General features: G+C 40.2%; 1 protein-coding gene across 2 annotated transcripts; it reads right to left on the bottom strand.

The window, feature by feature from the left end:
* Positions 1–39,874: 39,874 nt before the first annotated feature.
* Positions 39,875–132,582, bottom strand: RYK (receptor-like tyrosine kinase). 2 transcript variants are annotated; one of them, XM_025377401.1, is made up of 15 exons: positions 132,140–132,374; positions 102,902–103,023; positions 91,370–91,469; positions 89,233–89,367; positions 87,011–87,064; positions 82,613–82,757; positions 75,859–75,959; positions 72,611–72,745; positions 69,584–69,670; positions 63,836–63,905; positions 58,683–58,815; positions 57,004–57,113; positions 56,682–56,841; positions 41,997–42,133; positions 39,875–41,016 (listed from the first exon to the last, which is right to left on the bottom strand). In XM_025377401.1, the coding sequence occupies exons 1-15, from the start codon at positions 132,372–132,374 to the stop codon at positions 40,905–40,907; spliced, it is 1,836 nt and encodes a 611-aa protein (XP_025233186.1). In that variant the 3' UTR covers positions 39,875–40,904. The 2 variants fall into 2 exon arrangements, with proteins under 2 accessions (XP_025233186.1, XP_025233185.1); XM_025377400.1 differs by having other exon boundaries at positions 39,897–41,016; positions 72,611–72,736; positions 132,140–132,582.
* Positions 132,583–144,179: the final 11,597 nt, after the last annotated feature.

Raw genomic sequence — 144,179 nt, 5'->3', positions numbered from 1 at the left:
CCAAGGGAAACCCTGACACACAACACCTGAAAAATCAGGTCATTCCCACCCTAATACTGTGCTTTACCAAGAGCCTTAGCAAACAGCATACCAGGAGATTATATCCCACGCCTGGCTTGGAGGGTCCCACACCCACAGAGCCTCCCTCATTGCTAGCACAGCAGTCTGAGATCTAACTGCAAGGTGGCAGCGAGGCTGGCGGAGGGGTGCCTGCCATTGCTGAGGCTTGAGTAGGTAAACAAAGCAGCTGGGAAGCTGGAACTGGGGGGAGCCCACAACAGCTCAAGGAGGCCTGCCTGCCTCTATAGACTCCAACTCTGGGGACAGGGCATAGCCAAACAAAAGGCAGCAAAAACCTCTCCAGATTTAAATGTCTCTGTCTGACAGCTTTGAAGAGAGTAATGGTTCTCCCAGCACAGAGTTTGAGATCTGAGAATGGACAGACTGCCTGCTCAAGTGGGTCCCTGATCCCTGAGTAGCCTAACTGGGAGACACCACCCACTAGGGGCAGACTGACACCTCATACCTCACACGGCCGGGTACGCCTCTGAGACGAAGCTTCCAGAGGAACGATCAGGCAGCAACAATTGCTGTTCAGCAATATTCACTCTTCTGCAGCCTCTGCTGCTGATACACAGGCAAACAGCATCATAAATGAAGGAGAAATAAAATCCTTTACAGACAAGCAAATGCTGAGAAATTTTGTCACCACCAGGCCTGCCCTACAAGAGCTTCTGAAGGAAGCACTGAACATGGAAAGGAACAACTGGTACCAACCACTGCAAAAACATGCCAAAATGTAAAGACCATTGACGCTAGGAAGAAACTACATCAACTAATGAGTAAAATAACTAGCTAACATCATAATGACAGGATCAAGTTCATACATAACAATATTAACCTTAAATGTAAGTGGGCTAAATGCTCCAATTAAAAGACACAGACTGGCAAATTGGATGAAGAGTCAAGACCCATCAGTTTGCTGTATTCAGGATACCCATCTCACGTGCAGAGACACACATAGGCTCAAAATAAAGGGATGGAGGAAGATCTACCAAGCAAATGGAAAACAAAAAAAGGCAGGGATTGCAATCCTAGTCTCTGATAAAACAGACTTTAAACCAGTAAAGATCAAAAGAGACAAAGAAAGCCATTACATAATGGTAAAGGGATCAATTCAACAAGAAGAGCTAACGATCTTAAATATATATGCACCCAATACAGGAGCACCCAGATTCATAAAGCAAGTCCTTAGAGACTTACAAAGAGACTTAGACTCCCACACAATAATAATGGGAGACTTTAACACCCCACTGTCAACATCAGACAGATCAATGAGACAGAAAGTTAACAAGGATATCCAGGAATTGAACTCAACTCTGCACCAAGCAGACCTAATAGAAATCTACAGAACTCTCCACCCCAAATCAACAGAATATACATTCTTCTCAGTACCACATCACACTTATTCCAAAATTGACCACATAGTTGGAAGTAAAGCACTCCTCAGCAAATGTAAAAAACAGAAATTATAACAAACTGTCTCTCAGACCACAGTGCAATCAAACTAGAACTCAGGATTAAGAAACTCAATCAAAATTGCTTAACTACATGAAAACTGAACAACCTGTTCCTGAATGACTACTGGGTACCTAACAAAATGAAGGCAGAAAAAAAGATGTTCTTTGAAACCAAGGAGAACAAAGATACGACATACCAGAATCTCTGGGACACATTTAAAGCAGTGTGTACGGGGAAATTTATAGAACTGAATGCCCACAAGAGAAAGCAGGAAAGATCTAAAATTGACACCCTAACATCACAATTAAAAGAACTAGAGAAGCAAGAGCAAACACATTCAAAAGCTAGCAGAAGGCAAGAAATAACTAAGATCAGAGCAAAATTGAACAAGATAGAGACACAAGAAACCCTTAAAAAAATCAATGAATCCAGGATCTGGTTTTTGAAAAGATCAACAAAATTGATAGACCACTAGCAAAACTAATAAAGAAGAAAAGAGAGAAGAATCAAATAGATGCAATAAAAAATGATAAAGGGGATATCACCATCAACCCCCACAGAAATACAAAGTACCAAGAGAGAATACTATAAACACTTCTACGCAAATAAACTAGAAAACCTTGAAGAAATGGATAAATTCCTGGACACACACACTCTCCCAAGACTAAACCAGGAAGAAGTTGAATCCCTGAATAGACAAATAACAGGCTCTGAAATTGAGGCAATAATTAATAGCCTACAAACCAAAAAGAAGTCCAGGACCAGATGGATTCACAGCCGAATTCTACCAGAGGTACAAGGAGGAGCTGGTACCATTCCTTCTGAAACTATTCCAATCAACAGAAAAAGAGGGAATCCTCCCTAACTCATTTTATGAGGCCAACATCATCCTGATACCAAAGCCTGGCAGAGACACAACAAAAAAAAGAGAATTTTAGATGAATATCCCTGATGAACATTGATGCAAAAATCCTCAATAAAATACTGGCAAACTGAATCCAGCAGCACATTTAAAAAGCTTATCCACCATGATCAAGTGGGCTTCATCCCTCATATGCAAGGCTGGTTCAATATACGCAAATCAATAAATGTAATCCAGCACATAAACAGAACCAAAGACAAAAACCACATGATTATCTCAATAGATGCAGAAAAGGCCTTTGACAAAATTCAACAGCCCTTCATGCTAAAAACTCTCAATAAATTCGATGTTAATGGAACATATCTCAAAATAATAAGAGCTATTTATGACAAACCCACAGCCAATATCATACTGAATGGGCAAAAACTGGAAGCATTCCCCTTGAAAACTGGCACAAGACAGGGATGCCCTTTCTCACCACTCCTATTCAACATAGTGTTGGAAGTTCTGGCCAGGGCAATCACGCAAGAGAAAGAAATAAAGGGTATTCAGTTAGGAAAAGAGGAAGTCAAATTGTCCCTGTTTGCAGATGACATGATTGTATATTTAGAAAACCCCACCGTCTCAGCCAAAAATCTCCTTAAGCTGATAAGCAACTTCAGCAAAGTCTCAGGATACAAAATCAATGTGCAAAAATCACAGGCATTCTTATACACCAATAACAGACAAACAGAGAGCCAAATCAATCATTGAGTGAACTCCTATTCACAATTGCTTCAAAGAGAAGAAAATACCTAGGAATCCAACTTACAAGGGATGTGAAGGACCTCTTCAAGGAGAACTACAAACCACTGCTCAATGAAATAAAAGAGGACACAAACAAATGGAAGAACATTCCATGCTCATGGATAGAAAGAATCAATATCATGAAAATGGCCACACTGCCCAAGGTAATTTATAGATTCAATGCCATCCCCATCAAGTTACCAATGACTTTCTTCACAGAATTGGAGAAAACTACTTGCAAGTTCATATGGAACCAAAAAAGAGCCCACATTGCCAAGATAATCCTAAGCCAAAAGAACAAAGCTGGAGGCATCATGCTACCTGACTTCAGACTATCCTACAAGGCTACAGTAACTAAAACAGCATGGTACTGGTACCAAAACAGAGATATAGACCAATGGAACAGAACAGAGTCCTCAGAAATAATACCACACATCTACAACCATCTGATCTTTGACAAACCTGACAAAAACAAGAAATGGGGAAACGATTCCCTATTTAATAAATGGTGCTGGGAAAACTGGCTAGCCATAAGTAGAAAGCTGAAACTGGATCCCTTCCTTACACCTTATACAAAAATTAATTCAAGATGGATTAGAGACTTAAATGTTAGACCTAAAACCATAAAAACCCTAGAAGAAAACCTTGGCAATATCATTCAGGACATAGGCATGGGCAAGGACTTCATGTCTAAAACACCAAAAGCAATGGCAACAAAAGCTAAAATTGACAAATGGGATCTAATTAAACTAAAGAGCTTCTGCACAGCAAAAAAAACTACCATCAGAGTGAACAGGCAGCCTACAGAATGGGAGAAAATTTTTGCAATCTACTCATCCAACAAAGGGCTAATAACCAGAACCTACAAAGAACCCAAACAAATTTACAAGAAAAAAACAAACAACCCCATCAAAAAGTGGGCAAAGGATATGAACAGACACTTCTCAAAAGAAGACGTTTATGCAGCCAACAGACACATGAAAAAATGCTCATCATCACCAGCCATCAGAGAAATGCAAATCAAAACCACAGTGAGATACCATCTCACACCAGTTAGAATGGCAATCATTAAAAAGTCAGAAAACAACAGGTGCTGGAGAGGATGTGGAGAAATAGGAACACTTTTACACTGTTGGTGGGACTGTAAACTAGTTCAACCATTGTGGAGGACAGTGTGGCGATTCCTCAGGAATCTAGAACTAGAGATACCATTGACCCGGCCATCCCATTACTGGGTATATACCCAAATGATTATAAATCATGCTGCTACAAAGACACATGCACACATATGTTTATTGAGGCACTATTCACAATAGCAAAGACTTGGAATCAACCCAAATGTCCATCAATGACAGACTGGATTAAGAAAATGCGGTACATATACACCATGGAATACTATGCAGCCATAAAAAAGGATGAGTTCATGTCCTTTGTAGGGACATGGATGCAGCTGGAAACCATCATTCTCAGCAAACTATCACAAGAACAGAAAACCAAACACTGCATGTTCTCACTCATAGGTGGGAATTGAACAATGAGAACACTTGAACACAGGAAGGGGAACATCACACACCGCGGCCTGTTGTGGAGTTGGGGGAGAAGGGAGGGATAGCATTAGGAGATACACCTAATGTAAATGACGAGTTAATGGGTGCAGCATACCAACATGGCACATGTATACATATGTAACAAACCTGCACGTTGCACACATGTACCCTAGAACATAAAGTATAATTTAAAAAATCAGTTACATTTATCTAGCAAAGTTGCTGGATACAAGATCAATGTACAATAATCAATTTCCATCTCTATACACTAGCAATAAATACTCTGAAAATGAGATAAGGAAAATCATTCCAGGAGGATAAGGTGGGAGCAGTGCTTGAGCTTGGGAAGTTGAGGCTGCAGTGAGCCATGATTGCATCACAGCACTCCAGCCTGGGTCATAAAGTGAGACCCTGTCTCAAAAAAAAAAAAAAAATAATTAACTCAGGGTGGGTGACAGATGTAAATATTAAGAACTAAAACTATAAAATTCTTGGAAGGAAGCACAGAAGTAAATCTTTGCAATCATGGGTTAGGTAATGATTTCTTATATGCAGTGAAAAGCACAATTATTAAAAGAGAAGATTGATAAGTTGGACTTTATCAAATTTTAAAACTTTTGTTTTCAAAGAACATTATCAAGTAAGTAGGAAAGCAAACATAGATTGAGAAAAATATTTGCAAATCATATATCTGATAATAATCTGATATACAGAATATATAAAGAACTCTTATAACTCAATAATAAAAAGACAACCCAACTTAAAAATGGGCAAAGATTTGAAGAGACACTTCTTGAAGAAAGATATACAAATGGCTCATAAGCACATGAAAAAGATGCTCATCATTATTAGTTATTAGGAGAATGTAGATCATTTTTTAAATTTTTTATTTTATTTTTTGAGACGGGATCTCTCTTCATCACCCAGGCTTGAGTGCAGTGGTGCAATCATGGCTCACTGCAACCTCCACCTCCTAGGCTCAAGCAGTCCTCTCACCTCAGCCTTCCGAGAAGCTGGGACCACAGGCATGCAACACCATGTCTGGCTAAATTTTTTTATTTTTTTACAGAAATGGGGTTTCACTATGTTGCCCAGGCTGGTCTCAAACTCCTGGACTCAAAGGATTCTCCTATCTCAGCCTCCCAAAGTGCTGGGATTTTAGGGGGAAATGTAAATCAATCCCACAGTAAGATACCACTTCATATCATATGGCTATGATGAGGGAAAAAAAAAAAAAAAGACAGTCAATAACAAGCATTGGTAAGGATGTGAAGAAACTGAAAACCTTACACATAGTGGGAATGTAAAATGGAAACTTTATACATAGTGGGAATGGAAAACGGAAACTTTATACATAGTGGGAATGGAAAATGGAAACTTTATACATAGTGGGAATGGAAAATGGTGCAGTCACTTTGGAAAACAGTTTGACAATCTCTCAAAATGCCAAGTTACCGCATGAGCCAGAAATTCCATTCCTAGATATCTACCCTAAAGAAAGAAAAAGGTCATCTCTAGGATGACCCTGCACCCCCTTATAAAGTGTCTGCTTGAGAAAAGTCAAGGCTGCCAACAAGAAGAACTTGTACATAAATGCTTATAGTAGCATTATTCATAATAGCCAAAAGTGCAAACCACCAAAATGTCCATCGAATGATGAATGGATAAACAAAATATAGTAGATCCATACAGAGGAATATTACTCAGCTATAAAAGGAATGAATTACTGATACATGTTACAAATGGATGAACCTTAAAAGCATTATGCTAAGAGAAAGAAGGCAGTTATTTATTGTATCAGTGATTCCCAACTTCTGCCACCAAGGACAGGTTTCATGGAAGTCAGTTTTTCCACAGATGGTGTGGTGGGTAGCGGGGTGGTTTCAGGATTCAAGCAAATTACATTTATTGTGCACTTTATTTCTATTATTATTACATTGTAACCTATAATGCTAATGTACAACTCACCATAATGTAGAATCAGTGGGAGCCCTAAGCTTATTTTCCAGCAACTAGACACTCCCAGTCTGGGGTGATGGGAGACAGTGACAGATCATCAGGCATTAGATTCTCATAAGGAGCATGCAGCCTAGATCCCTCACATGTGCGGTTCACAATAGGGATCATGTTTTTATGAGAATCTAATGCCACCGCTGATCTGACGGGAGGCGGATCTCAGGCGGTGCTGCAACTGATAGCGAGCAGCTATAAATACAGATGAAGCTTTGTTCCTTCCTGCTGTGTGGCCCGGTTCCTAACATGCCATTGGACCAGTATTAGTTCATGGCCCAGGGGTTGGGGACTCCTGTAGAGTATGATCCCATTGATAAGAAATGTCCAGAATAGGCAGATCTGTACAGACAAAAAGTAGATTAGTGGTTGTCTGTGAGGGAGAAGAATGGGGAATGATTGCCATTGGGTAATAAAGATTATCTCCTCAACCAAACTCTCTAGTCAGGCTCCTCTGAGCCCTCTTCTCAACTAGGCATCCACCTTGGCCTATACAGACTTGAATTAAACACTAACATGGTTTCCAACAGCTCAAGGCCATGTCTCTAGGATGACCTTGCACCCCCTTATAAAGTGCCTGCTTGAGAAAAGTCAAGGCTGGCAAACAAATTTACTGTTGTTGCAGCAAGGCCTGAAGATACAGCCCCTGTCTCCCAGCCTCTGTGGGAGGGTAGGAGTCTAACTTGTTCAATAAGTGCCAGTTAGCAAACCCAGATGAGTTTCACATGGACCAGTGCCCCTTCCAGCTTTTCTGTAATTTTTCACTTCCCTGACTCCACTGAGTTCCCCCGTCCCTACTCTCTCATTGTTCTTTAAAATGCCCAGTCACCTCTGTTACAAGTTTTTAGTTCACACTGGACCCTTTTCCCTATTACAATAGTTATTACTGATTAAAACTTGTCCTTATCACTTTAACTACTGTCTAACTTTATCTTTGACATAGGTGCAGGGTTTCTTTTTGGTACAGCGAAAATATTCTAAGATTATAGTGATGGCTGTACAACTCTGCAAATAGAACAAAATTACTGAATTGTATGTACACTTCAAATAGATTAACTCTATAGTATGCAAATGTCACAATAAAGCTGTTAAAAATCAATATTTCTATATGCCAGCAATAGTTAAACTTTGAAAGAAGATATATTTATAATAACACACAAATATCAAGTACCTAGGAATAAATCTAATAGAAGATTTGCAAGACTCTTTAGAGAAAATAATAAAACTTTTTAAAGAGAAATTCAGAAGACCTGAACAGAAATGCCATGTTCACTGGCTGGAAAACACACATTGAAAGGATGGACCTCCAGTTTCTGGTTTGTCATACAAAGAGCTTGGAAGTTGTCACCCCCATCTTCACACAAGAAAAAAAGCTGAACAAACTCAAAATTAACAATTCTTCCTAGATTCCTCAGAGAATTGAGGTCACAGGGCAAACTGCTGCCTTGAAAACGAGAGAGAAAATAGTCTAGGAGGGCGGAGCAAGATGGCTGAATAGGAACAGCTCCAGTCTCCAACTCCCAGCGCGAGCGACACAGAAGACCGGTGATTTCTGCATTTTCAACTGAGGTACTGGGTTCATCTCACTGGGGAGTGCCGGACGATCGGTGCTGGTCAGCTGCTGCAGCCCGACCAGCGAGAGCTGAAGCAGGGCGAGGCATCGCCTCACCTGGGAAGCGCAAGGGGGAAGGGAATCCCTTTTCCTAGCCAGGGGAACTGAGACACACAACACCTGGAAAATCGGGTAACTCCCACCCCAATATTGGCGCTTTAAGCAAACAGGCACACCAGGAGATCATATCCCACACCTGGCCGGGAGGGTCCCACGCCCACGGAGCCTCCCTCATTGCTAGCACAGCAGTCTGTGATCTACCAGCAAGGCAGCAGCGAGACTGGGGGAGGGGCGCCCGCCATTGCTGAGGCTTAAGTAGGTAAACAAAGCTGCTGGGAAGCTCCAACTGGGTGGAGCTCACAGCAGCTCAAGGAAACCTGCCTGTCTCTGTAGACTCCACCTCTGGGGACAGGGCACAGCTACACAACAACAACAACAACAACGACAAAGCAGCAGAAGCCTCTGCAGACGCAAACGACTCTGTCTGACAGCTTTAAAGAGAGCAGTGGATCTCCCCACACGAAGGTTGAGATCTGAGAAGGGACAGACTGCCTGCTCAAGTGGGTCCCTGACCCCTGAGTAGCCTAACTGGGAGACATCCCCCACTAGGGGCAGTCTGACACCCCACACCTCACAGGGTGGAGTACACCCCTGAGAGGAAGCTTCCAAAGCAAGAATCAGACAGGTACACTTGCTGTTCAGAAATATTCTATCTTCTGCAGCCTCTGCTGCTGTTACCCAGGCAAACAGGGTCTGGAGTGGACCTCAAGCAATCTCCAACAGACCTACAGCTGAGGGTCCTGACTGTTAGAAGGAAAACTATCAAACAGGAAGGACACCTACACCAAAACCCCATCAGTACATCACCATCATCAAAGACCAGAGGCAGATAAAACCACAAAGATGGGGAAAAAGCAGGGCAGAAAAGCTGGAAATTCAAAAAATAAGAGCGCATCTCCCCCAGCAAAGGAGCGCAGCTCATCGCCAGCAACGGATCAAAGCTGGACGGAGAATGACTTTGACGAGATGAGAGAAGAAGGCTTCAGTCCATCAAATTTCTCAGAGCTAAAGGAGGAATTACGTACCCAGCGCAAAGAAACTAAAAATCTTGAAAAAAAAGTGGAAGAATTGACGGCTAGAGTAATTAATGCAGAGAAGGTCATAAACGAAATGAAAGAGATGAAAACCATGACACGAGAAATACGTGACACATGCACAAGCTTCAGTAACCGACTCGATCAACTGGAAGAAAGAGTATCAGCGATTGAGGATCAAATGAATGAAATGAAGCGAGAAGAGAAACCAAAAGAAAAAAGAAGAAAAAGAAATGAACAAAGCCTGCAAGAAGTATGGGATTATGTAAAAAGACCAAATCTACGTCTGATTGGGGTGCCTGAAAGTGAGGGGGAAAATGGAACCAAGTTGGAAAACACTCTTCAGGATATCATCCAGGAGAACTTCCCCAACCTAGTAGGGCAGGCCAACATTCAAATCCAGGAAATAAAGAGAACGCCACAAAGATACTCCTCGAGAAGAGCAACCCCAAGACACATAATTGCCAGATTCACCAAAGTTGAAATGAAGGAAAAAATCTTAAGGGCAGCCAGAGAGAAAGGTCGGGTTACCCACAAAGGGAAGCCCATCAGACTCACAGCAGATCTCTCGGCAGAAACTCTCCAAGCCAGAAGAGAGTGGGGGCCAATATTCAACATTCTTAAAGAAAAGAATTTTAAACCCAGAATTTCATATCCAGCCAAACTAAGTTTCATAAGTGAAGGAGAAATAAAATCCTTTACAGATAAGCAAATGCTTAGAGATTTTGTCACCACTAGGCCTGCCTTACAAGAGACCCTGAAGGAAGCACTCAACATGGAAAGGAACAACCGGTACCAGCCATTGCAAAAACATGCCAAAATGTAAAGACCATCGAGGCTAGGAAGAAACTGCATCAACTAACGAGCAAAATAACCAGTTAATATCATAATGGCAGGATCAAGTTCACACATAACAATCTTAACCTTAAATGTAAATGGACTAAATGCTCCAATGAAAAGACACAGACTGGCAAACTGGATAAAGAGTCAAGACCCATCAGTCTGCTGTATTCAGGAGACCCATCTCACACGCAGAGACATACATAGGCTCAAAATAAAGGGATGGAGGAAGATTTACCAAGCAAATGGAGAACAAAAAAAAGCAGGGGTTGCCATCCTAGTCTCTGATAAAACAGACTTTAAACCATCAAAGATCAAAAGAGACAAAGAAGGCCATTACATAATGGTCAAGGGATCAATTCAACAGGAAGAGCTAACTATCCTAAATATATATGCACCCAATACAGGAGCACCCAGATTCATAAAGCAAGTCCTTAGAGACTTACAAAGAGACTTAGACTCCCATACAATAATAATGGGAGACTTCAACACTCCACTGTCAACATTAGACAGATCAACAAGACAGAAAGTTAACAAGGATATCCAGGAATTGAACTCATCTCTGCAGCAAGCAGACCTAATAGACATCTATAGAACTCTCCACCCCAAATCAACAGAATATACATTCTTCTCAGCACCACATCGTACTTATTCCAAAATTGACCACGTAATTGGAAGTAAAGCACTCCTCAGCAAATGTACAAGAACAGAAATTATAACAAACTGTCTCTCAGACCACAGTGCAATCAAACTAGAACTCAGGACTAAGAAACTCAATCAAAACCGCTCCACTACATGGAAACTGAACAACCTGCTCCTGAATGACTACTGGGTACATCACGAAATGAAGACAGAAATAAAGTTGTTCTTTGAAACCAATGAGAACAAAGATACAACATACCAGAATCTCTGGGACACATTTAAAGCAGTGTGTAGAGGGAAATTTATAGCACTAAATGCCCACAAGAGAAAGCAGGAAAGATCAAAAATTGACACTCTAACATTGCAATTAAAAGAACTAGAGAAGCAAGAGCAAACACATTCCAAAGCTAGCAGAAGGCAAGAAATAACTAAGATCAGAGCAGAACTGAAGGAGATAGAGACACAAAAAACCTTCCAAAAAATCAATGAATCCAGGAGTTGGTTTTTTGAAAAGATCAACAAAATTGACAGACCACTAGCAAGACTAATAAAGAAGAAAAGAGAGAAGAATCAAATCGACGCAATTAAAAATGATAAAGGGGATATCACCACCGACCCCACAGAAATACAAACTACCATCAGAGAATACTATAAACACCTCTACGCAAATAAACTGGAAAACCTAGAAGAAATGGATAATTTCCTGGACACTTACACTCTTCCAAGACTAAACCAGGAAGAAGTTGAATCCCTGAATAGACCAATAGTAGGCTCTGAAATTGAGGCAATAATTAATAGCCTACCAACCAAAAAAAGTCCAGGACCAGATGGATTCACAGCTGAATTCTACCAGAGGTATAAGGAGGAGTTGGTACCATTCCTTCTGAAACTATTCCAATCAATAGAAAAAGAGGGAATCCTCCCTAACTCATTTTATGAGGCCAACATCATCCTGATACCAAAGCCTGGCAGAGACACAACAAAAAAAGAGAATTTTAGACCAATATCCCTGATGAACATCGATGCAAAAATCCTCAATAAAATACTGGCAAACCGGATTCAACAACACATCAAAAAGCTTATCCACCATGATCAAGTGGGCTTCATCCCTGGGATGCAAGGCTGGTTCAACATTCGCAAATCAATAAACATAATCCAGCATATAAACAGAACCAAAGACAAGAACCACATGATTATCTCAATAGATGCAGAAAAGGCTTTTGACAAAATTCAACAGCCCTTCATGCTAAAAACGCTCAATAAATTCGGTATTGACGGAACGTACCTCAAAATCATAAGAGCTATTTATGACAAACCCACAGCCAATATCATACTGAATGGGCAAAAACTGGAAGCATTCCCTTTGAAAACTGGCACAAGACAGGGATGCCCTCTCTCACCACTCCTATTCAACATAGTGTTGGAAGTTCTGGCTAGGGCAATTAGGCAAGAGAAAGAAATCAGGGGTATTCAGTTAGGAAAAGAAGAAGTCAAATTGTCCCTGTTTGCAGATGACATGATTGTATATTTAGAAAACCCCATTGTCTCAGCCCAAAATCTCCTTAAGCTGATAAGCAACTTCAGCAAAGTCTCAGGATACAAAATTAATGTGCAAAAATCACAAGCATTCTTATACACCAGTAACAGACAAACAGAGAGCCAAATCATGAATGAACTTCCATTCACAATTGCTTCAAAGAGAATAAAATACCTAGGAATCCAACTTACAAGGGATGTAAAGGACCTCTTCAAGGAGAACTACAAACCACTGCTCAGTGAAATAAAAGAGGACACAAACAAATGGAAGAACATACCATGCTCATGGATAGGAAGAATCAATATCGTGAAAATGGCCATACTGCCCAAGGTAATTTATAGATTCAATGCCATCCCCATCAAGCTACCAACGAGTTTCTTCACAGAATTGGAAAAAACTGCTTTAAAGTTCATATGGAACCAAAAAAGAGCCCGCATCTCCAAGACAATCCTAAGTCAAAAGAACAAAGCTGGAGGCATCACACTACCTGACTTCAAACTATACTACAAGGCTACAGTAACCAAAACAGCATGGTACTGGTACCAAAACAGAGATATAGACCAATGGAACAGAACAGAGTCCTCAGAAATAATACCACACATCTACAGCCATCTGATCTTTGACAAACGTGAGAGAAACAAGAAATGGGGAAAGGATTCCCTATTTAATAAATGGTGCTGGGAAAATTGGCTAGCCATAAGTAGAAAGCTGAAACTGGATCCTTTCCTTACTCCTTATACGAAAATTAATTCAAGATGGATTAGAGACTTAAATGTTAGACCTAATACCATAAAAATCCTAGAGGAAAACCTAGGTAGTACCATTCAGGACATAGGCATGGGCAAAGACTTCATGTCTAAAACACCAAAAGCAACGGCAGCAAAAGCCAAAATTGACAAATGGGATCTCATTAAACTAAAGAGCTTCTGCACAGCAAAAGAAACTACCATCAGAGTGAACAGGCAACCTACAGAATGGGAGAAAATTTTTGCAATCTACTCATCTGACAAAGGGCTAATATCCAGAACCTACAAAGAACTCCAACAAATTTACAAGAAAAAAACAAACAACCCCATCAAAAAGTGGGCAAAGGATATGAATAGACATTTCTCAAAAGAAGACATTCATACAGCCAACAAACACATGAAAAAATGCTCATCATCACTGGCCATCAGAGAAATGCAAATCAAAACCACAATGAGATACCATCTCACACCAGTTAGAATGGCGATCATTCAAAAGTCAGGAAACAACAGGTGCTGGAGAGGATGTGGAGAAATAGGAACACTTTTACACTGTTGGTGGGATTGTAAACTAGTTCAACCATTATGGAAAACAGTATGGCGATTCCTCAAGGATCTAGAACTAGATGTACCATATGACCCAGCCATCCCATTACTGGGGATATACCCAAAGGATTATAAATTATGCTGCTATAAAGACACATGCACACGTATGTTTATTGCAGCACTATTCACAATAGCAAAGACTTGGAATCAACCCAAATGTCCATCAGTGACAGATTGGATTAAGAAAATGTGGCACATATACACCATGGAATACTATGCAGCCATAAAAAAGGATGAGTTTGCGTCCTTTGTAGAGACATGGATGCAGCTGGAAACCATCATTCTTAGCAAACTATCACAAGAACAGAAAACCAAACACCGCATGTTCTCACTCATAGGTGGGAACTGAACAATGAGATCACTTGGACTCAGGAAGGGGAACATCACACACCGGGGCCTATCATGGGGAGGGGGGAGTGGGGAGGGATTGCATTGTGAGTTATACCTGATGTAAATGACGAGTTGATGGGTGCAGCAGACCAACATGGCACAAGTATACATATGTAACAAACCTGCACGTTATGCACATGTACCCTACAACTTAAAGTATAATAATAATAAATAAATTTAAAAAAAAAAAAAAAAAAAGAAAACGAGAGAGATAGACAGGTGGATACAGAGAACCACAGCTCACCAGGAGAAGCTCAGAGGGAGAAACCTGCAGCTGGAGGCAACACTGGTAGGAATCCAGATGCTCCTCAACTCAGATATGGCAGAGATGTTGGCATTATCAGAGCAGAAATTTAGAATAACTATGATTAATATGTTGAGGGCTCTGCTGGGAAAAATGGATAAGATGCAAGAACAGATGGGTAATATAAGCAGAAAGATGGAAACTCTAAGATAGTAATAAAAGGAAATGCTGGAGATTAAAAACACTACAACAGACATGAAGAATGCCTTTGGCTCATCAGTAGACTGGACACGGCTGAGGAAAGAATCAGTGAGCTTGAAAATATGTCAATAGAAACGTCCCAAACTGAAATGCAAAGAGAAAAAATGAGAAGAAATGGAACAGAGCCTCCAAGAATTGTGGGACAATTACAAAGGGTGCAACATATGTGTAACAGGAATACTGGAAGAAGAAAGAAAGAAATGAAATATTTGAGATATGTGAAGAATGTCCGTTCTCCCCAATTTGATCTCTAGATTCATATGTTCTCAACTAAAATGTACTATAGAGTTTTTAAAAATGTTGTTTTGTAGAACTCGACAAGCTGATTCTAAAATGCACACAGAAAATACAAAGGGCTACACAGAGCCAAGATCTCTTAAAGAATAGAAAGAGTATTAAAAATCTTGCTCTATCAGATAGTAAGACACTGCAAAGCAATAGCAGTACAGACAATGTGGCATAAGCACAAGCCAGTGGAATGGAATACCGAGCCAAAAAACATACATAAGTAGACTAGATTCCAGACAAAGGTGGCACCACAAAACAAAGGAGAATGAATGGCCTTTTTTGGTAAATTATTCTGGAACTATAAGATACCATATGAATTACAAATGAAATTTAACTCCTGTATCAAACCACACACAAAAATCAATTCCAGGTGGAATATGGACCTAAGTGTAAAATGTAAAACAATGGAGATTTTAGAAGGTAATGTAGAAGAATATAACTGTGGCTAAAGATTTTTATAGCACAAAAAGCACTACCACAACAGCAAAGATTGATATATTTGACTACCTTAAGGAAAGAAATTTGTTCAGCAAAAGATGCCATCAAGGCAATGAAATGGCAAGTACAGTATAGCAGAAAATATCTGTAGTACATATAACTGGAAAAGGGATTGCATATCTGATATAGAATTCCTATAATTCGTAAAGGAAAAGGCAGACAACAGAAAAAGGAGCAAAAGGGGCGAATGGGCATTTAAAAGAGGATATTGAAATGACAGAAAAAGGGACAAAAATGTTTTTGACCTCATTAGTAAACACAGTGAGATACTACTATACCCCCACATGACTGGTTGAAATATAAAAGTTTCACAAGTCCATGGAGAAAGAGAGAGTCACCAATGCATGGTAGAATGTGAAAAGATCAAGCTGCAGGACCTAAGACATACTAAACAAACAATGGTGATAACCTAGGATGGGAACGATTAGGCCACGCTGTAATAACTATGGGCTTACAGCCAGTCTGCCTAACTGTAGAGAGCCATGTTATCCCACGTGGAAACAGATGCAAGTGTAAACAGCACTTTGGGAACTGGTTTAGTTTCTGGAAACAACATCTGAAGACTGAAGTGGAGAGCCCTGAAATCCCTTCCCATGGGTTCTCCCCAAAGCCCTTCATTCAGCCTCCGTGAAGGTTGTGGAAATTCTCCTGACGTGGGCACTGGGAAGGGTTCTCTCTGCCCCAGGCACTGAGATGAGCCCTTCACAGTGGGAGGCAGGGAGGACCAGGTAGCCTTTTATTAACTGCTTAAAACCAATTCGTTCTCTGAGCAAAACTCCTGCTCAAAATGTGTGATGAGTTGATGATTGTTACTAATTGAAATATAATGGGAGAAGGGCTTGCAATGGTTACTTTTTGTGTGCTGAGGCAATCCACAGAGAAACCAGTGGAACCAGTTGTTTTGCATTTTAATCCAAGCAAATGGACAACTTGTCATGCAATTTGGAGCATTGTTATCTCTTCCTATAAGAGTGCGTGTAGAAGAGTCGGGGGCATCTAAACACTCTGGTAGAGGTTTCCTGCTTTTGGAAGCTAGGGACAAATGTGGGCTTCCTGGTAGGGACCTGGACCAGTAGGAGGCAGGAAATTCCAGAATAGGCAAGAGAGCAGAAAAAAGCCTTCCCATAGCACAGGGTGTAATGGGCACTCAATGAATGGCAGTTGACGATGATGGTTGTGTTGTGATTATGCTAATCGATGGTAGGGGGTGTGGGAAGAGAATTTGTAGAGATGATAGCAGTAATGGTTAATGGAGGAAGGAAGGAAAAAAGTTGATCATGATAATGATGGCATGTTGTAGGAGTGGAGGCAAGTGAGGGCAGATGGTTGGTGGAGATGGTGATAGAAAAGTCTTAATCCCAGTGGGAAAATTGTGACTAGGTCCATCAAGGCCACAATGGCTAGGACAAAGAAACCCAGAGAGACCTGTGCTACCCTGCCAGGGAGCCGAGTATAGGCTCTTAGTTCAGGCCTCACTGTCGTTCACACTGGCACCCATCCCCTATGGTATCCCTCTGCTTGCATGGTCCATAACCCTTCAAAATGCAGTCCTACACAGCTAGGCATCCAACTATCTTAGCCAGGAGGCTTCCAGAAACATCTGGAGAGTGAAGGGGACACTTCTGACACTTGCCTGGGAAGAAACAAGAATGCCTGGTGCTTCTTCAGTGTCCCACCATGAGTCACAGACTTCATAGTCCAAAGGGCCTTGGAGGAAGGTAGTCTGAGACTCCAGGCCCTAGCTGGGCCCTGCCCCACAAGGCCATTACCTCACTGTGTAAGGACACCTTTATACAAAACTGCATGGCCTAGCACAGTGTGAACCTAGCTCAGCCCTCCTGGGCTACGTGGAATTGGCCTGCTAATTCCACAGCAGCACACTGTTGCAGCTGAAAGGAGGAGGAGGGGTTCAGTCTCACGGCTTGGTGCTGGCAGAAGTGACATTCAGGAGCTAGGATTGCCAGGCTGCCCTGCAGACCTGGCACGGACGGAGAGGCTGTGTCAGCTCTGGGGAGGGCTGGGGGTTGTGAGTGAGCAGAATGAGGAGCACTGCACCATCCTTCAAGGCCTGGCCACGCCTCCCAGGAAGTATCACTGATCTGCTCACCTGGGTCCTATTCCACCTCTCAGGTAAAACTGGGCCAGTCTCTCTCTCTCTCATACCACTCTCTTCTGGGTTGTAGCAATAAAAGTCAGTGACACGTATGGTGTTTTATGGCTTACTAAGGCCCTCCTATCACTGAGCTCCTGAACTGGGCTGCCCACATCCCAGGGCCTTCCCCCAGCTCCATGCCCAGAGCACGTTTAATTTTGACATCCGTTTTTGCTCAAAGATTTGGGAGGAGGACAAAGTTATGTGACATTTTAATGTTAAATACAGATGTAATATAAAGTAAAGGCAAACTTCCTTAAAGCAGAGGCTTTGAGAATTCTCAAGCTTGCCAGGGACTCTTAGCTGCACACCTCCTCGCCCCCAAGGGCTTACCTCACTAGGTTCTTGGGCTGCTTGCAAGGAAAAGTATGACAGTGCTGTTTAACACCGCCACACCGAATCCTATTAATAATCCGGATGATTTGCACCACTATATCCATTCTCACAGTGAGGATGCTTGGGGTGGTCGTGGGATTTGCCCACGCTCCCAGAGCCAGCAGAGTCATGACCGGTCTGCAAGCCTCCCCGTCCAGCCTCCTTCCAGGCTTCCGGCTGGCCTCCAGCAGAGCAGGCCCTCGCCAGCTCCACCCATGGCTGAGTCCCACAGCCAACTCAGAAGCTGACACATCTACTATCTTCAGGCCAAGTTTGGGCTAAGGGTCAGTGCCAAAGGGCAGCTAGATGGCCTCAAGCTCCCTATCTCCATAACGCTTCCCAATTCATCTCAAATAAAAATAATCATATGTGACAATGGATGTTTTCTCAGTGGTATGGACGGCATGAGATACCTTTAGAAAACCTGGCTATTTTTGTGGATCTGTGCTTCTTTGTGGATCAAAGAAAGACAACGCTGCTATGTTAACCCAGTTTCATGACCAGTCCTCCAGTCCGTTCAGATGCCACCCAGACCTTCTGTGCTGATATGGGGAGTGAGATCATTCCATTTTTTGTCCTCAGAGCACTGCATACTTTTCAGTGGTGTTTATTACTTGTTATAATTAATTACCCCTTACTTTGAACAAGTGGGACAACAGAGGGTACAAGCAGAAAACATTTTTATTCCTGTCCCTAAATCTCCAGTAGGTCCCATGGCTTTCCAAGCCGTTCTTGAATAAAAAGCCTTCCAGTCTCTTCTAGTCTCAAAATCCTATAATAAAGGTGACCAGTCCAGTGCAATCATCAAAACCCCAAACTCTGTTAAAGGATAAGGCTTCTCTCCTCCTCGGCTCAGGCCTGCTGCAGCCTGAGGAGCCTGCAGTGGGTCCAGGTCTCTTTACTATCAGCTTCTCCTACACTGCTTGGCAAAAGCTGGTGTTCTGGAAGTGTTTATGGATTCTCTGTTCTCTAACCTGCAAAATGGAGGTATTACCACCTGCACTGCTTATCTCACAGGGCTGAGATGAAAAATAAAGAGGATAAAGTGGCTGAGCAAGTCATTTCCTGAGTGTGTACCCTGCGGCATCTCTCCAGAACTCTGCAGTATGCTCTGCAGCTGGAAGACTACTCCCAAATCCCTTTCTCCTGGCCAACTCCGCCCTCTCTAAAAATTCAGCCCTTGGAAAGCCTTCCTGACAACCCCATGCTGAGTCTGGAGTCCCCCTACCCACCATGCTGCTGGACTACTGTTTGGGCTTGTGTTTTCTCATTCTCTGAGATCCACCATCACATTCAGAAGTGGTGTTTGTTGAATAAAAGGAAGGGAAGGAGGAAGGGAGGGCGGAAGGGAGGAAGGAAGGAAAAAAGGAAGGAAGAAAGGAAGGGAAGGAGGGGAGGAGAAAGGAATATAATTGTCTTGTATCAATGGTGATGAGAATTTACTAGTGTGAGGTTGGTATTATGTGCAATAAATAAGAAAGGGCAGAGGCAAGGAATAAAAGCAGAAAAAGGGAAGAGGCAGGGTAGGAGAGAAAGGGGAAGTGGAGAACCAGAGACAGAACCATTTTGTGCAGGAGAGACGGTGAAGTGCAATCTACCAGGATTCACAAGCTTAAAGTGAGAATACAGAGAGCAGAGTGGGTGGGGACCAGCTGCTCCCTGGATCTCCTAATGACCAGAGGTAGGAAAGGGGACAGAGAGCAGGGAAAGACTGGGGTTAGAGGGCTAGTCAGCTTCTTTCTTTCTCTGTTCCTCACCCTCCCTCCCTCTTGCTCACTGGCCTCAGTCCTTCTGGGGCTGGCATGTAGGCAAGTGGGTAGGAATTCAGAACAAGATTACCTCCAAAGAAATCCTCCGAGTGCCTTCTTCCTCACCCTTCCCTCATATTCTTGAAATGGAACATTATGTGAACATTTTCTTGGAAATTCTACATGTGGTGATCTGTCTCAGACTTGCCTGGAAATCTGTCACATTGCTGCTTCAGTCAAACTGAGCAGGATAAGAAGACTCCCATTTTAACATTTATTACACTAGCAAAGAATAGCAAATGGAAATAAATATTACAGCATGGAAGAGGGAACCCTCAGCAGGGTTTGATGAATATCAGATAGAACCATCCTAACGGACTAAGTGGAGCAAAGAAAGCAACAAGTAAAGGTGCTGGAGGTGCCTGCAGGTGGTGACAGCTGCTGCTCACCAAGGTCCCAGGGGGACTTCATGGTCATAAGGTACAGGAACAGAGAGCAGGAGCCAGCAGGGAGGAGAAGTCAGGGTGAGTCCCGGAAGTGCTATATGCAAAGAGTTGTATCAAAGAGCATATCCATGCTATGCTTGCCCCTCTCTTAAGGAAGAACAACAACAGACTAAGATGGCATCCAGCCCAGGTCAAATCAGAGGGTGCCCTCTTATAGATACTAGACAGGATTCCGAGGAAGACTAGGGCTTCTGATGCCTGTGTTGGCATCCGAAAAAAAGGCTTCTGTATTTTATAATGGGTGCATCAGGAGGTCCTGGCCATGGCCCCTTAGTGGAATCTTGCAGGTCAATATGCCCAAGCCTCCCACTTAGGGAAGAGGGCTGTTGAATCCCTCTCCACATGACAATCCACATGGTGGTAGAGAAAACCAGCCATCTATATTAAACCACAAATCCTACAGTCACAGATATAAATGGACAGCCAAGGATCCTTAGATCTTTCAGTAAAACCAACAGCCCAACAAAAAAAGAATGAAGATAAATAGAAAAGTGAACCCATGAGAAATAGAGATAGTTTAGGAAATAACTTTAAAAAAAAAATCTTCTGTGTATCTTTAGTGAGAATCTAGGTTATTCTTCCACAGACAAGAAAAAAAGAAATAAGAGAAAAATCATAAAATGTTATTAGAAATTAAAAATGTAATTGTCAACATTTAAAAAGGAATCAAAGAATGGAAAGACATACATGAGAACAGTGGTTCTCAAAATGTCATCTCCAACCAGTAGTATCAGCTTCACCTGGGAACTTATTAAAATGAAAATGTCTGGGGTTCCAGCCCACATTATTTCATCAGACACTCTGGGGCTGGGGCCTAATGGTGTGTATTTTAATAAGGCCTCCAGTGATTCTGATGCTCACTCAAGTTTGAGGACCACTGGATCTACTTGGAAGGGAAAAAGGAGTTCTCGAGAAGGCAAGAGGGAGTGAGAACTAGAGAACAAATAGAGAGGCTGGCCTTTCTAAGACTAGGGACACCTTCCCATTCTAGCAGGAGAAAAGGCAAAAATGATAAAAATGGGTACAGATGGGTTTATAGATTTGATAGTAGAAAGGAAAAATAAGTTTCCTTCCTATGTCTTCTAAACTATCCACAATAATAAGGTGAGGCTGAAACTGAGGCAGGGGAGGAGAACTTTAAGAAAATGTTTGAGGAGAGAGATATAAAGTGTATTGAAATTGCCTAACAAAATGAGGGCCAATTTGAAGTTTGAGTTCTTGAATTAAAAGTGAAACCAACACCAAATAGGCTAATCAATCAATCCTTGGCAAAAAGAATACAACTGGAGGCAACACACTACCTGACTTCAAAATATACTACAAAGCTACAGTAACCAAAGCAGCATGGTACTGGCATAAAAACAAACACATAGACCAATGGAGCAGAACAGAGAACCCAGAAACAAATCTATGTATTTATGGCCAACTCATTTCTGACAAAAGTGCCAAGAACATTCACTGGGGAAAGGACAGTCTTTTCAATAAATGATGTTGGAAAAACTGGAGATTCATATGCAGAAGAATGAAACTAGACTCCTTTCTTACACCATATATAACATAAAAGTAAAGTAAATATAAATTAAAGACTGAAATGTAAGACCTGAAACTGTAAAACTACTAGAAAACATAGGGATATGCTTCAGGACATTGGTCTGGGCAAAGATTTTATGGAAATCTCAAAAACACAGGCAACAAAAGCAAAAATAGGCAAAAGGGATGACATCAAACTAAAAAGCTTCTGCACAGCAAAGGAAGCAATCAACAGAGTGAAGAGACAGTCCAAAGAATAGCAGAAAATATCTGCAACCTATTCATCTGACAAGGGACTAATATCCAGAATATACACAAACACAAACAACTCAACAGCACAAAACAAACAAATAATTCAGCTCAAGAAAAACAGGTGAATGATCTGAATAGATACCTCGCAAAAGAAGACATACAAATGGCCAAGTATATGAAAAAATGCTCAATATCACTAATTGTCAGGGAAATGCAAATCAAAACCACAATGAGATCTCATCCTAATTTGCATGGCTATTATCAAAAAGATTAAAAACAACAAATGCTGGTGAGGATGTGGAAATAGGGGAATGCTTATACTGTCTTGGTGGCAATGTAAATTAGTAAAGCCATTATGGAAAACAGTATGGAGGTTCCTCAAAAAAATGAAAAATAGAGCTACCATATGATCCAGCAATCTCACTATTGAGTATTTGTCCAAAGGAAAGGAAATCAGTATGTCAAAGAGATCTCTGCAGTCCCATGTTTACTGCAACATCATTCTGTTGAAGAGATCTCTGCAGTCCCATGTTTACTGCAGCATCATTCACAATAGTCAAAATATGTCATCAACCTGGGTCTTTTCATCAAACAGATTAATGGATAAAGAAAATGTGGTATATATAGAGGAGTCTGTTCCAAGATGGCCGAATAGGAACAGCTCCAGTCTGCAGCTCCCAGCATGATCAACACAGATGACAGGTGATTTCTGCATTTCCAACTGAGGTATCTGGTTCATCTTACTGGGACTGGTTGGACAGTGGGTGCAGCCCATGGAGGGCGAGCCAAGGCAGGGCGGGCATTGTCTCACCCGGGAAGTGCAAGAGGTTGGGGGATATCCCTTTCCTAGCCAAGGGAAGCCGTGACAGACTGTGCCTGGAAAATCAGTACACTCCGCCCAAATACTGCGCTTTTCTCATGGTCTTAGCAACCAGCAGACCAGGAGATTCTCTCCCGTGCCTGGCTCAGCAGGTCCCACGCCCATGAAGCCTTGCTCACTGCTAGTGCACCAGTCTGAGATCAACCTGCGAGGCTGCAGCCTGGCGGGGGGAGAGGCGTCTGCCATTGCTGAGGCTTGAGTAGGTAAACAAAGTGGCTGGGAAGCTTGAACTGGGTGGAGCCCATTGCAGCACAGCAAGGCCTACTGCCTCTATACACTCCACCTCTGTGGGCAGGGCATAGCTGAACAAAAGGCAGCAGACAACTTCCACAGTCTTAAATGTCCCTGACAGCTCTGAAGAGAGCAGTGGTTCTCCCAGAATGGCATTTGAGCTCTGAGAACAGACAGACTGCTTCCTCAAGTGGGTCCCTGACCCCCGTGTAGCCTAACTGGGAGACACCTCCCAGTAAGGGCCGACAGATACCTCAATACAGGCAGGTGCCCCTCTGGGACAAAGCTTCCAGAGGAAGGATCAGGCAGCAATATTTGCTGTTCTGCAACATTTGCTGTTCTGCAGTATTTGCTGTTCTGCAGCCTCTGCTGGTGACACCCAGGCAAACGGAGTCTGGAGTGGACCTCTAACAAACTCCAACAGACCTATAGCTGAGGGACCTGTTAGAAGGAAACTAACAAACAGAAAGGAATAGCATCAACATCAACAAAAAGGATATCCACACCAAAACCTCATCTGTAGGTCACCAACATCAAAGACCAAAGGTAGATAAAACCACAAAGATGGGAGAAACCAGAGCAGAAAAGCTGAAAATTCTAAAAACCAGAGTGCCTCTTCTCCTCCAAAGGATCGCAGCTTCTCACCAGCAATGGAACAAAGCTAGATGGAGAATGACCTTGACAAGTTGACAGAAGTAGGCTTCAGAAGGTCAATAATAACAAACTTCTCCAAGCTAAAGAAGCATGTTCCAACCCATCGCAAGGAAACTAAAAACCTTGAAAAAAAGGTTAGATGAATGGATAACTAGAATAAATAGTGTAGAGAAGACAAATGACCTGACAGAGCTGAAAACCATGGCACGAGAACTTCATGACACATGCACAAGCTTCAATAGCTGCTTTGATCAAGTGGAAGAAAGGATATCAGTGATTGAAGATCAAATTAATGAAATAAAGTGAGAAGACAAATTTGGAGAAAAAAAGAGTAAAAAGAAATGACCAAAGCCTCCAAGAAATATGGGACTATGTGAAAAGACCAAATCTTTGTCTCATTGGTATACCTGAAAGTGACCAGGAGAATAGAACCAAGTTGGAAAACACTCTGCAGGATATTATCCAGGAGAACTTCCCCAACCTAGCAAGGCAGGCCAACATTCAAATTCAGGAAATACAGAGAACACCACAAAGATACTCCTTGAGAAGAGCAACCCCAAGACACATAATTGTCAGATGCACCAAGGTTGAAACGGGGGAAAAAATGTTAAGGGCAGACAGAGAGAAAGGTCGGGTTACCCACAAAGGGAAGCCCATCAGACTAACAGCTGACCTCTCCGCAGAAAGCCAGAAGACAGTGTGGGCCAATATTCAACATTCTTAAAGAAAAGATTTTTCAACCCAGAATTTCATATATACCCAAACTAAGCTTAATAAGTGAAGGAGAAATAAAATCCTTTACAGATAAGCAAATGTTGAGAGATTTTGTCACCACCAGGCCTGCCTTACGAGAGCTCCTGAAGGAAGCATTAATGGAAAGCAACAACCAGTACCAGCCACTGCAAAAACATGCCAAATTGTAAAGACCATCGATGCTATGAAGAAACTGCATTGATTAATGGACAAAACAACCAGTCAACATCATAATGACAGGATCAAATTCACACATAACAGTATTAATCTTAAATGTAAATGGGTAAATGCCCCAATTAAAAGACACAGACTGGCAAGTTAGGTAAAGAGTCAAGACCCATCAGTGTGCTGTATCTAGGAGACACATCTCACATGCAGAGACACACATAGGCTCAAAATAAAGGGATGGAGGAAGATTCACCAAGTGAATGGAAAGAAAAAAAAAAAAAAGCAGAGGTTGCAATCCTAGTCTCTGATAAAACAGACTTTAAACCAACAAAGATCAAAAGAGACAAAGAAGGCCATTACATAATGGTAAAGGGATCAATTCAACAAGAACAGCTAATGATCCTAAATATATATGCACCCAATACAGGAGTACCCAGATTCATAAAGCAAGTCCTTAGAGACTTACAAAGAGACTTAGACTCCCACACAATAATAATGGGAGACTTTAACACCCCACTGTCAACATTAGACAGATCAACGAGACAGAAAGTTAACAAGTATATCCAGGACTTGAACTCAGCTCTGCACCAAGCGAACCTAATAGATATCTACAGAACTCTCCACCCCAAATCAACAGAATATACATTCTTCTCAGCACCACATAGCACTTATTCTAAAATTGACCACATAATTGGAAGTAAAGCATGCCTCAGCAAATGTAAAAGAAGAGAAATCACAACAAACTGTCTCTCAGACCACAGTGCAATCAAATTAGAACTCAGGATTAAGAAACTTACTTAAAACTGCACAACTACATGGCTAGGGAGAATGTGAGGTCACAGTCAAGCTTATGGACCATGTGAGAAAAGAGGCCACCATAAATGAGAGTCAGCAAAAGCACAAGCAGCTTTAGAATTCCAAGAACTTGGCCAGACATGGTGGCTCACACCTGTAATCCCAGCACTTTGGGAGGCCGAGGTGGGCAGATCACAAAGTCAAGAGTTCGAGACCAGCCTGATCAACATGGTGAAACCCAGTCTCTACTAAAAATACAAAAATTAACTGGGATGGTGGCATGCGCCTGTAATCCCAGCTACTCAGGAGGCTGAGGCAGGAGGATCACTTGAACCTGGGACGTGGAGGTTGTAGTGAGCCGAGATTGTGCCACTGCACTCCAGCCTGGGCAACAGAGCAAGACTCCATTAAAAAAAAAAAAAAAAAATTAAAGAATTTTAAGAAATGTAATTAACAGAATTAGAATATTTAAAAAGCATGTTTACAATGATTAAAGAAACAATAAATGCTATAAAAACAAAAGCGACTACTGAGATTAAAAAGATAAGTTTTAAAAGAAAACTTTTAGGAATGAAAAATATAGACATTGAACTTTAAACCCAAATGCATTAAACAGCAGAAAGACAAAACTGAAAAAAATAACTGATTAATCAGAAGGTAAATTATAAAAAGTAAACCTAGAATGCAGTATAGAAAGTTAAAAAGAGGAAAAATATTTTTTAAAAAGAGGTTAAGAGATATGGAAGATAAAATAGGAAGGAGCAATATCAGCTTTCAAAAATATTTGTTTTCTCTCTCTTATTGTTAGGCTTTAATTAACCCAGCACTAAACTCTGATTCTAAACCCACAGCTCGACATTTTCTCTTAGACAACAGGAAGTGAATCAAATGCTAATTGTAGCAATGCACTAGTTATAAAATAATATTTTCCTTAGATCTTCAAAAACAATTTCAGCGCAACTTCCTGGTATCCTGTGCTTAGATAAGACAGTGTATTTGTAACAAAGGCACTGTGTACTTTAGAATTTCACCGCAGAAAATTTTTTTAACTTAAAAATAAATCAAGGAATCTAATTCCTGAGGTGGGAAAGAATAACAGAAGTGTCATTTGTCATGAAATCACCTTCACAGTTGTTGGTACCTCCCTTTCATGGTAGGTCAGCCAACAGTGTCAAACCTTCATACTAACACTCTAGGTGATGTTCGTGCTGGCGAAATAGAGCAAGGAGGTGGTGATTCGTTCATGGGTTACTTCCTTAGTGGCTCATGGTCACAGGCTGCAGCCCAACCCCAGCCGGCGCCCTGTGGTCTCAGGTCTGGGTCCAGAGGTCAAGGCCATTGGGCTGAAGTTGTTGCCACCACTAGAAAAGCAACTCTGGGACTCTGGCTGGATCATGCACATGCATAAGTGTAGGTTGAGTAAATAAACACTACAAGCCTGTGCACTGCCACGTGGACACAGCTGGGGGAAAGGCACTCCATCGGTGGGGCTGGTGTAAAACCCCCCAACACATGGCCATCTCGCCCTGTGTGTAAACATTAAGGATATGTCCATGTCTGTATTTCTTTTGGGAATGTGTGTCTTGGAAACCAACCCTGTCTGTGGCAGATCTTTCTCCAAGTCTTGAATGCATTTAGGTTTTTTCTTTGTCAGTAGGAACTCTTTGAATAACGAATTCCGTGTGTGTGTGTGTGTGTGTGTGTGTATTTCTGGGTAAGCTGCGGTAGGATTACCTTTCTTTGGTCAGTAGAAGTACTCTGTCACTCCCAGAAATCATTATATTTAATAAAGCCAAAGTGCTACAGGAAGTCACAAAGAAGTGGGTGGAGTGGTTCATCTTTCCTTGGGGAGCTTACAACATAAAATAGGCAAAAAACAAAAAAACAAAACAGTCTTTTTCACATGATTTTATGCATCCACACTTGTTGAAGGAAAACGTTTCTCATGACAGTATTGCAAATGTCTGACATAAATGCTTGAGTGATATTCAGAACAGGAAAATGAAGGTAACTCTGGCAGCCAGTGTAGCATCGAGGAAAATGGGGGACAGGAGGCCCAAACAGGATGTTACTGACAATGTCTGGGAAAGAGAGTGGAGAGGGTAGGAGAGGCTGGCCCCATCAACCCTGCAGGCACTCTCAAGAGGACTGGGGGCTGGACAGAGCTTGTCAGAGAGACCCCAAGCTCCACCCCTGGATGACTCAGGAAAAACAATGCAAGGAGTGGAGGTGGCTTCCTGGGTGGCCCTGGTAGAGGGCAGGGAAGGGAGAGGATGAGTTTAGCTGAGGTGGCTGTGTGACCAGGGGGACACTGTCAGGAAGAGATGTCCAGAGGTCCTGGACCAGAGGACCAGGTGTGGGGTGCTGGGGACAGAGCAGGTATCTGAGCACAGATGGAGTCACTGAGGGACAGATGTGAGGGAGAAGACTGGGAACGGACCCTTAGAAACTCCTGATGTTTTGGGGAGTGGGAGAGAGGTGGAAGCCTGTGCATAAAGTGAGAAGAAGAAAAGCCCCAAGAGAGAAGTGTTGAAGGAAGAGAGGGTTTTAAACAGGGTGATGTGGTCGGCAGTCAGGAGAATGACTGAGAAAAGGTCATTGAATCTGGCAGCTGTAGTCTGCAGCCTGCAGAGGGAGCAGCTCCAGAAAGTGACAGCACTGGCCCCAGGTCAGATGAGGGGAGGGCGGAGGGCCCTCACCGCTCCACTCACACGTAGACAAGAAGAGAGTGACCAACAATGGGAAAATCACGATTAGAAAAGACCATAAATAGAACAAGGTCTGGGAATCCAGGGTGGAAGGGGACAGTAGTATTCACAGGAGGGACAGAGGGATGAGAACATTCTTCTGAAAGAGGAGCGGGCTGACTAGGAGCCCTGGATAGATTTGGAGCTGCTGACTAGAGTTGAGACAAGGCAGGGTTAAAGGGTTAAAGGGGAATGGGGGAGGGTCAGAAAAGGAGGGTGAGAGCGAGAAGAGAGGACGAGGGGGCCAGGCAGGGTCAGAGGGTGAGGGAGAGGACAAAGATGACAGTGATGAGAGTCTGTGGGATTGGATACCAACTGGACAGACCACAGCACAAACTCAAGAGGGCCCCCGGCCTCACCTGCTGCTTAGAAAATGAACCTGAGGTCACGCTGGGGTCAGCCCTCCTTTTTCTAGAGCCATGGAGACCTTGAGGTCTAGTGGCAGCTTCTCTTCTGGGAACACTTCCCATAGCCCCCGTCCCAGTGAGTCCTTCTGGCTTCTTGGTTTGTTTCTGAGGCTTCCTCCCGTCACCCACAACTTCCAGGGTAGTGAGGTGGTGTTTCCTGTGCAATTCCTCCTGGAATTCCTGCCCAGCCTCGTGGGAGTTTCCAGCTGTCCTGGAGAGACAAGCTGTGCCATTCCTGCCCACTGTGATGACCCAGACAGGCCCTTGGATCCCCCCATGATGGGATGGCTCTGACAGCCGTGAGAATAGGCTAGAGTTGGGAAGGCTGGAGGCAGCCCTATGAGGAAGGGTTGTGTGGTCCAGAGGGATGGTGATGGAGTGAAGAGAAGACAGAGATGCAGAGGCAAATTTGTAAGTAGTGGATTTAGTATGTGGTGAGAGAAAGAGAAAACAAGGCTCGTCTCATACCAGTGACACTGGATGTTGTCATCTGGATGACAGGCTTCTGAATAAGAAGTGCACTAGGTGAGGGTGTGACACCCGAGTGTGTTTTCCCCAAGGCTGGGAAATCTCAGGGAAGAGAATGGATGTCTGCTTTCCTGAGAGGGGATGGAAGGTGAACATGGCCTCTGAACGACAGGATGGAGGCGTGAGAGGGGCCATTTCTCAGGTCCAGTCTCTGCAGGGACTTCCCTGAGACATTTGGGGCCAAAGTCTGAGCCTAGTTCTGTGGTGGCTTTAGGGGGCCCATCCTGGTGGGACCACCTTGGTTCCAGCCCCCCATCTCCCAGCTCCTGCCCTGGAAGCAATGATAGCCATCTGGACCTGAAGGACTGGCCAGACCTTTCTCACTAACCTGAAAAAAAAAAACTCTTTCCCTGACCTAATATGACACAGTTTTCCACAAGAGCATTTTTTGTTTTTACCTCTGGGAAATAAAGCATTTGTTTTCCAAGAAACTGATTCTTCGATTAAAAGATTGGGCTTTGCAAAAAAAAGTTTTAATAAAATAAAACTTTTCCAGCTGATGCCAGAAGTGGTTTCCTTACTCTCAGGTTGAGGCTCACTCCAGGGTGTGTGCAAAGCTACAGTCACACCCTGAGACCAGGGTAGTATGAAGTTCAGAGATGCAATCTCTCACCACGCCACTGTGTCCAATGAGAAAGCCATATCCAAGGACAGATGTGATGGCCACTTGCACGAACAGATGGCCATGCATGTCCTGTCACCACACACAAACTCTAGCAGCACTCCTGTCCTAGAAGCAGCAGCTCAAGCAGTTCCCTCTTAGGGCAAGGGGCTGCCTCCCATCCAGGGAGGCAGAGATGCCCTCCCCATGTGCTTAGGTTTCCTAGGTTTTACCAGCCCTTTGGGGAAGGCTCTCTGGGGCTGAAACCCTGGAGGTGGCCACAGCTTCATAGCTGCTCCTCCCACATAAACTGTGCCGTAACTGGCTGGTTATGTGTCCCAAACCCCCACCTTACTCCTCCCCGCCACCCCCACCAAACAGTGAGGACAGGATGGCCTCCTTGGCTTCTTCATTCCCAGGGCCTGGCAGAGCTCCTCAACTGTTCTAGTTTAATGAACAGACCGATGATGACTGAATTCTCAACCAGCTGATCAAATCCCTTTTGGTATAGTATAAACTTACTGTTCTGAGTAGCAAGGAGACATAGCCAACTTGCATCTCTCTAAAAACCCCTCCCACACCCAAGGGCTGGCAGAAAGATAAAGCAATGATAGGGCTGTATTCTTTTGCACCTCTGCACCCACAGGGTCATAGGCTTGGCACTGAACCCAGCACAGGGAGCAGCTGGGTTAGCAGCCATCTGCCCATTCTGTCCTGCAAGTGACCTGCTAGCTATGGTCCAGTGTGAAAAGATGTGGGCCAATCAGATTGCCTGTCTTGGGAATTTGGTGTGAAAATAAGCACAGCAACTGCAAGGTTGCAGCAGATATGTAGTGTATATGTAGTGGCTTAGAAAGGCTGGAACTGTTGTGATTGTTAATGCTGAGTGTCAACTTGATTGTATAGAAGGATGCAAAGTATTGATCCTGGGTGTGTCTGTGAGGGTGTTGCCAAAGGAGATTAACATTTGAATCAGTGGGCTGGGAAAGGCAAACCCACCCTTAATGTGGGTGGACACCATCTAATCAGTTGCCAGCATGGCTAGAATATAAAGCAGGCAGGAAAAAAAAAAAAATGTGAAAAGACTAGATGGGCCTAGCCTCCCAGCCTACATCTTCCTCCTGTGCTGGATGCTTCCTGCCCTCGAACATTGGACTCCAAGTTCTTCAGTTTTGGGACTCGGACTGGCTTTCCTTGCTTCTCAGCTTACAGACGGCCTGCTGGGACCTTGTGATCATGTGAGTTAGTACTTAATAAACTCCCCTTTTTATATACATACATACATATATATATGAAATAGGATGTATATATCTCCTATTAGTGCTGTCCCTCTAGAGAACCCTAATACAACTGGCCATATGTAAGCTTAAGTTACAAACTACAAAGAAGCAGAGAAAGCTGCCAGCTGGTAGCCAGAGAAACAAAGTGGAGACTTTAAGAGCCGAGGGATCAAGAACAGCTTTGTGGGAAGTGGGTTTTGTAGGTGAGGAGGAGATATCCAGATGGACACGAAGTGGGGTGTGGTATAAGTATATGATGAGAATAGAGTATATGCGTAGGCAGTCTGACTGCTGTGCAGGAACACCAAACATGCTCTGTGCCTGCTTCAACTCTGGAAACCTCCACCTCACCATGGTTGGTTTCCCTAACCATGGCTTCACTCCAGGTGTTGTCATCTCTCAGAACTCGGCCACCTCTGGACTTCAACCCAGATCCTACTCTAGCCACAAATGACTAATCCCATTCCAACCACTTTCTCCCTTAGTCCCACATCTACTCTGCAGGCTTCCAGGTCCTCAATCTCCTGACCTAACTACCATGCCCAGTTGGAGCTCATGGCTGTCCACCTGAGCTACATCTCACCAATACCCTAAAACTCTCTTGCCCCACTATCCTCACACCTGTCCAGAAAAACTCCAATCCTCCACAGCCAGTCTTTTCTTTTGTAGCAGACTATCAGCTGGCCCCTCAAATCCATTATCTTCGTCTTCCATAGTAATGGTTTTAGTTGGGAACCTGGATGCCAACCAGACTCCTTTCTCAGAGGTCCTTGCAGCCAGGTGCCTAAGTTCTTGACAATAAAATGTGAGCAAAGGTGATGTGCACAACATCTCTATTATTTGTCTAAAAGGAAATTACTTGCTTTTCACTTCTGCCCCTGCCCCTTCCCAGAAGCTGGGATGTGGCAGAGACTCAGCCTTGGCCATGCAGCCACATTAACATGGCCATGGGATCATAGAACAAGATGGAAGGGAACTGGGATCTTGAATGGTTCCGGAACATGAACCACACCACCAGCCTGGGCCACTCTCCTCCCTTTGGACTGTCATATAGGAGACAGAACATTCATCTTATTTAATCCACTCTGTGTTACAGCAGATTCTATCGCAGCCAAATTCATGGAGAAGAATGCCATAACCAATCAGGGCAGTACCACTATAAATTCCTGTCTCCACCCTCAGCTGACCTCACTTGCACTGTTCCTGGTCAACTCCCTTTCAGATTTCCCTTAGAAAAACCTTCACACTCTTACATACTTACAGACTCCTATCCAACACCTCTCACTCTGAACCATCAATACCGTCTCTTATGTCATTAAATGTTGAGAACACCAAGTAGGCTCTCCTAACACATCCTGCAATTCTTTCCTCTCATCCCAACCAGGTGTCCCGTGTGTGCTCTGGTCAGACTCCCTAGATGAGAATCACAGCTCCACTATGACCTGTGCAATCTATCTCAACTTCCATTTCCTCCACTGTAAAATGGAAATTAGTAACGATTCTTGTCAAGATTAAATGAGATCATGCATGTACAGCAATCAGTACAAGGCCTGTATAGTAGGCAATGACCACCTGCTACTAACATTGCTAAAACAAATGTGACTGCGTCACTGCCTGATGAAAGCCTTTTACTGAATCTCCAAAGCCTCCAGAACAAAGTCTAAACTCCTTAATATGTTAGGCTCTCACAGCATATCTGCCATTTACTCTTCGAATCGTCTGCCGCCCTATGCTTTAAACACTATGCTCCAATGATACCAAACTCCCCACAAATCTATTATCAACTTCCACTCATTTGACGGGCATTTTAATATATGTCTGTCAAATGAGTGCTGGTTAGCACTTAACAAATTAATTTCCCTTCCTGGGGAATTCCAACTACCTCCTAAAAACATGCCAACATGAAAAAGCCTATTTTCAATCTCGTGTCTAGGAAGTGATACGGAATTCAGTTTCCTTATTTGTAAAATAAAACAGGTAATCCTCCTTTCATCTCTAAACTGTGATGCCCTGCTAAGGTGGCTGTGGAAAAAACTAATCTTTGTATCTACTTTAAGTCTTAATACATTGTTTAAATGCACTTGAAGTACTATACCCTGTGGAAAGGGAATGAAGTTCCTTTAAGAGGGACATAAGGACAAGAGCCAGAAGGTAAGGCTGGCAACAAAGGGACACGAAAGAATAAAAGGTCCAGAGTGGACGCAGAGGAAAATGGAGAAGGTGAAGCCCCTCAGTGGGAGCCAGTCCAGGTTTCCACGAAGCCCGGCAGTGCCAAGCTCCTGTCTCTTCCTCTTCCTGCCTTCCCAGAAGAGGTGAGAAAGACCCTAAGGGAATACTTACCACAAGACAAGTCTGCTCAGCTGGCCAAGAATGCTGGTCAGGTCAAATAAAGCTGCCCCTCTCCTTTAAGCTAAGTTATCTGTAGGCCGTTCTGGGGACTGAGAGCAAAGGCCAGAGGGACACTGCCTAGAGATCCCAACACAAAACTTAAACACAGATTTATCAAGCACTGCACTTTCTGATAAAGAGATTATGGGTAAGTCAAACCCATTCTGGCTTGAACCACACTGGCCTAGAGAAATTTTCTCAGGATATTAATTTTAGTGTTTTTCTAGAATGAGGGCCCACAACCAATTCGTCATAGAGTCTCCAGGACGGTATCCTGCTCTCTAAATTAGGCAGACAATGTCTAAACTGTTCTTCAGATGCCTATTAAGTAATGCTGTGACCAAACAGTATCAATTCAAAAGTCAAAAAACCTAGTATGAATGCAAATATTGTCTAAAGACATATGAAATACGATATAATAAATCTATGTAATAGATAATTAAATAAATATGTTTTAAGCTCTTTAATAAGACTTTCAGTGGAGACACACAGCCAATCCCTGGCTTACCTCCAAAGGCCCTAAATAGTCAGATCATGAAGCTAGCAAAAAGGTACCTGGTGGTAGATACTGTATGCCAAATATTGAAGAAAACATAAATAACTTTGCAAGCTCAAAGCTATAAGGTGGTAGCAGCATTATGAACAGGTGGAAAACAGTGGGCCAGAGGCCAAAGTAACAGCATTCACAATGGAATACAGCAGTAGAGTTTTCTGGACAAAGACTTAGAAGGTAAAAGTAAGGTAGTAATTCCTATCAGGCTTTCGTCTCAAATAATGGCAGGACTCACCAACTTAAAACACCAAGCTGAGTGGACACTCCCTACAGTCACTAAGACTCTTCACTGTCACTGTACTTTCTCTGACAGAACTTTTGAAGCATTAAATATATTGCTGAAGGAAGCCAGATACCAGCACATTTCTGCAGAGGGGCAGACACTGCTAGCTGTTCACCAAGAGCCATCGCCCCCTTCCTTACCAACAGAAGCCCAATTTTGTTCACAACGAGAACATGGCCAACTCAAAACTCAATTTCCTCCAATGTGCATCAACTGTTGAATGATTTATATCCATACAATGGAATATTTGTCAGTAAAAAAAAGAATGAAGTACCGATACAAGATACAACATGAAGGAATCTTGAAAATCCTATGTTAAATGAAATAAGCCAAACAAAAAAGACCACGTTGTGTGATTCCATTTATATGAATGGTCCAGAACAGGCAAATCTATACAGACAAAAAGTAGATTCGTGGTTGCCTAGGGCTGAGGGTGAGAGTGGAACTGGGAGTGACTGCTAACGGGCATGGGGTTTCTTTTTAGGGTAATAAAAATGAATTAGATTGTGGTAATGATTATACAACTCTGTGACTACACTAAAAATCACTGAGAATTATACACTTTAAATGGGTGATACTAGAATTACATCTCAATAAAGCTGTTTTCAAAAAAGAACAAAATCTAATTTCCTGGCATACCTGCTACATGGAGTGCTCACGTGTGTTCAGGATATTAAGTTGCTGGTGGACGCATACTACAGGAAGTTAGTAGTTTCCTCACAAAAAGGACTCAGCTAACTAACTTATGCCTCTTGTTTTTTGCCCTTGCTCATCTTCCTATCTGGAGCAAGCTCTAGGCCCCTGGGGTCCCTAAGAGCCACAGCATGCTACAGATGGCAGAGCAGCGAAACAGGAGGAGACTGGCAATGGATGACACCCTAGGATCACTGCATTAGCCTTGGTTTCTCTCTCTCTGGAGCTGTTATGGGAGAAAAATAGACCTGCATTTGGTTAAGTGATTATGGTTGAATTTTTCCATTATTTGCAGCTAAATGCTATCCCTAATGATACAAACCTATCTAATAGCAGCCTATGCTTATTCTCAGAACCAAGAAGGCAAAAAGCAAAAAAAAAAAGACTCAGAAAGATGTAAAAAAAGTTTATCGCAAATGTAAACTTAAGGCACCATAGAGTTAACCTCTTTAAGGGTAAACAGTTATTTTCAAACTATTTTTTTCCCCAGTTGTAATATATCCCCAGAGGAGTGCTCACCCTTCTAAAGACAAATCATTAAAATATGCTTTAGTGTTGAAAGACTGAGAAACCAAGTATGAACAAAACGATGTATTTGTTCAAAGAGAATAACGTTGATCATCATCAATCCCTCTTTTTTTTTAAGTTTTTACCAGTATAACAAGAACATCTGGTCTTTGAAAAGTTAAGAGACATCTCCCATTAAACCCTATAGACCTAGTTAGCCTTAATTTCTTAAAGAACAGTGCTGTCAGGGAGAAAGCAGAGGCTCACCCATACGGTTCACTTACATATAAAATGTATGTTGTCAATATACTTATGCAGGATGTTTGTGTGTCCCAGAGAATTAAGTCCAATATTATCTTGAAATATTATAGGCAAAAATGAAGGTAGAAAAAAATTATTAATTTAACAAGCAAGTATTTACATTTTTATGTTCTAGACCCCTAAATTAAATCATCTCTTTTCTACTGTATGAGTTGGGGATGAGGCGCATGGAAGAATAACACCTGGAAAACAATCTTCCATTAAAATCAATGAATTATTTGACTTGGAATAATTATTGTCAAACTCCAAAAAAAGTTGACCTGTGGGAGTATGAAACAGAATTTACATCAGGCTTATTATTCCGGTGACCAAAGAAAAAGCAGGTAGAATGAAGTAAAAAGGTGGTAGCTGGGGGCAGTGGGAGTGGACTTAAGCCAGTTTGGGGATAGGATACAGATGGTCTTTCCTACCAACCTGTCTCTTTCTATTTCAAACTTTATCAGTTTATGTTGCATCAAACTTGAACTCTTCAAATATGAGACAATGCTTTTAAGAAATTAGAAGACTTCCTTTCGGTTTAAGCCTAATTGCTCTCCTGTGCAAAATATAGGTATCTTCACTCGTTCATTCATTAAATATTCACCCCTACCATGTACTGAGCACACCACTAAAGCAATGGAGATTCAGATCTGAGTAAAACACAAGTTCCTATCCTCAAGGAACTCACAGCCAAGCGGTGAAAAATAAACCTCCATCTTACCTTTGTTAAAGTTCAAACCCAGGGAAAAAGGCTGAAAAGGAACCATGAAGCCGGGTGGAGAGCAGTAAGGTGTGAGAGGCACCTTCTTGGTCCCTGGGCCCCGGCAGCGGGGGGTGTGGGGGGTGTGGGGGGTGCGGGGAGCACGTCATTCTCGGAGAAGGGGAAGGAGCATGCGGAGCGGCGGGATGCACTCAGGCCCGAAGTGGGGAGCAGGAGAAATGGCAGAGCTGAGTGGATACTCCGCCTAGGTCTGAAGTCTACTCTGAAGGCTCCAAGCAGGGACAGCAGCTCAGTTTTAGAAAGTGTTACCTGGGCAGTTGCTGGCTAGAGGGGCTCAAGGCCAAGGCCAGGGAAGCAGCTATGGGGCAATCTGGACGAGGAAACATGACAGCTGCAAGCACAATGAGGGTGCTAGTCTGAAGTCCCAGGAAAGCCCCTCAACAGAGGCAGGCTGTTGGGTAATGGGACAGTGAGAGTTTTGTGTACCACCTCCCTTACCTTACCTCCCTCACATTTCTCCCCCAGTAAACACACAACCCTTACACAACAAAAGGGCTCGAGACCAGAGTGAAAGTCTTTCATGCTTGTGGACCAAATGGCAAGGAAGAGCAGTGGCCCATACCCCAGAGGATTTTTCTCCCTCTACTGGATCATTCCCATGAGCCCGTGAAACATTTTCTGGCACTGTACCTTCATCTGGAAAACACTCCTGTCCCTCTTCTCCCAAAACCCCCCTTTCATCTCCTCTAGTTATTGCTCCATTTCCCTTCACAGCAGGGCTGACTATAGTAGGCCTTTACATACCCACCTGTGTATACACTCGACTTGCTCCAGTCCCCATGCTCCTGCCAGTTAACTCCATATTGCCAAATCTGATGGAGGCGTCTCCATTTTGAAACACGACCTTACTTGGGCTCCTGCAACACCTCATTTTCACTTTTTTGTCGTTGCTTTTATCAATCACAGTGGCTTCTCAGTCTTTGTTATCTCTTCTTCCTTCACTAGATGGAACTGAAGGTTAGAGTGCTCAAGACTCAGTCCTAGGATCTCCTCTCCATCTATACACTCTCTCCCTAGCAACTCCATCCAGTACCATGGCTTTAAAAATAGTCTATATGCTATACGCCTACATTCATATGTTCAATGAGACCTTCCCTGAGCTGCAGACTCTCAATCTGTCAATCAAAAATCTCCATACAGATGATCAACTGGCATCTCAAACGCAGTCTACACCAAATTATGGATTTATCTGGCCAATGCAAAATCCAGTTTCTCCTAGACTTTTCCCCATCTCAGTATATAGCTTGGCCATAAAAGCAGATGCTCAAGCCCCAAACCAATTAGTCATTCCTGACCTCCCTGTTTTCCTTCTTCAACCCACCGTCAACATCCAATGGATCCAGGTCCTGGTGTATCTTCAAAACGTATCTCCAATCTACCCCTTCTCTCTGTATGTCCTCACTGCTCAAAGGGTCCAAACCACTATCTTTACTTTCCTGAACTACCCAATGGCTTCTTAAAGGGTCTCGTTACTTCTTCCTTTGAATTCTCACAATCCAGTCTTCACAGAGGAGCTGGCACAACCTTTTCAGAATGACAAATCAGATCATATTGCTACTTATTTGAAAAATCCTCAAATGAATTCCCATTGTATTCAGCAAAAAATATAAATGTATACCACAGTTTACAAAGACCTGTTTCTTTGTACCACTCCCCTCACTAACTACATTCTAGCCACGCTAGCTACCTTTCTCTTTTTCTAACAGCAGCAGCTAGAGAATGAATGGGAAGGGCTGAGATTAGAGGCCAGCTTGCTTCTGCTTTAAGGCTTCTGCAATTATGTGCCTTCTGCCTCTGTGTTCTCATGGCTGGCTGCTTCTTGCCATTCAGATCACAATTCAAATGCCACCTGCTTAGAGAAGCTTGGCTAATTATGACATTTAAAGTTACACTCTCTAATATCACTCTATTATTTCCATCATAGCACTTACCAAAATCTTATTTATGTTCATTACCTGCTTTTCCTAACTAGAATGCAAAATCTAGAAAGGGAAGAACCTCATCTATCTTGTTCCCTGCATTATCCCAACAGTCAGGATACAGTGGGCACTCAATAAATACACACTGAATGAGCAACCAACCTAATCCTCCTTCTATCAAAAAAAAAAAAAAATTCTTACAACAGGAGGATTACAAGAAAGAACAGAACAGAATGCACTTCTAGGTCACCAGAGCCAGCTTATAATACCACAACAGTGCTTTGTCAATTTGCTTCTTTTCCATAAAAATTATATTTTCTGCAAAATCAGTAAAATGTAAAACTTCAGTAACATTCACAATCTACAACAAAATTACTGGAAGAAGATGAGTCAGAGAAATCTTATAACTGCTCTTCCCTTCCCATGTCAAAGACTCCAAGTAGCTCAAGAAAAATCTACAATAAAAATACACACATAAAATAAAAGTGCTCACAAACACAAAAAGATAAGGTTACAAGCAACACACCATCCACCAAACTGAGGACATTTCTTACTATCTGTTAATTGGGGATAGAAGTCAAGTGTCAGTACTTATTTTTTTAAAATAGATCATGTACATGTTAATAAACTGTGATTTTTAAACAATGCACTCACTTGAACACAAAATAAGACTGCCCTGAATACTGGAAGGGACGCTCGAGCTAAACCACTCCATGTGGAAAATACACAGTAAGTGCTATAAATGTTGACTGAATGCCTTCTAAGAATGCAGGTTATGAATGAAAATATAATTTACAAATGGTTCAAAGGGACTTTTTAAAAAACAGTCCTCCAGGGACTGGCTTCATATGAGTATTTATAAAACCAAAGAACTGTTAACAAATGTACACAGAAAATCATGCCCTGAGCTTACTTGTGGAAAACCAGGCACTGTGTGAGCTATCTTTCCAGGTGTGTTGCTGATTCATAAAGCTGGTTTAAAAACAGCGAAAGCCTCCAACTGCTGCACATTCTCCCTCATATATCTGTGAAGATGGAAGCAGTGGCAGTACCTGCAGGCCTAGCTATTTAGGAGGCCCATTCAACTCTGCTTTAGGCCAACTAAAACTGAGCATAAATACATACATACCCCTTACTTGCTGGTTCTGGAGAAATGTTTCAGTGTTTTAATACTTCCTTATAACATTAATTCCAACTTTATACTAGAACCTGGAGACTGAGCCAGCTGTAACTGTGTTAGGGCTTTGGAACTTCACTGAAACATCATGAAATAAAACACATATGTCCAGCTGTTGAATGTTCAAAGACTGACCAGACGCAATAACCAATCATTCATTATGAAAAATAATTTCAATACTGTCATAATATAAAACAAATCCTTTAATTTTTCAAGTGTTTAAAAAAACAATTTTATACTTAAGCCAGCCTTGAAGATAAGCACAAAATTTACCAGTTTACATTTTTTTTTTTTTAAAAAAAAGAATGACAACAACTCAAGCACCCACTCTGTGCATAGCACTATTCTAGGTGCAATAAAAGGGAATCTTAACCTTAGAAATATGAGTTCACTTTCTGGAATGGTATTATCTCCTTTTCCAGAGAGTAAAAATAAATAAAATCACCATTGTTTACTACAGATCTGCCCCAAACCACTTCTGGTTCACAGAAAGGCCAATTTCTGCCAAATTAAAGATGTAATGAACTCAGTTCCTGCTTTCCCAAAAAATACGAAAGCAGAATTCCTTTTCACTGAAAAATATAAACAGTTTTCCATGCAAGGGCAGTTTGCTTCTAGTAAGTATTAAAAAAAAATCGCTTTTTTTCCTCTAGCTTTTCTTTAAATTTTCTTCCTGTAATACTGCCTTTTCTTGTACAAGGCAAACCAGGTATCTTTTAATGCTGTTTTTCCTTTCCTAAGAAAAGCACTGCATTTTGAAGACAAACCATTTCCCAGAGTAGTGACGAAAAATAACGTTAAAAAAACTTTAAAGGTGAGTCACTTACATCACCTTGATAAGTAAAAAAATAAAAAGCAGTTGGCACTAAGATAGCTAATTCCAAATATCTGTGTCTAAACAATTTTAAAAACTGTTTATTTATTTTGTAAGAATGTACCCCTAGTCCAAAGTAACTATGTTTTAAAAAATTTTGGCCAAAAAATTTACAAAAACCCTTTCAGTTCAACCTAATAAAAGTGATTATCTAGAAAATATGCCACATTATTAAGTCTGTCTTAAAAAGTTCAGATTCTAAAGCATTCCTAAGGCACGGTGTTCTGGAAGATGAATGTGCTTCTGTTGGCGCTGTGTTAGATATGAAGCATCCATGACAGGCTTCAAGAGAGCCGCGACAGGAACCTTCCTCCTGATGCTGTGGGATTGGGAGAGAAGAGTCAGACGTAGGCCCCCAGGGCTGCGTGAAACTCTGTTAGGCACTGTACCAGCTGCTGAAACTTGGGCCTCTCCTCCGGATCTAAGGCCCAGCAACAGGCCATCACAGCAAATCTGCAGAGTGACAAAAATGAAAATTTGGACTAGTAAGGATACAGTATTCCTAAACTTTCGGTCAGTTTGATGCCAGTTATGCTGCCTGTCTAAAGGTGGGTATCGAGAGGATGATATATTAAAAATGGATTCATTTTACTATCTGTTGGCAGCTCTAGAAAGAAGCTAAAAGAAATTATTTGGATTACATGTGTGAATTTCAATTCTTCATGACAGCATATCAAAATATTTCAGCAAATACAGAGAGTTCATATAAAAACCTAAAGTACAATCAAAAAAGAACAACCTGTGTTTTCCTGTAGTTAAATTAAGAAAAAGAACTTGGAGGAAGAGAAAGTTTTATCTAAGTTCTATGAACCCTGGATCTAGAGTAAAATCAGTACAAAAGCTGCCACTTTGTCGTGGTGCAGAAACTTCAGGGAGTTCTGGAACTGAGAACATACTCATCTGTACAATCAATCACCCTGAAGAGCCTCCTGTTTATCCCATCCTCATTACATGGCAAGATAAGCTACGTGATAGAAGCAGGAAACAGAAAGCAACTATTTTGCTTACTAGTCCAGATCATCTTCCCTGTATCAGCTGATACTAACTGGCAAGGCAAAATGACAATGAGAAAGGTTTTATAACTACTATGTCCTTTATAATTACTTTATTACTACAAAAGTCAGGTACTCACTCTGTATAGAATAACTGACATAGTATTCAATTTTCTTAGTACACCCTCTCAGACTAATTTATAGTGCTTAGATTATGCACTATAAAATAAAATGCAAGGCATTCTAATATCAAATGCATGAAAGAGTGAATGAATCTCCCTGACTTTGTGATTCTTTATAAGAGTCTAATTTAAATCCAAAGAGTCGTTATTCTTAAAAGGGAAGGCTCTATGTGAATATGGAAACCTGCTCTTTTTCCTTTATTCCAATATAGTAAATGGAATAAAACTCATGCCTTCAAGCTCAAAAAAAAAAACTCACAATTCATCAGGACAGTTGATTGGCTGGGCTATTCGGTAACCATCTTTCAGGTATGCGGCCATCTCGAAGGGGTCAATGTCCACGTAGGGCGTCTGGCCCAGAGTCATGAGTTCCCACAGCGTCACTCCAAAGGCCCACTAGGAAAGGAGCAGGAGCACAATGAGGGGACATTTAAAACAACGGTCAGGGGGCCAGTGCCCACAGCCAGCTACAGTACAAAAAACAGCAGCTCCACTCATGCTTCGGAAAAGTGAAATGTTATTTACAAAAAGAAGTCTATCATACACAGTTAGTTTCCCTTGCTAAGATAAAAAAGAGTGCATCCAATATTAATATTATAAATTCTAAGTAATTAGATCCATTGGAAGTAATAGTTTACTGCTGATTACAAGTTATGTATTATGAATTATGTCTAAGATTCTTCTAATATGAGAATTTGTAACTGTAAATACTATAGCTAGTCTGCATGATTGAGAAGTGGAAAATGAACGGAATTTTAGTCTAATTAAAGGGAAGAGCATCCTCAGTGAAATATGCAAATGAGGGAAATATAAGAAGGCATGGATTTTTACTGTAGGTAAAGTTTTAAATTAAAGGATTAAAATAACTTCCAACCTTGCTTGAGTAAGCGATCAGATTTATTTAAATTCAACATGTAAACTACAGAAAGGAACAGGAACAGTAAACAGTGCCAACAGTGTCCACTCATGGTCTGTTTGGAGCTCCCCATTTTGGCCACTTCCTGGCTGTACTCAGCTCCTGGAGAGCGTGCAGGGGGCAGGGGACAGGCAACATGTCTACACAGAGCTGCCGCCACGTGGCTGGGAAGGACTCAGATCTAGTACATCCACTGATCTGCTGCCAAGTGTGAACCCTGAGGTCAGAACAACTGAACTTGGATGAGGAGGGGGATACCTGTGTACTGTAGTATCAGGTTTATGAGTACCTACAAGTTCGAGGCATTCTGCATTGTTCAATACATTTAATTTCCTCAACAAACCTGTGAGAATCATTGGTAGCTCAATTTTACAGGCGAGAAAACTGAGGCTCAGAGAAATAGCTTGCCCCAAAATACGTATTTTAATGAGTAAAAGAGAAAAACGTGAAAAAAAGAAAAGGAAAAAAGAAAAATACCAAACACGAGTCAAATACAAGTCTATTTATAAAATCTAAGCATGATGTATTAAATTTTAGGTTATTATTTTTCAATAGTAACAAAATCCCAAAATACTTTGTAAAATACACAGATTTTTTAAAAAGCCTTATAATAGTGAACAACAGCTGCATTTTTCCCCCAGAATCTATGCAAACAAGAAAACAATGAAATGACATATTTTAAAATATTTTAGGGCCAGGCACGGTGGCTCACACCTGTAATCCCAGCACTTTGGGAGGATCACCTGAGGTCAGGAGTTCGAGACCAGCCATGACCAACATGGAGAAACCCCATCTCTACTAAAAATACAAAATTATCTGGGCGTGGTGGCACATGGCTGTAATCCCCGCTACTCAGGAGGCTGAGGCAGAAGAATTGCTTAAACCCAGAAGGCGGAGGTTGTGGTGAGCCGAGATTGCACCACTGCGCTCCTGCCTGGGCAACAAAGTGAGACTCTGTCTCAAAGAAAGAAAAAGAAAAAATTTAAAACTGTCATAGAAAGTTCTATATAGAACCAAAATATACTTCAACAATGAAGACAAAATACAGTTTTTCAGACAAATAAAAGCAGAGAGACTATGTTTCCAGCAGACCTGTAAGATGTATGAAAGCAGTTCTTCATGTGGAAAGAAAATATACCACATGGAAATCTGAGTCAACACAAAGAATATAGAGTGTTGAAAATAAATTAATAACAACTGAACATATTCTCTTATGTTAAAATTTCCTTGAGAGACTATTTAAAGGAAAAACAGCCAACAATATATTGTGGGGTTAATAATATACAGAGAAGTAAAAGGTATGCCCACAAACAGTTTGAAGACTGGAAGGGGATGAATGGAAACACTCTATTAAACATGAAATGATATAATATTTTTGGAAAATAGAAGGTTTACATTGTAAAGCCTAGAGTAGGTTTTTTAACCTCAGCACTACTGATATCGTGGGCTGGAGGATTCTTTGCTGTGAGTAGCTGTCCTGTGCGTTGCAGGATGTGTAGCATTCTCCCTGGGCTTAGCCATTAGATGATAGTAGCACATCCTCCAAGCTGTGACAACCCAAAATGCCTCCAGACATAGCCAAACGTCCCTTGGCACAGACAAATGCCCTTAACCAGAGCAAAATTGTCCCAGTTAAGAACCACTGTGTTAGACTGAACAACAACAAAAAATTTTAAATACCAGAAATAAAGGAGGGAACACCATCCTTTAGGACATCAAAAAATACTATGAACAATCCAATTTTATGCCAATAAATTCAGTAACTTAAATGAAATAAACGAATTTCTTAAAATACAAATTACCAAAACACACAGGAATAAACAGAACATCTATATAGCCCTACATCTATTAAAGATACTGAATTCACAATTCAAAACTTTTCCACAAAGAAAACTCAACATTGTTTGGTGAATTCTATCAAACTTGAAAGAAAATACAAATCTGTATTAGTTTCCTAGGGCTACCATAATAACATACCACAAACGAGTAGCTTAAACAACAGAAATTTATTGTCCCACTGCTCTGAGAGCTGTAAGTCCAAATCCATGTGTCAGCGGGGCTGTGCTTCCCTGGAAACCTGGAGGGGGAATCTTCCCTTGCCTATTCCCAGCTTCCTGTGGTTGCCGGCAGCCCCTGGTGTGCCTTGGTTTGCAGCTGCAGCCCTGCAGTCCCTGCCTCTATCTTCACATGACATTTTCTCCTCGTGTGTGTGTGTCTTGTCTTAGGGGGGATTAGAGCTCATCCTAATTTGAGTATGACCTCATCTTAATGTTACATCTGCAATGACCCTATTTCCAAATAAGGTCACGTTCTGAGGTACTAGGGATTAGGACTGCAACCGATTTTTTTTTTTTTTTTGGCGGAGAGGCAGGACACAATTCAACCCATTCATTACACACCCCATCCTACATAAACTTTCAGAACACAGAGGAAGGAGTATATCTCAATCACTTTGACGGCAGCATTACCCTAAATTGTGTATAGTTTCAAAATCTCCACAGAGTCTTGGCGGCTACTAAAATTTCCCTTACACCTACTGGGACATTCTATTCTGCTTAAAAATGGAAAAATGATTTCGAATTAATAGAAGTTAAAGGACGGTGCCTGCTCACATCTAGTTATTTGCCTATCTTTAAAACCTTACTCTATATGAAACTTTTTTCTGAGAAGTAACAAGATCTATATGAAATCTTAATACTGACAGTCATTAGTAAATGCAGTGCTTTGTTTTTAAAATCTTATCCAATTTCCATAGAGAAGGTAGTTCCCTGCACAGATGGAACAGAGCCCAAAGAAATGAAACTGGTCGGAAGGGTGCTCCCATCCCTTCCTCCTGAGATGAAATGATCCATTCAAACTAGATTTTGGAAGAAGAAACGATGGGAATTGGTGACAAGTGCATCTTGACCCTTTGTACACAGGGAATAACCCCATCCACTGACATTATAACACCTTCTGACTATAAGGGACTTTGATAGTAATGTTGGTGGTATTTGAGATCTGGAGTTGAATGTAAGTATCACAGCAGCAATATATATAAGCTTTTAAAAATTACTCCCTTCCCACTGTTTTGTTCACATTATTACTGCCTAACATTTACCTAAGGTTTTCATATTACAACTATAACACTAAAAGACGCCATCGAAAAGAACAGTTAAGCCAAAGGGAACAATGCCGTTTCGTTTCCTTAAAAACTAACAAAAGTGATTAATTACATGTTGGCAAACCAACCCTTAAAAAAATAATCAAGACAAAATGGCACAGAGATGATTTGTGGAAAACTTGCTCTAAAGTCTTCTGATAACTGAACCATTTAAAATTTAGACAGACTTATTCTATAATTTCCTTCTGTTTGACGTCGGTGGAAAGGGGGCAATAAGAAGGTCATGCTGTTCTTTCCAGAGTTTTATGAAAGGCCGTGGCTAAAGAACATTTAGAGAATTACAGTGTTATTCTATTCATCTTATTCCTCTCCCCAGAACATGTGTTATTTTATAGCTTCCATATATAAGATGTAAAATGGTTTTTCCACTAAAACATATATGAATATGACTTGTCAAAAACTATATAAGTAAAATTCCTTTTTTCTTTTAGTGCAGCATTAACTAAAGATGGGGCTACTGAGTTAAGACATTTCCAGTCATTACTTCAGGAACTTACAATGCAAGGCTCACTTCAGTGAACTATAAACTGAAAAGAAAATAATTCCATTCAATTGTAAATTATCTTATCTGACCACAGTGGAAGTATCATCAGGTGTTCCATGGCTAGGCCTTTCTGTTCATATTAGAAACCTTATATCTCTTTCTCATATGAAGACATGGCTGCAGATTACCGAAGTACAATTAAATAAATCTGGGTTAAGTGTTTTATTAGAAGGAGAAGAATTATCTGGGGTGCTTGCTAAAAAGTACAGTTCCCCAGTCCTATCTCAATAATTCTGAAGCCTGGATCACATTATTTAATTATTTATTTGTATTTTTAGCAGAAATCGGGTTTCACCATGTTGGCCAGGCTGGTCTCAAACTCCAGGTTTCAAGTGATCCACCCGCTGTGGCCTCCCAAAGTGCTGGAACTATAGGCATCAGCCACCATGACAGGCCTGGATCACATCACTTTAAACAAAAGTCCTTGGCAGGTCTTAAGAATGGGCAAATTTAGCAAGTAGTCTTAGATATGTTAGCAGCAGTGATCAGACAGTGACGACAGTTTTCATTTATTTTTATTGTAGTACAGCTGACACACAAGAAACTGCACATAAAGTATTCAACTGGGTAAGTTCTGACACACATAAACACTCCTGAAACCACTGCCACAACCAAGGTAAGGAGCATAGCTATCAACTCCGAAAGATTCTGTTTTGATCCTTTCCCTTCATCCCTCCCTACCACCAGCACTACCATCCCCAAGTACCCACTAATCTGCTTTCTGTCACTATATAGTTGGCATTTTCTAGAATTATATAAATAGAATTATTCAAGCTGTATACTGTTTTCCTAGCTTCTTTTACTCAGAATAATCATTCTGAGATTCATCCATGATGCAGCATGTACCAACAGTTCATTCCTTTTTATTTAGTAGTATAGCTCATTATAGGAATACTGCAGTTTACCAGTTTGCCTGTTGATAAGCATTTGAATTATGTTCAGACTTAGCTATTAAAAATAAGGCTGCCATGAACATCTGTGTACAGTGTTGGTAAGAACACGTTTTCATCTCTCTAAGAGCAAAATGACTGAATATGGTACATATATATCAATTTTAAGAAATTGCTAAACTGTTTTCCAAAGTGACTATCCCATTTTACATTCCTGCCAGCAGTGTAAAAGAGCTCTTGTTCTTTCATATCCTTGTCAATATTTGGTATGGTCAGACTTTTCAATTTTAGCCAAACCAACAGTATCTCACTGTGGTTTAATTTTGCATTTCCCTAATGAATGACTAATAATGTTGATAATATCTTTCAAACTTGGAGAGACTATCTTAATATTGAGTTTTCTGACCAAGGCAAAAACGGTGTACCTCTCCTATTGTGTATGTATTCTTTAATTTCTCTCAGCAATGTATTGTGCAGCTCTTTCACTTTTGTCAGATTTATTCCTGAAAACTTCATATTTTTGATGTTCTTATAAACTTTCTTAAAACTTTAATTTCTTATTTTTCATTAAGTGTTTAAAAATACAATTTATTTTTGTACATTGATCTTGCAATCTTTCTAAACTCACTTATTAGTTTTAGTAGCGTTTTTGTATATCATACTGAATGTTCTACATAAATGATCATACTATTCTGCAAATAGTTACTTTTTTCTATCCACTCTTTTCTTCCCTTAGTGCACTGGCTATAACCTCAAGGACAGTGCTGAGTAACAGAAATGATAATAGTGGGCAACCTTGTCTTGTTCCTGATATTAAATAAAAAGAATTCAGCCTTTCACCACTAAATATGTTAGCTATAGGTTTTTCTGTAGATGCCCTTTACCAGGTCTAGAGCAGATGTCCAGAGGGACATGCCTCCTCTTAGATGCCTCTTCAGGTCTGGTGTGTCCCAAGTGCCAAAAAAGGATCTCAGTGCCTCTGGGGTGGGGCGCTGGCAAAGAGCCACTGAGGTGCCTTCCCACCTAGCTGAGAGATGATGTTCCCACCCCAAGAGGCCTGAAAAGCAGAGTACTAAGCCAAAGAGAATTATTCTTGAGTCCTAAGGTTTAATATTGTTTGTTCGGTTAGGTTTTCAACTTATTTTAGATGCATTCATCCTTTCTTCTTTCCTATTTCTTCCCTTTGGAATGAGTATGTCTACCCACTACTTGTCCCACCACTGTATTTTTGGAGCACATAACTTGTTTGCTTTTATAGTTCAGAGCTAGAGAAGAATTTGCCTCAGCATAAACTGTACCTTGAGGTTCATCCATACCGGATTTAGATGATATTTAAATGACACTTTGGACTTAAGACGTTAGAGCTGATGCTAGAATAAGTTAAGACTTTTAGGGCTGTTGGGATGGAATGAATGTATTTTGCATGTGAGAATGACATACATTTTGGAAGGCCAGTGGCAGAATGTGGTGGACTGAATGTCTGTGTCCCTGCCAGCATTCATATGCTGAAACCTTAACCCCCAAGTAACGGTATTAGGAGTTGGGGCCTTTGGGAGATGGTCAGGTCATGAGAGTGCAGCCCTCATAAATGGGATTGGTACTCTTATAAATAAGAGACCACCAGAGAGCTCCCTCACTGTTTATGCCACATGAGGACCCAAAGAGAGGATAGACATTTACGAACCAGGAAAGAGGCTCTCAACAGACACTGAACCTGCTAGCACCTTAATTTTGGACTTTCCTAGACTCTAGAATTATGAGAATTCAGTGTTTGTTATTTAAGTTATCCAGTCTACGGCAGTTTGGTATAGTGGCCCCAATACACTAAGACACCAACTCAACTTCAAACATCAGCGATCTTTAAGCAGAGTGTTACACATGATTGAAAAGTGACTACTTCTGCTATGAACCTGCCCTACGATCTGTGATTAGGAAAGACAGAGGAGCCAACACTGGATGCTAACCAGGCCATTACACGCATCTGTTATTTATGGCACTTTTTGCCACTGCATCAGATGCACGGAGCCAACACTGGATGCTAACCAGGCCATTACACGCATCTGTTATTTATGGCACTTTTTGCCACTGCATCAGATGCACAGACATTACTCCATCAGAACACTGGGGCTATCTGAAGGGAATATTAAACAGAATAAGAACAAGTCTCTTTAAAGGAATGTAAAGAGTTGTTTACAAGATTTTATCGGTAAATTATCCTGAGGGAGAGCCAACGACAGAAAACATACCTAGGTCAACTATTTGATCACAGGACAGCAAGTGCTCACCTCTGAAAATACAGCAACTCTTCCTAAAGTAAATCCATTTATTCCTCATTCTAAGGAAATATTAGGATGAATAAAACAATACCATTAAATAAAACTAAACAATATCTTAACGTTAATATTAAATTTAAAATTTTTATTTCTTTAAGTCTGAAATAATCCTTGCACCTCTAGATTTTTCCTGTCTTTAATATTTATTCCTCTTAATGTGAACTTAATACTTAAATAATTGTTCCAAGATTATTGTATATAAAATCAGCAACTATAAAGGAAACAAATATTAGGAATCTATGCCTTACTCTAAAATTAATAATGAATAAAGTTTTCTATACTTTAAAAAACAATAAGCATCCTCCATAACTCTAGCTTTCTCTTTGATACCACAGTAGTTCAGCAGACTACTCTTCATGGGTATATTATAAATGTCAGACTCTCCCGCTCAGGTCTGCTCAGGATACAACAAGCACTGGGCTTCCTCCACAGCACTGGGCAAATAGGAAGTTAAAGAGTCATACGTAGCAATGTGCTGCAGATGCAGTCTCTGGATAACTTCAGATTTCCCTTTATTTTCTAGGTAATCATTAACATTCAAATGTAAAGGCACAAGCAACACATTTTGATGTGTCCTATCCCCTAAAAACTGTTCAAATACCTTTAAAAGGATCTCTTCATTGCCATAAACCATGCTGACAATATTTGGCATGGAAGTTATTTCCTTGACTTGTTTTTCTTAAGAAAATGCTTCTTAAACACAATGTAATACTATAAAGACAAGAAAACCAGTAAGAAAGAAATTCATAACTGCGGACTCCTGATTACATTTAGTAATCTCCTAATAGAAAGTAGTTCTTAAGAGCAGAATTACGTTAGCTACTATAGTTAGCTAAATAATTCAAAGAACATGTAAATCAAGAGCTCTATTTTCAAAAAAAGGAAAAGAAAGTCACATAAAAAAATTTATGGAGGTATCCACATCTGATGAAAACACAATAAAAACAATATCCAGAAATTCTTAAGAATGCCTACAATGATATCATATCTTAGAATAATATTAGACATTTATAACTAGTCAAATCTTGATGTGCATAGTTCTTAAGCTCAATAGTTAAAAGTTGATGTTAACATAAGAATCTGGACATACTGAAATATTGAATCCTTTCAGTAGAAATTCTGAAAATACAATCTAGAGATGCAATGTATTATTTTTATGATGGAAAACATTAATGTATTTCTAAATAAATTATGTAGAATTTTTAATTATAAAGAAATGCAAAAATATTAAGGATGTCTTAAAGGACAGAGAAAATGTTCCCTCCAAGGCAGCAGTATCATTTGTTGGGTGCTACATTTACATCTAAAAATATGTATTTCACATGTGTATAGACTCTGGTGGAAGTGTCCAAAAATAGAATATTAAATGTAACTTTTAAGCCCCCAACTTCACCCATAAAGAAAAAGTGGTAACAGAACATAATGACTGTATGTATTTCCAACCCAAATGTTAAAAAGCAATCTTCAACATGTGCACTTTAAAATATTTTAAGAATTAAAAAAAATTCAATCCCAAAAAACTAAAAGGCAGGATTTTTACATGAACAGTCACATCATAGTCATGGAAAACAGAAGGGTGTTCCTAGTCCTTTCAATTCCAATTATCTAAAGCAAAGGCAATACACACATATGTGTGTGTAGGATTGTATACACACACACATATATATATGGAAACAAATTTATAATAATCTAAAAAAGAAAAATGTGAGCATTTTCTAGGAGTTAATCACGTTAAATGCAAATCAAAGGATATTTTAACATCACATGCTAAGTATAGCTCAGAAAATTTGGGTCACACAGCTATTTCAAGTAAGTTTATGCCAAAACACACTGAAAGTAGTTATGATGTTAAAGTAATTCTCCTGTTGAGGTGCCTCTTGCAGAGGCAGCTAGCGTGAGGCTGGGGAATCGCTAAGCTACGTGTCATGCCCTGTGCTGCCCAGACTTGTGAACAATTGAGTCAGGGTGGCTAAAATCTACTCCAGAAAACCAAAAGGCAAGATGTTTGCTTGTGCCTTCTCTGTGCAGGCATGCAGAGAACCTAAGAAGAAAAACCCAGATATCCCTGTCAATTTTGCAAAATTGACCAAAAAGTGCACTGAGAAGTGGAAGACAGTGTCTGGGAAAGAGAAGTCTAAATCTGATGAAATGGCAAAAGCGGATTAAATATGCTATGATTCAGAAATGAAGGATTATGGACCATCTAAGGGAGGCAAAACAAAAAAATAAAAAACAAAAAGGACCTCAATGTCCCCAAAAGGTCACTGTCCAGATTCTTCCTGCTCTGTACAGAATTCCGCCCCAAGAATTCAGACCCTGGCATCTCTGTTGGAGATGTGGCAAAAAAGCTAGGTGAGAGGTAGAGTAATTTAAGTGACACTGAAAAGCAGCTTTGCATCACAAAGGCAACAAAGCTGAAGGAGAAGTATGAGAAGGATGTTGCTAACTGCAAGTCTAAAGGAAAGTTTGATGGCACAAAGGGTCCTGCTAAAGTTGTCTGGACAAAGGTGGAAGAAAAAGGCAAAGATGACGAGGAGGAAGAGGCAGAGGAGGAGGATAATGAATAATAAACTTTGTCTGTAATAACTAACTAACTAAATAACTAAAGTAACTCTCTTGTGAAGCTGATCACCATTAAGTTAATGGTGATATTTAAAAATAAAGCTGCCACATGAACAAGCAACTATTTGGTATAACTGCATTCTGATGATGGCAGATTCTTACATAAAATATGTGAACTCCTGCAAAATGTCATAACCATAAAAATAACTATTTCTGATATAATTTGAAATGTTCTGCTTAACCAAACCATGCCATGTATCTTCAACATGAACTTTGCCAGTTAATATCCAGCTGAAGAGACTCAACACTCTAGGAGCATCTTGCTTGGAGATTTATTATTAGCTATACCCTCATTTGTTGAAAGTATATTATCTAACTTAATTTTCACTCTGTAGGTCCTGCAAAATATTTGATCATAAATATTACCAAAAAAACTCCTATCATCACTTAATTATACAATGGTATACCTACACATATATACATTAAATTAAGTAATACAGGCTGGGTGCAGTGGCTCACACCTGTAATCTCAGTGCTTTGAGAGGTCAAGGCAGGAGGATCGCTTGAGCCTAGGGGTACAAGATCTGCCTGGGCAACACAGCAAGCCTCCATCTCCACAAAAAATAAAAGAATTAGCCAGGTGTGGTGGCACACACTGGTAGTCCTAGCTACTCAGGAGGCTGAGGCAGGAAGATCACTTGAGCCCAGGAGTACAAGGCTACACTGAGCTATGACTGCACCACTGCACTCTCACCTGGGCAACAGAGTGAGACCCTGTATCTAAGGAAAAAAAAAGTAATATATATTTTGGGGGCCTCCACTGTGCAAGCAAATAGCACTATTCATCATCTTGCATACCCCTTTGAAATACAAGCTATCAATGCTCCTTTTTCTAAGAGAATAATAAAAAAATTTCCAACCTCTTCAAATTACACGAAATACTTAGAGATTATAATCTAAGAATTATCTTCCATTTTCTGCCCATCGAACTAGTTTTGGTTCACCACCACAACTGCCATCTCATTTCAGCAGTGGCAACTATACTATATTTCAATAAGTAACAAAAATTTTAAATCAACCACTGGAAATAAAAAAATTAACATCCCAAAGAGACAAGTGAATCCACCTTTTAAATCAACTATGGAATAAAATTTTCAATGTAAACACTAAGAAAAGTTTCTTTTACTTTTCTACATTTAAAAATGTTTAGATGTGAGCTTTCACTAAAGGAGTAAATTTGAGAACCACGCTGCTCTAATTCAACTGACATTATGTTTTAAAATTACGTTCTACAACCAAAGCCAAACCGATTCCTCCTGCCTGCCCCCCTTCCCACTCCATGAAAATAGCTTTGCTTAATGTAGAGCTAGTAAACAGTTCCAGATACAATTCAAAATTTCTGAATAAAGATTTGGCAACTCTAAAACCAAAAACCTTATCAAAGGGTAGAACTAGTCCTTCCTGTCATTTAGTACAGCAGCTGTGCATTGGTCCAAAATCAAACTCAGCTTTCCTTTCATATGTCATTTGAAAAAAATCAAAATCAAAACCAAAAATGTAACCCTTCTCTCCCTAAAAAAAAGCCCAGGTTCTCATTAGATAGCCATTAAAAGTATCTAAGCTGCTCTGCATATTTGTACTGCTTTACTTGGTATGTTTAACTTCTAGACATTCATGCTAGAGAGACATTTTTTCTTTATCATCAAAGCTCTGGAAAAACAGACCAGGATTAGTACCCCACTGCTCTACAAGCTGAACCCTGGGATTCAGTGTCCAAGAGTCTGGTTTTATTTTCCTCATCCTGGCCCACCATGCCCCATGCCTCTCTGGCTAGGAGAGGCTGCGGACAACATGAAACAGGTTGTCGTCATTCAGTGTTAGCTTCTGAGACTGCTGTGTGAAGCAGATCACATCCCTTCTCATAATCATTCATATTTACTTTGTTCATCTCACAAGTGTCAGATAAACTGAGAATAGTTTATCTTGAGTTAAAACAAAGTATTTTGAAGATACATACAATTAAAGACCTTGTTAACAAAATTAGCTGGGCATGGTGGTGCACGCCTACAGTCCCAGTTACTCAGGAGGCTGAGGCAGGAGAATCGCTTGAACCGAGGAGGTGGAGGTTGCAGTGAGCTGCAATCGCGCCACTGCACTCCAGTCTGGTGACAGAGCGAGACTCCGTCTCAAAAAAAAAAAAAAAAAAAAGTTTAAAATTTGTGTAAGTAAATTGCATTTACATTAAGTGAACACATTTTATCAAAATACTTCGTATGTAAATGGAGCAATATATCTGTATTAGTCCCTTCTCACACTGCTATGAAGAAATACCCAAGACTGGGTAATTTATAAAGGAAAGAGGTTTAATTGACTTATTTCTGCATTACTGGGGAGGCCTCAGGAAATTTACAATCGTGACGGAAGGAAAAGGAGAAGCAGGTACCTTCCTCACAGGGTGGCAGGATGGAGTGAGTGCAAGCAGGGGAAATGTCTGATGCTTATAAAACCATCAGATCTCGTGAGACTCTAACAGCATGGGGGAACCCGCCCCCGCCATGATCCAATGATCTCCACCCTTGGTCCCACCCTTGACATGTGGGGACTATGGGAATTACAATTCAAGATGAGATTTTGGGTGGGGACATAGCCAAACCATATCAATATCAAATAAAACATAGTTTCCAGAAAGGAGAAAAAAAATTTACTTAGTAGTTAGAGTTAATGAAAGGATTTTTCCCCTTTCTCAAATTATTCTTATTTTAAGGATTTTTAATCAGAAAATCTGGGTCTGGGTCACAGCTCCTCTCCATAAGTCGTTCAGTAAAGAAATCTTAGATCATTTCAATTATTGACTCCAGTGAACTGAATGGTAGCCCCAAAGATATGTCCATGTCCTAATCCCCAAAACTTGTAATTACCTTATATGACAAAATGTGATTAAGGACCTTGAGAGGAAAAGTTTATTCTGGATTATGTAGGTGGGTTCTAAATCATAGGCAGAGAGAGTTTGAAAGACATATGTGAAGAAGATGGTATGAACTTGGAACAGAGAGATGGAATCACAAGCCAAAGAATGCCAACAGCCACCAGGAGCTGAAAGAAAGGACTGCTTCTCCACTAGAGGCTCTGGAGGGAGCCCAGCCCTGACTACACCTTGATTTCAGACATTTGGCCTCAGAAGTGAACCATGAGAGACTATACTTCTATTATTTAAAGCCAACAAGGTTGTAGTAATTTGTTACAGCAGCCACAGAAAACTCATACACCGAGGAAATGAGTATATACCAATTAATATAATTAATTAGCATACAGTAATACACGATTTAAAGATTAATCCTTAAAACATACAGACTTTGAAGCAAAAGAGTATCCCTAAATTATAAAATATAGAGACACAAAATACAATGATACAGTAAGCCCAATTCTTACAGTTGAAGCTTAGAAGCAAATTATTCTACAGGACTTTACATGTAACACAAACTGATTATCACTGAGTGAACATAGGTGGGACCCTATAAGCAGAAGTTCTACCTAATCCCTAAATATTCTGCAACAATAATAAAGTCTAACAGGCAAGAGACAGGAAAATAAATTATGCTTAGTCTTCCAAATAAGACTAAGAAATCAAGTGACAGAAATATTAAATGGCTCTAAAACATCCACAAGTGAACGTGGCTTCTGAAACTATGCATCACTAAGTACAAAGGACCCAACTATGGTCTGGCTAAGTGGGCAAAACCACCCAGAAACTTGACAAAAGGACGAGGATGACGTGGGGAATTACAAATTTTACGGGCCATAACACTTAGAAGAGGTCATCTGAAAAAAAGAAAACACCTTTATGATCTGGAAACGATTTGGTCTGTCTCTTAAATAAGAAAAAAAAAATAATGAAATTACTGTAACCTCTCTGAGTCTCAAAATCCTCACCTTTAAAACTGGGATACCACAGCCTCCCTCCTAGTGTTAATAGTGCTCCTGTCACCGGGCATGGTGGCTCACATCTGTAATCCCAGCACTTTGGGAGGCAGAGGCAGGTGGATCAACTGAAGTCAGGAGTTCAAGACCAGCCTGGCCAACATGGTGAAACCCTGTCTCTACTAAAAATACAAAATCAGCCAGGCATGGTGGCACATGCCTGTAATCCCAGCTACTTGGGAGGCTGAGGCCGGAGAATCGCTTGAACCTGGGAGGCAGAGGATGCAGTGTGCTGGGATGGTGCCACTGCACTCCAGCCTGGGCAAGAAGAGTAGAACTCCGTCTTTAAAAAAAAAAAAAAAAAAAAAATTGGTGCTTCTGTCAGAGCAGTACTGTGAGGATGAAATGAGATTACACACAGTGCTGGCCTATGGTCTGGGTCACAGCTCCTCTCCATAAACTGGCTGATTGGCAGCTAAGTACACTTGCTTTCTGGATAAAAATTTCCAGGAACAGCTAGCAGATTTTTTAAAAACCCAAAAGACAAAAACAGTAAAACATTTAGAAACAGAAAGCTATTTCTCTATTCTTTTGCTATCTGGGGGTCTCAGCACTTACCACATCACTAGCGCTAGAGAACTCGTTATTAACCAGACTTTCAAGAGCCATCCAACGAACTGGCCTGTTTTCATTGTCCCCCAGACAGTGATAGTCCATGGGGAACAAGTCTCTGGAGAGGGCATTGTCTGTGATCTTAACTTGAAGTGTGTCATCAATGCTGAAAAGTAAAGACATGAACATCAAATGCAATCAAGAGTATTAAAAAGTAGGGATTACCACCACCCTTAAATACAACACAAGTCCCACTGTGACTTGCAGAGAACCCCAAATCCAGGAAGCACTCTACATCAAGTGACAGCGTAAAGCTCATGGCACCTACACACAGTTCCTAGCAGCCAGGTCTTTGTGGATGACTTCCCTTCTGGCCAGGTAGCTCATTCCACAGGCAATCTGAATAGCCATGTGTACCAGGTCTTGTTGAGAAATTGCCTGTGGTAACAAAAAATGACATGGTTTGCAAATAGCACACAAATATGATGGCACTTTCTTACTTTATTTCATTCCACAATCCTACACCATCCAAATATACTGCTTTAAACCTACACACTGAATTTTTAAAAGCTATTTCTTGACCAAGAATATGTTCCCATATATCCCTGTACTTATATCAACTATAGTCCTTATTATTCTATAATCTACCATTTACTCTGTCACCTTTCATCTGTTAGATGTATCTCCCCAATATCCAGCACACAGAGCAGCTGCTCAATACATCTGCTCAGTGAATGCTGAGTTCTCAAGGTAATATTTCAAATGTTTACAATTCAGTAATCTTTTTTCCCCCAAAACAGTAGTTTTTATTAGGAGATTCTCTCCTCAGGATTATTTTCAAATTAACAGAAGTCTAAGCCTGGTGCAGTGGCTCATGCCTATAATCCCAGCACTTTGGGAGGCTGAGGTGGGAGGATTACTTGAGCCCAGGAGTTTGAGACCAACCTGGACAACATACTGAGGCCCTGTCTCTACACAAAATTATTTTTTTAAAAATTAGCCAGGTATGGTGGCATGTTCCTGTGGTCCCAGCTACTCAGGAGGCTGAGGTGGGAGGATTGCTTAAATATGGGAGGTTGAGGCTGCAGTGAACTGTGATCACACCACTGCCCTCCACCCTTAGTGACTGAGATGCTGTCTAACGAAACAAAAAACAAAAAAACCCAAAGTACAAGCCCCTAGCTTTTTCTGCTGACGTGCTCCTCTAGGTGGATGACAGTACTTGGGGTGGAGGAATAAAATCCTTCCCCAGGTAATGCAGATGAGCCACAGGCTCTAACCACTTGTTGAGAATCCCAGCTTTAGTCTTGCAATTTATAAAGCATATCATACATATTAAGCCAAATACTCAATGCAGCCTTTGAACCCATTTTCTCCTGGCAACTATAATAACTATACTACTATAAATCCTAAAGCAACTTAATTGGACTACAAGATATAGCAGACAGCAAAAAACCCACTAGGCTTTACTACCACTACCATCATAATATGCATGGTATCTGACCTTTGCTTCATAGTTATAAACACAAGCAGGGAAGAGAAACACTCTTAGATGACTGCCAACTTACAGCCAAGCATATTTACAATACATCCAATTACCTCCCACAATCTAGACCTCTGGTCATCACCAGGCTTTGGTATATATAGTATGAACCAAATGGCTCTAGAAAGTCTGTTTCCATTCCTAAGAGGAAGATCTAGGACAAGTACCCTCAGTTATCAGGAAAACACCTGAGATGGCATTACAAAGGGTTTGAGTTGATTATGAATAAGTACACAAGGAAAATATAAGGAAAACTTCAGCATCAGCACAGTGTAAGCCTCAAGGCAGGAACATAAGCCAACATTTTCCTTTAAACCAACAGGTTATAAATGTCTTGTGGTTCATTTGAGGTTCTTTTTTGCAGGCCTTTAAACAGTTTATATTCAAGAACGTTAATATCTACTTTCAAAGACATTATCAGAAACTACTGGTAAATAATTGGTATTTGGGCAAATTTTTCTCACCTGTGGATTATTGGCCTCTACTAACTTGCACTGCCGTAAAAACAATTTAAGATTCCCCCAATTCATGTAAGGCAATATCACCATGGGCTTTTCTCCTTCTTCTATACACACATGAGTAATGGGAAGAAGATTTCTATAAAATAATAAAAAATTGGGAGAAAGACAAAGGAATCCAAAATGTTAGGGGCTTATTCTAATAAAAATAATCTAAAAACAAAATCCCCAAAATACTTAAAAACATGATTACCATTAAAAATGTAAAACTATAAGTGCTCTGTATTTTAAACCAGACTTAAGTGTTCCCCATATATGTACATATATCGCCATATATGCACATTCTTGGTAGGGCGAAGTCATAAACTCAAAGTTGCTTCCCGTGGGCTGGATTCTCTGAAGGCACACTCTAACCACACCGTATCTTTACTCCAAAGGGCAATTCATCAGAGACATCTAAAAACTGTCTTGCCCAAGAGTGTATTATGATAATAAAATCCCATTTACTCCATATCACACATGAAAAAGAAAAAAAAAAAAGGCCCAATCCAGACTGTGGTCAAGAATATGATCATCAAAAAGGTCTCTAAAAGGCTGAAACTGCCACAAAAGCCAAAAAGTCCTTAGCTGGTCACACTGGATTTAGAATCAGATTTTTGAATCCTAGATTTACCAGTTACTATCTGAGTGACCATCTGTCTCTTGGCTTTGGTTTCCATTCTTATAACATAGGGACCCCACCAACCATAAAAGGTTGCTGTGATGTGCAAAATAAAACCAAGCATGTAGTGGACAATCCTGTTCCTATTTTAATTTCTATGGCATACATACGTACATTTCATCCTATTGTCTAATAATACCTCCTCCACTGACATCTGGAAATAACTGCTAATTTTTCCCAAGGTTATATAACTTTTTACATAATTATATCATTTTCCCCACTAAGCTAAAAATTGCTAGAAGACAAAAACTAAGGTAAACTCAATTTTTACACCCAACACTTTGTATTCTATGCTATATAAAACAAACATTTAATAACAAATAACAGTAACAAATAGCCTTAAAACATTCCTACTCCTTAACTTAGCAAATTCTGCTTCTAAGGATGTTTAATAAGGAAATACATCAAACATAAAAAAGCTAGTTAATGAACAAGGATAGTTAATGTGATATTAGTAAAAAGTAGCAAACAGCTTGAATGTTCAAAAGTAATGAAAGAATAACAGGATAATATGTCACAATTGGTCACGATATGAGAATATGAGTAAAAGCTTATCTTATAAGAAAGATACAAAATTCACATTTGCAAGATAATTATAAAAATGGAAAAAAATAATAATAAAGGTCTGCATAGAAATATGCAAAGAGTTGAGTTGCTTTAAGTTGTGAGACTATAAATAATTTCAGCCTTGTTTTCTGCATTTCCTAAAAATTATCTTAATTGAGCATGTATCACTTTTTAAACCCCAGTTATAAAACCGTGGCACAATCACCAATGCACAAGTGGCAAAGCTGTGTGCTCCCCTCATATTTGCAGAAGTTGCTAACATGGAAAGCACTGACCCTGAGGAGGTGGGAAAATGAGGACTTAGAGATCAGTAAACCTGTAACAGGCAATCTCTCTATAACCACTTGAGTGGCAGCGATTAGGAGTTCCAGTTTATATGCAAGGAAATCCACGCTGGGAGAGAAAGTTTAGGTAACCTGCCAAGGACAAAGAGCAAGTACAAGGAGGAAAAAATACCATCTTCATCTGATTCAATAATCTTTGCATTCCCCCGGACCACCAGACTTTCTCTCCAGAGGAGCAAGGGAGATCACATGGGAGATTACAGAGCCCCTTTCCACCAACTCCCACGAACACCAAAATGACTACGGGTTTACACTCAGGATTAACTTGGGCATACCATGATTTCAGGGTAAACACTGTTGCCCAATCTATTTAACCCACCAAAGATTACTTCTGTTTCTTTCTTTGTGACTGAAATTCATTTAGCAGAGTTAAAGCATTTTATCCATTAGATTTGCTGGATGAGGTCAAATCTTTTATTCCACTACCATAGGATTAAAAATCCACTGGTAGAGGTAACAAACTTCATGAAAATGTTTCAAAGTACAAATGGCTGTTTTTTATTCTGCCCATTTTATAATGAAAAGGAGGATAAAGGGGAAGGTCTGGATCTCTAAAAAGAGTAAATGAAAGCAGGAGGTGCTATAGAGAAGAACGAAGGTAGAGGAAGGGTAGGTTCTGTGGGGCTTGATGTAGGAACTGCCTCTAATTCTCAGTCTTTTTGAGGGTGCTTGCAGAGGGAGAGCTGTGAGGCATTTGGTGGAAGTGTTCACCATCAGGCATCCCTGGGCCAATGAAGGGGCCAAACCACAAGCAGAAATAGCTCAAGAGTACTTTCACACGAAGCACTTCTAATGAAATTAGAATAGGTTGATATCTTTTATTTATACAGCTATTTTCACTTATAATAAAATTATTTTCATAAATTCCAGGGGAAAAATGTGTGAAAAGAAAGGATTTCAAAATGCTTTAAAACACCTCAATACTTGTAAAATCCTTAACCATGGAATGTTAAAACATGAAGCAAACATGCTGTATTACATACCACAACCAGCTACAAAGGTAAAATCTGAAAACAGGTGTCTTTTCTTGCTGAATGTATTGGGTTTGCTTGATAAATTCTATAATATGATCTCTGAAGATCATTTCATTTTCATTCTTTCTACCTAACACAGTTCCAAGTGCAAAATGGGTACTGAATGAATTAGAATAAAAGAATGAACAAACAAATACGTAAGTATAGCTATGAATAGTCTATACATATCAGGGATCAAAATCAAATGTGTGATAGGCCCTGGTCACCTTAAAAATGAAATGAACTGCTACAGCAAATGGAAAGAATAATATACTTTCTACATATTGACAATGTGTTTTATTCACTGTAACCAGGAGTCCTGCTATCACCTCATAGAAGGAAGAACTATTAAGCATAATCAAGCTATAACCTACCTTTACAAGACTTTTCTCAAGGACTGAATGCCCAGTATCAAATAACCCCAATTTAGTATGTCATGTCATTCCCTAAGGACCTCCTGAGACTACTAATTCATCCTGGTGGGATGCTGCAAAACCTTACAATCTAAAACTGCATGAGACACAACACGGCAAATGCTTGCACTGAGCATTTTTCAGCCAAGGCATCTTTAGGGCTACAGTGAATATAAAACTGTTTCTTGGGAAAATTCTGGCTTTCTCTACACTTATCCCTGCTACTCATGTCTGTGCTGAGGTGATGTAAACCTTTCACTGGGGTAAAAACATTGGCTAGGTACCTAAGTAATAGGGTAACAGTATACACTAGGATTAAATACCTTTGGCCCTTCTCCCTAGAGTCAGTGTAATAGACCATTAAGCACTTTCAACACTGCCAAAAAGGACAATATTCCAACTGTTTCCTTCCCTTCTGCTACTGCGATTATCAACTTTTAGCGTTTCCTTCACCCTTGGTTGCCCAGAAGCTAGGAGATGTTTTATGTTCAGTTACAGTAAAAATATTTGTTCTCCTTACTGCTGGCTTATTGGTTTTCTTTTCTACCACCACAATGCCAAAAAACTCAGTTTCATTTTCATTATCATTTTATTTATCTTACTGTGGCTACATTCTTTTTAGGTCCTCAAATTCTTTTGAATATGAACCAAAATATAACCAAATTCAAGAGTAAGACTCTGGGTAGTCACCTTATTTTTCAGCAGAACTCAAGGAACTGTCTAAATTATACAGAAACTAAAATGTATTTTTTCAGAAGCCCATAAACATCTTCCAACAGGGATGACCACAGTTCTATTTTTAAACATATGTGATCGAATTTTCAGCAGACATACAAATTATGTTGACTCTACATAGTGCTTTAAAAAAAACTTGCTCTAATGTTGATACTGTCACACATTATGATGTTATATTTAAGCTGTTTCTGGCTCAAACGGTAGAAGTTTTTGTTATAGTTCTGTGAACAGCACCAATATCAGGCCGGGTGCAGTGGCTCACGCCTGTAATCTCAGCACTTTGGGAGGCCAAGGCGGATGGATCACGAGGTCAGGAGATCGAGACCATCCTGGCTAACACGGTGAAATCCCGTCTCTACTAAAAATACAAAAAATTAGCCGGGCATGGTAGGGGGCGCCTATAGTCCCAGCTACTCAAGAGGCTGAGGTAGGAGAACGGTGTGAACCAGGGAGGTGGAGAATGCAGTGAGCTGAGATGCACCACCACACTCTAGCCTGGGTGACAGAGCGAGACTCCGTCTCAAAAAGAAGAAAAAACAAAAAGAAAAAGGTCTTCATACAGAACTATAAGTATTTTTTTAAAATCATGCCATGGCATAATGATTGTATACCAGAAATTAGTTAAATAAAATGCTGTACATCCATTCAGTGGACCACTATGTAGCTTCTTTAAATGGCTATATGGATTTACAGTTGCCAACATCAAAAGTCAGATACATTGTTTTGTTAAATTAAGAAGCATGTTAGTTTTGTCAAAGACAACAATGGTATTATGATTATAAAGAAAAATGTATTCTTTTTATTGAAAATAAATGCTGGATATGCAATAAAAGTACTCAGATGTCTAATTTATGGTAAAATATTTATATACACGAATATATAGATACTAATATCTAGAGATATAAATCTCATAAACATACACAACACAGAAAATATGGCAAAATGTTAACTATCATTGCATCTAGAAGGAAAATTTACTCATGTTTATTATACTTGACTTTGAGGTCCTATACGTTCAAAATCTCATAACAAATATTTTTTAACATATGTAAACAATCATCCTATTTTGTAAAGGGAAATATGCACATAAAATGTATAAATTATTTCTGGAAAGATTAGCTAGATTAGCTATGATTATCTAGATGTGGGCTTACATACTATTCTTTGTTTTCTTTATACTTTGTGTTTGTTAAGTTTTGTACAGTGAGAATGCATTTCACTTTTATATTCAGAAAAAAAAAAAAAAATTAAGCTATTCCACAAAGCGTTCAATTCAGAAGTCATCACAATGTCCTGCACATAAAAATGATGCAGCATCAAGTGTTGCCACGCTCAACACCAAAATGCTGGTGGTTTCTCCTCTCACCTGTGATGAAGACCTCGCAGCTTACAACTTTCAGTGAGCATCATTGTCACCTGAATTTCAGAAGCTTGATCTATATATAAAGAAAAGAAATTGTCTTGAATAATAATACTACATATATGGCATTAACATTTTCTGCTATTAGTAAATAATTATCTTGGACTATAAGGTAGGTAGGTTTTCATTATAAGTTACAGGTAAATCTAAATAGATCTAGATAAAAATTCTACTGCAGTCTCATTAAACAAGTCAATTTTCCCAGAAATTTTTATATTAAAATCAATTAAGTTTCCATAAACAAAGCAGAAAATGCAATAACATACTGGAAAAATATATGCAACACATAAGGCATATATATTGCTAACTTCCTTTTTTCCTATTTAAATAGCTCATATAAATCAATAAGGAAAAAATTTGAAAAAGAGGCAGAGGATATAAACACACAGTTTACTGAGAAAATAAAAAACAAATGACACACAATACAAAACGACTGATAGCCTCAGTCCTAAGTAAAGAAGTGAAAATTAAACCAGTAGATGCCATTTCCCCTGTCAAATTGAAACACAAAAAATTCCACTATCTACTATTGAGAGTTTTGGCAAGAGTGTGAGAAAACAGGCTCATCAATAGTACCTTGGATAGACAGAGAAAGCAACATGTAACAAAATTTTGAAATGCAGATATACCTTGCATCATCAATCTCACTGTTAACAGATACAGTCACAAAAGCTCATCTATGTATAATGTAACAAGAGCACTGTTCAGTGGCAAAAAACTCAACCACCAAAGTACCCATTAACAAAGAACTAATTAAACTGACACAATGGGATACTATGTGGCTACTTTTAAAAAATGAGATAGGGCTATATGTACTGACGGAGGAAGATCTCTAAAGTATATTAAATTTCAAAAACAAGGTACAACTTGTGTTTACATATCCTAATATTTCTTACATATTAAGGAATTGTTTATGTATGATGGCTACTTTTCAAGATGGGAGAATTTACGTTTTCTATTCTGTTTATACTTTCTAACCCAACAAACATTACAGGTATAAAATGACTACAAAAGTTATGATTGGAGATTATGGCATATTCTGTTGCTTTCTTCTTTTTACTTCTCTGTGGTTAAAAACAAACAAAAAGAACTAATAATACAGTAGTAAAAATTAGTTAACTTTCATATGATAACCAAAATTAGAATTATGCCATTTTACTTTTAGCTTCTAAACTTACGGTTTTTGGTCCAAAGTAGCAAAACAGAACAAATTAACTTTTAGGTCAAAGTTTTTGAAACAAAAACATGATAATGCAATTTACCAATATCTTTAAGTCTACATCTCCAAAGGAATTTTTAGGCCTTCAAATATTTGTACAAATCCACAAGGATTCCTCATCTTATAGGGAACACAACCTTAATAGTAGAAAGGAATTTCTCCACTACTTGAAAAGAATATTTCTTATTATAAAATTGCAAATGCAGCCAGGTGCAGTGGTTCACACCTGTAATACCACCACTTTGGGAGGCTGAAGCAGGGGGATCACTTAAAGCCAGGAGTTCAAGACCAGCCTGAGTTGGAACACAACAAGCCCCCATCTCTATTAAAAAAAGTTTTTTAATTAGTTGGACATGGTGGTACACACTGGCAGTCCCACCCACTGAGGGGGCTGAAGCTGGAGGATTGCTTGAGCCAAGGAGGTCAAGGTTGCAGTGAGCCATGATTGCACCACACTGCACTCCAGCCTGGGCAACAGAGCAAGACCCTGTCTCCCAAAATAATAATAATAAACAAATAAGAAGTGAGTTTGAATTTTAAAAAATAGTTTTTAAATGTTAAAACAAACTTAATAGTATAAAATACTATTTATTCTTAAAAACCCTTTCAAAGAAACCAACAATGAATTTTTACATCAGTAGTAAAAACAGCAATAATAATTTGTAAAGCTCAGGCTGGCAACATGGTGAAACCCCATCTCTACAAAAAAAAAGTAAGCAGGGTGTGGTGGCGCACACCTGTAGTCCCAGCTACTCAGGTGGCTGAGGTAGGGGGATTGCTTGAGCCCAGGAGGTTGAGGTAGGGGGACTGCTTGAGCCCAGGAGGTTGAGCTATGATTGCGCCACTGCACTCCAGCCTGGGCGACAAAGTGAGACCCTGGCTATAAATAAATTAATTAAATAATAATTTATAAAGCTTCGGACCAATGCAATAAGAGGCAGAAAGAAATACGAAAGACTGGCAAAGCCAAGATTCATATTCTAGACCCACCTAGGAAAATGCTGAACCAACAATAAAACCCATCCCACTGAATTCAGATACTATGATTGTCACATTTGGTCTTTAAATGTGGAACTGTCAAAGCTGAGAAATCTCAAATTTCATTTACTTCCACATCTACCCATTGGAATCTCATTCCTGCTTCACTTCTCTTGCTTCACTTCCATTACTTGCTACTAAGTGTTCCCTTTCCAAGCAGCTTCTCTTAGTTAAGACTATTGTAGAAATGTAAAATGGGTGGACAAAAAGCCAAGGATCTGAAACATTCGATACTTCTTTGGAAAAGGTGCTTCATACCAATGTGTGCCGGAATAAACTCTACGTGTCTACAAACTGCTTAAAATGTGGGATTTCTTAGTAAATGGCAGAATGTGCCTTTATTACTCTTTCTATAACCTAAATAATTTCTAATGAAATTATGGCCAGGACTACTGGGGGCTAGTAGGATCTTTTCAAGACTGAAAACTAGTAATAGCTGGAGGTCCCCGCCCAGTTAAAAAGACTTTACTATTCCCTCAACTGGTAAGGAGATCTAAGTACAACAAATGGTAATTTCAGAATGTGTCATTTTGTACTTACTTTTTTCAAGTTTTTAATTTTGATAAGCATGTTCTATTAAAGCAAAGGACGCTTGAATGATGATCTAAGAAAACTCAATTGAAGATAAAATAACTTTTATCCATTTAGTAAGAAAAACTCATTTTCTTGGATTCCTTTCCCAGTCTCAATAGTCTTTTAATTTTACATAATGAAAGGTCTATCTTCAAGATGTATACATTTGAAAAGGGTACTAATTAAATATATTCTAAAAGTTACAAGGATGCACAAAATGATTTTTAAAAACAAGCACTTGTTTACTTACAAAACTATAAAAATTTAGTAGCTACAATAAAGAAAATAAGAATTTAATACCAATAAACCCAAACTGATTCACTTATTTTATGGAATTCAATTTCACAATATTTACTGTGTAAGATTCAGGCTGCTAATTTCAATCTCCAGAAATTTATACTGGAGTATCTATGAAGTCTCTGTATAAAATTATGAATATTTTTAAAAGTCAAACTCCAATTTTCTACTTATGCCTAAAGGCAAAGGTCAGTGCTTTCTAAAACACTTTTTTTTTTTTTTTGTATTTTATGCTACACTTCTAATTGTGCAACATGTAACAAAGCATACAGATTTGTGAGACTTTGGTCAGCTCTATGTGGCTACAACAAAACCTAAAAACAGAATTCCAAAATAATCAATCTCAGAGACAGTCATGTGGTGCTATCTCTCTAACAAATTCGAGGCAAGTATCCTGGTCAACGCACTTCCCTTCTGTCCCCCATAAGGACTCACTGTGCTTTCTCTTATTTCCGCACAACTCACAAAGAACATTATAATTACAGAGGTAAAGCATAGAAACAACCAGTGACTACAGGTCAAGCATATACGGAAAGAGAAGTCTTATCTCGTGAAACAGTCCAAGTATACTCATTGTGTTTTCTTATCACTATTATTTCCTTTTATCTCCCCTTCCAATCCTAAATCAACCCAACTTTGTATAAAAACCTCCTGCCTTAATTCAGAACAAGTCAATAATAGCTCAGTTCCACACAGTCTATAGAATACTTACAAACACCAGAAGAAATATTTGAATTAAGGAGACTCCTTAGGAAAAAAAAAATGAGAAAAGAGTAACAAAAGGCTGTTGTTTAATAACCTTATGGCTCAAATTTTACATTTACAAAAAGTAATATGTAAACTCTCCCAGTTAGAAAACCTACTGGGACCTAACTTACACTTGGTCTCAGTCAAAGGACAAGAAGGGATGGACCTAACGTAAATATTCCCCTTTAAAAGTGTTTTTGGTGCTGGGAAGGGGTGAATGAATAAAATAAATATTGAATGATATAGTAAGTTAAACCATTTATTTAGACAAGATCAAAGAGGTGTGTGTGTATGGACGTATTTGCAGCAGCCTTAAACAAACAACTTTGTTCAATTAAAAGCAATTCCAAAGATTTTTTGTTAGATTGGCACAAGCCAACTTTTTGCAAACAATAAACATAAACCCTTCGTACTTCCCATGTATTCCTTTAAGTAAATTTAGAAACGATTCTTATAAATTAACTTCATAAACTGTAAAATTTTATCGCTTTTTACTCATAAAACTGAATTTAGTCTTCCCTTCAGTTTCTGAAGGCAAAGTGCCAAATTTGTTTTTAGAAATTATTACTATGCCTTCTCAATTTACATCAGACCTGACAGACATTAAGTACCCTATAAATTATCACATTTTTCTTTCTCTCTAAATAAGCAAATAAGACTTACTTCAGAATTACTATTATCATTTTTTAAAATTAAAACAGGATCTTGCTCTGTCACCTAGGCTGGAGTACAGTGGCATGATCAGGGGTCACTGCAACCTTGAATTCCTGGGCTCAAGCAATCCTCCTACCTCACCCTCCTGAGTAGCTGAGACACAGGCATATGCTACCACACCGAGCTAATTTTTTTTTTTTTTGTAGAGACAGGGGTCTTGCTATATTGCCCAGGCTGATCTTGAACCTATGGGCTCAAGCAATCCTCCTGCCTTAGCCTCCCAAAGCATTGGGATTACAATTGTGAGCCACTGCATGCAGCTCTTAATTCAGAATTATTTAAGCTTTTACAAGTATCTGTTGTAATTACAATTCTAATATTTTTTAAAGTCTTGCTAATCTACCAGTAATAGGAAATAAGCCATATGCCTACATAAGTAACACTGTAGTATCTCGATAGGGAATCTTTAATTAAATAACTTATATACATCAATAAATTAAAAATTAGGTATCACATTTCAAATGATGGCCCAAAAGAATAATATTTAGTGAAAACAGGTATTCCATTCATGACAATATAAACCAGTGCTATCTTTTAGAGGACAATCTAACAATATCTATTAATTTTTTTTTTTTTTTTTTTTTTGAGACAGAGTCTCACTCTGTCGCCCAGGCTGGAGTGCAGTGGCATGATCTCGGCTCACTGCATCCTCCGCCTACTGGATTTGAGCAATTCTCACGCCTCAGCCTTCTGAGTAGCTGGGATTACAGGTGTAAGCACTGCACCTGGGCTCTATTAAAATTTTAAATGTACACACCCTTAGGCCAGCAATTCCAACTATGGCTATACCTGCAAAAGTATACCAACATTAGATATAGTAACAATGAAATCAAGTGGATGCAGTTTGACTTGCAATTAACTGAGTAATAGCTAGCAAATGTCTCATGTCTTAATTTAGCAGACTTCTGTTTTTCTATACCTAATGAGAACCACCCAAATTTCCAAAACAATTAGGCTCCTATAAGATAATTTTTGTTTTAAGCTAAATTAACATGGATTGATTTAAAAGGTATGGCACACACTGGGGAACTGAGATAGAATTTTGCTGGCATGAGCCACCTGAGACAGAAGAGCATCACGGAAATACTATGGAAAAAAGATCCTACCTTTAACTGTTTTGACAAATGCTTGTTTTTCTTTATTTGGATCTTTTTCATCTATTAAAATCCCATGGAAAATACGCCCAAAAGTACCTAAAAGGAAAAGTAATAATTAATGAGATCATATAACCTTCATAAAATTATAGTACGAAACTTTCTGGCACAATATAATATAAAACAAAAATAACAAGGGCATATGTGATCAACAACATTATTCTAGCCCTAGAGTAAAAAGACCCAAATCTTTGGTTTTAACAACTGTTAAAAGTTTTTTGTAACTATTACACACCTTGTTTTCAGAAACACCATATTTAAACTAAGTATATGAAAATTTTCCTGAATTATACTAAATAAACTAATGATATAGCCAGGAGCACTGGAGCTCAGTAATGAAGTATCCACAATGGCATTTATGAGTTTCTAGGCTTAGCCTCAGAGAAATGACGAAAAGACAAAAATGAACTTTCCTCTCTACTACAGAGCCTTAAAAAGTAGCTTCAAGGGAAGGCCAAGGGGTACAAGTTTTGGATCCAGACAGTCCTAGGTTCCATTCCTTCTACCACTCTCTCCTCAGAAGGTCTCAGACAAGCCAATTAGACTCTCGGTTCACTAGTAAAATGTGTTCCTAAAAACTCTTAGCATGAGAAGAGGCTGGGCGCAGTGGCTCATGCCTGTAATCCCAGCACTTTGGGAGGCCGAGGCGGGTGGATCGCGAGGTCAGGAGATCGAGACCGTCCTAGCTAACACAGTGAAACCCTGTCTCTACTAAAAATACAAAAAAATTAGCTGGGCGTAGTGGCAGGCACCTGTTGTCCCAGCTACTTGGGAGGCTGAGGCAGGAGAATGGCGTGAACCTGGGAGGTGGAGCTTGCAGTGAGCCAAGATTGCGCCACTGCACTCCAGCCGGGGCAACAGAGAGAGACTCCGTCTCAAAAAACAAAAACAAAAACAAAAAACTCTTATAGTAATAAGAGAAGTTAGTTATGACCTTTGGGGGTGCTGGGGAAGGAGTGATTAAAAATGAACTAAGAAAATCCACCTAGATTTTATTACCAATTTTGTAATTGCCCATAAAAAGCTCCCAAACAAGATGATCACTGAAAATCAATCTCATTTTACTCTTTCTCACTAGAAAATTGTTTACTTTCCTTCCTTCACAATTTAAAAGATAAGCTTGCAAATAGTTTCACTTAGATGCGGCTGCCATGCATACAAATAGGCTTGCTCTAATGCCTTTCGCTCTATGAGGTGGAGTTGTCTGTATCCATATATCAGGTCTCACTGGGGCCTAGAGACAGAGTAACTTGTATGCTCCAGGCAGAAAAGACTTTGGATAATCTTAATTTAAGACATTTTGCTTGAAGCTGAGTAAATACCTTCAAACACTCTAGTCAATACATAGAGCGACACACCCTGACCTGTCTTCCTCACAAAGGTTCTCCCTTCTCTCTCCACCCAAGTTCACCTTGCTTGACTGAGCTTTGTAACTCTCTTGCACTGCAGCGCTGCAAAATCTCCTGTCTCCTCTTCCCAGTACCTAGTCCCATTTTTAAATATTACTGCCAAACATAGATTTACATATACTTAAAAACAACAGATGTAAGGAACATACACAAAAATATGTATGTACATATTACTTTACAACAATGTTACAGCAATTCACATTCCTACCAGCAACGTAAAAGAGTGTGTGTTCCTCCATACCCCCGTCAACCTAGAAATTATTTTTACTTTTTCACAGTCTAACGTAAAAAAAAATCGCATGTAACTATTGTTTTCTTTGCATTTATCAGATTTCCAGTGAACCTGACCACCTTTTTAAATGTTAATCAGCCACCATATTTTCTTTTCTGAAATCAAAAGAATTTTAAAATAAACTACTATGGGCCTGAAAAGACCAAAAAAGAAAAACTCTACCTGGTTCAGAATTCCTTCTTCTCAAATCATACCACAACAACAGATTGCCTATTCTATCCCACTCAGAGACCAAAAGAAACTGCAAACATAACATTATTAACTGATCTCTCTTTTTTTTATTCTTTAGGAAATGCTACCTGGTCTACTTACTCTCTTCACATTGCAAACAGATCTGCAAACTAGTTATGCTTAGAAATCAGTCAACTGTAACAAGTGGCGATCATGCATTTTAAGACATATCAGAAAATCTGCTTCCATTAATTACCATTTGCTACTGGGGAAAATTTAAGTACCTGACTTAGTTGTGATTGACCTAAATGTGTCCCAACCAGCAAAGGAATACATAAGGAGGACTCAAAAGTATCCAAAGCATTCCAAGCTGAATTACGGTGGGAGTAAAAAAGTAATTCTCTATTTAACAACATGAAGAGCTCAGTGCAGTATTTTATTATTAATTTCTGTCCTCTTCTTTCAGCATCTCCCTAATCAATATCCTCCAACTCAAAAAGGAAAGCAAGGCCCAGTGAGAGGGGAAGGGAAGCATACTAATACCCGGCAAACACTATTACGTGTTAGTTCATTTACTGTACCTAATTTCATCTCATCTTTATAACTAGTCTAAGAGATGACAACGCAGTCCAAATTTATAGAAGAGGAAGCTGGAGATTGAAGACATTATGTGATTTCTCCAAAGTCACACAGAGAATAAAATGTGGGATTAGAACTTAGGACCAAAACCAAAGCCCATGTCCACTCCTTACACTACAACCCCTAAGTCATCTGTCAGAGAGAAGGTAACTTAGAATATTTCAAAGAGACCTGCCAGGTAGTAATCATTTTAAATAAAAACTAAACAGATAATACACCTTAAACATAGCAAACAATAATACACATGCTTTAATATACTTGAAAATAAAGAACTGCACCAAAGTTGTACAAGGCACATTAAAGTATAAAGAGAAAATAAAAATAATTTTGTAAGAGAAAAACCATACACTGCTTCTTATCCTTATCTTAGACACAAAACGAGATGAAAGTTTTTAAATTTTTGAAAAAAGTGTTTATAGTGGTAACATTAAATCATACTTAAAAAACTGACTTTGAGATAATAAATACCTTCTTGGAGTACATCTTTTAGAGTTATCCTCTCCCTGGATATTGCTATATCCTTCACCTTGGCTTTGGCTTCCAGAAGAGTGACACTTCTCAAGTCGTTCTTCTCTATCCGCAAGGTAGGATAACCTAAGGAGCCAACAAAGCCAAACCAAGCAATATAAATACCCTTATTATGGTATTGGGGTCAACTAGTTCAGTTAGAACCTCAGGACTCAAGTCACAGGAATGAGTGTAAGAATCATAAAAGGAAACAGGCATATATATGAACTAGGAGAGTTCTTTGAAGCCCACACTAAATGTTAAAGAAATGTCTTCTCGCCCACCACAACACTATTCCAAAATGTTAAAATTCTAAACTGCAACAAGAAATCCTAAAAATAGCATTACCATGATCACCACTTCAATTGCCTTTTAGCCAAATGAAACAAGCTTGACCTGTGAAATTTCATTTAATCCCTCTTATGGACAGTTTTTCTCCCAAAAGATTTTCTAATATAATCTCATAACAAACCAACTTTTCAAATGAAGATTTTTTTCAAACATCTCATTTGAAAAGTTGTTTTGTTTGAACAAACAGAAAGTTTCAGACAAAAAGTTATTTTTGTCTGCAAAGGCTTTGTTTACAAACAAAATACATAATCAATTTAATTATTCTGGTATTACCACATCCTAGCAAAACCATTGTGAGATTCAAATTTATTAAGTTCCCTTAATTCCCATTCATTCTTAATTCAATGACAGCAAAAACAGAATTTACAGTTACAAATTAGTTTTCACTTCAAGAAAAAAAATGTTAGAATAAAAGGAAAATCTGGTGTTAGCAAGTAGAAGTTGCAATGGCATCTCTAATGATTTATTAGCTTTAGCAGATATTGGGAAGAAACCTCCCCTCAAAATTAGTGGACCTACGCAATGATCATCGATGGTTGCCAGGAGAACCATATGAAAAGTTTTGGGCAACTTTACAAAGGATGTAGGCTGACACCACCTGAAACCACTGATTGGCAGCAGTTTGACTGTGATAGACTATCTAGGTGTGTGAGTACATGCGAATGTTTATGTTTAATTCTACTTGGAGTTCTCTTAGTTTCTTGGATCTGTGATCTGTTGCGCCATGTTATCTTAGAATATTCTTGGCTACTATGTCTTCAAATAATTTTTTCTTCCTCTTTTTCTATCTGTAAACAAATGTATTTCTATTGACCTTTTTAAAAAGTGTTTGTTTTTAGCATATATATGGTAAGTAAATTATCTAGTTCCTTACGGTAATGGCCACAATTACAAACAAGTAAATTTCTTATTGATGGCAACAATCTTTAAAAGATAAATTTATTTCCTTTGACTTTATTTATTTATTTATTTATTTACTTATTGAGATGGAGTCTCACTCTGTTGCCCAGGCTGTAGTGCAGTGGCGCGATCTCGGCTCACTGCAAGCTCTGCCTCCTGGGTTCACGCCATTCTCCTGCCTCAGTTTCCCGAGTAGCTGGGACTACAGGCGCAAGTCACCATGCCCAGCTAATTTTTTGTATTTTTAGTAGAGACAGGGTTTCACTATCTTAGCCAGGATGGTCTCGATCTCCTGACCTCGTGTTCTGCCGGCCTCAGCCTCCCAAAGTGCTGGGATTACTGGCGTGAGCCACCATACCCGGCCCCTTTGACTTTTTTAAGAAAGTATTTTAGCATATATAACAACAATTACCTACCTCTTTGAGGTCATATATAACAATTAAGAATCCATTCTAATGAGCCAAGATTGAGATCTAAGTATCAAATGCAATGATGTGCCTGTTCTGAGTAGCTTAAACTACTTTCACATCTATCGTATTTCCTAAAAAGCATATATTTCTTTCTTCATTAGTGGGAAGAGTAGCTGCTATTATTATTTCCCTTAAATTTCGTTTACTCCATTATGCATTCTCCCCCTCCTTTTTCTTGCCACTGTCTTATTGAAGAAACTGGGTCGGCTACCCTGGAAAATGTTTGGCTTCTACTTCTTCAAGTAGTATTTCCTATAAACTGTAAGTCAGGTCTATAACCTTGATTAGATCCAGGTTAACTTGTAGGGGGTGCAGTAGGGAGAGAAAAGAACGCTCCATGAATGGTACATAATATCCTTGGGTACAAAATACCTAGGTCCCTACTTTTAGTAACGCTGAGTTCATCAGTGTATTCAGGTGGTGACAGCCTAATCCCTCAATGGCAGAGTTCCCCATTTTCCTTTTAATCACTGATGATCTTTTTCTGAATCAACTATTTCATCAGGAGTTGCACATGCGATTTTTCTAATTATATAATTCCTTCCACATTTATTAGCTGAGAATCATCTGTAAAGAAACATTTTCTCTCATCCACCACCATCTGGTTACCCTGAAATACAGTTCATGTAGTCAGTTGGTAGAGTAAGGTATTCATTGGAGCCTTAGTTACCTCTCATAATGAACAATTTTGTTAAATAAGGTATTGCTACAAATTTGTGCATTTTTACACATTTTACATCTTAATTCATTATAGTCATTATTCATTTTGATGATCAAATGGTCCCATCTTTAGTCAGTGGGAGTTCTTCAAGTCTTAGCTATTTCCTTGATATCTGACTCAGCAACATGTCCCAGGCTTATCTTGTTCACTTCCTGACCCAGACCTGCAATCAGCCATTTCTCCAAAAAATCCTGGTTCTTTTTCATGGGAGACAGTACCGGAAAACCACAATAGGGCACTGGGTAGAGGACAGATATTCTTCATCTTATTTTACTAAAGAATAAATGCCAGTCCAAAAAAGGAAATCAGATCCGACATTCTCAACTCTCCAGTTGAGAATAACTTCCTATTATGATTAAAAACCAATGTAGTCTTTACCATGGCCCATAAGACCATCAAACAATTCCTTACAATCTAAAGTCTTTGTCTTTATGTAGCTCAATGGTTAATTAAATATAGTTACCTGAAAATCTTCCTTTTGAATTTCTACAGAAGTGACTTAGTAGCCCTTTTAGTATAATAAATCTATGGAAATCTCCCCAAAGCCACACCATTTCTAGCAAACTTAAATTTCATTTCTGACACCTCAATTTTAGAATGTTTCATTCAATGCTCTAGAAAGCAAAAGTTGAAGAGCATACCTAATTTTGCATGCTTTAGATACGATTTACACAACATGTCTCACAAGAATGCTAACCATGCAAGACCACTGGGAAGCAGCATAGACAACTTTAGTAAACTGGCTTTAGAATTAAATTAACTCTTACTGGTGATAGGAGTTGCATTGTTGGGTGTGTCAGCTCTCAGATACTGAGTCGTCTGGGTGGATGGCTGAGACAGCCCTTGGGAACTACTGCTGGCACTAATGCTGCAAACAATTTTTGAGAGAAATATTTGACAAGTCAGTTTCAATGAGAAATTTCCTTTTTCCATACATATAAAATGCACATAGCCATTGTAACCAGCCTAAAATCCTGATGGAGACCACAATAATTCATGATGTTCCGTACTGAAATTTTAATCTAACTCCTATAGAGCTCTATTTTTTCTTTCATTTCTATCTCCAAAATCATTAAGCAAGTTCATCTTATCAAAATTATTCAGAAATGTAGGTACTAGTGCTCAGACACCTCAGATAATTGTCCTGAACTTCACACAAAGATATGTTAGGGAACTATGGATCATCTCTCAAAAAAAGAGCCCATGCCACTCAATTAGATTGCTTTTTAGAAAAGAAGAAGAAAGACAGGGTTCTTTCAATGATGGTCCAATATCAAATGGCCTACAGACAAAGGAAGAGCAAACCAAATCAAATGTGCCAACATGCTCAGAGCTTAGAAAGGAGTATTGGCCAGGTGTGGTAGCTCACGCCTGTAATACCAGCACTTTGGAGGCCAAGGCAGACAGATGACCAGAGGTCAGGAGTTCGACACCAGTCTGGCCTACATGGCGAAACCTCATCTCTACTAAAAGTACAAAATTAGCTTGGCATGGTGACGCATGCCTGTAGTCCCAGTTACTCGGGAGGCTGAGGCAGGAGAATTGCTTGAATCTGGAAGGCGGAGGTTGTAGTGAGTCAAGATTACGCCACTGCACTACAGCCTGGGTGATAAAGCAAGACTCCATCTCAAAAAAAAAAAAAAAAGTATCAAATTTGGTTTAAGTTCATTTAATCACAATACATTTTGCTGCTTCTACTTCCCCAATCCCTCCTTTTTATCCAACTTCTGGGAAATCTCTAGTACTTGAAGCATTACACCATATTCTCTAAATAATACACAACACTAAGAAGATGACAGGTTCAAATAATTGTAAACCTTGTGTTCAAGATTACTGCAAAGTAATGCTGCTCAAGCATGCAGTTTTGTCTATTCAGGGGGAGAAACCTTGTCTCTTGGGTACATTTCAGTCTCACTGCCTTAGTTCTTATAATTTTGCAGCAGTGGAGACATGAAACATAGAAATTCAGCATGAAGAGTGAAACCAGATGGCAGGATAGATCTTTCAATGTCTCTCTTAGCTACAGGATCAGCAGTGCCCAATCAAGTCTCCAACTTTCCTTAATATGCAAAATCTTTTAACTGACCACTTCCCACATAATAGGTCTGTATTTTCAAAAACTGGTGATTTCAAAAAATACATAATAAAGTCCAGGAGTTTGAGGCCAGCCTGGGCAACATAGTGAGACCCTGTCTCTGAAACAAAACACACACACACACACACACACACACACACACAAAATGACAAAGGGCTGCTATATAATCTATAACATTTATATATGAAAGTGTATTTTATCAATTTCAAGAGCCCATACAGAAATCTGAAAAATGTAAATATGTAACATCCAGGCAATGAGGATCGTAAGTCTTTATGTAGCCTTTTTATTGCTACTAATACAATATACTACTATCTGCTATTGTAACCAAAACATTTGTAGAAAGTCATAGCAAAAATTAAGATAGGAAGGTCCTGCAATAAACATTTAGAGCACACTTATAATATGCAAGCCATTCTGCTCAGCACAACCATGGATCTCAAGATACATGTCTGCCTAACGAAATGCCCTGCAGCATGCCTTCCCTGAATATGTCTATCATTTTAGGTTATCTATCAGGTTGGTGCAAAAGTAAATTGCAAATTGCAGTTTTTGCCATTGCTTTTAACGGAAAAAAACTGGAATTACTGCACCAACCTGATACTTCTTGTGAAGCTGCAGTTAGCCCTCTTTCCCCAGCAACTCTGCGAAGATACTTTGCAACTCAAAGAGACTAGAATAAAGATTAATTAGGCTATCATCTGGTCAGAGTGCTGGAAGAGCTTCTTAGGCTCAATGTTATTCCAGAATTGATCTATATGGGTTTATAATGCAGTGGGTATAGGTCAATACAGAAAAGAGATGAAGAGCATAAACCGTGAAGTCAGAACTGCCAGTATCATCGATTACTAGCTGTACGGCCTAGGACAAACTGTTTAATCCTCTGGAACCTCAAATTCCCTGTGGACAGAATGTGCATAATACTATCCTCTGGTAAGATTGCTAAAACGATTACATGAAAAATAAGTAAGTAAAGCATTTAGTGCCTGGCCCTCAAACATATATTCATAAATTATTATTACTAATCTATATATACTATAATTATATTAATTATGTGAATATTATGCATCCCCAGTCCTTAGAACAAAAAGCAATTACAGGACTCTGTTTTACAGCTGAGTACCACTCAAAAATCAAACCAGATATCAAAGCTGTTAGAAGTCCAGACTTCAATAATGAGGAGGGAAGAGGAGCATTACCATCCTCAAAAGGGAAGGAAATAAACGGGATTAAGATAATCTACCTCACAGGAGTTTTGTGAGGCTCAAATTGTATGAGATATGTGAAAATACTACTTAAATATCTACAACCAACATCACTGATTACTTAAGTGCGCAGACACGTTCTCTCCATTAACTGAACAGCAGGTGGCACTCTTGTGCTACCTCAGAATTTTTGAAAAGCCTGTAGGCACACAAAGGTGTTACAGGGACATCTGTGTCAATTTTTCACTCCCTCAACAGATATTAAGTGGGTCCCTAAAATAAGCAAAGCACTATGCTAAGTGGTCAGAACAAAATTTTTTTTGGAATCCAAGACTTACTGTTACGAGTGAAGCAAGAAGCAATTGGGGACCTACCCCTGACATCCATTAAAGTCAACACCTACACAGCTATATCACAAGAGGTAGAAAATGAGATTAAAATGTATATTTGCCAGCACTTAATAGTTTATAGCCAGTCTAAATAAATTATCAATCTGAATAAATTATCTCATTTGATTTTCAAAAGCAAGTAAAATTATGTATGGAGATACTAACCCTGTCTTAGAATGAAGCCAGAACTTTGGGAAAGATCATAATTTTCCTTCAAAACACTTACTACAATTTGTACTTTTCTGTTTTTCTCTGTAACTCCACTTCATCTATTCATTCCACAAATATTTATTAAGTATCTATTACATGTCAGGTACTGTACTGGGTGCTAGAGATATAGCAGTGAACGCAACAGACAAAGATTGTGACCCCTACATTCCAGCAGGGATTTTTTTTGTTTGTTTAATGTCTGTCTCACCCAATCAGACTATAAACTCCACAAAGGCAGGCCAAGTGCCTGTTTATTCACCTCTCCTTCCCCAGCACTTAAGCCAGTGCCTGGCACAAGAAGCCCCAAGTGGGCCAAAGTGAGCCCCAGTGAGAGCTCAATTAATACTAAGTCAATCAATGAACAGAGAAAACCACACTTCCCTGGAACAGAAAACATAAACCAGACAGAATGGTTATTTTTGACACAAATCGTTGTGAAAAAACCAAAGGATGATTGGTATAACAAAATGTTTGTTTTCCTCCCTCTGCTCACTGGTTGTTCAGCCAAATAGTTACTGTGTATTTTACTATGTGTCCGGCACTGTTAGGCATTAGATATAAAATAAAAGATTTTAAAGGGAAACTATCACCAGTAAGGGCAGGGGGGGCGGTGGTGGGGACAATGGAAACTGGAAGAGAAAAATCAAGCATCCCACAAAGGAGTAATAAACTTTCCCACAGTCACAAACGAATAGGGAAAGACTACAGTAGAGACACGCTGCAGACCAACCCTTCTGCAGGACTTCAGGGTGAATATAAAGAGAAGCTCTGCTTACCCAGGACAGGCTCATCTGGCATAACACAGAGACTGAAAAGATCAATTTGCAGTGCTGGGAGAGGTAAAGCCACACACATGAGCTCCAACTGCCCTGGCATGAGCACATCTCAGGCAGTGTTAATTCTCTGCCTCTAAGGAGATCTGTTCATAACAAGCAGTGGCTCCTAAGTGCCTGGAATGGAAGAACACTACCATCCCTTTCTAAGGAATTCCATGGAGCCATGGGCTCCAACCAACCTCACCAGACTGTGTGAGGATTAACGGAGTTCATGAATGTAAAGCACAGGGAACAGTGCCTGGCACAGAGCAAGTGCTTTATACAATGACAATAGTGGATTATTAATATATAGCTATTACAACACTGAGTCCCACCTGCTCTGCCCTGCTCCTAGAAGAGCAATCCTAAAAAAGTTATTTAATCTCTTCAAGCCTATTTCTAGGTGGCTGTGTTAAGATAATATATATAAAGTACCTGGAACAGTACTAGTAAACAGAAAACACTCAATAAATGGTAATCCCAGTGGCCCCTATATAGAGTGAGAAGCAGCAGATGTCTCTTAAATGCTGCTGGATAACTGGATGGGAGCTTTCTGGTCACCACTGTTAGCCTGCCTGGCAGGTAATAAATAATTGTTAACAGGACAGAAAAGGGCTGAAGAAGAACTTTGTCCATCACTACTAGCATACTGCAGCTTTATTAAAAACATCATAAAAATGCCATTTACTATACGTAGCACTGTGTTTTAAGAGCTTACAGTATTATTTCATTAAAACCTCACAACATACCTAACTAACTAGATGTGTATTTCTGCTTTACAGAAGAGAACTGAGACACACACAGGCTATATAACTTACTCCATGTAGCCCATAAAACTAGTAAACAGAACAGCCAGGCTTCGAACAGAGATAGTCTGGCTCTAGAGTCCATACTCTTGACCACTAGGCTACGCTCTGAAAACATGTGATAATATAAGTTGGTTTTACTGAAGTAATGCCTGGAAACTTTTGCCTGAAAACTCTAGAGAACTGGAACACCAATTCATGGATGGTAACTAATTATTTCAGCAGGCAGAGGTTGATGCCCCACGGAATCTGAAAGTTATTGCACAATTCTGGCCTATGTGGACTCACAGCCCTAGCACACATGCAGGCATTCAAGGAAAACCCTCTGGGTACATCAAGACTGACTTCCAAATGTCATACTCTTCAGTCACCTCTCTACCTGTATCCTCTCTCAAAGTCCTATCAAAATGTTCCCTTAATTGCTTCCAAATGCCATTTCTTCCCCTGTAAAAATCTAAACCTAACTTCACCACCACCATGTACACAAAACATATTCTGAAACAAATCATATATGTACTTCCTTCTCATTCGTACCCCTTTTCTCTTCTTTCTCCACACAGAAATGGAAAATAAAACAGTGGGGACAAAGAGTACTTAGGGGCAAGTACTGAATCCAATCAGCTCCCTTCCCCTTCATAGTCTTATGCCACAACTATGCCTCCCAGCTGTATGTTAAGACCAATTAGGACTGGTGACTCAACAAGGAGTAAGACACACTGCTCCCTAACTGGAAAAAGCTTACATTCTAAAGGTAAGACAATCACACAAAAAATTATAGAAGAAAAAGTACAATAACTGCTACGAGAGAGAGACAGAGACAAAGAGAAATGGGTGTTTGGGAGGCTTAGGAAAGACTTCATGAAAGAGACAGCAATGGAGCTGGAATTTGAAGAGCAGACCAAGTATGGACTGGTGGAAAATGCATGGAGGTGGCCTATGGGAAGGAGAAAGAATGAACAAAAGTCCTGAAGGGCAAAGTGTGGGGCAAAAGTGAGGAATAAGTAATCATTTGACTGGAGCGCAAGTAAGGATACAGCAAGAAGAGGAGAAAAGGTTCAAAGAGTATGGTGCTACATCTCCACATAAAGGAGGGCTTTCAAAGAAGTCACAAAGCTGGGGCATGTCTTCAGTCAGCAACTGGGAATCACTGAGGAGGGAAGTAAGAAGTGTGTGTTATGAAAATAAACCTATCATTCCATCTGTACCTCTCACCCTAACTTGACTATAATGTCCTCCTTGTCATCTCTGACTCACTGAGGCTGGACAAGCACCTTTTGTATTCACACACTTTACTATACATATCACAGTCATCAAATTACATACTTTTATAATTACAGGTTAATGCAAAAGATTAAATCTTGAAACTATGAAGTATATCATTATTTCTGTCTGTTCCCAGCACTCAGCATAGTATCTAACCCAGTATATCTCAAACTGGCTGTACATTAGAATCATCCAGGAAGCTTTATGAAAAATACTGATCCCCAAATACTACCACAAACCACTTGCATCAAAATCTCTGGAAGGTGGACCCAAATACTAGCATGTTTTAAAAGCTTCTCCTTGACTCTACTGTGTGACCAGGTTGAGAACCAATGGTTTAAATCAGAGCAGGTGCGCAATAAATGTTTACTGGATGGAGGCAGGAAGAGAAGGTTGGGAGAATGATGAAGGGAAGAGCTAGAAGGAAGAAACAGGGCTATTTTGAAAAGGCAATGTTCTGAAGTAGAGTCATGTCAAAGGGAATAGAAAAAACATACTTGTTCTCCACTTCTTCCCCAACAACTAAAAAACAAATTTCTGACTTCATAATTTTTAAAAAATAAAAATAAAATCAGAGAAACACAGAGACAGTGATTAGGTCATCTTATTTTTCCTTTGGCTGGGGCTTGGTCATCCTCCCTCCTTCCCCTGCACCACTGCGCATTGGTATGTACGGGCTCCCACACATATACAAATAACTGCTTTCATTTTTTTTCTTTCCCAAAATGTGTACGATACCTGTCATCCAGTTCAATCCTTTTCATACTATGAAGGTGCAAAACAGCTAATATTATTGCTACAAGAAATATTACTGCACAACAAACCCCTACACTAATATAAAACACACGCGTAGAAGTGGTTGGAGCTGCATGTACGGGATCATCTGAAATAAAAACAAAAAGCACATTTAGCCTTTTAAAGAAATATGACTGCTTTGTGATCCAATATACACAAATAAGTATTCTGTTCTTTTCACGTGCCCATTCTTTGGTAAGATCAGTTACCAGTAGCATATTGGTGTAAGTTCACAAAAATTTTTTGATGTTTTTGTTGTAGTTTAAAAAAGATATTTTAGGCCAGGTGTGATGGCTCACGCCCGTAATCCCAGCACTTTGGGAGGCCAAGGCAAGCAGATCACCTTGAAACCACCCTGACCAATATGGTGAAACCCTGCCTCTACTAAAAATATGAAAATTAGCCGGGCATGGTGGCAGGCGCCTGTAGTCCCAGCTACTCGGGAGGCTGAGGCACGAGAATCACTTGCACCTCGGGGGCAGAGGTTGCAGCAAGCCGAGATCGCTCAACTGTACTCCAGCCTGGGCGACAGAGTGCGACTACAGCTCAAAAAAAAAAAGAATTTTTTAATAGAATTTTTGGCTAATGAGTATAATAGTCACTCACAAATGGTATACATAAAACACACATACCAGTGCATAAAATATACTATAGCAGTGCTGTCCAACAGAACTTTCTGCAGTGACGAAAATGTTCTCTAGAGTACTGTCCAATACAGTAGCCACTGGTCACCTGTGGCTATTAAGCATTCAAATGTAAATACAACTAAAGCTACTGAAATGTAGTTAGTAAAACTGAGGAACTGATGTTTTGACTTCACTGTAATTAAGTTAGAAAGTCACATGTGGCTAGCAGGCACCATACTAGACAGTGCAGATCTATATATTCTTCCTATCCCTTCAACAATGATGTTTGGGTTAGAGGGATCAGACATTGCTTTGTTGCCAGGGACCACTGACTCACAGAAGACTGAGTGACAGAAGGGTCCACAAGTTTATTAAAAAAAAACATTTACTCTTTTTTGAGAGTAACAGAAATTGTTTTGCTTTTCTGTTTTTAAAGACTCTATTCATTAAATAAAATGATACTTGGCTTTCTATTATTTTAAAAAGAGAGGCAGGCTGGGCGCGGTGGCTCACACCTATAATCCCAGCGCTTTGGGAGGCCGAGGTGGGTGGATCCCTTGAGGTCAGGAGTTTGAGACCAGCCTGGCCAACATAGTGAAATCCCATCTCTACTGAAAAAAAAAAAAAATTACAAAAATTAGCCATGCCTGGTGGTGTGCACCTATAGTCCCAGCTACTCAAGAGGCCGAGGCAGGAGAATCACTTGAACCCAGGAGGCAGAGGTTGCAGTGAACCAAAATTGCACCATTGCACTCCAGCCTGGGCGACAAAGCAAGACTCCGTCTCAAAAATAATAAATAAATAAGAAAGAGAGACAAACAGAAAGCCTCAGCAAGAGGGAAAATGACCCAATGACATAGACACAGCCACACACACACATACACAGAAGCAAACTGAGAAAAAACACACAGAAACAAAGATACAGATGACAGAAGCAGGCAGAGTGGAAGATGCAAACAGAAGCAGAACTGGTGTGCCTGGAGATTCATGCAAGATACGATCACAAGTACTCACATCATAACTCTACTGAACAAAACTTGAGGCATTTGGGGTTTATCCTAAATGAGATGGGGGATCATTGCAAGGTTTCAAGCAAAGCAATTTCACACAGCCACTTAACAAAAAATGACTGCATGATGCGTGAAGAATGCAAGAGCAGAAGCAGGGAACGAGTTAGAAGGTTACCAGAGTAATTCGAGGAGAGAGCAGTGGCTTGAACAAGAGTGTTACAGTGAAGATGAGAAGTAAATGGATTTGGGAACACAGTCAACAGACCTTACAAATGGATTGTACCAAAGTAGAAAGAAAAAGAAGAATGAAAAGTTTTGGCTTAAGCGATAGCTTGGATAAGGGTACCTTTACAAAGATAAAAATAAGCAGGTTGGGGATGTGAAAATCAGGAGTTTTGTCCAAGTTAAATTTGGAGTACCTAGTCTACTAACTAGGTACCTCATATCTCCATGCATAGATGTTAAATTGACAGATACAGAAGTTTGGAGTTCTGGGGATACTTCGGGATAAAAGATAAAAGTTATAGCTTTCAAAAACACATGGAAATAAGAAAAATAAAACTTTTCTAAAATTTAAACTTTCAATCAACAAACAATAAATCAGAACAGATTAACGCAAAGAGACCAAATGACTTCTAGGGCAGCTAGACTTGGCTGTAGCCTGAATGAAGGCATGACGTTCATCAAGAATTACCTTATGTCATGGGAAAGCTATTCAGTCTTGGGAGGGGCAGAAAAAAATTCTGAATTCTGGAGGCATGTGTTAGCAGCGCTGTCCAAACACTTTCCAGAGCAGAGCCGAGGATACAGCTCTGCTGGGCAGATCCCCCTAGATGTACCCTGCTCAATTACCTCCAAATTCCAGGTTTCCCTATGCATTTTTCCCATTCCCCATCTGCCACCATCTGGTCACCCTTCAGCTCTCAGAAGAGCTGTCACTGTTCTCAGGAAGCTATCCTTGGGTTCCCAAATCCCCCTGTGCTTGCCATATCATAGCTTGCCATGCTATGTTGTTATCACTGCCTATTGCCTTGTCTGTTTCTCCCACTACATTATAAACCCCCGAGGACAGGGTCTATTTGCTCACAGTTTAGTCCTCTGCTTCAGTCATACCACCTAACACACCACAGACTCTCCATAGGTGTTAGGTGGCTGAATAAATAGAAAGGGTGGGAAGATGAGAGGGAGCAAGGAAGAGACAGACAGAGGCCAAGAATATGCAATACTGCTCTTTGTGAGAAGTAATATCCTACTAGCATAAAAGAAATGGGCAAAGTCACCAGAATTTTAAAAGTAAACTTTGGCAACAGTGACTTTTTTTTAATGTTTTTTTCTTTCTTTTCAGAAATACTCTAGCAAGTAGACAATATGTCACATTATTTTACAGGAAAAAAATTTCTACTTTGGGACATCCAGATACTCTGTGCCTCCCAAGGTGATGAAAAGACAAAATAGGCAGCACAGAGTACCACCTATAGACTATTCTTACCAAAGAGATGGTTCTAAATCTAATCAAGTGCAAAATCTACCTGCCAGTTTACAGAGGAGAGAGAAAAAAAAAACGTGTTCAATGATTTCAGGAAGATGCAGAATGTGGGAAATTCTATGGGACAAATGATATAATTTCTTCAATAAACAAGTAATATTAATAAAAGGGTTGGTGGTTTCTGATTAAAACAAAACACATATCACCCAAACAGTTGTGTAGGCTTCATTTGGATCTTGATTCAGGGGGGAAAAAAAGACATTTTTAAGACAATCGGGTTAATTTGAACATGGACTATCTATTGGAGATACTAAGCAACTGCTGTTAATTTCGTTATATGTGACAAATCAAAATGAATAGGTATTAGGTGACTGTGGTTTTTTTTTTTTTTTTAAGGCCCTTTTAAAAGAGATCCACCCTGAAATATTTACAGGTGAAATAATCTGATGCCTAGGATGTGCCTGAAAATATTTTCCTCCACCCCTAACCAGCACAAAAGGAGGGAATCAATGGAAGAACGATGGCAAAGTGTTGATCATTACTGAGGTTGGGGGATGGGCACGTGGAGTTCATCAAAGCGTACTCCGAACTTTTATATACTTGAAATTTTCGAAAAACAATTTTTTAAAAGTCTACTTGCATGAAGAGAATCTAGTATCCTTTTAAGATACTGCTATTAACACAACCCCAAGAAGAGTAAGACCCAACGATGTCTTCATGTCAGAAAAGAAAAAAAGAAGTTTGTAATAGTATCTAAACACAACCAATACCAAAAAATAAAAATCTACTTCGCATATCTGCTCTGTAGTTTTAAGTAACATAGTATCTTTAAGCTTACACCTTCACCTGGATGAAATAAGCTTAAGATTAGGTCTAGACCGCAAGCCAGATTTTCTAACCCTCTGCTAATAAAGATCTTACATATATTTCATGGTCATACTTTAATTAGGACTACTCAAAAATATATGATATTCTTGCTTGTAAAACTTTTTAGCTTGTTACAAAATACGTATAAATTTTAGTTCTCAAAATAGTCAATATTCTAAGTTTCACGACCTATCCACCAGTCTACAAAGCACCAGCAAAATAACAGCATGGTGTCATTATCATTTGACAAACTGGAAACCATGAGGCCTCCAAGCTTCATGCAATCATGTTTATATGCAGTCAACCATTTTTCATTTCTAATAATGGATAAAGATAATACATTAACACTTACAAATAGTTCTGCTAGTGTTTTTGTCCAAGGCTGAAGTTTTTACTTCTTCAAGTTCTGAATTTAAAAGGAGATAAATGATACTTTAGAAATTCTCTTTTCCATGAAAATCCTTAATTACAATAATTATCAGAACATTGCTGGAACTCAGCAACAGGTATTTGTTGCAAGATAATGAAAGCTACGTTACTATTCCGATAATCACCACTACAGTCATCAATCAATATTCTATACCACTGTTAGCCAATGGGTGTTACTTCTAGATGCTCAATGAAACTGTTCCTGTGGTCAAGAAGTTTGGGAAACGCCACATACTATAGTGTCTCTTTGGAGGTTCACAGTGAACATTAGAATGTAAAGACTAAAAGGAGTCATGGGGTCACAAAACTTGTCTAACCCATAATTGCCATCCTCATAAGATAAAGGAAACTTTTCTTGCTAGTAACACCTACTAACATTCCATATGGTACAGATATGTTTTCTGTTGCAGACAGTTTTTTAAATATAGTAGGCTGGAAAACCAGATAAATAAAAACATTAGGATCACATAACAAAGTAAGAGTCAGGAGCCTGAACTGGGTGACTAGGGTGGCCAAAACCATGACCAATAAATACAGAGGGCCAGAGAAAAACTTAAGTCTAAAACAGAATAGAAAATTACTCCAACACAGAATTTTAATGTTAATTTCACACACATATTAAAGAAAATGGAGAAGGTATATGATCATTTTGAGTATCAGTTGATCATTAACCTTAGCAGATATTAGCACTGGTGGGATCCAGAGGCCACACCATGTCTGGTTATCATTCTGCCTTTAAGAGTAACATGAAGCACCATGGTACAATCATGTCCATCTCTCTGAGGATCACGAACTGAATGTTTTATACTCCTCACTGGCTAGCTGTGGTAGCCTAGGTGGCCTAGGGTCCAATCTCCTTATATCAAACATATAATGACTACACTGGACTAAAGAGTCTCTGAAATCTTTGTCTTTAAAATTACATGGAAGTTGGTACATAACTGAATATAGTAGAACTGAAAATTGTATCAAAACACTAAAGCTGAAAGATGCTAGCTTTTCTTTCTTAAAATGTCTATTCAAATGTAGTGAAGCTTTTTTATTGGCATGCACCCAGACATTAGCCATTACAACTCACTTGTTGGCCTTAGGTGTTTTCATAACGCTCAGCACTGATTTCAATTGGGAAATTTATTAAAAGACAGTTTAACAAAGAGACTGACAGAACAGGTCTGCATCCTAGCTATACCACTTAGCCATCTGATCTTGGCAAGCTAGATTCTCTGAAGCTCAGCTTCCTTTTCTGAAAATGACAACAATGACAGAACCCATTGCCTAGGGTTGCTGTAGGGATTAAACAGGTGTAATATCTGTCAAGCACTTAGAACATAGTAAGCACTCAGGGTTTGGGAGGTTTTTTTTAAGGATTTCCCCTCACCCCCATCTTAGATACTAACCAATTCTACCTATGTGACCTTGTAAAATTTGGGTCACTTTAGCTTTATGGAACTTACAGTGAGTGGGTTGAACTAAACTTGTAAGGAGAACTCCAAAATTCTTTGATTTATGACCTAGCATGCTGGAACTCTTTCATATCCACTCTGATTTCTTCAGTTTATAATTCAAAACCAAAAAACACTAACTTTGGTAAGTACCCACATACGGTATCATACGGTATTCTAAGTTTTAGGCTAGATTTAATGAATCGTAAAAACAACAAACCTCTGAAACAGGTATTATGCCCATTTTACAGATGAAGAAAACTGAGCTTCAGAGACGTTAAGGAACTTGTACCAATATCCTGAAAAGACCAGAGCTGTCATTCCAACCCAGGTCTTCACCCCAGAGCAATGCTTCTGCATAAAAGTAACTTGATAGGGAAACACAATTAACATAGTTACTCAGAAGTCCCAACAGATTTTTCTTATTTCTTTACCTCTTCAATCATTTTAGCACTATTCCTAATGGAAAACATCTTAGCAATTCTGACAAAAGATTTGAGAAAGCATGGACTGAATGAGGCCTGAGTGAGATTCTTGGCTACCAACTATCTGGGATTATCTCAAAACTTCATCTGTCAGTGTTCTTTTCTCACTTGCAACTATAATCACGAGTTGGTCATAATCAAATCTGTGAAAAAACAACAAACTCTATTTTTCACCTTCTCACATACGTAAAACATATTTTGGTAAATAAATTCCTTACTTTTGTAGCACATTTTCCTTCGTTTAAAATTTAAGACGGTAAAATTTTTTGAAGAATTTACTGTCAAGTTGAGCTGCATTAGTATCATAACTTCAGAATCTACTTTGCCAGTACAGGAAAGCTCTACCCGAAACACTGTTTAAAAAAGATAAGAAAAATATTTTACATTTTCTAAAAATCACCATTAATGCCCCAAAATGATTCTTTTAAACATTTTAGAATTACTTATTTTTGCTGCAAGAAAACTAAAAATAATACATTTAAATAAAGTAACTAAACAGAAGTTTTTAGAAATCTTCAGACTACCACACCTCTAGACATTAAGCATTTAATTCATTGTGGATATAAAAGTTAGTATTAAAGAACAAACCAAGACATCAATGAAGAGATAATTGTTTTCAACTTTTGCTCATCGTTTTTAATATATCACTTTGTCTCATAAGTCCTGCTATTCCAATACACTAAAGCTAAAGGATCATCAGGCAAACCTTAGCAGACACATCAGCAGTAGTAACAACAGAAATTACATGATCAAATGGAAAGACAACTCACCACCAAAATGCAAGCATGTCTGCTCTTCATAAAAAGATTAAATATAAACCTGTAAATGAATCTGACCAATTCTCAGCTATGAGTTTAAAAACAACACCTTTCTCAATAGAAACTGATTTTAATTCATAACTGTAGCAATGGGATAACAGACTTCAGTGCATATAATTTTTTCCCCAATCTTTAAGATTCTTTTCCTACAAATTTAAAATATATCATTCTACCATCTGTATGAGTGCATTAAAGATATGGGCATTTCTAAATTCCTTTACTGCCCACAAAAATTTAAGCAGCCTTCCTGTGCTTTCTTCAAGCTTAATGTATGTGACTGATAACAGTGAATATGACTGCCAGAAAAAGTTTCACAACACTATTGTGGCTGACACTTTCAATTTTTAAAAATTTCCATTTCTTACAAACACTACAACTTAAAGAGCCTAAGAAGTTAGTTCAAAAGTAGTTAAATTGGTGTAACTAAGATATTTATTCACTTACTCTGACTGTACTGAGTGCCTATCCTGCGCCATACTCTATGCTAAGCATCAAGGGAATTGCTAGATAATGTAATCAGTGCAAAAACAGTTAAATATAAGGTTCCAAGGGGGTAGGAAGAATAGAAGTTAACAAATGAAAGAAGAGAAGGTGAGGCCGGGCGCGGTGGCTCAAGCCTGTAATCCCAGCACTTTGGGAGGCCGAGATGGGCGGATCACGAGGTCAGGAGATCGAGAACATCCTGGCTAATACGATGAAACCCCGTCTCTACTAAAAAATACAAAAAACTAGCCGGGCGAGGTGGCGGGCGCCTGCAGTCCCAGCTACTCGGGAGGCTGAGGCAGGAGAATGGCATAAACCTGGGAGGCGGAGCTTGCAGTGAGCTGAGATCCGGCCACTGCACTCCAGCCTGGGTGACAGAGCAAGACTCCGTCTCAAAAAAAAAAAAAAAAAGAGAAGGTGGCAGGAAAAAGAGTGTAGATCTTGAGTCTTGCAGAATGAGTAGGATTAATAGAAAGGAGTTCACAAGCAGAAAGAGGAAAAGATGATCCCAAATACTGAGACCAGCACATGCAAAGGCTTAAAGATCAGAACTTCATGTAGTCTGGAACTGCTAGAACTCGGGCAAGTGCAGCAACAAGGCTAGACAGGCAGACAGGGGCAGATGGTAAAGGATCCAGGACACAAGGTGGTGAGTCTGGAATGTTCAGTTGATGGGAGTGGAGGGCACTGATGGGCTTCAGGTCACAGGGTCAAATATGACCATGCAAAGACCATCTGGGCCACAGGGTGGAATGTGGTGCCTAATCAAAGCGAAACGAGATCAGACACAGGGACTCATGTGGAGGTAAGTATCAGCAATGCAGAAAAGGAGAGAGGGAGGGCTGAGCACAGAGAGTTCTAGAAGGAAAGAAAAGAGAGAATGGTTTAAGAACACAGTGCAAATATTTACAAAAATTACTTTTCACAGTACTTACACATCTTATGCCTATCAAGTAATACACACTACTCATCAGTAGTTAAACTTCTGTTTTGGGGACACAGGGCATGCAGTTGAAAAAGTATGTTAACTCTGTCTTTGAAGAAATTCACTTACCTGATAAAGTGCGTGGAACTTCCCCCTGAACAGAAATGTTGACCTGGGGCATGTCCATTGCCAAAACATTGTCCACTTGGAATCCCAGCTTATATTCAACCTATAAAATAGACAGAAATAAGCAAAACGGACCTGTGATAAGAAGAAAGATACTATCAGCTTGACTTCATTAATTAGCTCATTAACTAATCAATGCATGAGCCTTTCACATGTACAAATAATCTAGCTATTTAAAAATCCAAATTGTCAGAAATAGTCGCAAGAATTTTCAGTTGGATAAAAATTCAATCCAGTAAGCCACCCTCTATTTTATGTCCAGAACAGGACCACCACTCTTCCATAAAACCTGCCATCTAGGGTCAGAAATCCTGCTGACGACTATGCAGCACTGACAGAGAGGCCATGAAGAGCCAGATGTGAAGAACCAGAGCGGTGAGATATGTAACTGACAGACCATAAATAGCTACCAATGTCTTCTCTGGTTGATAAATGAAAGCCAAGCTCGGAGGGCCTCCTTGTGGCTGGTAGAAGAAGGTCCGGTCTGCAGACCTACTCACACAATAAGCAGATGCCAAGGTAGATTTCTCATAGAATATCTAAGTCACATCCTCTAGTCTTGCTCCCACCAAAAAGGAAGTTCATATTTAGATCCCCATTTAACTTGAGAAGTGATTTAGAATCCAGAAAGGAAGAGAGGCAACCCATGAAATGTTGCTAAAACACCAATATTATCTATCAATACCTGGCCTACCCAATGTGGCTTAATAGAACCAATCAGCATCAATAATTATGGCTCTGTTGCTATGGAGAGTTCATGAAAGAAGCAGCTCAAACTACAAAGCAATAGCTGAAATTCAGAATGGCTGCCAGCATCAAGACCTTCAATGAGGTCCTACAGTTCACAACACTCTCTGCCCTGCCCACAGGTTCTTGATACGTATGGTATCCCTCTCCCATTCAGTGGTCACAAAAGGTGTCATTGGTGGCAGACTGAGATTTGCAGAGCCATGAGGCAGCAGGTTGGGAAAAGAGTGAGAAGAAAGACATTCGATAAGCCATTCTTTTTTTTTTTTTTTTGAGACGGAGTCTCGCTCTGTCACCCAGGCTGGAGTGCAGTAGCGCAATTTCGGCTCACTGCAAGCTCCGCCTCCCGGGTTCACGCCATTCTCCTGCCTCAGCCTCCCGAGTAGCTGGGACTACAGGCGCCCACTACTGCGCCCGGCTAATTTTTTGTATTTTTAGTAGAGACGGGGTTTCACCGTGGTCTCGATCTCCTGACCTTGTGATCCGCCCGCCTCGGCCTCCCAAAGTGCTAGGATTACAGGCATGAGCCACCGCGCCCGGCCAGATAAGCCATTCTTTAAGAAACTTAACTGGAAGAATGGGAGACAGATAGTGAAGTGGGGGGTGTTCCAAAGCTTTTCTTTCTTCGTTTTTAGATGAGATATTCAAATATGTATACATGCTGGTGAATAAAGCTAATGAAATGGTACATAATAAAGATGAAAGAAAAGAGGGAAAGAGTATCATCCCAGATATAAGGGAAGGGATGGCCCTTACGCTTGGGCTACGGTGGAAGGCATTGTTACCCATGAATAAGAAGGGCTCAATCTAGAGTTTGATTCCCCTTGGGGTTTCTCCTTTCACACTGTATTTAAAGTCTCTTAGCTGAACACTGTAGGGGTATACAAACATTAAACTCTTCCTTTGCAGTTAAGATAGGTACATAAACAACTGTTAAAGGCTGTGTTTGATAAGTGCCACATTCCCAACAAAGGAAATGTTCTTGCTGCAGCACATCAGTGACTTAGAGGTACCTTGGCTACAAAGTATTCACACTCACCTTAGCATATCACAATACCATTGCTGCCACCAGAGGGTGCTACAGAGCCACAGTCAAGCAAGTTTGGGCAGGGAATGAGCAAGCTTTCCAGCAATATAACATCAAAGAATGCATTCATTATACATCCCTACACCCATGCTCTCTCTGAACAGGACTATACATGAAGGGTAGGTGCACAAAAGAAACCAGCACCGCCAGCAAGAACTGGGTTCGGAACCATGAGACCATGTGACCCTCAGGTAAATTAGTAACTTCTCTGAGTTTCCATTTTTTGTAAAATGAGGGTAATACATGTTATGAGGATCAAATAGGATCATTAACGTAATACACCTAACTGTTAGCCTGGCACAAGTCTCCTCTGATAAATGCAGACATCGGCGGCATCAGCAGTCATTCCAGAACAGCCACCTTACTGCCATGCTGCCCTTCTTCATAATCATCAGCCCACTGCCGGCCCCAGGGATTCTGACACTAAACCTCCTGGGTCTGTCAAAAACACTGTTGCAGGCCTTCTGTTTCTTCCCCCATTCTGAGAACCTCCCTATTCAGAACAACCTCCTACACTCTCTGCCTCTTCACAAATGTCTTCCCACCTTCTCCCACAACCTGGCTTTCTCAGAAGTCATCTGTTCCTCTATCATTCAGTTCCTATAACACCCGACCCTCAGGGCCTAGACAGTAGGGTCAGCACTCTTTAGGATCACTAGGTCCTTCCCAGACATCCCTTCCTCATGCCCTCATGCAAATCCCCTCTACTCTGAAGCTCATAACTTCTTTTTTTGAGACCAAGTATCACTCTTGTCACTCAGGCTGGAGTGCAGTGGCGTGATATCAGCTCACTGCAACCTCTGCCTCCTGGGTTCAAGCGATTCTCCTGTCTCAGCCTCCGAAGTAGCTGGGACTACAGGCACACGCCACCATGCCCAGCTAATTTTTGTATTTTTAGTAGAGACAGGGTTTCACCATGTTGGCCAGGATGGTCTCGAACTCCTGGCCCCAAGTGATCCACCTGTCTTGGCCTCCCACATTGCTGGGATTACAGGCGTGAGCCACCGTGCCCAGCTGAAGCTCACAGCTTCTACTCATAATGGCTACTTCTCATGCCATCAACACCAGTGACCCACACAGGACTTGCAGCGGCCTTGGTGTCCTGCTATGTTCTCCCTGGCTTCAATATTCAGTATTCAATATCCTGACACGCTAAAGAACTACTTCATAACCAAAACAAATGCAAAAATGCCATTCTACCAAAGATCCCATCACCACCTCTGATGCCTACAAAACCAGTTCTCTGACTCCATCACTCCAAGTCAGCCAAAGTTTATTAGGCACATTTATGAGCCAGGAGCTGTGTTCCTAACAGGATGCAGTAGCCAGTTAAAGCCACTTCCCTTCTCTCCAGTATAGCCACAAACACCTAGTTTCATGTTTCCCACAGCCTAATCCCTAAAGAAGGCAACATTACTGACAGTCATTATTGGCACCTTCAGCTGGTTCACTCCTTCCAAACTCTCAAAGGGCAGCTCCAGCATCCTGACCACCCCTTACTCTACTCCTGCTGCTCAGCACTGCTGAAGGAAATCCATCCTACAGAGAAGGAGCTCTTACACAACGATGACCTCCAGTCTCAGCAGAGGCCTTTAGTTCCGCTCAGCAATCCCTTCCTCACTGACCCTCTCTTCCCTAGTCTTATTCCAACCTTACAGACCTTCCCCGCCTCCTCACACTCAATGTTTTTGTCCCTTTCCACTAGCACAGAGGAACTCCATTTTCGCCTTTCTTTTCAACACCCAGGCAGATCTGTTAGAGCATCCATTCTTTTCATTCCACTCCCAAGGAAAGGTCCATTTTCCTCTCCAAATGTAAATCCTTCTCTCCTAGTACACTAGGTTCTAGCCCATTTCACCACTGATGGAATATCTTAATCATCCATTTCTCTCACTCTCTTTTATCTTCAATCCCTCCCAAGTGTCCAATTACCTACTAGGCAAATCTACCTAATTATCCTACAGCCTTCCAACTTAACAAATTCAAAGCCACACTTACTATTTCCCCAGAAACTTGCTGTCTCCTTTATCACAGGTCTCAGTTATCACAAGGAGAGAAGCAGCAGACCAGAGACCAGAACCCCTAAGGAAGCAAAGAGGGTCTAGCAAAGGGGTCCAGGGCACTAACTGCAGTTAAAAAAGGGGTAAGACTGGCACCTGAGCATTTCAGTGTGGCAAGGTGAAAAGGAGGAGAGAAAGGAGGGACACAAGGTTGTGAGTGTAGCTGGCCAGTGAGGGCACAGGGAGAGGTGCAAAGGGCTGAGGAGGAGATCTGAGAAGGCAGCCCCTTTGGTCGAATCAGCAGCTTAGAGGAATATGAAGCAAGAAATGGCGGAAGCCTGCTTGCTGGCTCCTTTTTTGAGGAACTGTCTAAAAATGGGGGGCATTCACAAGGTAGTTCTCTTTTCCCTCTGTAGTCTTTAGGATATAAATTTTAAAACTGCAGTTTCTGGGATTAGAGAAGAAATTGCCAATTATTGAAATCCAATTTTCTCTAGTTGGGCATGTATCAATCTGTAAGGACTCTCACTTGCCAATCATCCTTTAATGAAACAGATCTGCTCAAAAGTTAAATGTACAGTCTACTGGGACAAAGCAATCTGAACAGTAGTTGTTTATCAGAGTGTAGAGTGAGCCAAAATACTTCAGAAAAGAAACTACAGGCCAGGCCTGGTGGCCCACACCTGTAATCCCAGCATTCTGGGAGGTCAGTGCAGGTGGATCACTTGAGGCCAGGAGTTCTAGACCAGCCTGGCCAACATGGTAAAACCCCGTCTCTACTAAAAATACAAAAATTAGGTGGGCATGGTGGTGGGCACATGTAATCCCAGTTACTCGGGAGGCTGAGGCAGGAGAATCACTTGAACCCGGGAGGCAGAGGATGCAGTGAGCCGAGATCACACCACTGCGTGCCAGCCTGGGTGACACAGTGAGACTCAGTCTCAAAGAAGAAAAAAAAAGGAAAAAAAATAAAAAGAAAGAAAAGAAAAGGAAAAAACAAAACAAAACAGAAACTACCAAAAATATAAACATTTGAATAAACTGAAAAATAAACATTTTTGCTTATGTTCCCTTACTTGGAAACAAATGGCAATTACAAGTAGGAAGCTGGCAAGTAAAGCCATTTCCTTCTGGAACACAGAGAGTACAGATTTAAAGTGAATACACTTGTCTACAGCTAAATAGCTCTTTAATTTCTCTGAACTTACTAGAAGTAATGCCTTTCTCATAGAAACCTCACTCTGCACAAGACACAGCCGCTGGCCTCCAGCGGTGTCTGCTGGAACTCTGGACAAGTTCCCTGCAACTCCTAGAAAATGATGATGAATTCCTGAAAGCAGAAAACAGCCACGCGGTGAGGGTGGGTAGTGGGAATATTCTGCTACATTCTGGCAAATTTTTGCTTTTCAGGTATCTAAAAAGCTACTGACGGCCAGATGCAGTGGCTCGTGCCTGTGATGCCAGCACTTTGGGAGGCCGAGGTGGGCAGATCGCAAGGTCAGGAGATCAAGACCATCCTGGCTAACATGGTGAAACCCCGTCTCTACTAAAAATACAAAAGAATTAGCCTGGCGTGGTGGCGGGCGCCTATAGTCCCAGATACTCGGGAGGCTGAGGCAGGAGAATGGCGTGAACCCGGGAGGTGGAGCTTGCAGTGGGCTGAGATCACGCCACTGCACTCCAGCCTGGGTGACACAGTGAGACTCTGTCTCAAAGAAAAAAAAAAAAAAAGCTACTGACACTCAACAGACACAGTTACATGTTTTTCCTGGATATTGGGGAATGTGCTGGAATACAGAAGAAACTAATTATCTGTTAAAGCCTCTCAGTAGCCTGCTTTTAAGTGTGTGGTCCTGTGAAAAAGAAGCAATACCAGAGTTCTACTCCCAGCTCAAAATGCAATTAACACAATGGTCTTTCCTGACCACTCGCTAAGGCATGTGTGACCTATGCACTAAGAGTAAGACAGCTTCAAGCCCCTGAAGAGACCACAATCTGTGCGGCAAGACAAAACCGCGTAAACACTGAGAAACACTATTACCAGAAGCTGTGATATGGGAAAACTAATGTTAAAATATCTACAATGTTGAACTGACATATGGCAGGGAGCCAGGAGATCTCTGGAAGCAAATATTTCGTCTTCTGGCAAAACCTTAAAGAAAGAACCGAGGGTTTCCGATGAAGTAATTAGAGCTTCATCTAATTTTCCTTCTGAAAAGTTTCCTTCTGAAAGTTCATGATTACACCTCAGGGTTAAACGATCAGGTGACAAACCCTTCATCAAGCCTCCCCTGCCCTCATGTGTGACTTTCCCATTTCAGGCCATCTCTATCTTCTGCTTCCTCTAACCCTACTTCTCCTACCTTAAGCAAGTCCCTTTCCAAATCTGGGTCTTAATTTCCTCACAGGAACTGATCAATAACCAAAGTACAACCATATAATAATAAATAATACAGCCATTTGAAGGGGGAAAAAGTACAACTCTGTATCAAGTGACAGAGATCCTTGACCAGGATATTGTTCAGTGCTCTGCAAACTGCAGAAAAGTATGTGGTATGTTAGTTGTTGAAAGATGTATATATACATATACACATGGATGCTTATATACACACAAACTATTTCTAAAGGAAAGACAAGAATCAGGCAACATTGGCTGACTCAGGCAAGGGGACCTAAGTGGCTGGATTGCTCAGGGATGGTACCAGAAGGTGTAGGGGACTTACTTTTCACTGTATACCCTTTATGCTTTTTAAATTTTTACTATGTGCATATATTATCTACTCATAAGATTAATTTTTAAAATAAATAAACGTAATCAACTGTGCTAAAATCACCAGAGATTATTACCTAGAATTGGGAACTGCAATAGTGTCTGAAGCCTGAAACTAGATTAACACAGACATATTTCCTTAGTTTTTTACTAAAAAAAAATTATAAGATGGTTACTTTCCTCTAAATTTTTATACCTGTTACAGGTATAAATCAGTTTAGGTTTATATTCAACCCACTCATTTTTCCAAACTTATAACCTCACTCTATTAAGAGTAAAATATCTGAAACATCCCATTTGTGCAATTACTGTCGAGTGTACCCAGCCTATATGTTTTCACACTTCCAGAAATAGGAAAGTCACCACTCCTAAAGCCACACATTCCAACTCTGAAAAGCCCCAACTGCTCAGAAGTTCCCCATTTGTTGAGCCAGGCCCTGTGGCTTCTACCTGCACATCTTTTCTGCAGTAAGTACCACGTGCTATACCAAGCACAGAGGATACCCTTCAAGGTGCTCAGCATATAGGAGGGAGAAAGAAAAGAAAATCAAACTAGTACAATATTCTTAAAGTATAACTAGGGCTATGAGAGAGGAGAAGGGCACCGTGCAGACAGAAAAGGGCACCTGACACATTGGAGGAGAGGTGACACCGGGTCACAGCTTTATGAGATAAACAGGAGTTACTCAGGTAAAGAATGAAGAAAGGGCATTTGTGGCAAACAGCAGCACTGTGACAGATCACAGGGCATTCAGGAAATTCCAAGACAGAAAAAAATGACACTAAATGACTGGCTAGATAGGAGGCAGAAAAGAAAGGCCAAGACCAGACCATAAAGGCCTCTGACAAAATCAAGAGCTTTATTCCGGTAGCAACAGAGAAGCCTAGGGTGGCTTTGTGGAGGGTGCAATGAGAGGTCAGTCCAGAGGAAAGGAGACCAGTTAGAAGACCACTTCTGAACCCAGCAAGAAACAATGAAGGCCCAAACTAAGGGTGAGGCATTGGGTCACAAGAGAGGTAGGAAATGAATTTAAGATGTAATTATTAGAGAGAATCAACTAGATTTAGAAAGTGTAGGAGAAGGAAACTAGGATCCCTTCTACATTTCTGGCCTGGACATGTAAATAAATGGTCATACCCTCCAAAAAAATAAGGAAACTTCTGCCTCACAAAGAATATCATACCACAGTGGCAGCCCAAATGTGCACTAACAATGATATTTATACCTGCCAAAGAAGTAACTTGGAAATTATGCGCTATAAAATAATGTGAATGATATGGGAGTACAATTACAGCTATACCAAGGCTTCTCCTGACCCAAAATGCACCACACAAACACAGGTTTCCCTTCAAACATATATATTCACCTGAGCCCCTCCTACCTGCTCTCTCCCACTCCAATATCCTCCTGTAACAGGCTCCTAAGACTCAGACACCCATTACCAGCAATGTCAGGGCCCTGCGCTCACTCCAAATAACAAACAGTGTATATTAACTGTTTTAAAGGAATCAGTAAAAGAAGATTTTATTTTGTTCAGTCCTGACTGCCACTTCCCACATTGCCTTTGGACTCACAAATCATTACCCATACACTTGCCCAGGAAACCTTCTCATATCAGCATTCTTTTTTCCTAAGTGTGCCCAGAAATATTTACACTCTGTTCAAAGTCAATAGAAGCACCTAGAACAGAATTCTCTAATAAACCTTTCACCATTTTGAAATACATTTATTATTTGTTTTTATATGTATCAACATCAAAGGTAAGAATAATAACAAAGAATTAGCTATCAATTTTTTGGAGAATATAAGAAGCTTCTTTGCCTGAAAGATGTTCATAGAAACACTGGACCTCAGAGTTGCAAGGGAACTTAAAATTCAGTAACAACCACTCCACAAATACTTGAATTCCTTCTACAACAGCCTTACTGAATGGTTATCCAGTGTAGGTCTGACCTCTTCCAGGGAGAGGAAACGCACTGCCCTCACCACAGCACAAGCTGAAATACAAAACTAGTTTCAAAAACAGATGCAAAAAGTAGAGGTTGAAAGGGTGATGAGGAATGAGATTTTGTTAAAAGATAGTTTCAAATTATCTCCCCACAAATTACACACTAATCATAAAGGGAAAAACTCAACGGGAGAAATCTGGTGAGGGGAGTGTTCGGAGTCACCACCACCAGTCACAGGACAAATTGGCACCTTGTGCACTGGGAAGGACAGCACCTTTGTGGTATCACTGCCAAAGAGATATTCCTGAATCTAATCATGAGGAAACCTCAGACAACGCAAACTGAGGGGCATTCTACAAAATAACTGGCCTATATGTTTCAAAAATGCTAAGGTCAAAAAACATAAAGAAAGGCTACGGAACTGTTCCCGACTGATAGGGAACTAAGAGACATCAACTAGTAAAAATTAGGCTATGAAGAACATTGTTGCGATAATTGATAAAATGTGACTACTGTGGATTAGATAATAACATAATAATGTCAAATTTCCTGGTTTTGATCATTGTACTTTGGTCGTATAAAGAATGCCCTTTTTCTTAGAAAATACACACTGACATATGGGGAGCGGGAGGGAGAGGGAGATTGGAAGGCAAACAAGTATACTTAAAATGTTGGTATTAGGAAATGAAGATCAAAAATAAGCACTTATTCACTGGTACATTTGGCAGTACCTTTCAAAGTTTTAAACACGCACACGCATTGGCTAGTCATTTCACCTCTTAGCAGTAATTTACTATTCAGAAATAAGGCCATAAGTACACAAAAACTTCTGAACAAAGATGTTCTTAACATATTTATATACATACACACACATATATATGTACATATACACACACAGGGATACACATTAACACATTTTTTTCTGTGTTTCTATATTCATCAAAAGCAAAGGTTGAAAATTTTTTAAATAAAAGAAATAGCAAAGGTAGAAACATCAATAAAAGATGAACTACCAATTGTTTTAATCATCCCATTACCTAGATTTTGCCTACAAAATGAAATGAGGGAAACTATGTAACAGTGAAGGGAAGCATTGTTTGAAATAATAAAATGCTATTAAAAATCCATGTGTCCCATCAATGAGGTACTTTACAGAAAGCAATATAGCATACATCCGTACAATATCATATTATAAAACCACTAAAGAGAAGGAGTGAGAGAAAAAGAAAGATGCCTAGATAAGTTATTCTGTAGGGGAAAAAGTACTATACAACATACACGTCTAAAAATCCCTTTTTTGTTTAAAAAGGGAAAAAAGGGGACCTTGAAGAAGTTATACCAAACCATAAACAATTACTTCTGAATATAGAACTACAAAGTCTTAACAGTTCTTTTTCCTTTTTATTTTTTTGAGACAGTCTCATTCTGTCACCCAGGAGGGAGTGCAGTGGTGCAATTTCAGCTCACTGCAACCTCCACCTCCCGGGTAGCAACTCTCCTGCCTCAGTCTCCTGAGTAGCTGGGAATGCAGGTGTGCGCCACCACATCTGGCTAATTTTCATATTTTTAGTAGAGACGGGGTTTCACCATGTTGGCCAGGATGGTCTTGATCTCCTGACCTCGTGATCCACCTGTCTCGACCTCCCAAAGTGCTGAGATTATAGGCATGAGCCACCATGCCAGGCCTAGTCTTAGAGTTTTTTTTTTTTTTTTTTTTTTTGAGGCGGAGTCTCGCTCTGTCGCCCAGGCTGGAGTGCAGTGGCCGGATCTCGGCTCACTGCAAGCTCCGCCTCCCGGATTTACGCCATTCTCCTGCCTCAGCCTCCGGAGTAGCTGGGACTACAGGCGCCCGCCACCTCGCCCGGCTAGTTTTTTTGTATTTTTTAGTAGAAACGGGGTTTCACTGTGTTAGCCAGGATGGTCTCGATCTCCTGACCTCGTGATCCGCCCGTCTCGGCCTCCCAAAGTGCTGGGATTACAGGCTTGAGCCACCGCGCCCGGCCAAGTCTTAGAGTTCTTAAAACATTTTTGTAATACTTGAATTTTCCCAATAATCGTTGTTTTCTAAGTAGAAAAAAAATGGAGATTTTTTAAAATCTATATTAAAGTGGCCAATTTAAATAACTTGCAGCAAATATCATGACAGACGCTACTCTATAATACTTTTAAAAAAAACAACTCTACAATAGGTATTCTTATTTATAGTAGCAAGATTATTTTTATTTCCTAAATAAAATCCTATTCAAAAGCCTATATACAAAGTCGATGAAAGAAACTGAAGTTGGTTGGGTATAGGAGGCACCTCCAGGCTCAGCCTCCGACTCTCTGACTTAGGAGAAAACTTACTATGTTTGAGGGACCCAGGCAGTCAGAGCAAATGTGAAGAATTCAGCAACAAGTAGCCCAGGCGAGAGATTCTTAAGTGATTGGATTTAGCCCTTAGGAGTAAAGAAGCCTCGCCAGAGGACACATGGGTGGCGGCATCTGCTGTACCTTTCTTAAACCATTTCTCCATGAGTGGGAGAACTGTATCCATTCTGTCCAACATGTCTAAAAGGCCTGTCTTACCAATCCCCACCCCTGCACCCGTATCATTTCACCACAGCAGCACTGTCATCATTGGGTCCAAATTCACCCTTTTCAAGCTAGGTCTGGATCTCTGCTTGAAGAGCCTAAAAGGATGTAAGTGTTGTGTCATATGCTAATCAATTAAATGACAGCCACCTTCGTTTTAAAGGATTTGAGAAATTTTAGAGGAACAGGCCAAGTATTTGAAATATAAATCTGAAAACACTCAGTACTATTATATCGCATCACCGGCCGACCCTTCGGTACAGATGGCAGCCCAGTCCTCAAACACAGCCCTTGCCTCTGTGGCTGGGTGACCCTGTCATGATGTCTGTGGTTAGTCACTCTCTTACCTTGGACTTCGCATGCCAGGTGAAATGCAGGAAATTTGTCTCACTGGGTACTAACAGATTAAAGGATAGAGCGTAGTGACTAATAAGGTCATTTCTCACATAATAAAGTTCTGCATCAAGACCTAGAAAAAAATAGGAAAAAAATAATTAAACACTTAAAATACCCTCAGAATCATCCCTATCAGTATTTCAAATACAAATAATAGAGTGAAGATAATATTGATAAGCAAATGAACATCACAAATGGCCCTCCTATGGGCTGCCTTATGAAGCAAGAAAGACACACAGTTTTATCATCACCAAGAAAGATGAAGAAACTGAGACTTGAAACAATTAAGCAGTTATCCAGCCGAAAACAGGTGTGCTAGAACTAGAACTCTGGCAGCCACTCTGTCTTCCGAGGGCCAGTGTGATGCTCTTTCTTCTGGACACAGTGCTTCTTAGAGTAACAGCTACAAAGAAATGCCCCTTCTCCCAAAAAATTCATGTAGACTTAGGAAGGGAGATTCAAAATGAAAGGGAGAAAGGCGCCTCAGATAAAACTAAGCCTGAGCCAAGCCTCAAGCCCCCAGCCAGAGATGACCTCTGCTTCCTCTGACAACACAAGGTCCTTGCTGTTCTGATAGCATTTACCATGGTACACACTTGCACCAGGTGTCTTGCAGGCACATGCTGTCTTGCCTACCAAGACTACAAAGGGAAGAACACTGTTTTTCACGGTATCTGCAGGACACAGCTCTCTGCACAAAACATAAACACTTGTTAACCAAGAGGTTAGTACTACAGACAAAACAAAAATAAATGAAGAGCCTGGAATGCCAGAGAAGTGACTCCCAAGTTTCACTCACTCCCGTACCACCTTCTCAACCAGGGCACATGCAATCTCCCAAACGTATCAGGCTCTCAATTTTGTCACACCCTTTTATCCTACCTGTATTTAATATTTTTCTTTAAAACTCATTTAATTTGTTAAAATAAAAATTTGTAAGGCAAAATTTAAACACTACTTTTCAGTGGCAAATCAACAGTTACTGTTAAAAAAAAAAAAAAACCTTATCAAAAAACAAAAGAAAAACAAAACAAATGTACTAAATTCTAGCTCAATTCTGGTGCCTACCAAGAAGGCAGTGAGCTCGAGCCTAGCTCATTGTTTATAAAAAGGGAGGAGGGAGGTATAATCAAGCATTTGAGAAATGTAAAAAAAAAAATAAAAAAACTCACACAGGATTTCCCCATGATCATCCAAGGAACTGAAAGACTAAAAGCAGGGAGTAACTTTCTCTTGAATTGATTTACTGTTATTTGAAGTTCTATCCAGGTGTCCCTCTAGTAATACATGACATATATATTCCACAAGTTAGAGGGGGAAAAGATACTGATGACAACAGCCAAAATGCAAATTTCACATTTACTGAGCCGGCACGATGGGGTCTGAAACCTCACAGTATGCAGAGAGGTCAAGATGGAGATCTCATACCTCCTAAGAATAGAGACCTAGAAACAAATCACTCTGCTACAGGTATTTATCCTGTAAAATTCGTTTCTCGTTTCTGAACTAGATGTAATAAAATCATTAATGCAGAAATGAAATTTAAGGCATGCTACATAGGGGAAAGCTGCTGCACTTGTAGGGTCCAGCCCTACAGGGCCTGTGGGTTTTTCTCCTTGTGTGCGGAGACCAGAGATCATAGAAATAAAGACACAAGACAAAGAGATAGAAAAAAAGACAGCTGGGCCCAGGGACCACTACCACAAAGATGCGGAGACCGGTAGTGGCCCTGAATGCCTGGCTGTGCTGTTATTTATTGTACACAAGGCAAGGGGGCAGGGTAAGGAGTGTAAGTCATCTCCAGTGATAGGTAAGGTCACGTGAGTCGTGTGTCCAACGAACAGGGGGCCCTTCCCTATTTGGTAGCCTAGGTGGAGACAGAGAGGGGCCAGCTTACGTCGTTATTTCTTCTATGCATTTCTCGGAGAGATCAAAGATTTTAATACTTTCACTAATTCTGCTTCTGCTACTGCTACCTAGAAGGCAGAGCCAGGTGTACAGGGTGGAACATGAAAGTGGACCAGGAGCATGACCGCTGAAGCATAGCATCGCAGGGAGACATTTAGGTCTCCAGATGACTACAGGTGGGCCAGAGTGATGTTAGGCCTTCCACAAGAGGTGGTGGAGCAGAGTCTTCTCTAACTCCCCCGGGGAAGAGGGAGGCTCCCTTTCCTGGTCTGCTAAGTAACCGGTGCCTTCCCAGGCACTGGCACTACCACAAGACCAAGGTCTGCTAAGTAACGGTGCCTTCCCAGGCACTGGTGTTACCGCTAGACCAAGGAGTCCTCTAGTGGCCCTATCCGGGCATGACAGAGGGCTCACACTTTTATCTTCTAGTCACTTCTCACCATGTCCCCTCAGCTCCTATCTCTGTATGGCCTGGTTTTTCCTAGGTTATAATTGTAGAAGACAGATTATTATAACATTGGAATAAAGAGTAATGCTACAAACTAATGATTAATAATATTCATATGTAATCATATCTATATTCTATTTCTAGTATAACTATTCTTGTTCCATACATTTTCTTTATTATACTGGAACAGCTTGTGCCTTCAGTCTCTTGCCCCAGCACCTGGGTGGCTTGCCACCCACAGCACTAGCTGGGTAGTACTGCTTTTATTTATCCTACAAAAGATATTGAAAGCAGAGAGAGAAATGAAGACCCTTCTGCAAAAGCCTCTCCCTGCTGGCAGGAGTGTTAGCAAATATCCAGGAATGGAGGATTGGTGGTGTTGGAGAAAGGCGTTAGAGGAAAAATTGTAAATAATTTAAATTTGCCTTTTTTCTTAAGTCTGGGTCTTACTCTAGTCTAGATAGGTGCTGAAATATATGTCAGATAAATAAAAAGAAGAAAGTTACACGAGGCAGTATTGACATGAGACAAACTAGAACTCAAGTTGAAAGGATTTCAAAATAATTGTATTAATATAAAATGTATTAATGAGTTCATATTAATAAAAACCACAAGAGGATACAGTAGTACAACTGAAAAAAAAGGGCTCCAAATACAGAAAGTAAAAACCAACAGGACAAAAAGGCAAAAAGAAACACAAATCCACAACCACAAATGGAAACTAACATCCTCTCAGAAATCAAAAGATCAGAACAATCAGGCATAGTGTTACACCTGTAATCCCAGCTCTTTGGGAGGCTGAAGCAAGAGGATCAGTTGAGGCTGGAAGTTTGAGACCAGCCTGGGCAACACAGCAACAACCCATCTCTATAAAAAACTTTTTAAAAAATAGCTGGGAGTGGTGGTGCACACCTGTAGTACTAACTACTCAGGAGGCGTGAGGATGGCTTGAGCTCAGGAATTTGAGGTTACCGTGAGCTATGATCACACCACTGCACTCCCGTCTGTGTAACACAAGACCTTCTCTCTTTAAAAAATAAGATCAAAACAGATACAAATTGAGTGTGGACATAGATGATCTGAACATATAATTATGGGACATGAAAAAGTGAGGGGGGATTAATCATGAATTAGACCACATATATTTAAAATTTTTTTAAATATAAAAACAGATTCAAACCAAAACCATAGAGGCTACCTTCCTTGATCAAACAGCGTATGATAAAGATATTAACTATAAGGATGAAACCAAAAGAGTATTATTTGAAAAGATTAATACACTTCACAAGACTGATCAAGGAAAAAAGAGAAAAAACACCAAACACAAATTACCAATACTAGTAACGAAAATGAACTATTACTACAAATCCTATAGATGCTAAAAAGATAAAAAGATTAGTATAAACAACTTTGACAATAAAATAAACAAATTAGATGAAACAAGAACCCTTTAAAAACAAAATTCACCAAACTAAAAGAAATAAAAATTTCAAACAATTAAAAACCTATCCCAAAAGAAAGCTCCAGGTCCAGATGGCTTCATTAGTGAATTCTATCAAACATTTAAGGAAGACACCACACCAATCTTACATAAACTCTGTCAGAAAATAGTTGAAGAGAATACCTCCTAAGTCATCTGATGAGGCCAGCAGCATCATCTTGATACAAACTTACTAAAACATTATGAGAAAAGAAAATTACAGAACAACATCCCTTATGAACATAGATTAAAACATTCTCCACAAAACATTAGCAAATTCAATACAAGAATACATAAAAGGATTAACACATCATGACCAAGTATATATGAAAGGTTAACCTTCTAAAAATCAGTATAATTTACCACATTAACAAAATAAAAACCCGTATCATCTCAATAGATAGAGAAAAAACATTTGACAACATTCAAAGCCTGTTAATGATAAAAACTGTCAACAAACTAGGAACAGACAGAAACTTTCTCAGTTTGGTAAAGAACATTAAAAAAACCCCTAGAGCTAATATCATACTCAATGGTGAATTATTAAATCCTTATTCCTAAGATTAGAAACAAGGCAAAGATGTCCACGTCCACAACTTCTATTCAACCTTGTACCGGAGGTCCTAGCCAATGTATTCAGACATAAAAAGCACAAGGATGAAGTCAAACTGTTGTTGTTCACAGATGACATAATGGTATGTATAGAAAGCACTATGAAATCTACTAAAATACTATTAAAACCAACTAGTGAATTTAGCAAGGTCTCAGAATACAAAGCCAATACTTTAAAATCAATTGTATTTCTATATTAGCAACAACTAGAAAATAAAATTTAAAAAGTCAATACTGTAACATTAAAAAATACCAAGGACCTAGGAATAACTCTAAGGCTATGTAAGATCGCTACACTGAAAACTGTAAAACATGGCTAAGAAAAATTAGAGAAGACCTTAAAAAGTGGAAAGCCATACTGTACAATTCTCCTTAGATAAGCCTCAATACTGTTAAGATGTCAAGTCTCTCATATTGATCTGCAGATTCAAAGTAATCTTAATCAAAATCTCAAGAGATTTTTTTGAAAAAATTAATCACAAAATTTACATGCCAACAACAATCTTGAAAATGAAAATGCCTTGGAAGAGGAACCAAAGCAATTTAATTTTAGTATTTTCAACAAGAGATATAAAGCAACTAGATGCATAAATATACAGAAAAAAAAACACCTTAAAATGAAAATTAAAACCACAATGAGATACCACCTCATTCCAGTTAGGATGGCTATTACACTGCTGGTAGGATTATAAACTAGTACACCATTACGAAAAAGACTTTGGAGGTACTTTTTTTTTAAGACGAGTCTCGCTCTGTCGCCCAGGCTGGAGCGCAGTGGTGCGATCTCAGCTCACTGCAAGCTCCGCCTCCTGGGTTCACGCCATTCTCCCACCTCAGCCTCCCGAGTAGCTGGGACTACAGGTGCCCGCCACCATGTCCAGCTAATTTTGTTTTTGTATTTTTAGTAGAGACGGGGTTTCACCGTGTTAGCCGGGATGATCTCCATCTCCTGACCTCGTGATCCACCCACCTCAGCCTCCCAAAGTGCTGGGATTACAGGCGTGAGCCACTGTGCCTGGCCTGACTTTGGAGGTTCTTTAAAAAATTAAAAGTAAGGCCAGGTATGATGGTTCATGCCAGTAATCCCAGTGTGTGGCAGGCCGGGACCAGAGAATCACTTAGGCCGTTCAAAAGTATGAGACCAGTCTGGGCAACATTAGCAAAACACTGTCTCTACAAAAAATGTTTACAATTAGCCAAGCATGGTGGTGTATGCCTGTAGTCCTTACTACTTGGGTGGCTGAGATCGGAGGTTGGCTTGAGCCCAGGAGGTCAAGGCGGCAATGAGCTATGATTGTGTCACTGTACTCCAGCCTGGAAGACAGAACGAGACTGTGTAGGGGGTAAACAACAAAACAACAACAACAACTACCATATGATCCAGCAATCGCACTACTGTGTATATATCAAAAGAAAATGAAATTAGTATGTCGAAGAGGTATCTGCATTCCCATGTTTATTGTAGCACTATTTACAATAGCCATGATATGAGATCAACCTAACTGTCCAACAAAGAATGAATGGATAAAGAAAATATGGTAAATGTACACAATGTAATATTATTCGACTTTTAAAAAAATGGACATTCTGTCATTTGCTACAACATGAATGAACCTGGAAGACATCATGTTAACTGAAATAAGCCAGACACAGAAAGACAAATACTGCATGATATCACTCATATGTGGAATCTTTTTTTAAAAAAAAAAAAAGTTAGTATCATAGGAATAGAGCAGAGTAATTATTACCAGAGACTGAGGAGGGGAGGGGAAAGTGGAGGATGGGGAAAGGTTGGTCAGTGGGTACAAACTTACAGTTAGATAAGAGGAATAAATTCTGATGTTCTAACACACAGTAGAGTGACTAGTTAACAGTAAAACACGGTATATCACAAAATAGCTAGAAGAGAGGCTTTTCAAGTTTATTATCACAAAGAAATGATAAATGTATGATGTGATGAATACACTAACTACCCTGATTGGATCATTATACAGCAGAGATATGTATCAAAACACCAAACTGTACCCTATAAATATGTACAATTATAATGTGTAAATAAAAATTGAAAAAATAAATGTTTAAAAAACTCTTCCTAGGGTTACTTAAAAAAAAAAAAAAAAAAAAAAAAAAAAAAAAAAACCCTTCTAGGGTTAATAAAAAAAAAAAAAAAAAAAAAAAAAAAACACCTTAACCCCTATCTTACATATCATACAAAACCCAATCTGAGATATAAACCTAAATGTAAAAGCCAGAACTATAAAGCTTCTAGAAGAAAACGTAGGATAGAAGGGGCCATGTCTGCCAGAGCGGAACGCTCCCTCTCTGGGGTCCTGTCGCTCTTGCTCTCTGGCTCCCTCGCCCTCTCTCTTTTTCTTCTTCTCCCTCTGCCTTGGACTCTCTCTATTGCTTGCTCTTTCTCTCTCTCTCTCTTTTTCTATCTCTCTCTCTTTCCCCCATCCCTTTCCGTCTTTCCTTCCATCTCTCCCTTGCTCTCCCTCGGGCTGAGAAAAAAAAAATGTAGGATAGTAAAATCTTCACAATCTGGGGTAAGCAAAGATTTCCTGGACAGGTGACACAGAACATAAAGCAACCAGAAAAAACTGAAAATTATCAAAATTTAAAAACTTACCAAAATTTAAAAATTATCAAAATTAAAACCTGAAATTCATCAAAATTAACAACTTCTGTCCCTCAAAAAACATTAAGAAAATGAAATTAAAGTCACAAACTAGGAGAAAATATTCACAACACATATATCTAAGAAAGAACTTGTCTGGGGGAAGGGAGAGATGTTGGTTAAATTTTTTTAATGATTTGTTTCTAGAATATATAAAGAACCAAAACTTTTTTAACCAAATTAGATAAAATGGACAAAAGATGTGAGCAGATATTTCATAATTATATACATACCCAATAAGCATATGAAGAGGTGCTAAACATCTTTAGTCATCAGAGAACTACAAACGAACGCCACAATGAGAGCCACTAGCACCAAAGAAAGTAACACTGAACATTGTCAAGGAGGTGGGGTACTATTATACAATCTTACACATTGCTAAAAGTGTAAAAAACTTTCAACTACTTTGGAAAACACAGTTTCTTATAAAGTTAAATATACACCTATTCTATGATCCAAGAATTCCGTTTCTGAGTAATTATCCAAAAGAAAAGAAAACATATGTCCACAAAAAGACTTATGCACAAATATTCATATCCCTCCCCACAACGTTTTTATTTCTGAGATGGAGTCTCATTCTGTTGCCCAGGCAGGATCTCAGCTCACTTCAATATGTACCTCCCAGGTTCAAGCGATTCTCCTGCTTCAGCCTCCAGAGTAGCTGGGATTACAGGCACCTGCCACCACGTCCAGCTAATTTTTGTATTTTTAGTAGAAACGTGGTTTCACTACGTTGGCCAGGCTGGTCTCCTGACCTCAAGTGATCCATCTGCCTCGGCCTCCCAAAGTGCTGGGATTACAGGTGTGAGCCACCATGCCTGGCCATGTTCACAGCCCTTTTAGCCACAATAGCCAAAACTGGAAACAACACAAACATCCATCAACAGATGAACAGATAACCAACTGTGGCATATATATAAATGGAATGCTAATCAGCAATGAAAATAGACTTGGTAACAATAGTGATGAATTTCATAGACTGTATGAGTGAAAGAAACTACACAAGAAAGTATATACTAATATTTCCACTTATGTAAAGTTATAGAATAGGCAAAAGTAATTTATGGTGACAAAAATCAGATCAATGGTTACCCTGGAAAGGGGAGTGGAAGGGAAACTGTTGAACTGATTACAAAGAGGCATCATGGAATTTCTGTGGTGATGGAAATGTCCTATATCTTGGTTGGAGTGATAGTTACTAGGTGTATGCATTTTTCAAAACTCAACCAGCAGGACATTTAAAATCTGTGTATTTCATTATACGTACTTTACCTAAATTTTTTAAAAGATGGAAAAAAGATGGAAAAAGATGGAAAACTCAACGGTTTTTACCCCTCTGCTTATCTCAAGAAGCTTGCAAAATCATAGCATAGTACTTGTACTAACATCAAAAATTTTAGAAAAAATTAATCTTAAGTGATCACCAACTTCCATATTTAAACTTCAAAACACCTTTCCCAGGAAAATAAAGAACTCTGTTCTAATAAATAACAATTTGTTGTTATTACTGGTAATAATAACAAAAAATAATGAGTAAGTTTTCCAGACACAGTTCAAAGTATCAAGAGCATCTAGGAGTTCTGTAAATTCAACTCCATGTTAAGCTAGATAAAAAGGACCTGTAAGCAGCCAGACAAGAAAAAAAAAAAAAAAAATGCAGGCACATCCTTAAGTCATACATGCAGTCATTTGATAATTCGTGATTTTGTTCTACTAGAAATTTTATCTTATCTGTCAAGTAGACTGGTGGATATAACCAATTTCTTCCCAGCCTCCTGGGAACATCTGTTCTCCCCAATTTGCTCAAGGTCTCTCTGGTTCTACCAGCCCAAACAGAAACTACCAACTTCAACAGAAACTATGCCTCCTAAGTAGAGAATATTCTTTTTCAACATATCAGAGCAACTTCACATTACAACTGAAGACAGGGCAAAGACTGCAGTCAGCCAACTTTCTCAGGCTTCTAAAACCTAGTTGGACTTCAACTTGTGCTGGTAGGCTTAGCACCCTGGCTGTCCACCCCTTACCCCCTTTCAATGATCTGCTTCTAGACTGTCACCCATTAACACCACTCTGACTTCCACCAACCTCCTTATCCTTCTGAAGTACAACCTCCTCCTGGCCCTGTGGAGCCCAAAGGGCCCATTCTCCTACCCTCAGTGGACACTGCCCTGGATCGCCATGGCCACTCAGATGACTGAAGTCATGCTTGAGCATACTTACCAAAAGTTCTATTTCTTTACAATCATGCCATCAAACTATGCCACCCTCTATCCTTCTCAGTATCTCAGCTACCTCATTCACTGAGGATTCTGGGACCAGTTTATACAAGTTGTATACATTCCTCTTCTATGTCTCATTGGGGCAGGCTCCCAATGTCCCTGAGACTAACCCACTTCCAATCTGCCCTTCAATGACTCTTTTATTCCTTTTATTCCTCAACTCCAACAACCTTCATCCATACCAAAGAAACTCATTTCTATGGACAGCAGCAATATGCGAATTACTCTGCCTCTAAAATCTTGAACTATAGTATCTCAACAGCTAGTGTTATTCAGCTCTTTCCTTTACTATTACAACAGCTGCTCCCACGGTCATTCTGTCTCCAGTATCTATAATCCTCTTGTTTCTCCCGTTCTATTGTACCAATCATTTCCTCAGTTTCTTCTTACAGGCCTCAACCTCAATTACTTCAATTACTTTCTTAGCAGTGCAGGTTTCCACTTTCTCCCACCACAGCCTACGTCTGACACACACAATCCGCTCAGAAAAAGACACCCAACCTTGAACTCACTCTTCTACTTCCTGTCCTTTCTGGTGCTATAATTGAATGCTGCATAATCCTAGATTAAGCCATTGCCACAAATGACTCACTACAAGATGATGTTTGTACCCTCAGCAAATAAATATTTATAAGCTGCTGACAATTTAAAGCCCTGTGATCCAAATCTCTATGAACACCTAATGACCACCAAAATAAATTGTAAATTTAAAATTCACTACCATAGACTGAGGTGTTGAAATGGCAATACAATCAATCATTAAACGCAGTTGCTGTTTTCTGACTATAGGTTTTGAAAACATGTTTTGAAACAGATATTCCATTCTTTATTAGCTAAGGTAGTTATTTCCAGTTTGAAAAGGTTTGAACGAAACCAATAAAATTCTATTCAAATTTTCACGCATCAAATTAGCAAATACAGTCTGTTATGTTGTGAGACATGTTTCTGTAACACGAGCTTTTAAGTGGTTTGTAAATAAGATCATTCCAGTGTAACAAGGAAGTGGGTTCACATATTAATTTTCCTAGGCAAGGGGATCTGGAATAGCAGGAATAGAATTATATAACTTTCAGTGAGAAAGAAAAAGATCCTCATTCAGCTCAGCTGCTGCCAAGCAGAAGCCCTCTCAGCTCTATTTCAAGAACATTTAAAAGGAGCACCTGTACCCAGGAATCCCAAAGGAGCATTCCCATCCTTTGCACAGCAAGCTGCACTTCCTCTGGTGCCCACCTTCATGGCAACCACATTGGTTTAGAAAATGACTTTCATGTGTACTGTCTCAAGACCACACCTTGTATGTTAGTATCTTTCACTCTCTTCTGAGGCAACACAAGCCATGCTAAATGGTTTGACTGGGCTGCCCAAGTCATCTCATAAGGTACCAATTACGCTTTTGTTAGTTGCTCTGCTTTGAAAATTGCAGAGGTCTTGAGTGGTTTGCCCTTAACCTTATTTTTCTCATAAATCTTGTTATTTTTAGTGACTAGGTAAACTTGAAGGGTTTTTTATGGAATGCATTTGATGTTATAACAGAAATGTTTATCTTATTTAAAAATAATACTGAGTGTTATACAGGTTATGACAAGTAATTTGTGATTCTATATAAAGTTTTATAAACATTTATACTCTTTGACCCAGTAATTCCATTACTAAAATTCATCTTAAGGAAATGAAAGACAGACACAAATTTTTATGTACAAATATATTAATAGAAACAATTAAAACTGAAGAAAAGAAATAATATAAACTACCAGCAACAGAGCAATGATTAATAAACTATAATACATCCACAAGAGAGAACAACAGTTTTCAACAGTTTTTCTTTGGAGGAGAGAGGTGATACCCCAAGTCATAATATCCTTTCAACTAAATTGCTCCCTGTTCATCTATCTAACATACTGGGCTTCTTCTTTGAAGACAGGTTTTAATGACGAAATAAGTAACTAAAAAACACTGAAAAAAGACTATGAAGCCATGAATAAAGCTGTTATAAATAATGTAGTAAAATGAGTTTTGCTTAGAATATAACAGTAAATGAAAATTACAACACACAAACTGTATACAGCAAATTTTCAACAATGTCTGGCACCTAGAATAGTTCATGTATGTAACAGGTCTTCAATAAACATCCAGTGAATCAAAGTTAAACATATATTCATATGCATGTTGTGTTCCACTTTAAAAAAAAAAAAGGAAAATAACAAAATATGTTAACAGTGGTTGAATATAAATGGTGGATATGGATTATTTTTATTATATGCTTTTACTCTTTTTCTTCTCTTAAATTTTCTATGAAAGTTAAACTGGAAAAACAATAAAAGTGTTTAAAGAAATATGCATACAACTGCAACAACTCATTGATACAAAAAAACAATCAACTACTGTCTAAAATAATCCATGAAGGTTGATAAGAGATAGAGAAAAGGCCCTCAAAAATAAAATTCAATTAAAAAAATCACATTTGTAAAGACATTATCTTTGGTATATTAATGTTAACACCATTAATGATAAATTATTAATGATTAAAACACCTTCCTCCAACTTTCCCTTAAAATACCCAGTTAAATCAAATAGCAAAATTTGGCAAAGTACGATAAACTGAAGAGAGAGACCAAAAGAGAAGACCAAAACTTGGGAAAAGTTTCCACATGCAACATTTGACAATGGGACTGAAATAAAATTATTGAGTTACCCATGCTATCTGAATGAGAATAACAGAAAACCCTGAGGACGATAGGGAATGGAACACAGCTTTAATTTTCAGAAGAGGAAGCAGGCAAGGAATTCTATTTCCAGACAAACTCTCATCATATGCAAAAACAGTACTCAGAACGCCTCAGGAAACACCTCAATTATGTATTCTCCCCAAAAAGTTTCTCTAAAACATACTGAGAGATTAGTAAAACTTTTGTTTTTAATAGGGGATAGAGAATTGTTTTACACTGAGAAGAGGTATGCTTTAGGATGTGTAATAATCATGAATCATCACTGTTCTGTATCGAACTATAAAGAATTTTAAAAACCAAAATAGTAGAAATATGAGGAGAACCAAATATAAGTATGACCATGGTACAAAACTATCAGTCTATGAATGATATTAGCATATAAAAGATATCATTTATAGGTATAGCCATAATTAATACATACATCAAGATGGTACTCTATAGGAAATGTGAATTACTTCAAATCATCTGTAAGATATTTACAAAATGTGATCAGCTATAAGGAAAAGCATAATCAATTTCTTAAAGGAGAAAATGTATAGCCCATAATATGACCACCAGGCAATGGGAAGAAGGCAGGGAGTGAGGCAAAACTGAACATACACATTTTTAAGTACCATCTATTTCAAAGAGTTACCTATATTCTTAACCTTCACAAATGGTTTCAACTACATAAAGAAAAAACAAGAACATGAAAAAAAAATTGAAAATACATTTATCAAAAATTGTCAATGCATGGTTAAATAATACATGGTATTTTTCTTCTTTACAAATATTTTCCAAATAGTCTATAATGAATATATTTTCCAGTCTATATATTTTCTTGTATATTTTACAAATAGTCTATAAATGAGTATATTTTACCCTAATAATCAGGAAATAAAATTAATGAAATAAAAGAATTTTAAACAAATTTATTTTTAGAAAAAGATGAAGGCCGGGCGCGGTGGCTCAAGCCTGTAATCCCAGCACTTTGGGAGGCCGAGACGGGCGGATCATGAGGTCAGGAGATCGAGACCATCCTGGCTAACAAGGTGAAACCCCATCTCTACTAAAAATACAAAAAATTAGCCAGGCATGGTGGCAGGCGCCTGTAGTCCCAGCTACTCGGGAGGCTGAGGCAGGAGAATGGCGTGAACCCGGGAGCTGGAGCTTGCAGTGAGCTGAGATGGTGCCACTGCACTCCAGCCTGGGCCACAGAGCCAGACTTGGTCTCAAAAAAAAAAAAAAAAAAAAAGAAAAGAAAAGAAAAAAAAGAAATCTATAGAGAATATCATGCTTTATCTCTCAATTTTAACTCTTTTCTTTCCTTCCCCATCATATGCTTGAAAAAAATTTCAAGGAAAAGTAAAAGACACATAAAGATAACCTACTTGTTTCTAAATGCTATTAATTATTAGTGTTTTTTCAAAGATGACAATAGCAATCAAATGCAGCCTGAAAGCAGGGATGGTGGACAGTAGGGGTTATTACTGTCAGGGAGTGTTAAGCGTCACAGAGGTTAAGTGAGTAGTGAGAACTGATTAGAGAGGTAGTGAGGGAAACAATTTATTCAGTAATGCTTTAATGAACCAGTTCTGAGACAAGCTAGGAGCAGGGTAACTCTTTATGAGACTAGGAAACAGAGCCTGGTTCCAGTAGAAGGGAGTGACTGAGAAGGAAGGTTGGGTGCTATAGTTAGGAAATTCCAAGGGCTGAGTCTAAGGTGGTCATTCCAATGAGTGCCTTATTTGGGGGGGAAAAAAAAAAAAAGAAAACTGGGAACTGGGACACCAGCATGGTCAAAGGAAAAAAAAAAAAAATCAGGGTAGGTTCTAATATCCCTTTGGGATAAAGGGAGGGAATAAATGAAAATTAGAGTCAGGGAAATAAAGTCACTGAGTATCATTTTGTAGCAGTCTGGTGACTCCAACAATCCTAATGAGTCAAAGGTTATGTAAGTAAAGATCATAGAAATCAAAAGAGAAGAGAATGCTGAGACACTGTCCTGGGGCAAAACAATCCAAGTAGGAAAGGAGAGGTATAATGCATAATAAGAGCTGGTCCCTCAATGAACAATCCAAAAAGGAAATTAGAAAACAATTCCATTTACAATAGCATCCAGAAGAATAAAATACTTAGGAATAACTGTACACTGAAAACTACAAAACACTGCTGAAAGAATTAAAGACCTAAATAAATGGAAAAACACCCTATGTTCATGGACTGGAAGACTCAGTATTGTTAACATAACAATACTACCCAAAGTGAGCTACAGATTCAGCAAAATCCCTACCAAAATTCTGACTCCCATTTTTGCACAAGAGGAAAAGCAGATCCTTAAATTAATATGAAATTGTGAGCAGCCCAAAATAGCCAAAACAATTTTTAAAAAGAACATAGCTGGAGGACTCACACTTCCTGGTTTCAAAGCTCACCACGAAGCTACTTTAATCAAAACAGTATAGTACTGGCATGACACACATGTAGACCAACAGAAGAGAACTGAGAGTCCAGAAATAAAGTTACATATTTTGGGCTGACTGATTTTTGACAAGGATGCCGAGAGAAAAGGGGGCTCTGCTGGAAAGCAGACAAGAACAAGAATGGACAGCCACGGACTAAAGAGGTAGCATTTTGTCATTAGAATGCATAGAATTTTTAACTTCTGATTTAGGATGACAATACTTCAGCTGTTCAGTTACATTAACCAGACTTCAATTTCCCACTGCCAATTCCAGCAAAGTAAAAATGTTGCTCTCTTGTTAGAAAGCATGGCATTTTTTCATAATTTTTTTTAAAACAACCCAAATTCAAAGCTAAAAAACCAAAGTTATTCTTGCAAAACTCTTAAGGCTCATAAAAAAAAAAATTCATTTTTCCCTAGACGATTTTAAGTTCAAAGTTATTTCAAGGCCTGTGATTCACACGAACTGGCCTAACTCAGGTTCTAATAATTCAACAGTTCAAAAATTTTTTCCAAATGATTTTAAAAGCTGACTATTGGTTTCTCAAAGCTGCACACATGGTTCATTTGTGCTAAATCAGCAAACCATCTCTCTTTATTTTAAAAGCCACCTTTATAGCACTTAACAAAACATATTTCAGGGAGTTGTTTCAAATGTCCATCTTCCTATTACCTTGCACATCTTAAAAACAAGGCTGAGGTCTTAGTTTACTTGTAACTACTTAAATATTAGATGCATGAATGGCTGGCTGTCGATAAAGGTCAACTACATCAAAGATGGGTTTTAAAGAAAATGGTACTTTAAAGAAAATGTCAAGAACCATTAGTTAAGGCAAAAAAAAAAGTGATGTTGTAGAAAGAGAACTATAAAGCAGAGTTCATGGTTCTTACTTCTCCTCCCCTGGCTTCACTACTAGGTAGCTGAATGACCTTTGGCAACCAATTACTTAACCGCCCTCTCTAGGCAACAATTTTCTCAACTACAAAACAAAAAAGTTAAACCAGATGATGTTAATGTCCCTCCTCAGCCGCAAAATTCTATTACTCTATGATATCATCCATGGTTTCCCAGTGTCAGCCAAAACACTATTATTTTATTATATCATCCACAGTTTCCATATGCCAGTTAAACCTTAAGTAAAAATTCATTTAGTCAAGATAATCTTCTAGATTCTGAGGACAGTGGTAATATGAGCCACTAATCAGAGAAGAAAACCAAAATCACTTAACATGTATTAAACCACTGAACACACATTAATGAATGCTAAAAGGAAAATAAACAAGGAGCTCTTATTTCAAATGCTCTTAGGTTATGGAAAGTAACAAGCTGAAATCGATAAAATAACAGTTTGTTCATCAGAATCTAATAAATCTAGCTGTGGTCATATTATACCTAGAAAATTAGCTGAGACCTAATGTTTAACTACATTATAAGACAAGGAATTAAAATACTAGACTGTAGATAGAACAGGGGCATCCTTTCCTCATAATCGAATAAGCATATAAATTTTCAATCCCATAGCTGTTCAAGCAATAATCTGTGGATTAAATGTGATTTTTCACGTAATTCTCTGCCACACTCTTCAGCATTTTCCACATATATTTGTCCTGCAACCCTAAGTGTCTTGATAGAACTGTCTTGAGAGTGTATGTTCACACAGAAGAAGGATTAAAAAGGGCTTTCCAGAGAAAGAATACATGCATGATCAACAATAGCAGACAACATAAATATACCCCTTCTTCCCCTCCTTCCTTCAGACTGCCTTCTTTCTGCCCAAGGAAAAGCAGGTAGGCCCACCCTTTTGGTCCTGATAGGTGGTTTAGAAATCAGCTTCAAGAAGACATGGAAGGGAATCTCCTGTTCCTCCCAAGGAAAAGTCAGGAATCTGCAGGCACTAAGAATCTTTCCTAACTGTGCCACTTGAGGAAGTAAACATGTATGTTGTCAAAATCAACACAGAACAGGCACAAATGTTAGAATACAAACAAGGACACTGAAACAACTATTATACCTGTACTCCACATGGTCAAAAAGTTAAGTAGAATCATGGAAAATATAAAAAGACCCCAGTCAAACTTCTAGGGCTGAAAACTACACTGTAAATAAGATAGAAAATAGACTGGATAGGATAGCAGATTAGGCATTTGGGGGAAAAAAAATTAGAAATTGTATTTCCTAGCTTTTCATTACTGATAAAGGCTTCTGCCAGAATCTCTCTTGAATATTTCACATCCTCCAGTTGTAGTGTGGGCCAACAGTCTATTGAGAGACTGCTCTGCGCCAACCCATGAGGTAGCCTTGGTACAGGAGGGGGAGACAAAATATGATGGGTGCAGTGATACAGGTCTGCTTATGCAGGGTATGGAGCTATGGAAGTTGACATGGGAGCACCAGAGACAGCAAGGGAATGGGAGAGGCAAATCAGGCAACTCCAAAGAAAGTAAGTTATCAAGAACAGGCATAGTGGCTCACACCTGTAAACCCAGCACTTTGGGAGGCCAAGGTGGGAGGATCCCTTGAGCTCAGAAGTTTCAGACTATCCCGGGCAGCATAGGGAGACATCATTTATACCAAAAAAATTTGTTTAATTAGTGGGGTATGGTAGCTCACACCTAGTAGTCCTAACTATTTAGAGGCTGAGACAGGAGGACCACTTCAGTCTGGGAGATCAAAACTGCAGTGAGCCGTAACTGCATCACTGCACTCGAGCATGGGCAACAAAGTGAGACTCTGTCTCAAAAAGGAAAAAAAAAAAAAAAAAAGAAAAGAAAAGAAAAGTAGCTATAAAAAATTAACATATGTAAACTTCCATTAGTAAGTATAGCTTCAGTCTAATTTCCTTTTGGATAATAACTTAGCAGGCAATGGGAAATGATCAACAGAATGATGACTCCAGTAAGGCACAGGATAGTGAATTTTTTTGTAAGTATGATTCATTCGTTTACTCATTTGTTCCACTTTTAATGAAAACCTACTACATGTCAGGTACTGTTTCATGTGCTAAAAATATAAAGTGGAACAACCTAAACAGTCTCTATTCAAACAGAACTAACTTTCACTAAAGGAGATGGAAACAACCAAAAAAGTATGGGATTCTTAAAACAGTGTGATAGCACAGAGAGGCACTAGGGATCAACCCTAGGAAGACAAGCCTCTCTGGGGAATTGACATTTTAGGTTGAGATCTAGAAAGTACCAGCCATGTAAAGATCTGGGAAAAGAACCCTAGGCAGAGGTGCCATCTAATGTAGACTCTAGGGTGAGAAGGAATCTGGCACCAAGGGAACTAAGTGAGTTGTGCAGGGAGGGTCAGGGATAAAAGTGGATCCTGGTGGTAGGCAAGTCTCTACATATACATTTACATATTTATAAATCAGGAAAAGCTCAACAGCTTAGATATTTGATATTTATAAATTCGTAATTTCTTAATAATGTGCAATAATGGTTAGATTTTTTAAGTTTCTTTCATATATACATATCGGAATATTTTTTATGAAATTATGTCTGGATTTGCTTCAAAATAATCTAAGAAGAGGATAGGGAGAGTAAGGGCAAATGAGTGGAGTACGGGGTAAGGTGGTAGAGATGAAACAGAATTGGCTATGAGTGGAGAATTGCTGAAGCTGGATGACGGGTATATAGAAGTTCATTATATTATTATGCCTTATTTTGAATTTTTGAAATTTTCCATAATAAATACATTTTTAAAGCATCTTATTTAAAATAAAAGGGAGGGAGTATTTATAAACACAAATGCCCCATTCACAGGGGATTTTTTAAAAGTGCAAACTACTCTCTATGATACTGTGGAGGATATAGGACACTATGCATTTGTCAACACCTACATAACTTTACAACAAAGTAAATCTTAATATATGCAAATTTTAAAAAAATTCATGTAGGAGGTCAGATCTTAGGATGTAAAACAGAATATGATATATACCAGTTTTTGTGACACTCAGGTACACCCATTAAGCTTTTCATCAGGAGTCCATCAAAGGCCCCAAAAGTCTAAGAGGTCCTAGCACAGTATACAAAATTTGGTATGTGTGGACATTCACGCCTTTTTCTAGGGAAAGGGCCTGAGGCTTTCACAAAAAAAGGTGGAGAACCACTGACATTTCTCCTTGCCTGCAGCTTCTTGGCTGAAAAGTAACCTTGCTATTGCTCTTAATCTAATGACAATATCTCATTCATTTTATGGTTTCCTCGGAAGGGCATTACTACACAGCTATTGCCATAAGCAAATAATAAATACCACCAGTGAATTTTACAATTCTGAAAGTTGTGACAAGCACACACATACGCGTACAAAAAAGGTGGAGGCCTGGTATGGTGGCTCACGCCTGTAATCTCAGCACTTTGGGAAGCCGAGACGGGGTTGGAAGGGAGGGAATCACTTGAAGTCAGGAGTTCGAGACCAGCCTGGCCAACATGGTGAAACGCCATCTCTACCAAAAAAAAAAAAAAAAAAAGGTACAAAAATTAGCCAGGCGTGGTGGTGCACACCTGTAGTCCGAAGCTACTCAGGAGCCTCAGGCACGACAATTGCTTGAACCTGGGAGGCAGAGACTGCAGTGAGCTAAGGTCGCATCACTATACTACAGCCTGAGAGACAGAGCAAGACTCCTTCTCAAAAAAGAAAGGAAGAAAGCTGACAAACTGTGTATTTAAGTTCCCTTTACAGTATCATCTTTTTATACTATCATATTTCATTTAATCTAAAGTACATCATTATTTTTTGCACCACTAAGAAAGAAAAAAGCTATCAACTGCCTGATGACTCACCACCGATTATAACATGGTTCTGATTTCAGGGATGTTCAAATGTGGAAAAACTGTACATCCTGTAATCAATTAAATATGGCATTTAAAACGTTAATTTACCTGAGCCCCATCTCAGTCAATTCAACAAATTGCTCAGGGTAGGTCAAGGAATCTGTATTTTTTTTGGTAAAGCTTCTCAGATGATTTTGGTTAAAGACTAAGTAAACTGTTAATCTTCAAAGGCAGCACAGTAGAGAAAGCATGCACTTTGCAGTCACATAGCCCCACACATCTCTGTGACCTACAGTAAATTCTGTAATTGCCCACAACCTCAGCGTCTCAGCCTTATCTGCTTAAAAAACAAACAAACAAAAAACAGTCAATGCCACCGACTTCCTATGGTTGATAAAAGAGAACACATGTAAAGTACCTGGCATACAGCAAGATACGCTCTTCCTCCTCCTCCCTAAATTACAGGTGATCCCTAACTAGAGACTTGTGTGCTGTCTATTCCAGCTTAAAATTTATATAAGAATGAGAATGAGGCCGGGCGAGGTGGCTCACGCCTGTAATCCCAGCACTTTGAAAGGAGGCCGAGGTAGGCGCATCACCTGAGGTCAGGAGTTCGAGATTGGACTGGCCAATATGGTAAAACCCCGTCTCTACCAAAAATACAAAAGTTAGCTGGGAGTGGTGGTGGGCGCCTGTAATCCCAGCTACTCGGGAGGCTGAGGCAGGAGAATTGCTTGAACCCGGGAGGCAAACGTTGCAGTAAGCCGAGATCATGCCATTACACTCCAGCCTGGGTGACAAGAGCAAAACTCCGTCTCAAAAAAAATAAAAGAATGAGACCTATGAAATCCACTCAGCACTATCACTGCTGAACACACAAGAAGAATCATTCAACAACTGTTTATTATGTAACTGAGCAATACACATTTATTTTGGCACATTTTAAGAGGTCCTGCACACATGAATGTTGTTTAATAAAATTTTTATTAGAAAATATTGTACTTGATTTACATCAACAATGTACAAAAATGTATACTTTTAAGTGTGATATAATTTTAGAATAGCTAATGGTTCTGTTTCATGTACAAGTTTTTGTTTTGCTTTAGGATGTGTAGCTGGCAAGATTCTTCAGAACATTGGCATAACTGCATCAAAACACCAAAAGTAATGCTATGGAACTTCTCAACTCAAGTGCCTGAATAAACGTTCACATGTTTGATTTGTCCCAAAAGTGATCCTTAAAATCCAAACAGCATTTTAGGCAGCACCTTCGGAATTGACCAGTCAACTCAGGATGTGACTCACAGGGGACAGGTTTAGCTGTAATTGGTTAGAGTTCTCTCACATGTGTCGCATAAGGAGAAAAAACAACAACCCTCAAACCCACAATTGCACAATGTCTCTGCTTGTCTCCCAATGAAGAACACATGGATTCAAATAAATACCAACTCCACCAAAATGCCTACGGTTAAGGGTTTGCTGCAGAGTGCTAACCTCCCAACAACCCACCCAGCAGCTGGGCCCTCTGGTGGCTTATGCCAGACTCACCTGCAGAGGACGCCTTCAACCCTCCACCCCTCCCCCACACCAAGCATGGGCTCTGGGATTTAGGAAAGACGGGTGCTGGGAGGAGAGAAATACATGGTTCATCTCCTTTTTCTTTCCCTTGACCAACCACTTCTCCCAAAAGGAAAGGGTCCTTTGGTTCAGTTGCCCAAATCTGAAACCCTAGATTCCTCTGTGACTCCTCCCCTTTCTTTAGCCCTAAAGTCTCTTCTGCTAAGTCTTCTCCAAACTCACCAAATTCCTCACAAATCCATCCCACCCCTTCAACTGCCTTAGTTGACCCCTCTTATCATCACAAGATTGGCTCCATCCCATTTTCCAGATCCAGCATTTCATTCTCCAAAGCCATCCTTTTCACTGGGGCCAAAGTTATCTTCCCTATAACCCAGACCTGACTGCGCACTCTCCTAGTCTGCATTCTTCAGCAGCTCACTGAAGAATTCACCTATAAGAGTTCAAATTCCTACTCTAACCTCAGCCTACCTTCCAGCTTTATCCTGTGAAGCTCCATGGCTTTGCTAATTTTTTCACCTCAGCCACATTAGATTTTTCCTACCCCACAATTTCACACAGCTCTATGCCTTTGTTCACACTACTTTCTCTGCCTGGTTTGAACTGCTCTTTTCTGCCTATCAAATTTATCCTTGAAGATGAGGCTCAAATGTCTTTTTTTCCTGGGACAACTTTCCTAAACTCTCTAAGCCTCTCTCCTCCGCCCTTTCCACAGTCAAAAGTAAGTACTCCTATAATAACTTATGTCAATCAGCAACTTATCTCTGTTGCAGTCATAAATGCAAGTCTCCCCTACAAAATTCCGAGATCTTCAGGGAAAGGAATGTAATAATTTTGAATTGTCATTTTCTACCACAATATATGGTACTTGGTTTAGCTTCAAAAAAAATTTTCTGGACTGATTTGGGACACAGTGATCCCAACTAGTATTGACTTGATTTTAAATAAAATGTGAACACGCTTAACTTTTTCAAAAGGTATTTATTTTAAAAGGAGAAGCAAGTTATCCAAAGTGAATTTCTAACTGGTAGAAATGGGGTCTCTTCCCAAAAGTCCCCCCCTGACCCCTATCACCACCACCACTGTTGCCATAACCAGTTTATATCATTCCCCTCACCCACCAGCATGTTCTTCCCAAGCTTCTGGCACTGCCCAGCCATATGCCACCTTCACAGGCTCTGGAATTCCACAGAGCTCAGTACTATGAAAATGATCAATTAGAGAACATGGGAGGATGCGAGAATAATTAGCATAATAATAAAGACCACAAACAACCACCTGCAGGCTTGCAGGTTCTACTCCTTGAGTTTTTGGTTAATTGCACTCCTCCAGAGCTGATAAAGAAGCAGTATGAATTCAGGTCTCAGGCAGGACTGACTCAAGACCTGGCCTTCTACTCACTGTCCAAAAGGCCCTGAATCAGGGTCCTCATCAGTACAATGCAGAAATAAATGCCTACATTGCAGCCTGTTAAGAGAAGTAAATGGAAGCGATGAACCAGGGCCCAGGAACACAGGAAGGCCAACCAGAGTTGAAAAGCTCCCGAAGCTTTTGGGGTTTCAGAATAGATACACTTCCATCAGGACTGCGTGCCCTACTACTACCAAAAAGCCAGGCTAGTTATTAATACATACCTACTCTAAGATTATTGTTTTCTCATTTCTCTGTTGAAAATTTCTACATTGAATCCTAACCCCTAAGGCGATGGTATTAGCAGGCTGGGCCCTTTGGGAGGTGATTAGCTCATAGGAGCAGTCCCCACGAATGGGATTAGAGCCCTTATAAAAAGACCCAGGGGAGCTCCACCACATGAGAACACAGGGAGAAGGCTGTATCCATAAAACAGGAACAGGGCTCTAGCAGATATCAAATCTACCAGAGCCTTGATCCTGGACTTCCCAGCTCCAAACCTATGAGAAATAAATCTCTGTTGTTTACAATCCACCCAATTTATGGTACTTTGTTACAGTAGCCAGAGCAGACTAACACTCATCTGTAAAATGGAAATGACAGTACGTAACACAGGGATGACCTCTATGCCCCACACAGACAAAAGACAGCACTTTTAAAAGTGTCAACTACTACTACAACCACCACTACTAACTACTCTTAATACTGTTCATACAAAAAGACACACATCATCTTCAATAGTTAAACCCAAACCCTAACTGCCATTTACACATTGTGAAATGACCATAATCCCTTACCTCCAAAATTCCTCTCAAATGATAGTTTAAAAAAAAAAGAAATCACAAAGACATCAAACCACAAGGACAAACATAAAAGGAAAGACAACATATTTTTTTAAACAAACTTTTGCGAGATGGCAAAGTAGTTGAAGGAATGGTCACTGTCCCTCAGGGCCTCTAAGAGGCTCAGGTCTTGAGGCACCAAGGAGATGCCAAAGGCTGATCTGAGGCTCAGCCTAGACAAGGCAGGAGCCACTGAAAGAGGTGTTCAAAACTTTTGGACCCCCAATTCCAGCAGGAGACCCAAAATTTTTTCTGAAGAAACTGAATCACAGTGACAGGAAAAGTGTACCTAGAAGTCAAAGGCTACAGCCTCCATCCCTCCCTCAGCCAGGTAACCCAAACCCTGGCAGCTGGCATATCACCAAGCATACCAGAGGCACGAGATGACGGTTTCTTCGTTGCGAACACTGGCCCCAAACGAGATGTAAAGGTGTCGATATTCGGGGCAGACTCCCAATGAAAAGTCCACCTGAACTCACAAGTCACTAGACTACCAATACACACATGTTGTCTCCTTTGCAATCAACTCCTCAGGATCTTTCTCTTCATTATAGACAGTCAAGGATCACCAGATATTTATGATTTAAACAAAGAAAAGATTCCTGAAATGAACAGCCACACTGGAGGAAACAGAAGAAATATTAAAAATATATTAAACACAAAGAAAAAATAAAAATACACACATCAGAGGTAAGGTAATACATCCATAAAATAAGATGCAATGAAATGGAAACAGAAAAAGATTCTAAAATTTAAAAACATGATCATTAAAACTAAGAACCATTCCCCCCCTGCCCACTCTTTCCAGTACAAAGAAATACGCAAGAGGTGAGATTAGGTAAGAAAATTTGAAGCTCACTTGTAGGGGGTTCAATAACCAAACCAACAGACATCTCAGAAACAAACACACACACACACACACACACACACACACACACACACACACACAGAGAGAGAGAGAAAAAATAAAGGATGGGAATTATTTAAAAAAAAAAAAAAGGCATTTCTGAAAACTAAAAGATAGGAGTCCCTAGACTGAAACGACCCACTAAGGTAATACAAGAAAGAAAAGTAAGAAAGGAAGGAAAGAACCAACCAACCAACCACACAAAAACTTATAAAACTTCAGAATGCCAGAGAAAAAGAACCTGAGCTTCAAAAAAACAAGAGTAAAAAAGAGGAATCAGAATGGCTTTAGACTTTTCATCAAAAACCCTTAAGACAGAAAACTGTGAATATGCCATCAAAATTATGAAAAAATGTATTTTCTACCTAATATTTTAAATTCAGCCAAACCATCTATAAAGTATGAGGATAGGATAGACATATTCAAACATTCAAGGCCCCAAGTAATTTATCTCCCATCATTCCTTCTTAAGAAGCTACTGAGGATACATACATAGTAGTAAAATGAAGCAAAGCAAGAAAAAGGAAGACAGGAGATCCAAGACACAGAGGTTCCCAGACAGGAAAGAAGTAACAGGAAGTCCCAGAAAAAATAATCCTACTATCTAGATTGGAGCAAGAGAATGGAATGCTCCAGACCAAGAAGTCTCTAAGAGGAAACCAAGTGTAACTGACAGATGATTTAATGGGCTACCTGGAAAAAAAAAAAAAAAAAATCAAAAGGCATTTAACATACTTCTTGGAGTAGTTGAGGGAACACAGCCAAAGATAAATAGATAACTAATCAAAATGCAATTATTTGCTCTGGGAAAAGCAAAAATGTATAGAAAAAAACATAACCATAAGTCCCTATTTAGCAATACAAGTGTACACAATAATGTAAATACTATTTTTACAAAAAAGTTATGTAACTACATTGGAGGATTTAAGAGAGAAATAATAAAGAGTTCAGTTATGATCCTAGAAAGTCAAAGACTTATTCTACATTGATTTAGAATTACAAAAGCAAAACAAGAGGAAGAAAAAATAAACAGACATAGTTGAGGTAGTAGCTACCCCTGGAAAGTAGAGCCTGGGGGATAAAAAGGACAAAAGCAAGAGCCTGCTGTGTTTGTCAAAAGCCTTTTAAGCCGGATTCAGTGGCTCACACCTGTAATCCCAGCACTTTGGGAGGCTGAGGTGGGTGATCACCTGAGGTTGGGAGTTCGAGACCAGACTGACCAACATGGAGAAACCCCGTCTCTACTAAAAATACAAAATTAGCTAGGCGTGGTGATGTGTGCCTGTAATCCCAACTACTGGGGAGGCTGAGGCAGGAGAATGGCTTCAACCTGGGAGGTAGAGGTTGTGGTGAGCTGAGATCACACCATTGCACTCCAGCCTGGGCAACAAGAGCGAAACTCTGTCTCAAAAAAAAAAAAAAAAAAAAAAGCCTTTTAGTGCTACTGGGTTTTCTTAAAACTATATGCATATGTTAATTGGATTAAAACAACTTATTCTCATATCAATGGTAATTAGTTCAAGTTATAAAGTTGTCACTGTCAACTTCATTTCTAAGTTTCTTACTTGGAACACTAAACTGTCTTAAAAATATTATAAAATAATGGTTCATTTCCCATGCCAGCATTCAGAAGGCACAAAATGTGATTCTAAAATACGGTGCAAAGTTACTATTCCAAGAAGCCTTAAGTATCATAACAGCTTCTGTGAGAGACTGTATTCTGAGAACTCGGAGTGCCTTGTATACATCTCAGTCCTACCCACTTGGCTCTTCCCTACCTGGAGGAGCCAAGGAGTTATTTTAAAGGTAGAATGTATGAGGGAGATGGGAACGGATGGAAAGTACAAACGACGTGAATCTGGCAGGATGAAGTGACTTACCTCTGTAACAGGTCAACCCTATTTGCACTAGAGAAAATACTACTAGAAGTCTCTCTTGCCCCCCAGGGTAGACAAGGGAGTTAATCAAAACAATGCTTCCTACCCTCCCAGCAACAGTATTTCTGGGCATAAATTGGATGCTCATCAATCAGGAGCTTCCTCTGCTGCAAATATTGCTAAGAAAATTAGTTCCAGGCCAAATAAGGTAACAGATACATAACTCAAGTGCTAATTAGCAATGATTTATTTTCCACCATGCCATAATCAAACTTCTATACACAATATCTTCATTTCATTCAATAAAACTTTGCTGCCTATGTCAACACTGTTTCTTTTTTTAAAAAAATATGAACTAGGCCAGGTGCAGTGGCTCACACCTGTAATCCAGCACTTTGGGAGGCTGAGGTGGGCAGATCACGAGGTCAGGAGTTCCAGACCAGCCTGACCAACATGGTGAAACGCTGTCTCTACTGAAAATACAAAAAATAGGCCAGGCGCGGTGGCTCAAGCCTGTAATCCCAGCACTTTGGGAGGCCGAGACGGGCGGATCACAAGGTCAGGAGATCGAGACCATCCTGGCGAACCCGGTGAAACCCCGTCTCTACTAAAAAATACAAAAAACTAGCCGGGCGAGGTGGCAGGCGCCTGTAGTCCCAGCTACTCGAGAGGCTGAGGCAGGAGAATGGCGTGAACCCGGGAGGCGGAGCTTGCAGTGAGCTGAGATCTGGCCACTGCACTCCAGCCTGGGTGACAGAGCGAGACCCCGTCTCAAAAAAAAAAAAAAAAAAAGAAAATACAAAAAATAGCCGGGAGTGGTGGCACGTGCCTCTAATCCCAGCTACTTGGGAGGCTGAGGCAGGAGAATCGCTTAAACTCGGGAAGCAGAGGTTGCAGTGGGCCCAGATGGCCCCACTGCACTCCAGCCTGGGCGACAAGAGCGAGACTCCGTCTTTAAAAAAAAAAATTATGAACTGTGTGACCTTGAGCAAGTTACTTAAAAACCCCACTTTCCTCATCTCTACAATGGGAATAATGCCACCTACTTCACTGGGCCACGAGAAAATTAGAAGAAATTATGTGTATAAAGCATGAATAAAGCATGTAGGGGCAGGAATATGGCAAGAATTCAATGTCAGTCCCTGGTTGTCCTCTGTCCCCTACCTTCACCTCTGACTTTGTTTACCCATGTAAACAAACTCACAAGCTATATAAGTGCTTTTAACTAAAAAGCCTTTACAAAACCATGCATAATACGTTAATTTTTTTTTTCTTTTTGTGAGACGGGGAGTGTCACTCTGTCGCCCAGGCTGGAGTGCAGTGTCGTGATCTCGGCTCACTGCAAGCTCCGCCTCCCGGGTTCAAGCCATTCTCCTGCCTCAGCCTCCGGAGTAGCTGGGACTACAGGCGCCCGCCAACACGCGCGGCTAATTTTTTTTTTTTTTTTGTATTTTTAGTAGAGACGGGGTCTCACTGTGTTAGCCAGGATGGTCTCGATCTCCTGACCTCGTGATCCGCCCGCCTCGGCCTCCCAAAGTGCTGGGATTACAGGCGTGAGCCACCGCGCCCGGACAATACGTTAATATTTCTATAATTAATGTGACATGAGTCGTGTTGTATTATTTTTCCTAAGTCTTAGTCTTGTGTTCCAAGTATTACCCCAATTAGCAGTTTTAATTCAGCTAAACTACATTCAGCTAATTCAGCTAGACTAAGAAGGATTAAGAATGGCACGACTTTATAAAAACACAGCATTCTTCTTTGGTTAAAAACTGCAAATCCGTACATGTAATGTCTGAAGAGTCTGCTATAAGTAATTCCATTTCTACCTTGAGTCAATCTCAACACACCTCAACAAAGTCTTATTACTTAAAAAAATAATACTGACAAATGATGCAACAGAGAATAATTTTTCCCCTCAAACACTCAGAAGCACCACCTTGAGATGAAATAAAGATACTGCCATAATAACAAAAGAATGCAAATGTAGGCCGGGCGCGGTGGCTCAAGCCTGTAATCCCAGCACTTTGGGAGGCCGAGACGGGCGGATCACGAGGTCAGGAGATCGAGACCATCCTGGCTAACACGGTGAAACCCCGTCTCTATTAAGAAATACAAAAAACTAGCCGGGCGAGGTGGCGGGCGCCTGTAGTCCCAGCTACCCGGGAGGCTGAGGCCGGAGAATGGCGTGAACCCGGGAGGCGGAGCTTGCAGTGAGCTGAGATCCGGCCACTGCACTCCAGCCTGGGGGACAGAGCGAGACTCCGTCTCAAAAAAAAAAAAAAAAAAAAAAAGAATGCAAATGTCTAGGTACCAAGGACTTTCTTTTTGGGGGGTCGTTCCTGTCAGATCTTCCTCTAAAGGGTCATTTCCAGAATCCACAAAGTCCTAACGTAAGACCCCAGCAATTTTTCAAATTAACTCCCCAAATAACAAAGCTAAGCAAGTAAATGGAACCACAGTCCGACCCAAGACTAAGTTCTTGCTTCCCTTCAAGGTATTCAAAGTAGGAGAGCGGCCCAGAAGTACAGAATCAGTCCAAACTCCCAACACACCCAATGCAAAAACCAAAAAGGTATTGAAACTAAAAAGGTCTGCTACCTGGCGATTCATTCACTAAAAATATGCTTAGAATCTAAGCATATGCTCCAAATCTGCGTCCCAAGATTTGGAGGCTGCCACGAACATTTGGTGCCCTTACAATCTCCCCCTTTCTCTCTCTCTTTTTTTTTTTTTTTTTTGTAAAAGGGTAAGCACAGACCGTGGCCTCTACTGGGGCATCAAAACCACAGCAAAGGGTTTGCAAGTTCAGTCTAAAACGTAAATTTCGAGGTATTCAAAATCGAGGACCCTAGAGTGACACGCATAGAAAGGGTCAAAACAACTTCGTATAGCAAGGAAGAAAAGTTGTAAGGGCGCTTGACTCTTCTAGGGAAAAGGGCTAAGGAGGCAGTAAGGAGGATGGGATGGGGTGAATGTGGGTCTATCGCGGCAGGGCAGCGAGGGCAGCACGAAGGCTGAGCCGGAGCGGGGGACCGGGCAGGGACCACACCTCCCAGCCAGCACGGCAGGCAGAGACCCGGCCGCGAGGCAAATCCGGGCGCGGGGGGCGGGGAGGGCACTCGCCCGCGGTCCACGGAGCGCAGACTGAGCCGCCGGCGGCCGGAAGCTGCCCCCGCCGGCCCGACCTGCCCGCCCCGGCCTCGGCGGCCCCACTCACCGATCAGCCGGCGCACCTCGTCCTCGCTCAGGTAGAGACTCACGCTGGGCCCCGTGGCAGCCGACTGCAGCTCCGGGGGCCGTGGGGCGGGGGCGGCAGCGGCGCCAGGCGCGGGCAGTAGCGGCAACAGCGCCAGCAGAAGCAGCAGCGGCGGCGGCGGCGGCGGGGCCCTCAGGCCGCGGGCCCCCGGGAGGCTACTCCGGCCCGGCCGCCCCAGCCGCGCCGCCCCGCGCATGGCCGCCGCCGCCGCCGAAGAGGAGCGTCTGCCGCCCGCCGCACCGCCGCCCACCCCCGGCCCCGAGCCGCTCACAGCCCCGAGCCGGGGGCGGCTGCCCAGCTCATCGCGCCGCCGGCCCGTGGCAGCCAGCAGTGGCTTCAGACCTCCAGAGCGCGCCGCCGCCGCCGCCGCCTCCTCGGCGGCATCGTCCGGAGTAGGGGGCTGTCCGCGGAGACGCGCCCGTGCGCGCCGCCACCTCCCCGGGAGCGCGCACGCACCGTTCTCTCTGTGCAGGCCGGGCTGGGCAGCGCGTTGGGGTTTTAAAGTGCCTCGGCGGGCGAAGGGCTCGGGTCACCCTCTCCCCAAGAGCCGGTCCCGCCCCACGCGGTCACCGCGTCTAATTTTTGCTTGTCTATTGTTTAACCCTCCTTTCCCGACGGAGGGGCCAGGCTGGAGCCACCGGCCGCGCCTGCAGCTCAGGGGGCGCCCCAGGTCCCCGAAAACGCCTGGATGCGGCCGTTCTGGTTTCGAAAGAGCAACATGCTTTCCTGTTTAGTGGGAAAACTCAAATTATATAGAAACCATCCTTTATCTTACCGTCGGTGATCAACTTTATCATATCCGTATCTATTATTAGAATTTATACTACGTACATTTGTTTTCCAGAAAGATCTTAGCACGCTTTAGTAACCCTATTTTTACATGTTACAAAATTTTATTTATTTTCATATTTTCATTTGTTTATTTTGAGAAGTCTTGCTTTTTTCAGTCGCCCAAGGTGGAGTGCACTGGCACAATCTCGGCTCACTGCAACCTCTGTCTCCTAGGTTCAAGTGATTCTCCTGCCACAGCCTCCCGAGTAGCTGGGATTACAGGCGCCCGCAACCATGCCTAATTTTTTGTATTCTTAGTAGAGACGGGGTTTCACCATGTTGGCTGGGCTGGTCTCGAACTCCTGACCTCACGTGATCCACCGACCTCAGCCTCCCAAAGTGCTGGGATTACTGGCGTGAGCCACTGCGCCCGGCCAAATTGTTATTTTTTAATAATCGTTCTGCATCACTATAATCCACCTGCCTTTGGGGTTGTTAATCTGTGGTCCACACCAGGCTTCGACAGCCTTCCAATAATATGAAATTGTGTGCAGAAGTGTATGTGTCTCCGTGTGTATTTGTGTCCACGTCCATGTTTCTGTGTGTTGTATGTGTGCTTGAGTGCACACAGAGAGGTGGTATGTCATCATTTGTTCTAGGGAGTCCTTGTCACCTCAAAGAGGTTAAGAACTGCAGATAGACCTCGTGTACTTAAAGGCAGTGGAGCCGGCCAGTGCATGGACTTCCGGGCCTCCTGATGTATTTTTGTGAGCCGCCCACCATCGGGGTCAAACTTGCACCAGTGCCCCCTCTCTTGGTGAGGCTCCAAGGGCCCCTGCCCTGTCCAGGGACACCTCGTCCCGGCGGACAGGCCCCCGTCCTGACCCCAGGGCTCTCGCGGAGCCCGTGCCTCGGGGAGCAGCTGCTCTCACGCTAGGCCCAGCTTCAGCACGCTCGATTGCAGTGAGGCCCTGGGAAGCGGCTATTTTTATCCTCAGGGAAGGGTAGGAAAAAGAGAGGCGGATAAGGAGGGAAGTGCTGGAACTTGATTTTCTTCTTCCCTATCAAGATACACGGATTCCGTTTAGACTTCAATTTGTCAAGCTTCAGCTCCTCAGCACAAAGTCTTACACCCTTCATCCTACCGAAGGAGGCTGAGAAGAGGGAGAGGGAAGGAAAAGTGCTCCATCAGAGAAGGCTAAAAGCCACAAAAGTCAGCAAAAAAGCAAAAATACTTCTGTTGGGACAGCCACTGCTACCAGGGTTCTGCCAGGAAGGGCTTGAGGCTCGAAACATGTGTGAACAGGAATCTCAATTTAGATGGGAAGCATTTTGTTTTTAAAGGATGGCATATTCTTTGCACTTTTAAAAAGGCTCTCAGTCCGCAAAGAAAGAAACTCCTATCTTCTCGAGGTTCTTTAATTACTAGGTCTTGTCAGTGACTTCTTGAGGCGGCCGGTGATTAAACAGTCAGGCCTGGCTGGGTTCTGGTACTTATTAATCTTGTACCAGGGAAAATTAAACTCTCCAAGCCTTGGTTCTCTCATTCATAAAAATCCCAGGATAATGCCCGACTTCCAGGGCATTTACAGGATTTAATTGGAGAGAGATACAAGTAAAACACCTAGGCAGACACTGGGTAGGTGTCACACCTGTTGCTATTGTTATTACAAGGAATCCTTTCCCTTTAATGACCACTTCCTGTGAAAGTTTCATCACCAGTTACCTCCAAACAGTTCAAACCTGGGATCCTCATGAACCTCATTCAATAGCACCACGCATGGCCCAGAGCCTGAGCTCGATCAAGACTGGTGCCAGGCATCACACTAGGTGCTGGGAACACAGGAGCGAGCAATGTGCTTCCTTGAGAACTTTGATAAACAAATGTTTTCATCAGTGCTACAAAGACAAGTTCTCAAAGTGTGGCCCCCAGACCAGCAGTATCATCATCACCTGGGAACTTGTAGAAATGTAAATTCCTTGTACACCCCCCATACTAACAGGTAGCAGCTCCAGGGCTAGGGCCCAGCAATCTGTTTCCCAAGCCCCTGATGCTGCAGGTCACTCCATTAGTATCTCAGCACTCCTGTCTCTCTTTTGGTCAGCTGCAGTTGCCCACTTTCTCCCTTACTTGCTCAGTCTGTTTCCAACACAGCAGACAGAGGCATCCTGTTAAACGTCAACCTGATCATGTACTCTCTGGCTTTCAGACCACCAGTGGTTCCCCAACTCACCTAGAATAAAAGGCAAAGTCTTTCCAAGATGTCAAGGTAGTTCTCACTCTCCACCTTTCTCCCTTTCCTCTGACCTTGTCTTCTTCTGCTCACCGCCTACTCCCTTAGCTCCTGCCACACCACAAAGGCTTCCTTTCTGTTCTTCCAACAAACCAGACACAATCCTACCTCAGGGCCTTTGCACTGCTGTTCCCTGTCTCTGGAGTACTCTTCTGTCTGACACCCACATGGCTTCATCTCTTACCTCCTTCAAATCTATACTCAGATGTTAACTTCTGAATAAGATTGCAAACTTCCCCACACCTTAATTAACCCCTCGGAGAAGGAATTGATTCTCAGTCTCTCTCTTGCTGTCTCTGCATGACACTTGGTCTCACACAAAGGTCTTCCCACAATCCCCAACCCACCCTGAAGAGGAAGTTTCCTCTCCCTCCCCTAACAAGGTGTGGGTGGCAACTTTTGAAATTTCCCAAAAAGCCTCAGCATGAAAATGAGAAACCCTGACCACCGCCTCCTGAGGTTTGCCTTGGGGAAATGAAAGCCACAGTCATCAACACAATCCACACACTGGCCCTCCGCTCTTGGTTTTGTTTGTCACGGTGGTTGACCTTATTCTCCTCCTCCAGGAGACATATTTCAGCATGGCCAGGAAATACCATCAGCAGGACTTGTACTTTAAAAAGCCAGTCTTGGGCTTGAGATGCCAAAGGGTAGATGGGTAGGTGGGAGCATGGGGTCACGGCTACACAGAGATGACGGGTGTTCCATGTTCGACCTCTTGTGTGGACTGAGAATACCTGGTGCCCACAAGGACAGACACCCAGAGACAACTCAGCAACGTGGACCTGACCTGACCACTCAGCTGGGCGGGGGCAGGTGGTTGGAGAAGGGGTAGCTCCAAGTCCTGAAATCAGCCTCTTCTTTTGCCAGGAGCAGTTGGGAATGTGGCTCTCACTGTAAACCTAATATATTAAACCATTTGCATTGTAAAAGAATCAAGCAGCACAGAGGTACGTGAAGTAAAATAGAAATATGTCCCTCCACATATACCCTCATCTCTCTTACCCACTGCCCAGTTTGGTGTATGTTCTGAGAACCCTTTCTCTAGGCAGTTACTTACACATATATGTGTTTAAACACACAATTGTATGTGTGTGCTCTTTTTCAGTCTTATAGAAATGGAATCATGCAAAAAGTTGTTGTCTATAGGATTTGCTTTTTTGACTGATCTAAATAAGTTGAGATCTCGAGGACGTTCTCGTGACAGGGCATACGGAGGCACCCCTATGGTGTTCTTTTGGTTGGGATGAACTGATGAATTTCACCAGTTCTGGTAATACACATCAAATCCTTGCACATACATCTTTGTGCACATGTATAAATATTTAGAAGAACAGATTCTCTGAAATGGAATCTTTAAGTCCAAAGGAGTTATGTTTTAATTTTGATAGATTCTGCTGAATTGCCTTCCAAAAGGTTTTACAAATATACATTTCCAACAGTGGCATAAATGAGAGACACAAGGTAATATGCCAGTGTTTTTCATTTTGCTTTTGACAGTCTAGCGAAAGAAAAATAGCTTATTGTTGTTTAATCTGCATTGCTGTCATCACTAGTGCGATTAAGCATCTTATATACTTATTGCCTATTCAAATTACTATTTGAAATATCTGCCCACCTCTTCTATTTTTTAGTTGGCTTGTTTGTCTTCTTGTTGATTTATGGATGTTTTCTTTTACTGTATCCCTTGTCATTTAACTTTTCATATGATGTTCTTTGCTTAACTTAAATGTTGGATTTCCATTTTAGATAAATCTGACAATCTTTTCCTTTATGGTTTCTGCATTTTGTGTCTTACACAAGGCCCCCAATTAACACTTTTTGTATTTTGTACTTTTTCTCTTAAAAAATAGCTCCTTAATCTATCTGGAATTTATGTTTATGTGTGGCACATGATACAATTTTATTTTTTTCCATATGGCTAATCATTTGTACCAAATATTTGAATGTTCCTTAGTGGCTATATCTAACTTTAAACAAAACAGGAATTTCAGCCTGCTCTCACTTCCCTCTTTCTTCACATACCTTCCACATTGAGATCATCTAGTTCTACACTGGCCAGTAGTAAAGTACTTCAAATGTGGCTAGTAGGAATCAAGATGTGCTGTAAGTGCAAAATACATGCCCGATATTGAAGACTTGGTATTTAAAAAAAAAGAGTGTAAAACATTTCATTGATAATTTTTATATTGGTTGAATGTTAGAGTGGTAATATTTTAGATATATTGTGTTAAAATATAGTATTACAATTTATTTCATATGTTTCTTTTACCTTTTTTGACTTAACTACTAGAAAATTACGTCTATGGCCTATCTGACATTTCTATTGGGCAGTGCTGATCTAGAGATTAGTTCCAGATTGTTCAGCATTTGATTTTAAAAATTACATTTTTCATAGCACTTTAAACAATTGCCAAATGGCATTACCTGCAGTAACTGAAACTAAAATAGGCAAATGATCCTATGAGAAGTCACAGTATTATAGGGGATCTTCACTTGTCATAAGCATTTTTTTTAACCACAAACCTCAACGCTGAATTGTTTAGCTCAAATGTGCAGAATTTTAGTCACCCCAAGGTGAAAAAGAAATTCTGCAAAAATGATGTCTATCATCAAAGTAAATTTTACATTGGCATGTGAAATATGAGAAACATTCCTATTCAGTGTCTTGGGCTGAAAGCCTAGAGAAGCCTCTTTATTACCCTACAAGGGAGCCAGGGATCTTTGCTAAGTTGGAAGAAAGTGAGCATCTCACAAAAGAATGAGGTAGGTGGCCCAGAACCTTGCAACGGGGATGCACAATGTGGGGCCAAAGTGAAGAAACTTCCTTAGGCTGAGGGACTTAAGAATCTAAAGACTGGGTCATGCAGGTGATAGACCCTGAAATCCATTCTCCCCTTTGTCCATATTCATAGAATTTTTGCTGTGCTAATTTCACAGCCTTCCCTGTACTTCACTAAATTCTTTCGAGTAGAATGTGAGCAAAAGTGATATGTGCAGCTTCTGCTTCCTCACTTCCTGTGTGAGTGGCGACGGTTCACCTTGATTTGCAGAGGTAAGCAGGGTGCCTCGAGGGAGGACGAACTCAGAAGCCTCCGGGGCCACGTGAGCACAACCAGCTGTCAGCTGAGACTGGCTGGACTCTTATGTGACAGAAAAATAAATTTTTATCATATTAAATCCATTTGGAGGTCTCTTTGATACAATGGCTTTGTCTTAACCTAATTTAATGTATTTAGTCTGGCCTCTCAGAAGACAGGACCTTATTCCAGGAGAAAACCTAGGTGATGTTCTTTTAAATTGTGAGGAGGTCTCCACAGTCGAGGAAAAGGTACAACTGATCGAGGGCGACACCATCATTAGTTTTTTGTTGCTACTGTAACAGATTACTATAGTCCTCATGGTAATAAGTAAGAGCGTATTCTAACACAAGCAGTAAGCCAGATTTCACCAACCTTCTTATCATGACAGCATATTTCTCTTTTTTCTGTAATTTATTTTGTGTATACCTTTTGCAATTTCTGCTCATAAGCTTTTAGGTCTTCCACAACTGATAGCTTCTCTTCATTTCATTCTCATATTGGTTTCAAGTCACCTACATTTGCAGAGTCATGTCTTTCTGCTTAGAGAACATTAAATGTTTCTATTTTATGCTATAATATGTTTCAGGCATTTTCTTTTCTTTTCTTTTTTTTTTGAGACAGTCTCGCTCTGTCGCCCAGGCTGGAGGGCAGTGGCACGATCTCGGCTCACCGCAAGCTCCACCTCCTAGGTTCACTCCATTCTCCTGCCTCAGGCTCCCCTGTAGCTGGGACTACGGGCGCCCGCCATCACGCCCGGCTAATTTTTTGTATTTTTAGTACAGACGGGATTTCACTGTGTTAGCCAGGATGGTCCCCATCTCCTGACCTCATGATCCACCCACCTCGACCTCCCAAAGTGCTGGTATTACAGGCGTGAGCCACCGCGTCCAGCCCAGGCATTTTCTTTATTTAAAAAAAAAAATTAGGGTTTTTTTATTATTTTATTTATTTATTTATTTTATTTTTTATTTTAGATAGTCTTTCTCTGTCGCCCAGGCTGGAGTGCAGTGGCTCAATCTCAGCTCACTGCAATCTCCACCTCCCGGGTTCAAGCAATTATCTGCGTCAGCCTTCTGAGTAGCTGGGTTTACAGGGGCCCGCCACCACACCTGGCTAATTTTTGTATTTTTAGTAGAGACAGTGTTTTACCATGTTGGCCAGACTGGTCTTGAACTCCTGACCTTGTGATCCACTCACCTCGGCCTCCCAAAGTGCCGGGATTACAGGCGTGAGCCACCGCTCCCAGCCCGTTAGTTTTTATTTTTACCAAAATTATATACAAATATAGTTTAAAGAGTCAAATAGTTTTTTGTTGTTGTTGGTTTATTTATTTATTTACTTATTTTTTTGAGATGGAGTTTTGCTCTTGTTGCACAGGCTGGAGTGCAATGGTGTGGTCTCAGCTCACTGCAACCTCTGCCTCCCCGGTTCAAGCGATTCTCCTGCCTCAGCCTCCCAAGTAGCTGGGATTACAGGCATGTATCACCATACCCAGCTAATTTTGTATTTTTAGAAGAGACAGGATTTCACCATGTTGGTCAGGCTGGTCTTAAACTCCTGACCCCAAGTGATCTGTCTGCCTCAGCCTCCCAAAGTGCTTGGATTACAGGTATGAGCCACCGTTCTACAAGGCATATTACCAAGAAACAACATTACCACTTGTTCTCCATTCTCACCTGGCAGCTGCTTTAAACCCCTTTAGCTGTTTATTCACGTCTATCACTTGAAATAACATGTTTATATGACCAACCTGTTGATATTTCTATTTTGGGCATTATGTATTAAAATGATTTGCCCCTGCAGAAAACTGTGTATATTTTGCCCTCTTTTATACCCTCCAAAATACCACACACATATAAACTGCCTGTTCTCACTACCATCCATACCGTAAACACTGTTTATATAGTTATGACTGTGTAAATGCTATTCACAGCTGAGCCATGTGACAATAATTTTTCCTTTCTTGCACAGCCTTTTTCCCCGCTAAAGTCAGCATGTACTTCACTTGCTTGGGTTTCTATGTATTCATCAATAATTCAGGCCCAAATTCATCCCTCAGTTGTTTAAACCTTCTCAATTTATTCAAACACATCAACTGACCCATCAGTTTCATCATCTTGGACATCTGGATTCAGTATTCCCTAGAAGTGATCATCTTGCAATGTTCCATCATGCGGGGACCTCCCTGTGTAACTGTTTTTAGATTCCCTGTTTCCTGGATACCATGCTCTTTCTTGATTTGCCTTCTTTATATAGTGGGCACTTCTTCCAGCATTTTCCTAAGAAAGTATACATGGAAGATAAGCATTTTGAGAGTTTGCATATTTGAAAGTCTTTATTCAAAACATCTTTATGAACACTTTATTCATAATACTGACTAGGCATAGAACTCTATGTTAAAAGTAACATTTCCTCAGAATTTCAACGGCATTTTTACATTGTCTTCTGGCTTTCAGTGTAACTTTTGGGAAGTCAGATGCCATTATGATTCTTGACCCTTTGTATAAAACCTTCTCTCCCTCTCTCCTTTTCCTCCCCTTGCCCTCTGCCCTCTGGAAAAATCTGGAATACTTTATTCCTGATATTCTGAAAGTTTTTAATGTGCACCTTGATGTGTTTCTATTTTAATCCGTTGTCTAGAGTATTTTGCGGATCCTCTCAATCTGCAAACACTGGCTATTCAGTTCTGGGATGTTTTCTTGAATTATATCCTTGATGAGATCCCCACTCTGTTTTCCATCTTCTTTCTAAAATTCCTATATTCTGGCTGTTAAAGCATCTCTTTGTCTGCTAATCTTTCTAACTAATTTCTTTAATTGTATCTTCTAACTCTTCTCGAGTTTTTCATTTCTACTTTCATTTTTAATTTCCTAGAGCTTGTTTGTTCTCTGAAATGTCCTTTTAAATGGTGTGTATATATATACGTATATGTATATATGTATGTTTATATATGTGTGTGTATGTATATATATTTTTGTTGTTGTTGTTGTTGTTGTTTTTGAGACAGAGTCTCACTCTGTCGCCAGACTGGTGTGCAGTGGCACAATCTCGGCTCACTGCAACGTCCACCTCCCGGGTTCAAGTGACTCTCCTGCCTCAGCCTCCTGAGTAGCTGAGACTACAAGTGCCCGCCACCATGCCCGGCTAATTTTTGTATTAGTAGAGATGGGGTTTCACCATGTTGGCAGGGATGGTCTCAATCTCTTGACCTCATGATCCACTCGCCTTGGCCTCCCAAAGTGCTGGGATTACACGCGTGAGCCACCGCACCAGGCCTAATGGTATATTCTTGCTTCATAATAATTATCTTCTCTTACAGCTCTGATAGTAATAATATATTTTTAAAACACTTTTTAAAAACTTTTGAAAAAGTTTTATTTCTCTGTATAGTTTTAATTTTCCGTTTTATTTTAAGTTGTTTGTTTTCCATCTTAGTCTTTATTGTTAGACCAGTTCCTGAAATCATCCTTGCCTGGTTGCTCATTGAAGAGAGGAATGCTAAAAATTGAATTGGAAACTGTATAGATATGGATGGAATCTGTTGACTATGAAGTTCTCAGTGGCTCATCTGGCCACTTGTTTAGGAATCCCCAGTGTCCATATCTTTCCACATATCTTTTGGGCTGGTCTAATTTCCCACAGAATATTTTCCCCATCTCTTGACTAAAGGGTACAGGCCCAACTAACCGCATTCCAGCAGCCAAGGGAAAAGAAGGACCCATAATCCTAAAATCAATATGTAGATAAAATATCTCAAAATCTTCCGATATTTAATATGGTACCCTTGCCTTCAACTTAGCTCTTAGTTTTATCCTCTCCAAATTTTTTTTTTTTTTTTTTTTTTTTTTGAGACGGAGCCTCCCTCTGTCTCCCAGGCTGGAGTGCAGTGGCCGGATCTCAGCTCACTGCAAGCTCCGCCTCCCGGGTTCACGCCATTCTCCTGCCTCAGCCGCCCGAGTAGCTGGGACTACAGGCGCCCGCCACCTCGCCCGGCTAGTTTTTTGTATTTTTTAGTAGAGACGGGGTTTCACCGGGTTAGCCAGGGTGGTCTCGATCTCCTGACCTTGTGATCCGCCTGTCTCGGCCTCCCAAAGTGCTGGGATTATAGGCTTGAGCCACCGCGCCCGGCCTCCTCTCCAATATTTAAAACTCCAGCACTTTGCCAGGTTGGGGGAGGTAGTGAGAGACATCTTGCTGTGCTGAGTTAGGGAGGTGTCTTAGTCCATGTAGTGTTGCTATAACAGAATATCTGAGACTGAATAGTTTATAAAGAAAAGAGGTTTATTTGGCTGATTATTCTGGTGGCTGGAAAGTTCAAGATTGGGCATCTGCATCTGGTGAGGGCCTGAAGTTGCTTCAACAGTGGAAAGTAGAAGAGGAGCCAGCATGTGCAAAAGGGTCACATAGCAAGAGAGGAAGCAAGTCGGGGTAGGTGCCGGACTCTTTTTAGCAACCAGAACTTGAAGGAACTAACAGAGAAAGAATTCACCCCTAGGGAGGGCATCAATCTATTCATGAGGGATCTGCCCGCATGACCCAAACACCTCTCACCAGGTGCCACTATGCACCTTGCAACACCAGGAGTCAAATTTCAACATGAGGTTTGTAGGGGACAAACACCCAAACTATAGCAGGAAGGTATCTGGAGGTTTAACAACCTTTTAGCTCTTTAATCTATTTAAACAACTCTCTTATTTTCAATACCATCTTCATTCTCACTTGCAAAGTTAACTGGTTCCACCAATTCCTGAGTCTTTTGGATTGATTCTCTGCTTTTCCTATTTCTGCCTTAGGATTCCTCTTTCTCAAATCAGCGAAATAATTTACTACATGTCCTGCTTTCCAGCTTTGAACATCTTCCTGCTGTTGTCTCCTCTGCCATATTTTTTGTCCTGTTTGTTTATGCCTTTGAAAAATCTCTTAATGGTGGTATTCAAGGGATTTTAAAAGGGATTGTAGATTAATGCATGTTCTTACTCTACTATCTTTAATCAGAAGCTTCTGTATTTGCTTTCTGTGTTAGTCAGCTCAGGCTGCCGTAACAGAAGACTATAGACTAGGTGACTTAAACAACAGAAATTTATTTTCTCACAGTTCTGGAGGCTAGAAGTCCAAGATCAAGGTGCTGCCAGAATGGGTTTCTAGTGAGGCCTCTCTTTCTGGCTTGCAGATAGCCACCTTCTTGCTCTTCCCTCACATGACCTCTACTGTGTGTCCCCACAGAAAAAGAGAAATATCTGGTGTTACTTCCTTTTCTTATAAGAATAGAAGTTCAACTGGATTAGGGCCCCCACTCTTCTGTTCTTATTTAACCTTAATCACTTCCCTAAAAAGCTCTGCCTCCAAGTACATAGTCACATTGGGGGTTAGAGCTTCAACATATGAATTTTGGAGGGACACAATTTTGTCCATTACATTTTTCATTTTAACTTTCTGATGAATAAAGCAAAGAGGTTCATATTGCAACTTTTCAATTTGTTCTTCCTCTTGCGCCTAGCTGATATCTCATTATTCAGTTAGCGTTGGAAATGGTTTTTAATCACTTTCTGTTAGAGTTAATGGAGTTTGTTTGTTTGCCCATCATCTTTGAGTTGTTAAAATTTTACCCTGGGGATCCTCCAGTTCTTCTAGTTGTGGAATACAATTAGTTCATATTTCAATTTCATTCTCTTCTTCTAAGCCTTTAGGATTTCAACTATTACTTGGTTAATTCACTGAGTGCAGTATGTCACTTCGTCATGTCTCCTGGTTTCTATAGTAAGTGTTCAGTACTTTTAAGTCTAATGTTTTCTTTGAGGTCTTGCAAGTCAGACTTCTTTTTTCCCCCCAAATACTTTAGCTTCATTAGCTCGT

Source organism: Theropithecus gelada, chromosome 2, assembly GCF_003255815.1.
Source record: "Theropithecus gelada isolate Dixy chromosome 2, Tgel_1.0, whole genome shotgun sequence".
NCBI lineage: Eukaryota > Metazoa > Chordata > Mammalia > Primates > Cercopithecidae > Theropithecus > Theropithecus gelada.
Note: the sequence above shows the minus strand (reverse complement) of the source record. Positions and strands in the feature narration are given on the sequence as shown.

What these genes read in the sequence shown, in the direction of transcription:
- RYK (XM_025377401.1), bottom strand. Translation starts at nt 132,374, where the DNA reads ATGCGCGGGGCGGCGCGGCTGGGGCGGCCGGGCCGGAGTAGCCTCCCG. An exon ending in CAATGCAACTCCTATCACCA is followed by an intron (nt 72,746 to 75,858) that starts GTAAGAGTTAAT and finishes TTGGCTTTGTTG; the next exon opens with GCTCCTTAGGTTATCCTACC. An exon ending in ATCAACTGTCCTGATGAATT is followed by an intron (nt 41,017 to 41,996) that starts GTGAGTTTTTTT and finishes GTCACTCTGCAG; the next exon opens with ATTTGCTGTGATGGCCTGTT.